The sequence below is a fragment of the Rhamphochromis longiceps genome, linkage group LG9, assembly GCF_057381845.1.
Source record: "Rhamphochromis longiceps isolate RC_006_pf linkage group LG9, R_longiceps_female_GT1.1, whole genome shotgun sequence".
In the NCBI taxonomy this organism is placed as follows: Eukaryota; Metazoa; Chordata; class Actinopteri; order Cichliformes; family Cichlidae; genus Rhamphochromis; species Rhamphochromis longiceps.
Genome location: NC_140565.1, coordinates 13,349,690 through 13,492,565, shown reverse-complemented (window position 1 = coordinate 13,492,565; position 142,876 = coordinate 13,349,690). Strand labels below are relative to the sequence as shown.

General features: G+C 39.6%; 8 protein-coding genes, 1 long non-coding RNA gene and 4 other non-coding genes across 15 annotated transcripts; 9 read left to right on the top strand and 4 right to left on the bottom strand.

Annotated features, from left to right (window-relative positions):
- The first annotated feature begins 54,023 nt into the window (after positions 1–54,023).
- Positions 54,024–78,565, top strand: LOC146661869 (uncharacterized). Its single transcript, XR_014913193.1, has 3 exons — positions 54,024–54,771; positions 59,428–59,498; positions 78,302–78,565. It is a non-coding gene; the product is annotated as an uncharacterized LOC146661869 (long non-coding RNA).
- Positions 78,566–86,452: 7,887 nt separating this feature from the next.
- On the top strand, positions 86,453–91,047 carry lg9h11orf65 (linkage group 9 C11orf65 homolog). Its single transcript, XM_085417869.1, has 9 exons — positions 86,453–86,457; positions 89,221–89,302; positions 89,397–89,489; positions 89,561–89,614; positions 89,729–89,938; positions 90,112–90,242; positions 90,464–90,634; positions 90,739–90,794; positions 90,965–91,047. Exons 1-9 carry the CDS (start codon positions 86,453–86,455, stop codon positions 91,045–91,047), a joined length of 885 nt encoding a protein of 294 aa, XP_085273995.1.
- Positions 91,048–91,740: 693 nt separating this feature from the next.
- On the bottom strand, positions 91,741–91,829 carry trnat-agu (transfer RNA threonine (anticodon AGU)). The gene is given in 2 exon segments: positions 91,741–91,776; positions 91,792–91,829. It is a non-coding gene; the product is annotated as a tRNA-Thr (tRNA).
- A 460-nt stretch (positions 91,830–92,289) lies between these two features.
- On the bottom strand, positions 92,290–92,361 carry trnac-gca (transfer RNA cysteine (anticodon GCA)). Its single transcript has one exon. It is a non-coding gene; the product is annotated as a tRNA-Cys (tRNA).
- Positions 92,362–92,543: 182 nt separating this feature from the next.
- On the top strand, positions 92,544–94,099 carry pomp (proteasome maturation protein). Its single transcript, XM_085417757.1, has 6 exons — positions 92,544–92,636; positions 92,956–93,053; positions 93,185–93,245; positions 93,437–93,538; positions 93,626–93,719; positions 93,815–94,099. The coding sequence occupies exons 1-6, from the start codon at positions 92,559–92,561 to the stop codon at positions 93,880–93,882; spliced, it is 501 nt and encodes a 166-aa protein (XP_085273883.1). The 5' UTR covers positions 92,544–92,558; the 3' UTR covers positions 93,883–94,099.
- Positions 94,100–95,056: 957 nt separating this feature from the next.
- Positions 95,057–95,128, top strand: trnap-agg (transfer RNA proline (anticodon AGG)). The gene has a single exon. It is a non-coding gene; the product is annotated as a tRNA-Pro (tRNA).
- An 876-nt stretch (positions 95,129–96,004) lies between these two features.
- Positions 96,005–96,094, bottom strand: trnat-agu (transfer RNA threonine (anticodon AGU)). Its single transcript is given in 2 exon segments — positions 96,005–96,040; positions 96,057–96,094. It is a non-coding gene; the product is annotated as a tRNA-Thr (tRNA).
- An 8,268-nt stretch (positions 96,095–104,362) lies between these two features.
- On the top strand, positions 104,363–111,246 carry LOC146661862 (kinesin-like protein KIF20A). The gene is made up of 18 exons (XM_085417756.1): positions 104,363–104,595; positions 104,754–104,849; positions 105,423–105,542; positions 105,627–105,765; positions 105,843–106,027; positions 106,131–106,218; positions 106,299–106,475; positions 106,565–106,676; positions 106,751–106,813; positions 107,914–108,060; positions 108,278–108,437; positions 108,510–108,689; positions 108,989–109,128; positions 109,243–109,408; positions 109,628–109,751; positions 110,393–110,463; positions 110,557–110,676; positions 110,879–111,246. The coding sequence occupies exons 1-18, from the start codon at positions 104,494–104,496 to the stop codon at positions 111,092–111,094; spliced, it is 2,406 nt and encodes an 801-aa protein (XP_085273882.1). The 5' UTR covers positions 104,363–104,493; the 3' UTR covers positions 111,095–111,246.
- A 691-nt stretch (positions 111,247–111,937) lies between these two features.
- On the top strand, positions 111,938–115,176 carry rgs9bp (regulator of G protein signaling 9 binding protein). Its single transcript, XM_085417755.1, has 3 exons — positions 111,938–112,355; positions 113,689–113,995; positions 114,731–115,176. The coding sequence occupies exons 1-3, from the start codon at positions 112,260–112,262 to the stop codon at positions 115,102–115,104; spliced, it is 777 nt and encodes a 258-aa protein (XP_085273881.1). The 5' UTR covers positions 111,938–112,259; the 3' UTR covers positions 115,105–115,176.
- Positions 115,177–116,170: 994 nt separating this feature from the next.
- On the top strand, positions 116,171–121,981 carry mcur1 (mitochondrial calcium uniporter regulator 1). Its single transcript, XM_085418360.1, has 9 exons — positions 116,171–116,562; positions 118,513–118,608; positions 118,712–118,815; positions 120,321–120,422; positions 120,624–120,665; positions 120,814–120,885; positions 121,116–121,169; positions 121,296–121,410; positions 121,519–121,981. Exons 1-9 carry the CDS (start codon positions 116,310–116,312, stop codon positions 121,572–121,574), a joined length of 894 nt encoding a protein of 297 aa, XP_085274486.1. The 5' UTR covers positions 116,171–116,309; the 3' UTR covers positions 121,575–121,981.
- A 280-nt stretch (positions 121,982–122,261) lies between these two features.
- Positions 122,262–125,344, top strand: dph2 (diphthamide biosynthesis 2). Of its 2 annotated transcripts, XM_085418359.1 has the most exons (7): positions 122,262–122,382; positions 122,643–122,799; positions 122,992–123,104; positions 123,439–123,659; positions 123,798–124,487; positions 124,779–124,961; positions 125,084–125,344. In XM_085418359.1, exons 2-7 carry the CDS (start codon positions 122,650–122,652, stop codon positions 125,209–125,211), a joined length of 1,485 nt encoding a protein of 494 aa, XP_085274485.1. In that variant the 5' UTR covers positions 122,262–122,382; positions 122,643–122,649; the 3' UTR covers positions 125,212–125,344. The 2 variants fall into 2 exon arrangements, with proteins under 2 accessions (XP_085274485.1, XP_085274484.1); XM_085418358.1 differs by having other exon boundaries at positions 122,277–122,799.
- A 409-nt stretch (positions 125,345–125,753) lies between these two features.
- On the bottom strand, positions 125,754–130,526 carry ncf2 (neutrophil cytosolic factor 2). The gene is made up of 15 exons (XM_085418357.1): positions 130,317–130,526; positions 130,031–130,113; positions 129,780–129,888; positions 129,506–129,640; positions 129,198–129,305; positions 128,889–128,948; positions 128,727–128,770; positions 127,863–128,004; positions 127,635–127,700; positions 127,426–127,480; positions 127,280–127,323; positions 127,042–127,190; positions 126,850–126,961; positions 126,586–126,682; positions 125,754–126,494 (listed from the first exon to the last, which is right to left on the bottom strand). Exons 1-15 carry the CDS (start codon positions 130,488–130,490, stop codon positions 126,403–126,405), a joined length of 1,470 nt encoding a protein of 489 aa, XP_085274483.1. The 5' UTR covers positions 130,491–130,526; the 3' UTR covers positions 125,754–126,402.
- Positions 130,527–131,269: 743 nt separating this feature from the next.
- On the top strand, positions 131,270–141,702 carry garem1 (GRB2 associated regulator of MAPK1 subtype 1). 2 transcript variants are annotated; one of them, XM_085418355.1, is made up of 6 exons: positions 131,270–131,642; positions 133,506–133,646; positions 134,908–135,038; positions 136,835–138,022; positions 138,304–138,458; positions 138,590–141,702. In XM_085418355.1, the coding sequence occupies exons 1-6, from the start codon at positions 131,522–131,524 to the stop codon at positions 139,446–139,448; spliced, it is 2,595 nt and encodes an 864-aa protein (XP_085274481.1). In that variant the 5' UTR covers positions 131,270–131,521; the 3' UTR covers positions 139,449–141,702. The 2 variants fall into 2 exon arrangements, with proteins under 2 accessions (XP_085274481.1, XP_085274480.1); XM_085418354.1 differs by having other exon boundaries at positions 138,587–141,702.
- The last annotated feature ends 1,174 nt before the right edge of the window (positions 141,703–142,876 follow it).

Here is a 142,876-nt window from a genome sequence, read left to right as displayed (position 1 = left end):
GCACAAAAAAACTGGGGCATCGATTCTTTAAGAATATGAGAAACATAAGACTGAACAAAAAGGGATACGGATCCAGGCTTATGCTGACTGCCTGCCAGTTTAGAGAAATCTTCTTGAGTTCTCCCCTGACAGATTTAAAAGCATCCATCTCCTTACTTCTTCACAGCAAACATTAAGCTGACACATATACATTTCCTGCTGGTGGAAGCTTTTATTCATGCTGCAGGGCAGTCCTTCAGTATCCTCTGAGTGCAAATATGCATGAGTGGCTCATCACATGACTCTGTATTTACATAGCAGGGGCACCAGCATGCATCATAACCAGTCACTATTGGATTTACTGGCAGACAAGCATCTTTGTGTCAAATCTTCGTGCAGGGATTCAGCCCACTGACATGTAAGAAACTCGTTTTAATACACTTTACTTCTCTGGTTCTGATTTATCAATTAACTGGTGAGAAAACTACACTAATGCAAATGTAAGGAATTGGATGCAAAGGTTGATCAGAACCTGCAGTATATCATGTCTGATGGGAAACAGATCTAATCTAAATTTAGGTTTTTAGCTAAACCCAAATTTAAGATAGCTCTTTATTGTCACCGTTATCAGAACAATGAAACACAGTTTGGTATCCCTCCATTGGCAGCTTGTAAGTTTTTACATTCACTTCATTTATACCATATACACCATACCGTACAGAAAACTGTGTTATGAACCCTCTCAAACTTTCTATACTTCTGAAGAAATCTAACCTGAAACATCGCCTGATTTTCACAAAAGTCCTATAAGAAAAAACATAAAATCAAAATGAAACAAATGAATCAACGATATAGAACCTGGCCACTTATTTAGAGTGTGAAATAACATCATTACATTGATTTCATTCATCACAATCTTCCACACAGTGCAAAAAAGCTTGTTTCTTAATTCTTTGATGGTATTTGTATGATTTTGTATTTTTTGGGTTCATGTTTGCTCATTACTGATCATCAGTCATACAGCACAGAATATCATAAATAATCCTCTAACTTGAAACTCAGTATGTCCAAGATTGACAAAACAGGCTTAAATTCTTATTTAAAGAGGAGATCTTGAACTTTGGAACCTAAGTAAATTTAAACTGGTCTGTATGGCTGTGGATTGGTGGAAAACAACCTAACCACCCTAAACAGCCTAACTTTTGACATTAGACTGAACGACAATAATATTTTTTATCCTTTAAGCTGGATTTTTAGACCAATGTTACAAAAAAATTACTTTGAAAGAGTGGGGAGTGCTTTTCTGGAGTGAAAAAGGAATAATGAGCCATGGGAGGAAAATGTACAACAGAAAGAAGAAGATACATATGGAATAAAAGGTCCAGTCTGCAGACCACTTGCCATGACCACAGTGGTAAAGATTGTGAGCAGGAGGACTTCAGAGAAATGCCACTTTAAGGGCTCAGACACAGATGACATAGAAATTCAATATGAATCACATAAAGTCCATTCATTAAGAGGAGCTTTTGCATTTTTGGCCATAGACACAACGCTGATATATGTTTAAATGAGCTGCTTGGCATACTCATTAAACCCGGAGAGATCTGCCTTAAGATGCATTCAATGCTTCTTAACAATCCATTTTAATTTGAAAGTCTCAGTTTGTGTGGTGGGTCATACTGGTAATTTGGACTTGAGAATGGTATCACTTTGCAGTTATCCTGCTGAACTATAGAAGAGGGTTGGGATGAGTTTAACATAAGCAGACTCATTCAGGTGCAAGTACAGCAGCTAAGCCCAGGGATCATTTAAATCTAGACACTGTATATAACACCTGTTGTCTTCAGCACTTGAGTGAAGATGTGGATTTCTGATCTACTTTGAAAGTCACTTAAGAGAAATTAGGATTATTAGCCACAACCTCTTAGTGCAGGCTACAGGAAGACTTTAAGATGAACACATTTCTGAAGGCTGAAGAAAAACTATATAGCTTACACGTATGATTGAAGTGTATTTATACAGTGAAAAAAGGGATGATGGAACATTTGCAGCTAATGATGTGGCATATCTGTTTGAATGCTGATGCAAATTGTAGCTCCAGCATCACGTATGTACAGTGGGTCATGATTACAACACAGCAGAGACTGCTGACGGACACTTGCATTAATGGTTACGTAGCAAAGATTGAATGTTAATCTTTGACGGCTAACCATCTTTTCTTAAAGTCTATTTTTGCAAAATGCTTCTAATATGAAAGTTGTGCTGACATAAGTTCACCATTGGCTGGATGTACTTCTTGAATATAATCATCAGGATGTCCTTGCTAGGCTTTTTACCAACTGACTACACACTATTTGCAACTGTTTGTATCACAGTAGTTGAAGCAGTCAAACAATAAATTAGTTTCCAAGTTGAATATTTTTACTTTTGAGCAACCATTTGGTTTGATTCAGCGAGCTTTATTCTCATCAGTTTTTTAATTTTGCTTTTCTTTTAAAAAAACTGATCAAAAACTGCATTCTCATGAACAGAATTAATCTATTAAAATACAAAAGAGGTGGATTCCAGTATGTGGAAGCCGCCATATTGATCATAGCCATTCAGCCTAATTGCATTTCATGTCTTCATGTCTGGCATTTTAATAAAATATCAAAGTCTTCCTCCTCACCTTAAGCCTCATCTCCTAAACTGAAGTCTTGGCTCTTTTACACAAACATGCATAAATGTGCTTTTTTATTTCCGATATTTTTGCAATTACTTATTTTCAGCAGATTAGACATAATGTTATATCAGGTAGTGAGAGTCTATGAAAATCACACTTTCTCTCTGATAAACATTTGATTACATTCTCACATTGTATGAGAGTCTATTCACTAAATGTCTGAGTCCAGCTATGTTTGATCCCTTTTTCACTAACGCAGGCTAACGGAGGCTAGCATTAAGAAAAAAGTTCAAGATATTGTCAACAACTCCCCTCTGCATTGTTGTCATCGGACAGAAGAGAACTTTCCTGACTCATCAACTCATATCGGACTCCTTTCACAAAGTTTCACAGACTCTTCCTGAATAAACTGACATGGACAACAGCCGAGGAAACAGCATATTAACAGCCACTCATGGCGGCCAGAGTTGTTTGTCATACATTGACTTTAAGAAAACAGAACTCAGCTAAATGAAATTTACTGACAACTAGTGGTGAGATTTCACATACTGTCATTTTAAAGCTGGAGGTCCCACTCAGTCAGCACCAGATATTTGTACGTGTTCCTGATTACTGCTCTTGTTTTTGTTACTCCCTTTCTTTTCTTTTTTGAAAATAATTTATCCTCCTCTCCTCTCTTGTAGACTGCTTACTGAAAATTTGGAATGACCCTCCTGCTCCACATCGTTCACCCGACTCTGAAAAATACCAAAGAAAATTCACTACACCTGAACTATTGACCATTATCTGCAAAATCCCCAATAAACCTATTAAACTTTCATCTTTGGTGTTCAGATCTGGTTTGAGACTTTACAGTCACCACATTTTAAACATGGCCTTTGTTTACATTTCACAATATTTCCTTTTGACCCCAGAATTATGATGTTGAATAATCTTCAAAAAGTCGTTTTTTATGTTTTAAGAAAGCATCATGATGTCACAGTGAATTTTTGTGTCTGTGTCAACATAACTCAGTTTTATCGTGTGTATCAGTTACTGAGTTATAGGCAGGAACAAGTTTAGTTTAATGTGACCTTTGACCACAAAAAAAAGAAAAAAAAATCAGTTCATCCTCCCTCCCTCATAGAAATACTGTCACATGTGCAGAGGCCTAGAAACTAAGAAACTAAGAGACCACTAAGAGAATTATGTATGACATGAAATTGGTTAGTAGGAAGTGTTTTATGTATTTATAGAGCGGTTTAAGTGCATCTCTGAGGTATTTGTAGCCTCAGAAGTGAGTTTCACTTTTCCGGTGACGCGTTTGTGCCTTGTTGTATTATGGGTGTTGCATCCTGCTGCTGTGAGTACAAAAGTGGATTCAAAGGAGCTTTTTTCTGAAAGCAGAGATCCCTCCAGTTTTGTCTTCCTGTTTACACCCATTCTCGCACTTACACACACGCACACACAGTTACTCATGTGAAGCAATACACACAGTCTCTCTATGACTGAAATACATATCACGCACTCACGCATGTATAACCCTCACATGCACACACAGCATTTTATTTTACAAGTATTTCATGTTTCATATTCATATCACAGCTTTTGTTGTCCTCCCATAGTGTGCCAGGCAACCTGCTGAACTGTCTCCCAGCAGGATTTCCTGTTACATCATCAGCTTATATATCTCCTGGAGTGTTTTTGTTTGTTCTTTTAACCACATATATGTTCAAATCTAAGCAAAGAATAATGGCAAGCTTACTGTGGTAGTACTATTAGCTTGTCACTAAGAAATTTGAATTACTTTTATCACGACATTGTGAAGACTGGACTAGAAGAAACTGTGACTGAAAAAAGTGTGGACAAAGATTGCGATGAGTCACGCTGAACCTAAGAAAATAATCCCATCACACCACATAAAGCTGTTGCCTCAAGCTGAAAGGAGTTGTTTTCGTGAGGAGAGAACTCAGCGCTATTGCCTTGGTCTTTGTTATGTAACATCTGAGCAGGTGGGATAAAAAGCAGAAAGAGCCAAAGGATGAAAAAACCCTGATGGATACTTTTAACAGCGTTCACTGGTGACTTTCTTTTTACCACATGAATGGTGTCTTGGTTTTTTTTATTGTATTGCCACAAGAGTACGCTCAAAGACACAGAGGTGTTGCGAGAGGTCTTATTTTATCTGATAACCAGTCTACATGATGTGAGATAATTACATGTGCTAGTGTAATTGTGACATGCAATGTTACTATCCTATAATAATTGAGCAGTTAGGGATATATGTGATATTAGGAACAACAAAAGCAGAAACAGATGACCCCAAGAATCAGGCTTAGCAGCACTCTCTAGTGCAAATGTATCACCTTTAAACTTTACTATGAAGGAAAAGACATCTCTAAGCAGAGACAATTACATCAGCAGCCTGCCACCAGAGGTACAGGGATGTACACTCATACTCATCATGACTCGATGAATCATGATCGAGTCATGACTCATCATTGTAAATACGCCTGACCATTTTATTACCAGCTATACCATCAAAAGGCAGAGGTGGGACCAAGTCATTGTTTTGCAAGTCTCAAGTCAAGTCTCAAGTAATGTCAGGCAAGTCAGAGTCGAGTCTCAAGTCATTGGTGTAAAAGTCCGAGTAAAGTCACAAGTCTGAAACTTTGAATTTCAAGTCCTTTCGAGTCTTTAAAAAAAACAAAAAAACGAAAAAAGCATGTTGCAGTTATGCTAAATGTAAATATTAGACCATGTAATTTTAAAATCTGTGTTTTTCTCAACACATGACAAAATAGTGAACTTAGAAAATATACACAAATTGTGAAATTGCACCTCTATAAAATGCAGCTCAATTAAACCTAGCTCCAAGGATAATTTTCACCGACAGTTCTGAGATAAGCTGCATGTTATTCTTGGATGTGCTTGTAGGACCGGCTTTAAAATCGCATGACAAAAATATCATACACATTAAAAAAAACGGTATCATCAACGTAGCCTGGACAACATTTGCTTGTTAGATGAAGTCATGATCTCATCGTAGCAAAAGAGAAGCACCACCTACCGTTCTTTATGCAACTTCAACTGTCGGAGAAAGTTGGAAGTTGTTCCATCTCTGTCTGTGATTCTCTTCTTGCATGTTTTGCATATTGCATTTCGGTTTTTTGTTGACTACTTCATAGTTTATGTACCTGAAAAAAATAACTCCTTGCAGCATTTTTGAGCATTTTTTTTTTTTTTTAAATCTGGTTAATTTGATTGGCTGTGCTACAGCTCACGCACACATACGTACGGAGTGTGGTTTGAATAAATGAATCAATGAATTGAATTAATGGTGCACACTTTCTATATAATATGTATGTTAAATTTTAGATTTGGGGTGAAATATCAAGTCTTTTCAAGTAAACCGGTTCAAGTCCAATTCAAGTCCCAGGTCATTGGTGTAAAAGTCCAAGTCAAGTCACAAGTCTTAGAAGATTTTTTCAAGTCAAGTCTAAAGTCATAAAATTAATGACTCAAGTCTGACTCGAGTCCAAGTCATGTGACTCGAGTCCACACCTCTGCAAAAAGGGACCAATAATCCATACGTGACCAGTCTCTATGTGGAGGGAGTGGAATACAGAGCACTGAGCTGTGGCAAGGAAATAACACCAAGCCAGTGGTTCAGATGTGTTAAGCAAATCAAAGTCCAAGAAATAGAGTTTAATGGAAAGCACAGTAAATACAAACCAGTTCATTCAGAATTTAATGAAGCTGTCTGGTGATTAAACTCAGATGACCCATCATAGCAGAATTGAATCGTGGGATGAACCAGTTGTGTCTACACATAATAGACAACTTGGCAAAGCATCAGGTTTTTGGGCACTTTCTTTCTTCACCCTGTAACAGAAACAAATAATTTGTTCCCATTTCTTTAGTTCAATCTATGAACAATATCAAAAATTAGACATTAGATAAAAAAAAGATCTTAATCTTAAGGTCGGGGAAACAGGGAGAAAAGGCAGAGGTTTGCCAGATTACACAAGAACTGGATTTATAATCCGTTTTCATGCTGTGATTAAACAAAATGAGATTTTTTTATTCCCATAAAGCTGACGTTCAAACTGTTTTTGCCTTCTGTTTCCATGTATTTTGCATGTTTTAATAAATTACAGCAACTCTTTCCCATTTTTCCAGGAAAACATAAAGAAATGAGGGAGTTTAATGCTGTTTTGACAAAATTCATTCATTATACTCAAGTTAACTAAAGTACCAGTCATAAAGTTTAAAGTCATCAAGAATGTGTTTAAAGACTAAAATACGTGCAGACTATTTAAGGATTTTCTAAAGGAGATATGGGTAATAAATGGGTTCACTGAATGTGTGTTTTTGCAATTAACGAAAGTGTACACGCTGCTTCAGTGATTCACATGTTTTTGTATTTTGGAATCAGGGTATATGTCCTCCCAGTTAAACACAGTTGAGAGTCTGGTTCCTGTTTCATGAACAGACTTCAGCTGCTTTGCATGAACCAAGTGGTCTTGCACAGAGTCAAAAACCTTGGACCGAGTTGTTGCTTCGGGCCACCCTCTGTATACGGTGGAGGAGAAAATACACACCAAACTGCTATTTCATGTGCTGCCTATTATCCACCAATAAAAGCCTAATAAAGACAGGTGTTACCAGGCAACCGAAGCTATTATAAAGTGAAACGGTCCTTTTATGATGCTTAATCCCTTTTTGAGTGCGTGAAAGTGCCCTAACAACGCTTCACTGAAACAGTGGGTGGGGTTGGAGAGCATTTGTGTAGTAGCCTGTTAGAAATAATGGCAAACCGAACGCAGCATCAGTTCATCTTTTACATTTTGCACATTTTACAGCATAAAGCAGTCTCAGCTGCAAAAGTAAAACCATCTCCCTGTACTGGAAAGCTTTTATCTCTCAGGTGCGTATAGAGTAAGAGCGCACCATGCTGTCTTCATCCATGGAAGTCAGGGATTAGGTCTGGATTCATAATAAAACAATGGGTATAAATACAAAAGGCTAATTTGTAGCAGTAGACAGTGGTGCTGGTTTTAAATAAAACAGCACATTGAGCCTTGCTGATTGATGTTGTAGGTTTGGCATTGCTTCTCAGAAATGCACCAGTGCTCACAGCCCTTTAAAATTCTTTGTGTGTGTGTATCGGTGTCACTGTCAGTTATTATCAACATGACAGCAGCAGCAGCTTCCTGTGAGTTTATCATTTAGTACCCTTATAAAGGTTGTAAGGGCTGCATGCCTTGACAGTCAGCTATGCATGCTATGTGTTAAACACACAAAACAGTTTGGGATGCTCACATTAGTACACACACACACACACACACACACACACACACACACACACACACACACACACAGGTGATGACAACAACAGGAGATCAGGTAGGCACGTTCAGCCTGTCGGGAATGAAAGAAAAGACCTTCAGGAATACTGACTGGCCATATGTCCCTCCTTCACCCATCAGGGAATCAGTCTGCATAGCTGCCAAGTCTCTGCCGTGTCTCCGCCATCAGCACCAGAAAGACGAAATACAATCGGGTGTCACGCAGGGCGAAGCAGTGGAAGGTGAATCTGTCCCTCCAAGCTATCTCAAATGAAACTGCAGCAAAGAAAATTCAGGGCATTTCTACAACTTTTGTGTACGTGTTGAAGTTCAATCAGTGTGACTGCACGTGGAGAGACACTGGGGCATTCATTAACCTGTCACTGATGATTTACAGTGCAAAGGAAGCTACAAAAGCTATGTGTCAGTTTCATATCTGGCATTGTTTATTAGGAACGGGATTTATTTGAATGTCTTTTGAACTAAAGAGAGGATGACAGGTTGCAGGATTAATAATTAAATGTTTTTAATATTTCACTAAAACGGGACCTTCAAAGAGGATTAGTCCCTGTGTGGGAAAAAAAAGTGTGGCAACGCACTATGTGCAGAAAAACACAACGGCCTTTTTCAAAATTAATGCTATCTGGATTTATTTATTTATTTAATAACAAATGAGTACATGCCTGTAATTGAAAATGAATCTATTACACTTCTATTACACTCATTTCCAACTGCATGATTTTATTGTGGACTGCATTGGCTCCTAAATTAAACAACTGTTTTGCCAGTCTGTCGCAGGCCAACACACAGGGACAGACAACCATTCACACTCACATTCACACCTAGTGGTAATTTGGATTATCCAATTAACCTATCCCCACAAGCTGCATGTCTTTGGACGGTGGGAGGAAGTGCCACCGTGCTGCCTTGTATGTGTGTATATGTTGTAGAAATAAATGAGCTCCGGCCTGAGCAAGATGCTAACTTCGGTTTCCTCTCTATTAATCCACAGTGTGTTCATACTTGGCTACGCAGTGCTCTCTAGCCTGTGAGCCGCTTTCTGCCGGTCCAGATTCGCTTAGGTCTGGTGCTGGTAACAAAGACACAGTAGTGACATGGACATTTCTTCTCAGCCACATCTGCAGCTGTCATTTTTATAAATATCGACTTATTATATATGTGCGTATGTGTGGGTGGATGGGTCTCTTCATAGCAATATGTGGACACCAACCAAAGTACTTCTATATAGATGGCGACCCTACGCCCTTTAGTGACCTGGAAGCAGCTGTTGTTCCTGGATGCCTGTGATAAAACATAAGCTCTCCCAGTGTGATGAGGGCACCTTCAATATGTGGTGATCCGCTCTCACAGTCTCTATCTTATTCAGCACAACTTTTTCATTTTTGTTTCTTTTTTAAATTATGAAACAACAGACACAGATGAGCATCTATCCATCCATCCAATTCAGGGCTGTGATAGGGTGAAAACAGATAAGAAATAACACTGAAGCAAAGATAAGACAAGACTTTTCCCATTTTTCCTCCTTTGTCAGAACTGTGTGAGTGTTTAGATGTGTAAGTATGTGAGGATTACGATGGTGGTGATTCAAGAGTCACATTTAATAAATAAAGAAAAAAATTCAAATTAAACAACAAATGTTTAATTTAGTCAATAATATCTTGGTCTGTTGGAGTACATAGAGCCTTTGTTCCAGATGGATCATTCTCTGGTCCACAGCAACACGAAGCACACGAATGTATCCTGATCTCCTCTGGTGGAAAAAAAAGTTTCCTCCACCATCGTTTGCAGCCTTCTTTTTGTTTTCTTTAGGAAAACTGAACCACGTAGTGTCAAAGGTTATCTGCTTGGACGCCATCCATGGATGTCCTTCATTATCGTCTTAACTCTTGTGCCGAGCTCCTGTCTGCCTGTTTTCACAGCTAGTTTGTGCACTGAAGGACAGACACTGCTACACCTGATTGTTGGCTCACTCTATACCTCCTATGTTCAGCCTATATTTAGATGGTCACCAGTGTTCCTGCATCCTTTTCCAGCTTTGTGAAGTCAGTTCCTCTTGCAGCTCTTTTTAACACAGAGACCTGATGCAGACTCAAAGGTTTCAAACTGAGAGAGTTCTGGTGTTACCAGCTCATCTTATCTTTTTTATTTTAAGCGGACAAAAAGTTGGTTTCAGTGAGAAAAAGTTGTCTAATGTTTCAGTGATAACACTTGTTTTCATTTTATCGGGGTGAGAGAACTTCCACATTGGGGCTTATATTTTCAGCTTTTGTTTTTCATGGCTCATAAACAGAAATGTTCTTTTAATCGACTTCGATCACAGGCATCAAAGTCAGGCTAAAGGAATCAAATCAGTTTATGCTGATTTTGAGTTACTTTTCTGTAAACAATGGGATAAGAAGTAAGTTTTATACATTATGGATTTCTGTATATTTCTGCTGGTAACAGTTTAGCAGTCTCAGCATCTGATGCATTTTTTGTGGCTGCGACAAATACAGATGTGTCACAAAAGCATATAACGCCATCCTCTTGTCTTATAATAAGGTAGATTTTTTCTGCAGCGTCGCTGTGATTTTGTTAGCGCATTTTTATGGTTTCATCATCCTGCTGCTTCTAAACAGCTGCGATTCTGACAGTCCTGGGATTTAGGAACTGCACGCTTTGGAGAATCCACTTTCCGATGCCAACTGAACGATTTATTAGGCCTTCAGAAGAGTCTGGTTTCCTGTTGTGCAGCAGTTTTTAGCTCTTCTCAAAGCTCTTCAGATTTTAATGTGAAGATAAACAATACACAGTGAAACACAGCCCGCGAGCCTTCACGAGACCACACACACTGAAACTTCAACATTTAGGTGAGTGCAAACCCGTCACCCAGCATGATCAAAAATGTGCTTTTACTAAGTCAGATTGGTTTATGTGAGCTAACAAAAGCAGCTGCACTATGCTAAAACGTTCATTTTAAAAAAGTCACCACAGTTTCAACTCACAGCTCTGACAAAGCATCATGAAAACAGATGAAGAGACATTTCTTGCCCTGGTGTTGCCTTCACATCATAAAAGATTTCAGTAGCTGCAGGCTGTTTTTGGACACGGTTCAGCCTTAAATCCCTTTTATCTAGTTGTTGGGAACAGGAAGCAGGAGTGGAAACATACAGCTGATGGCCAACAGTAAACGACAAGATAAACAAGTTTCTGTTTGTGAGGCTGAGTGTTGCTCTCCTGCCAAACGAGCGATGGTGTCTGGAGGCATGACGCAGATTCTCCAGTCTCAGGGTCGAATGTCGACGACCTCATGCTGGCGACACACGTGTTTATCTTTTATCTTCATTTTAATGTTCTTTTTAAATTTTAACGCTCAACAAGCTTGGACCGTCTTCTCACTCGTGCTGGCGCCATCTTTAAATGTCCTTTCCTCTGAGTTGAACCTGGAAATATTCTGGTTCATAAAATGCTTTACTTGAAACTTTGGCATTTGATGCAAAGCTGTCTTTTTCTGCTACCCAGCCTGTTGCTTTGTAAGTCATTTATCTAAAACAAATGTGTCTTCCTTTTCACTTTTAGAAGCTCTATTAGAGAGTAGCTATCCATGAAATTTCCCCTTGTGGGACTAATAAAGGTATCTTATCTTATCTCATCTTAACCAACAGGGTTGTTGATGAAATCCTAACTATAATTAACTTGTTGGAGAATAGTGCCTATCAGTTAAAATACCTCTCTATTTTTAACCTCTTCTGCTTATAACTGTCTACAGCAGCGGTCCCCAACCGTTTTAGCGCCACGGACTGGTTTATGTCCAACAAAATAAAACCAGCACCGGTAGCACCAAAAAGAAGTATTATTTATAACACATGGGAAAAGACCCAGGGAAACCGAGTTGATGATAAAAATGTTAAAAACATTTTTAAAACTGATAAAAACCATAAATTTCAGACTCGAGCCTCAACTCTCGTGGCCCGTTACCAAACGAATCATGGACCGGCACTGGTCTGTGGCCCGGGGATTGGGGACCGCTGGTCTACAGCATACATCATTTAAATCCATAAAAAGCTACTGTCAGTTGCTTAAATCTTGCTAACAGTGATGGTTTACCGTTGATGCTTTTCTCTGAGTCTCACAAACCACATTAAAAGTTTAAGAGAATATCGACTCTTAAATTCAAAAAGCCTGCAAGAGTGTTATGACTGCTTCATTACATTCGTGTGTGCGGAGAGATAAATGAAAGAGCTGCTGATGTCTTGGACGTCTGCTAAACCATGTAGCTGGATAAGTCACTTTTAGAAATGACATGGAGAGCATCTTTGAATGTGGTGTCTGGGTTATTTTGTTCTAAGGGAAACATGTTTGCTCTTTCACATAATGCGTGATTCTACTTAAAGATAAAGGCCTTAAACGCATCTTAAAGTAGCATGGTCAGTGTTGTACTCTTGGCCATTTTTTGTGCGTTTTTTGGAATGTGAATGTGCTTAACGTACAGATGAGCAGAACAGAAGAGATGCTTTTCTATTTCCACATGATTTTATGAATCAGCCTTTTTCAGCTTGTAGTCTTAACGCTCAATAAAATACAACACGATTGCCAGGAAGCGGTTGTCTGAGTAGTTGGAGTGCATACTGCTGGAGGAGCTTCAAAAACAAGACAGAAGCCAAGCCTATCATCTGTGTGGTGGTACAGTGGTCAGTTGGTCCCACTGTCGCCCCACAGAAGGTCCTGGGTTCAAACCCAGTGTGTGTGGTGTTTGCCTGTTCTCCTTGAGTCTCTCTGGGTGCTCTAGCTTCCTTTTACGGTCCGGAATAATGAAAATGGGGTTAGGTTAATTGGTGTTCTAAAATGCAAAAGTATGAATGTTTGCATAAGTGGTTGTGTGTCTCACACTTTGCTCTGCGATAGATTGGTGACTTGGCGCCCTTCGCCTTATGGGAGCTGGGATATGAGGAGGATAATGGATGAAAACTCATCTGTATACGTTCGAAAACACTGAGACCAATGAATATTACATATAACTGTATATTTCTGTAAAATATCTTCTGCTTGGATACTCATTCTCTGCTCCTGCAGACTGAAATGAAGGGTGCTTATAGGAGGCTAGGACATCTTGCCTTCTTTACTTCAGATGTGTGAAATCTCAAGTGACCTCACTGGTCTTTAATTTCCATCTTCTCCAAGTCCACCTCTTCAGTGCAATTGCACACCCTTACCTTATGCCTGTGATTAACTGCTGTGTGCACAGCCACATTTCAAATGTCCTGATAAAAAAATTAGTCTGCAGTAGCACTTACACTATACTCCCCTCCTCTCGCTCTTTCAACTGCATTGAAGTTCTTGGGAAGGATGTTTGGATTTATCTAGTGTTTGGGCTAAAGGTCCTGCACAGATTTGTTGTGTATACACACAGATAATGCTGTTTGGGTTGACCACTCGCCTGCATCCTGCCTGACGCTGACTGAAACAGAGGAAAACAATGCACTGCCATCGATCGTCCTCAGAGCTCCCAAATCATCTCCCCTCCCCCGTCATTCCCTGACCTTTAACTCTTTTAATGGGTTTATGCATGTGCATTTCATTGTTTTAGATTTTTTTGTAGTATTTTCATTTAAAAAATCCTTTTACAATCTTTAAGCCTTCAAATGTGCTAAAACTGTCATGGTACTGGGTCGTGTGACCCAGTATGTGGGTTTTTAATGGATCATTTTGTATTCATTGGTGCTCTAGTTTCAGTTTGGCTCATCTAGTTAATTTCCAGGTTGCTGTTTAGTCCTTTGTTTCTTAAATTCCTTTTGTCATCTCCCCCTGTACTCAGTCTCCCTGGTTCGTGTGCCTACCTGTCATGTGTCATGTCTGTGTGGCTCTTGTTGTCAAGTTCGTTTCATGTATATGTCTCTGTGTTTCCTGTTTTATTTTGAAAGAGTCTGGTGTTCTTTGTTCACTGCATTTAATAATAATAATGGATTGGATTTATATAGCGCTTTTCAAGGCACCCAAAGCGCTTTACAATACCACTATTCATTCACTCTCACATTCATACACTGGTGGAAGCAAGCTAACGTTTGTAGCCACAGCTGCCCTGGGGCAGACTGACAGAAGCGAGGCTGCCATATCGCACCATCGGCCCCTCTGGCCAACACCAGTAGGGTAAAGTGTCTTGTCCAAGGACACAACGACTAGGACAGAGAACCCAGGGATCGAACCGGCGACCTTCCGGTTACAGATGCAATTCCCAACCCCCTGAGCCACGGTCGCCCCAATTTAGTTTTACTCTCCCCTATGTTGTCATTATGTTTCTCCAAAGGTTGATTCTGTTCATCTGGACGAAGCATTTTGTGGGAGAAACGTTTCGTCACTCATCCGAGTGACTTCTTCAGTCTCAGCTGACTGCAGGTTTCCCAAATCTTATAAACAGTACATTTACAGAAACATTTCTCCCACAAAAAGCTACGTCCAGATGAACAGAATCAACTTTTGGAGATTTACTTTCCTGGATGATTGAGAATGCATCAAGACGTCATTATGTTTCATTCTAGTCAGCCGTGTCCTCATGTGTCTCCACTTTCCCTGATCACCTCATGTGTGTATTTAGTCCTCAGTCTTGCTGTGTTCAGTGTTGTGTTGTCTTTGTTATCTCCCCTACCCCTTGTCACGGTTTCCCAGTCAAGTCCTAATAAGTCATAGTTTTCCCTCAGTTACTTGTTTTTTTTCCGTGAGATTTCAGCCCTAAATACAGGCTCGCCTTTTGTTAGGTCCAGTTTTGTCTCCCTGCCTCTGTCTGCTCTTGGGTCCTCTCCTCACTACACATGGTCTGCCCCGGCAGTTCGTGACAGTAACTGTATATCCAAATTGCTCTTTTCTACTAAGGCATCTTTATTCTTTCAAAACATTTGAAGCAATGCCACTTCTCTGACTGTGATTTCTAATGAGTGTCACTTCTAAATGTGCTGCTGGCAGACTGATGAGGTGGCGTAGGAAGAGGACAAAGAAAAGGAAAATGAGTAGTTACTGAAATGACAGCAAGCGATCAGCGTGGACACACGTTAGCAGCAGACTTCCCTTGGCTTAATGCTCCGGCCCCTTGAGCCTTCACTTCATGTTGTTCACACAGAGATGGAAGCACAGAGTGCATGGAAATAACTAAACACGCAACATATTTTAGACCAGAGGAAGCCTCCAAAGGTCAATTCTTGGCACTCATTTTTCCAAAACGTCATGACTGAGCCGTCCATTGCACCCACCAGGCAACGTGGATTAATCCACAGTTTTAAATCATTTATCAGACGTAATATACATTGTGACTTGTAAGGCAATAAGCTTTTGGTTCAGCAAAGGCAACCTATGTTTCTGAAAGAATATCCTGAACACAGAAAATGTAAAAGCACTTATACAGTAATAAAAAAAGCGCCTCTCACACATGAAATCCTTTTGGTTAATGTGACGCGACCTGAGCACTGAATGAGTGTCGTACATCTGTTACAGTCACAACTATTTTCTTATAGAGACCTAGGAGCATATACACATGAGTTCATGGACTAATGCAGCGGTCCCCAACCCCCGGGCCTCGGACCGGTACCGGTCCGTGAGTTGTTTGGTACCGGGCCGCGAGAGTTGAGGCTCAGGTGTGAAATGTATAGTTTTCAGGGTTTTTATCGGTTTTCAACGTTATTTTATTATTATTTTTAGCGTTTACTCGGTTTTACTGGGTCTTTTCACGTGTGTTATGAATAAATTTTATTTTTTTCAGTACTAGTTTTATTTTGTTGTATTTATCCGCGACACCTTAAATGCCGGTCCATGAAAATATTGTCGGGCATAAACTGGTCCGTGGCGCAAAAAAGGTTGGGGACCACTGCACTAATGGACATAAAACATTACATAAGACCTGATCTGTATCGTCGTGAGTTGCTCAGCTCAGTAAAAGATTGTTTCTGAAAATGTCATGATGGAAAAAAGTGGCTTACTAACTCCACAGGCTTTTTGTGTGAGACACTTGCTTCAGTCTCTGTCACACCAAATAATATGAAGCCTTATTTTAAACTGACCTTTTCCTGCACACTAGACTGGACACCAGACTCTTGTATTTCAGCCCCAGCACTGGTCAATAAACACCAAAGAGCACAAAAGACACACACCTGTAGCTGAAGGAGGCACACAGCTTTCATGTATATTGAGTTGTACCTCGTTCACTTTGCTTTGCAGTTTTACTTTTGCTAAATGTTCCAGTGACGTCTTTAAAAACGAGTCAGTGACTGAACGAAGCCACGAGGAGCATCAATGGACCTTTAAATGAGGAAGAATCTTTTTGATTGATTCTCAGAGCAGAAAACACAATTATACATTTACTTCTATTAAAATAAAAACATAATACATAATTTGTATGTATGCTATCTTCTTCTCATCTATCTAAGGAAGTGAATTTTGTGGCTTGAGCGAGCTGAGCAGCTCTGGCTTTGCTACAGAATCTTGCAAACTTTTGTGAGTTTCACCATGTCTACTGCCTTCCTCCTCCAATATTTGGTTTCTTATTGCTGTGATTTTCAAATGCTTTGTCTTTACCCTTCATTATCCAGGTGGCAGTGATCTATGAAGCCTTTAATTCTGTTGGTCTGAATGAGAACTCAGGGGTGTGTTATGTGTGAGTAATGAGACCTGGGTGTGTGTGTGTGCAGGCGAGTGCTACCAGAGTGAAAACCTCAGAGGTGATTACCAGTTGGAAATTGGTTTTGTTCTCAATTGCTAATGGGAACTTCTCAAAGCAACAAGGTATACTCAAAGTCACTTCAAAGGGGAGCTCATACTGGGAAGCAGGGCCGAAAGATTATTTGGGAGTGTTTGGTTTAACGCTCTCCTTAGTCTGCACGGGGCATGTATTCTCCCCTGAATAGAAAAGTGGTGGAAGTTGTAGTTTTTCAAGCTAAAAGTTTCTCGGGCTCACTGAAAAGTTCTGCAGGCGATCTTTTATAATGTCTCCAGGATGAGAAATACTGACAGACGGAGAAAGAGCCTGAGAGCCTGAGAGATGTAGAGCATGCTATTTTCAAAGGTGCAGGTTAGTCTTCCTGTTGTATGGTGTGGCAATGCCCAGTCCGAACAATTTGGGTATCACTTGAGTTTAAAGTTCTTAGGCTTTTGGAAACAGTGATTTGGGTGAAGATTATTTATTTGTCAAATTATTTTTATCACAGAAACTACAAAACCATCTTATGATTGGCGATATTTCAGTAAAAAGCCAATGAGATATAAGGTCGTATTTAACTTGGAAAATACATTCTATGTGTAGCCTGGCTAAATTAACCAGCCCAGAACACAGATTATCTTTGGGGTTCTTTTAATCTGAATGATAAAGTAAGTGCTCAGAAGAAAATAACAAGGTTGTAAAAATAAAGAAATAAAATTGTTACAGACAGCTCCTATCCAGTAACAGCTTTGTGCTCTGGTAACCCACTGCTACTGCAGGTTATTTCCCCAACTTTATCAGCATCTGGAACTCAAGGACATCTAGCGTCATTTCGTGTCTGATATAAACCCAAACATAAATAAAACAAAACTTAGCAGTGCAAAAATAACTGTAGTGGCTTCTCCTGCATAGATACAGAGCCAAGATTAAACAGTTAACACGGTACATTTCCCTCTTACTGTCACGGCGGGGTGCGCCGGTGTGTTTTTGAAACAGGACCCAAAAGCAGATGTGGACGAGGTGTTGCAGGTTTAAACAGAAAGCGATCCTTTATTTGGATGATTGCAGGAGTAAACCAGGAAACCAAAGTAAACTGACAAGACACTAAGAAACAAAATACTAAACGGTACTGAGACCAAAACCTAAACTATAACTATGACTGAGGTGGAAATAAACAGGCTAAGACTATGACTAACGTGGAAATAACAGACGAAAACTAGACCTATGACTGAGGTGAGGTAAACAGACGAACCGACAATGGCATGCAGAAAACAAAGGGCTTAAATACATACAAGAGGTGATCAGGGGAAGTAGAGACACATGAGGGGAACAGCTGACTAACATAAACCTAATGACAGGACCAGGAGAGGAAAGCTAAATACAATAAACAAAGAACACATGACACTGTCAGAATAAAACAGGAAACACTAAAAGTAGACATGACAGCACAAACTAACAGACCTAATACATAATGAATAAATACAAGAACCTAAAACATAGAAAACCAGAGGAACAATAAACAAAAGCTGCCCAAACTAAAGACAGAGAGGAAATGACACAAAACTAATCACATAACAAAATGAGACAAATACAAACATGAACTCAGAGCGCTGGGTCAGAGACCCAGCCTGTGACACTTACCCACAGAGATAGTATAATACAAGTGTGAACTCAAATACATACAGTGCATTAATCCAGCAGAAAACGGAATATGGATCCCTCTGAGACGAACGGCGAAGTTGGTGGCAGCTACTCCTGGTGCCTTAACTGTTGCACACTTTGCGTTCAAAACAGATCACGCAGCGAAAAAAGGCATTGCACACCCACATAACACCAATGCAAGCTAGCACTCGTGCATGTCTCCGTAGATCCCCATGATCCCTTCCGCTCTCAGAGGTACCCCAAAAGAAAAACAGTGCCATCCAGTGGCATGTCCCATAATATCGAACTTCCACCCGGCTACATATGTCCAAGATAAAGATATCTCACTGCAATTGTGGAACAGGGGCTCAAAGAAGGGGAGTGAGTGGCCTCTTGGCCTCCTGCTTCCAGTGTCCTTTACTCAGTATTTCACAGCCTGTTCTCTTCCACGTCATCACGTAATCTGCTTTGCCACATGAACTCGGAGAAATGTCAGCTGAATTAAGTAGGGAGATTGTCAGAAGTTGCCCTTTCTCCAACGAGGTACACCACAGGTGACAGTCTGATTCAGATGCATTCTCACTTCAGGAGATGCATTTGATTTAAGTTCTGCTCGGGTAAAATCACATCACACAGATTTTTGTACAAGGAAACAGGTAGGTTAAAAACTGCCGGGTTGTATCTGCTCAGACTGTGTCCGACATTCGTGTTCTCGCATGCTGCAGTATGTTTGATGTTCGCTGTACTGATGTTTTGTCAGGCATCACACTATAACACACTGGGTAACCTGTTAGCACATTTTTATTGTCTAATGGAGTTCAACAGGAGTCTCTAAAGTTTTCAGAAAAGAAGGAATATGACCACAGCTAACTGTGGTAACCAAGGATACATAACCATGGTAACCAAGGCAATGTAAGAAAAGCTTTTGCAGAATTTGTCATGCTGGCAATAAAGTTTATAAGTTTGACAGGTTACTGCAAAAAACAAAAACAAAAACAAAAAAAACCCCAGAGAGAAATCCGGAGAAACCAACAAAGAAACAAAGAGTGAAAAAGAGCACATAAAAAACAAACCACAGAGTGGGATAATAACGTACAAGGCAACTCAGTCAAGACAACCATGAGGGCAGCAAGGGACATAAAACCACATGAGGATCTAATGTTCAACATAAAGCAGTCACCTGTGTGCAGAACAAGGATACAAAGGAAACACAGGAGGCACGGGATTATTATAAGAGCAAAACTACTATGGATTACAGCTGTGCTGCAAAACAATCACTTACTTTCTAATTAGAAATAAATCAGAATAATCCGAGTTCCAGTAGATTTTTATTTGTGTACAAACTGTGATCAGCTGCCCTTTGCTGCCACTGTGATATAGTGATGGGTCGTTCGCGAACGAAATGGCTCTTGGAGCCGGATCTTTGACGTGAACGACGCGAGCCGGCTCCTTATCGCGAGCCGTCACGTGGGTTTTTTTTTTTTTTTTTTTTCTCTCAGCCTCTCTCTCGCACTTTTTTTCCGCTTCACTCTGCACGCGAGCCTTGTGCTTTACGCTGGGCAGAGGGGGGAGGGGCGGTAGTTACACTCAGTAGCACAGGAACAGAGCCAGAGAGAGAGAAAGAGAGGCAGGGACAACAACATTAGAAAGGTATAGTAATCATCCACAACTATTTTCGGTTGCAGATGATAAAGGATTGAGAAAGTTTATTCATGCAGGTACATATGACAGAGAATGTGCATGTTCTTTTAGTTTTCATATTATAATTTATATTTAATTGTGTTGTGGTTTGCAGGTGTTCTTTTCACTTTAAATTTGTGAAAGGAAAAAGCTGAAAATTTAAATAGTTAAAACTTGAAATGTGAATAGTTGATTTTTGTATTATATGATTTATTTATTACATTTTATGTGGAGTGAATAAATAAAAGTATATTTACGGTGGCCCCTAGAGACAAAGCACATACAAACTTCAAATCACGTACGAACTCTGAAGCATGTACAAACTCCAAAACACGTAAAAACACGTACAAACTCCAAAACACGTAAAAACTCCAAAACACGTAAAAACACGTACAAACTCCGAAGCACGTAAAAACTCAGAAGCATATAAAAACTCAGAAGCACATAAAAACTCAAAACACGTACAAAAGACAACAGAAGTGCTCCAGGATGCTGGGCGCAGTGTTGAGCCTTTATCTTGTGGCTACACAAGCCAGCAAGTACCAACGACCGGATTTGGTGTGTGGTAATAACAGGTAAATGAACTTTTTTTAAAATTATTTGAATATATATATGAGTGCCTGTGTATAAATACACAAACAATACACACATGCTTTCAATTGTGTAATTTAAGTGATCTAGTAGCTCTGCTTTGGAAGTTCAGTTCATGCTAGAAATGTGTTTTGGAGTTTGTACGTGTTTTGTCTCTAGGGGCCACCGCATATATTTATATATAAACATATATAAATAAAACCACTTGTTTTTACGTTAGTAATTCCTTTTGTGCATAATTTTATATTATTGTTAATAATAAATTAATTAAAGCAACAAAACAACCTGAAGAGCCGGTTCGGAGCCGAAAGAGCCGGCTCTTTTTAGTGAGCCGAACCGAAAGAGCCGGATCTCTAAAAAGAGCCGGAAATCCCATCACTACTGTGATATTCACTGTGCTTTGCTTTAGCCAGCTGAATTAAACAAGATGTAAGAACATGCTTCACTCTATAATGTTCGTTCCATTTATGCTCACTTCTCTTCTGTAGGGCTCGCTACACACTGAGGATGGAGGCCACAACCTTTTTTGCATCTACAACATGAACCCATCACGGGGATAAGAAGAAAAAAGGCATGTACTGAAGGTGTAAACAGACCTGAGGATGTGAAATATCTCCATGTCAATACTGGCAGCAATGCCAGACAGCAGCACACAAAAAATGAACTCTGTCAACAGTAACATGCACTAACCAGCCAATCAGATTTAAGCACTTATTACATGAAGGTGCCAGAAACCTGTTACAAATCGTTCTGCCCCCTTTAACCCCTGCTTGTGTTTACTTTAGATTAAAGCATGCTAAACTTTATGGTGGATACACATAATAATGTAAGCACCACACAATTACAATATGCTGTGCAATGGCACTCATAGCATCTATTAAGAATAACCTCCATCTGGATACACAAGAAGGAACATATCAAGGGACTAGCTCTTCTTTTGTGGGTGAGAATTATTATTGAATCCCCTCAGCTTCCCACTGCGTTGAAATTCATAACATGGGAGGCCAAGTGCAAAAGGAAAATAAATGCATTCATTTCAGTGCACATATTTTTATATGTATATACTTCTTCAATCATTGCAGTTAATTATCTTTATTCTAAGCTTGCACAATTCCCAAAACATTTAAAAAAGCTTCCTTAGAAATGTTGGCACATATGAAGCACTTGTGTGGAGGAAGATAAAGAACTGAAGACACCCACAGGACATGAAATGTGCACAGAAAGGATCAAATGAATGCAGAAAGACTGTCATTTCAGCAGCTGGAGGAATAAATGTAAGACATTTGTGATTGTGCACTAAAACCGCACTGCGCTATGTCAGAGCAGGTGCTGTGTGTACATTCTCTTCATCTAAACTTACATTTTCTACATCTGCGTATCCTGCTCAGGGTCAGAGGAAGCTGGACACAATCCCAGCATGCAGTGGGTGAGAGGGATTGTGTGTGTTTGTGTTTGTGTTGTGCTATTTTCGAGCTGTCGCTGCCAACAGTCCTGGCACTAACGCGTGCTACAGTGAAGTGGTCTTATCAGTAATAGTAGGATGCCTCAGTGTAGCTACAAATGTACTGTAGAGATTTTTATGAGCTTATTAACTCTGTTAATAAGCACCATAATCACGTTAATGGGACACAGAGACTTGGGAGATACGGGACTAAAATTAGCCATAATCGGTGATGCATTTGATTGATCAAATCACTCTGCCAGCCATTGATTGTTGCAGGCGTGTGAACACAGCGAGTAGCAGGCCTATTAGAGCGATGCTGAATATACGAGAACAGAGGGTGATGGTTTAGTTGGCTTCCCAGCAGCAAGACACACCAAAAAAACAAGTGTTTTAAAAATAAGAGCAAGAAAAACAGCGCCACAAATTCAAGTCATTTTACTGAAACATCAACAACAGTGGTATTCAACTCATCACAATACCATAGCAGTATAATTATAATTTATACTGTATCATTTTTAATGTTACAGTGAAATCCCCCCACAGAGTTGAACCCTTTAACCCCTGTGTATCATATTTGACACATGCAGGTTTTTACGAGTTTTTATAAACTTCTACAATTTTTTTCTCCCTGCAAATAAATTGAACAATACATTTTTGGGCAGTTAAAAAAAGAGATGTAGCATATACGATACAAGTTAAAACTCATATATGTAAATTAAAATGAAACAATTTTTTTAAACACATTTGTCAGAAGGTTCAACAAACTTTCCATTAAAAATAAAAAATCATATTTCAGGCTTTAAGGGGTTAAGTCAATAGACTAAACACATTTTTTGCTGAAAATGTCTCGTGTTAAGGTTAAACAACAGACAAATGTGTAAGTTGAGGGTGTTTTTTAGCACCAATGTTTGTGGAAGATAGAACTATAGAGAGAGATGGAAGAGTTCACACGTACCTTTCAACAATAAAAAACAAGAGGGATAAAACAACAGGATTATTCAAAGGCAAAAACACAAACTTGAGCATTTTATAGGCCAGAACATTAGGCACAATGTGGAGGATGATCAGTCGTGCTCGGTCTTGGCACGAGGCGTTGTCTTTAGGTGCTTTGCTGCTCTATCAGAGTTTAAGCTGAAGTTTAATAGCTGCTCAGGTTCGGGAGCTTTATACACTAAACCCACTACATTTGTTGGCTATTCGAGATACTTAAAAAAATCGAACATTCTCAGAGCCTTTTCTCCTGGGACACTGTCTGAAAATCCTAACATAGCTCACGCTCCTTTAGCTTTAACACTGTAAAAGGCTGAACCATGAAATAAGTGCTGGAAAATTCACATTTTTTTGAAAGCGGACTTTAAAAACTAAGAAATTGAGTATAAATGTGCATATATAAGTTTTAATTTGCATCAATTTTTCCATGTCCAGCATTTTTGCGCAATTTATTGCTCACAGTAGCACTGCGTGTGCCTGACTGCATGCATCAGGTTTTTTGGAAATATTAAAATGACGCTGATGATGGAGAGGTCTCAAAAACTCCTGTATCAAATAAGGATTAATGCTTTAGTTTAAGGTCGTTTGTAACATGTAGCCATTTTAGCATTTGTTACTATCTGTACACATTAGGAGGTCGCAGACACTCATGAAGTTAATTTTACAAATGAGACATTTCGTCTGCCGTGGAGATGAAACATCTGCTGTTTCACAAATACTGGATTTAGATTCTGGTCAACACTCAGCAGGAACTCTAACCCCCGGTTCTCATGTAAGCTATCCGCTCAGCCTCTATCTGTGGTGAGCTTCACATATTTGGCAAAGAGAGCAGAGTCTCATTCGATAAGATAACTGTCAAGTGTTTTTGACATATCAAGTGAGCATTAGTGATGGGGACCACCAGATAACCCCAGAAACACACTCATGCTATCAGCTTGTGGAGGTTAGATTAGATGGCTGGAGAGCAGAGCAATCTGTCTGATGCTGCTTTGTGACAACAGAAGTCTGCCATCACCCTCAGCACAGTTTAGCATTTTGCTAACAGCACTGAGGTTCTGTGAGAACGCTACTGGAGATTTTACACACTGTCACTTTATAAAATGTCTGGGCCAGTTCAGCCAAACAGTTTTTATGCTAATGTGTCCCCATACTTCAAAAGATCTGCATTTATTTTGCTGTTTGTTCATTACAAAGATTCTCCATTAGTGATGTAGTTTTAGCATCAGTGGGCAAAATGTCCAAAATAATCTTTCAGCAAATTATTCTTACAGCAGTCTGAGAGGAAACCAGGCTTCCACACGTCTTCTTGGCTCTGTTTTCTGGCTTTAGAAAATGACAGGAAACTGCAGGTCTTTGCGGAGAGAAGGCATACCTACTGACTGCTCTATAAATGCAGATGAACATGCAGTCTGCATGTTGTTCCAGCACGAGCAGCAACAGCCAGCGATACAAAGCAATCAAAATGAATACGGCTCTTTGAAGGAGAGATTGAGCTGGTGTGATAATGAGACATGCGCCAATCTCAAAGCTCACAGAAACGCACTGATGTCCAGTATATTACATTCTGGTCATTCATGAGGAGATTGGCTCTTTATTTTCATTTAACTCTCTTTATCAAAATCAGTAGGCTGTGTAGACAGACACAGCTGTGCTCACGATTTTTATTTATTTATTTATTTTGGTTTTTTATTTTCTTTTTTAAAAAACAAAAAACAAAAACCCAGATTCCCTCAGTCTCATGGTTCTGGGTCGGTTTGACCCAGCATTTTAAGTTTATTATGTTTTGGGTTTATTTTTGCATTGTGGAGTGTTTTGGGGTTCTCTGGTGTTTTGATTATTTACGATAGATTATATTACTGTGGTTCTGGTTTAGGGTTTTGTTCACAGGGTTTGTGTTCTAATGTTTTGTGTGGGTTTAGTTCTGTGTCTGGTCTGCGTCTTTGTGTGGTGATGTCTTGTTCCTGTTTTATTGTGAAGGTCTGCGTCTCATGTGGGTGTGTTCACTTTACCTCCCTTGTCTCGTCTCGTTAATTACTCCCACCTGTGTGTAATCTCCCTGTGTTTCTCTGAGTGTATTTAAGTCGTGTCTTCTTCTGTAGTAGTCGCTGGTCTGTCTGCATATCTACCATGTGCCATTCGTGTGTTCTCTCTGCTGTCACCATCATATACCATCGTCTATCTTCCTTCATGTTCAGGTTCGTGTTCAGTAGTTCGTTGTTCCCAGTATATTTTAGTTCATTCTCCGTTTGCCGTTTGTCTATTTTTATTTTGTGTTCAATAAACCACCTTCACACCTTCACTACTGCCTGCAATTGGATCCTCCTTTATTATTTCCACACGGCTCATCTCACTCGCCGTGACATGCAGCCTATAAAGCATTTTATATAAGATTTTCCAAACAAATATTTGCATAACAGCTGTATGACAGGTGTCCAAGGGTGTCCAAGTGGATGCTGCCGGGCTTTAAATGCAAAATTCCAAAAGCTAAAACAGTGTACAGCGTAACAACAAGTTTATAGGACCACCAGTCACGAAAACGTCCAAATATTCCAGAAATCTGTCAAAAGCTTTTTTAAAGATAAACAAATTATACGTTTTTTTTTACTCAAATTTGGGACGGAGACTTCTCTGAGTGAGCAATTAACCCAGCATGACATTTAAACACTTCAACTAATTTATTCATTTCTTTTGGCTGATAAATGTAATTACATTCGGCTTCTTAATCCAAGAATAATTGTGTGTTTTATTGCATTTTATTCTTGTTTTTTTAAAACTGTAAATATGAAAATTAATGGATAACAACAACAATCATATTTCAGCATTGAAAATATAATTTCAATCAAAGAGCTCATGCATACTGGTATTAAACTGAGATGTTCAGCCCATGCTCACACGCACAGCTACTGGGAGCTGTGTGACAAATAATAATCATGTAGCACAGATTCCCACATGGCTGGTCAATATTAAACAGCCATATTCTGTTCCCTGTGTGTGTGTTTATTAACCTAGGTTGATTAAATTAGGACAGGCAGATGGAGGACCAATTATAGGAGACTTTGTTTAGCTTTCAGAAAGTTTTGTCCTGTTGCCACAAAAAGGAAAACCGAAAAGCAAACTGAGATGATTTAAAACGATGAGAAGCTCACTCAGTTTAGTTTATTGTACTTTGTTTATGCATACATTCAATCTGTCCCGCAGGCAGCATATTAGATCATGGATTCAAATCGCTTTTATCAGTGGAACGCGAGTGGAGCGCAGCTCGGATCTTCAAACTCTTGAGGCATTTCCCTCACATTATTTACAATATAATGGAGATTTTCTGGAGGTTTTGCACCTTCCAATATCAATAATGCATCATGTTTTCATTGTGATACAGTCAGTCGACATTGGGATATGAGCCAGATGTATTGTTGAAAGAACCCGGCGTCCCACTGGGTTTGATTCATGGTCAGGATTTTCCTCGCGCTCAGAAGGAAATAACTGGAAGAGACTGAGAGGGACTGAAAGCAGACGATAAGAAATTTCATACACCGCTCTGAATTAAGGAGAACAAAAGGAAAAAATGTTATCTTTTAACTGGAAAACAAAGCTTGCACAAATATTAAACTTTTTCTCCAGCTCCTTGTGCGCACAGAGACTGTAAGGACTGTGTGTCTGAATGAAGTATCTTCAGCAGTACAGTGTAGATTCAACTTAAAGGCTATATAGGGAGATCTTACCTTTTATAGAACAAACACTTTGAATACAAAAATGATCCAGAAGGACGAATGGACGGGAGACTTAGGGTACACATTTTTGGAAACGGAACAAAGATCACTGAAATTGTGATTACAGTCTCTAACCTTTGAGGTCAATGTAACAAGATGTGGAGAAATTTTATTCAATTCTTCACAGACGTTAAACTTTTCAGGGACATGTGGCAGCAATGGTGCCACTAACGTAGCTGCTTCCTCAGGCAGGATTTTCTACCCATGTCTAGATTCTGCATCACTGTAGATGTGATGTTTACTTTCCACAAGCAACTGAGGAAAGTAAGCAAAATTAAACTGTTCTCTCACTGTTTTTCACATCATGTTTGTTAGCCAGAGCCAAATTGGTCAGTAATTAGAAAGTTAGCTGGTGGTACAAACAGACGCTTCTCTGTTTCTGATCGGTTGCTAGTACAGGCTGAGCTCGAGTGCTTGGAATAAAATCTGTTTTTTGTTTTTGGCCAACTTTTGTTTCAGACTTATGTGGTAAATAAATGAAATGATGTGTTGGCAGTGACTGAAAACAAGCCATTAAATGCCCTGGGCATGGTTTGTTTGCTGTGGTTTCTGTGGTTAGCTGAGAGCACAACGTGCTGTTGATATGTCCTCAGCTTGGATCAGAGACTGAACTTGAAGAAAGAAACAGTATAAGCGCAACAATCATCCTCGCCCTGAAGTTAAGGGGGAGCAGATCCAGATTGTTTTGTGTCAGCAGTGTTTTGTCATTACCCGAAAACTTTCTGTATGACACTTTATTTCTTTTATTAAAGCTTTATGCATGACATCACTCATCTGCTCACTGAAGCAGCGCTTGTTACATCACTTTAGTGTTACTCATCAGCATGACCCGAGATACACTTTCACAGAATTACAGTTGACATTAAAAAAAGAACCTACATGGCCACAGACTGACACAAATCACAACAAAGAGGTAAGGCTTTTAGTTTTTCAGAGTAACAGCTTGTTGGTAAAATAGGAAAATGTTTCCACTGTAGAAATATGTATGAGTAGGAGTGAAGGACACAATGTTACAATGCTGCCAGCCAGACTCATCACTGCTTTTTCATCATGATGTGACAGACGGGCTGAGGACATAAGGCTTGAACATCATTCTGAGTCCAGGCCACTTTGCTGCCAGCTTTGTGTTAGCATGTTGTCTTTACAGATGTTTATGAACTGAAGTCAGCTGACTGTAGGGGAAGTGTGCAAACAACAGCAAAAGCATGTCATAGTATGCTGAATGCCCTCTGATAAATCTCTGTCTGTGTTTGTTTCTTCGGCCTTCCTCCTACATGATCAGGAGTTGAGCGACCAAACTTGGGACACAGATACATCTTAGGCCTGTCAAGCTTCATATTGATATAAACTGTCATCATGTTGCCTGCCACCACCTAGCAACAGACTAAATTGCAAAAGTGCAAACAACAGATTTACCCAGTTTTTACATTTATGCACCTGCAACACATTATAAAAGGATCTAATATTTCTTTCATAGCCAACAACACAAATAGGCCTAATAACATGGCAGCAAAGGTATTTACTATTGCAAATAACAAGAATGCAAATAGGAGCTAATGTAGCCTAAGTGACAAAATAATTGTTTGAATATTAACTGCTATATGAAACCTGATGAAAGCTTAACTGAAGGTGTTCGTGCTTTTTAGTTATTACGGTGATACTAACTACATACATTAGTGCTACTGTTACTGTGAAAGAGGCAACACTGATATTTTATTTTAAGCCAACATGAAAATAATCACGGGAAAGTGTTTAAACAGACATTATTAACACATTTACATATATATAAATACTAACCAGCTAGTTTAATCGTTTTCAGCAACCCTGGGATGTACTTCGCATGTTTTTTTGCTCACTACCGACTTTGTGGCTTCAAATATATTATCTCCCTGTGACAAGACGGCCTTTTGTGGTTGGATTTACAGAGACGATACAGATTGAGACAAAGTATGGTGAAAGCAAGAAGGGTTTATTTGCCCACATATATCTAACGCCACGACAATTAATGGGAGCACAAGCCTTCTGACAGCAACAGCAATCACTCTCTTGTCTAATGACAAATGGCAGCCTTAAATAGTCTCACCCATTATGGACTAAACCATTATTCACTCTCAGGTGAGTTTACAAAATTCTAACATTACCAATTCTATATACACAACTCCGAGATTGCTGGCAACTCCTGCATACGTGTCCAAAGAGACACGGTGGACCAGAACATCTATTTTATATACTGGGTTCCATAGAGGTTATTTGATTATTAATGAAATTTATCAGGCTTTATTCGGGAGTTTTCGGGATCTTAACAGGAGCTAAAGATACAGAAGAAATTCAAAAGTAAGAAAAGTTTGTTCTCATGAGTTATCTTGCAGTATGTTCATGTCATCCATCCTTCCTCTTGCAGGGGCCTTGGGACTATCTTACAATAACTAAAAATACTGGTGGTTCCGAGTGGTATGGTATCAGTTGGAAAATCCTAAGCCACCTCGTTCTCAAATAATTGCATTCACAAGATTTTCAGAAAACCCGACCTCAGACCATCTCCGGGTCACTGAGACCATCAGTTGTCAGAGTCATCCGAGATTATGCACCTGTGGCATTTGAAACTCCTACGTCACTTCGTTCTTGAGTTATCACATTCACAAACTTTAGTGTCCACAATAATACTCTATCAGCTGTAAGTAAAAAACAAAACAAACAAAAAAACACGCCGCTTTCCTTTGTTCAACCTTTTGTTCAAATTTGAGGACCCTTTCTTCACAAACTAGCACTTGTGTTGCTGCTCCAAAGAATACAGCGGACTCTGCAGCTTAAATGAAAAGAGAAAAAAATGCATCCCAGTGCATGCACTCGTGATCTCTGACCCAATAAATAGTTCTTTTAGTCCCTTCTTCAGCTGTTTATTCATTTATCACACACTAAACCCCATCAGATGCAAAACACTGCCCGCTATAGACATAAAGTGAATTTAAATGAAGTACTATTTGTAGATGGAGCTAGTATAATAAAGGTTTCATCTCACCTTTATGTTATGTCACCACTACAACCAGCAAAGCCAGAGATGTAAAAAAAATATGCACACATGTCAAGTAAAAAAATAACCATTTTCAACAGGAGGAAAAAAAGACCCATAATACAAAATTAATTATAAAAAGTGCAAACTTCTTTACAGCTCAGTCAAACATTAAAATAACACCAAAATATGCAACATATTTAGTCCATGTGCTCCAGTAAAACCAAGCTGACCCTATAGTTTCTCAAATTAGCTCACCAGAAACACAACTCCAATCGTACCCTGGGCAGCAGTGTGTCCGTATATACACTGAACAAAAATATAAACGCAACACTTTTGTTTTTGCTCCCATTCCCCATGGGATGGACGTAGAGACCTAAAATTCATTCCAGATACACAATATAACCATCCCTCCCAAACAGTGGTCACAAATCAGTCCAAATGTGTGGTAGTGGGCACGTCTGCTATATTGAGATAATCCATCCCACCTCACAGGTGTGCCACATCAGGATGCTGATCTGACATCATGAGTAGTGCACAGGTGTACCTCAGACTGCCCACAACAAAAGGCCACCCTGGAATGTGCAGTTTTTTGCGCTATTGGGGGTCTGGGGACCCAGAACTGGTCAGTATCTGGTGTGACCACCATTTGCCTCATGCAGTGCAACACATCGTCGCATGGAGTCTATCAGATTGTCAATTGTGGCCTGTGGAATGTTGGTCCACTCCACTTCAATGGCTGTGCGAGGTTGTTGGATATTCGTGGGAACTGGTACACGCTGTCGTATACGCCGGTCAAACACATCCCGAACATGCTCAGTGGGTGACATGTCCGGTGAGTATGCTGGCCATGCAAGAACTGGGACATTCTCAGCTGCCATCTGCCCTGAACAATGTGAACCATGATTCATCCGTGAAGCGCACACCTCTCCAACGTGCCAGACGCCATCGAATGTGAGCATTTGCCCACACAAGTCTGTTACGGCGACGAGCTGGAGTCAGGTCAAGACCCCGATGAGGACGACGGGCATGCAGTTGAGCGTCCCTGAGACGGTTTCTGACAGTTTGTGCAGAAATTGTTTGGTTGTGCAAACCAATTGTTCCAGCAGCTGTCTGGGTGGCTGGTCTCAGACGATCTTGGAGGTGAACCTGCTGGATGTGGAGGTCCTGGGCTGGTGTGGTTACACGAGGTCTGCGGTTGTGAGGCCGGTTGGATGTGCTGCCATATTCTCGGAAACGCCTGTGGAGACGGCTTATGGTTGAGAAATGAACATTCAATGCACGGGCGACAGATCTGGTTGACATTCCTGCTGTCAGCATGCCAATTGCACGCTCCCTCATTGCTTGTGGCATCTGTGGCATTTTGCTGTGAGACAAAACTGCACATTCCAGGGTGGCCTTTTGTTGTGGGCAGTCTGAGGTACACCTGTGCACTACTCATGATGTCAGATCAGCATCCTGATGTGGCACACCTGTGAGGTGGGATGGATTATTTCAATATAGCAGATGTGCCCACTACCACACATTTGGACTGATTTGTGACCACTGTTTGGGAGGGATGGTTATATTGTGTATCTGGAATGAATTTTAGGTCTCTACGTCCATCCCATGGGGAATGGGAGCAGTAACAAAGGTGTTGCGTTTATATTTTTGTTCAGTGCATGAACATACACAAATCATATCCAGCACAATATGAAGAAGTCACTGTTGGATACAGAATTTAATCTATAAATCTGCTCCTCATTGATCCCACCCTCTGCCAACAAACCTGTTAAGCAATGTTTTGAGGAAATCTCCACCATAGCAGCTTCTCACTTGAAGAGTGCTACCGCATTAAAGCCTCAAAGCTATTCAAACTGACCGCGGCGTAACCCCGGGAAGACAAAGGGAGCGAGGTTCTGCGCTCATGACCCATCATAGCAACATGCTTAATTAAAGCTTCACACACAAGAAACACCTTTGTTCCAGAGAGTGGGAGACTACTCAGAACTACTGAGAGAGATGAATGGGAAACATCAACATTTCAATTCTAATTCACTGTTGCGCACTTCATGTTGTGCCCATAACAAAAGCTGTTGACCCTTAGCTGCGGGCCATCAGTGAACTACTATCTACAAACATTTGCCAGCACTGTGGATGTAATTAACCAAACGATCAAATACTGTCCAAATACTAACATGATGCTAAATAATGTGTCACATACAGTAGCAGAGCTCGTTTATTATGCACTTTAAGTGTTTGTGTTCAGTGTTGTTGCCAGGGAATCTTTGATTACAAATACAGTAAATCTTTGTGGTAAATACCAGAGTGAAGGTGTGAAACAGGAAGCGGAGCCACACTAGCTGGGGCTTCGATGGAGCTTCGCTGGGGTTTCACTGGGTGCGTGGGAGGGACAAGTTGCTGAGTGAGATTCCAGAGATACGAGAACAGCAGGATGAGACAGAGGAAGGACTCAGCCTGAGGGGAGTCTGTGAGCAAAAGGAAATGGTGAGTAGTAACTAGGCAGTGAAGCAAAAAGGCTAAAAATACAAAATTAGCTGGGACCCAGTTGACTGCGAGATAGAGTCGAGGATGGGGCGAGGCGCCAGGGTTGGAACTGGGTATTTGTGGAAGAACAGATGAGATGATGAGCACCTGGTGGATGACCTCCCACACACCTGCCTCCGCTTCTGCAATCAAACTGATGCAAGATGGGAAGACAAAAGACAGGAGGAGGAAAAAGGAGAGAGAGCGGTGGCAGAAGTAGAAGCTCTGGGTGCTTTTCATTATGGAAATGCACTGGCATTTATGTAGCACTTTTCTAGGTCAGCTGATCACTCAAGCCACATTCAGGGATACAGTCACAGAGTGCTTAATTATATGCAGTTAAGCCACTTTACCTGTCTCACATCCACACCTCCGGCCAATTTCGAATCACCAATTAACTTACTGTGCATGTCTCTGGATGTGGAAGGAAGGAGATACCCAGACAGAAGCTACACAGGCATAGAGAGGTAAAGGTACAAAGAAAAATCACCAGGAAGAATTTTCAGATCCATGTTTGTTCGTGTTTTTCACGAGTTCTTATTTATTCACATGCATCAGTGCCGACACATTGCTGCGTCGGACATAAATGAGTTACAAGCTATGGCTTTGTGTAACACACAACACTCTGCTATTGTTGTATAATCATTTAATTTTTGATTTGTCATGCACAAGGTGTTGCGGCATTACAATGCATCCACTTAACCGTGTTATGTCCTCTCATTAACCAAATACACAGCAAAGTAAGCACTCTGACTATTAAGTGGCACATTTATAAATCAGACAGCTGTATACAAGGATGCATCTATGCCATTTAACTGAAACGTCATTCAAGATGGCGAGGCAGGAGCATTCGTTAGGTTTGTGACAAGGCCTTTCTGTCACTGATTCCCCGATGATGATGGGAACAATTGCACTGGAACATGTGTCCTTTTTTGTCCCACAACAGGAGAAATTAGAAACAAACATAAGAGCATTTCATTTACACATGCAACAAGGGGGTCAGGAATGTGTGGTAGCAAGCTTCTGATTGGCTGCCTCCTGTAGGGTGTCCTACTTGTATTCACATTCCCATTTTTCCAGTTTAGTGGGTCTGTTGAATTGGATGAGAGGACTGTGTAAACCGGTGCTTCTGTCAATACAAATACTATCTGAGCAAGGTGATAGACTGGAACTAATTAGGCAAACATGATCACGGCATCTCTGTTTACACTAAAGGTTTATGGGGTTCACCACATTAAACATAGGAGGTTGTGTATGTGATGGGGTTTTTATCGTTTCCGATAACTGATTAGTGACATTTGAATGTTCTAAAGTCTTCGCCCCCATGACCGGAAAAGGAGTCTGACCTGCAAAAAGGGGGCGCTCCTGTACTGGTTTTGATGTTACGGGAAAAGATATGAGATACTGGATTAATTCATTAGCCCAGTTCAGGACTGGATCCAAGAACGACGTCAATAACTCACCTTGGTAAAATGTGATTTAACAGGAGTAAGAGTTGAGTCTGAATGCAGAGACGGAAATTGTCCTCTCTCAGTTTGAGTCTTCTGCACTTCTCACCCTTTACTAAAATTCTCTTTCTGGTACGCAAATATTTGTTCAAGTTATCTGTTAATCACATGCAGTCCTGACAGGGAAGCTGATCTATGAGCAGCATTGGCTGTATTCATGATTCCCTACCATTAGCATGTGACATTTATCATCCATTTGTTGTCTGTGCTGCTCTGCTTGCTGACTTATGGCTCTTATAAAGAAGCAAAGATGCATAAAAGGTCAACAGTATGTTGTAAGTTTAAACCGTGAAAGATAAATGAGAACTGCCACTTGGAAGATTAAGGATTTGGGACTATATGGGAATGTGACAGAGACGATGGTTTATCCTAATAACTGAGGCTGGTATACACCCATAAAACTCTGTGTTGTTTAAGTTTAAGAAACACCATCAGCTCGGACAGGCAGCTTGGACACATCATTAGTGAAAAGTGAGAACGCAGGGTCATCGGGTGTTCTGGGTATTTGATTGTCAGACCCCTCACCTGGTTGACTCAGCCAGGGGTGATCAGACCCCAGCTTGTGACCAAGCACCATGCTACACCATGGTTCCCCTCTCTTGACCTGCAGCTGTCTCTCTGCAACCTCTGTGATGTTTTGATGGTTTTCCTTTTCTCTGGTGCCAAGAAGCCCATGTGTGTGGTGCACAGACTGCCCCACTGAGTCATCTGCAGTGCACCTGAATGTGTTGAATGCAGACCTCAACCAGCTCTTGATATTTTGCTGTCTTTCATTTGTGGGCTTCTTTAAACTTCCAGAGGAACAGTGAGTTCTAAGAGCAACACTTCGATTGATGAGATAGATGAACTTCTGGTCTGAGTGCTTCAGCACACTTGAAGTATAGCTGTTTGCACAGGAGAAAATGTATCATTAAACCTATTCAACTTAATCACCTCACCTTTCACTTTTCACTGCCCCTTTTAAGTGAAAGCCAGAGGTAAGAAATATATGTGAAACAAAATAAGCCTATAGGGGAAGACAGCAAACGGTGTACAGCCTAACATTTACCCATTTACACACCAGCTGAAATCATTAATATGTTACCAGGTTATCCTTTATTATGTCACTGATACCCCTTAAGTTTACATCCTTGTGGTTTAAGGAAATAAATACATTTTTTTCTGCCTTTCTGTAGAGAGATTAAAAAAACGCAGGATTGGTTACAAATGTAATAAAGCTACAAAGAAAAGGAGGAATAGGGATTCTAGATATTCATCATTATTACATTGCTTATAATTCTAGGTATACCCCATCCTGGGCCTGCAATGAGAAAGAATATGAAAGAAATTGGCCTGAGGAGAAAACTAAAGGAATATAATATAGACTTTCCTATATCAGTTTTAATGTGACCTTGTAATCTCCCAGCTCCCACCACATCCATCCATTCTTAGATTGCAGATCTAAGCAGAAGTGGTCTGCATCTATGGGTTAGTGTGGGAATGCAAATCTACTTGTAGACCGCTGTGTGAATAGAACAGAACAGTTCAACATCTGCATCACTGCAGATGTCACACCAATCCTATCTTCTCCCTTCTCCCCTTACTCATGAACGACACCCTGAGATACTTGAACTTGAAGTCATTCCCAGCTGGGCTGAGAACCATGGCCTCAGGCTCGGACATGTTCATTCTCATTCCAGCTGTTTCACATTTGGCTACAAACTGCCCTGTAGGTCATCGCTTGATGAGGCCAGCAGAATCAAATCATCTTGAAAAAGCAGGATGATATCCTTAGATCATTGATCCCTGTGGTCTTTGGCTACGCCCAGAAAATCTACCCATAAAAATGATGCACGGAGGCCCCAGGAAAGAAGAGTTTAGAAGATAAACTAAAAGGTTTCTGCAAGCATTAGATGCCTCAACAATACATAGATTGCTATATAATACTGATTTTCTAGTAATCTTTTTGGCACAATGATGTCTACAGTACAGTACACTGAGATTGGCTATTTAAAAATTGTCCAAAAATGTGTTTCATACAGAACACTGCACCAAAATGCCTCATATATCACACCCTGTACACACCAGGAACTGATCATAAATTATCAAAGCTTTCTGCCTGCATGGTTGTAGAGTGGAGGCCACATTAATATGGTACTGTCATCTAGATGGGCAGTTTATGGTGAACATTACCATAATCTGCACAGGTTTCCATCAGCTTGCAAATTATTTCAGTGTGGATAACTTGCATAAGGACTTTATGGACTTGTTATTAGCGGAGCAGGCTGCTGCTTCTTGGTAATGTTGGGTAAATTTGGTAGAAGTTGTGATTCATGCCCTTCACAAACACATCTTTACTTTTTACCTCAGAGCACAAAAGAGAGAGGGAGAGAAAGGTTTATCGCAAACTTTGTTTCATATGAACGTCACTTTGTGTGCCTTCTGTGTTGTGTCTAATGAGCTAACACAGATTAGCTGCCTTTGATGCTTCAAGCTGTAGTATATTAAAAGGGATCTTACATATACAGTTAGAGCTGCGCCCGATAAGACTGATGAGTCTAAAAGCTAAAAATCAGTGATCTCATCTTTTTTGTCTTTCTTTTCATTTTTAACCTGTATTTTATCTGTTTGTCTGACAAGGAGCACAGATTTTTAGAAAAGATGATGAAAGTACTGAAAGAGATGATGTTTCATTCAACAGACATGGACAAAAAGACAGGCTAACCTCATACGAGCTAGTTAGTACTTGTAAGTGGAAAAAATGAAAGATTAAAAAAAAGGTTTACCCTCTCAGAAAGTGGTTATGCATGCAGATGACAAACAGCAAAACCTTGCTTTAGTTGCTCATATCAATAACTAATCAATGATCTAATCAGTTCCAGCAGTGGTTGCAGATTCCAACTCTATGAAATATGAAATTTCTTTCATTTGGATTTTGATTTGGATCCAAAAGGTTATTAAAATTTGAGTTAATAAACCTACCGCTAACTTCAAGGTCGCTCTCATGGCTCATCACACTCCATCATCGAATTCCTCCAGATGCTGCTCTAGATGAACTGACCCCGGGTTGGGAGACGTCCTGGAAACAGGTGAGTGTCAAAAGTGTAAATTTAACAAATCTCCCACTTCAGGACTTCTTGCTTAACAAGAAACTATGTGTTGAAGAAAATCTGGAGACAGAGGAGTAGCACTGAATTAAAGAGTCTTAAGTAGTTAGTATGCAGCATCACCTGAAAACCCACCAAAAACACCTCACGGTGAGGAATTTAAAAACTGCATAAGTCCTGAAAACTGCAAGAGTTTAAATAGACTGTGTAATTGCAACAGTTACATTAATATTTCAGATCCAGTGTATCCAGCCAGAAAGATGTTGTTTTTCTTCGTACTTTTCTCTGTGCATCAAAGTAACAACTTGGTCCCCCTGTCTGACACATTATTATTTCTAAAAGATTTCTGATCAAACTGAAAATGATAAGTAGATTTAAAAGTTACCAGTTAACAGCGGGATTATATATAAGATATTAGTGTAAACAATATCAAAGGAGAGCAGATAGAGATTTCCCAAAATCAGTTAATCCGAGGTGTTTTTAAAGCTTTACAGTCAATCCAGTTACATGAGACATGAATGTAATTAGAAGCACTTCTTTGTATTTTATCCAACTTTATATTCCATTTTAAAGAGAGGTACATGCACACTTCTTCATGGTGGAGTTATTATTTTGACCTCTACTTCAGTACCTTTTATGCAGATCTGCTGTACATGAACTGATTCTCACTCTGACACGGTGGGGGTGGAGGCAAGTTTTATACACAGTAATAAGCTACAGAAGGTGAAATGGTGGTTAAATATCTTTGTACAGCCGGTACAGATGTAATTGTTCATTTGGATCCCTGATATTTGGCAAATACACAACCAGCTTTATCTTTTTTTTTTAGTTTTCTTTCTTCTTCTTCTTCTTCTTTTTTTTTTTTTACCTCTGTGTTTTGACTGTATGTCTTTCACTCCTGAACAAGGAGCACAGAGGTTTTTTTTTTGTTTTTTTTTTTTTAAATAATGGTGAACAAAAGGAGCAGCTAGTAAAATAAAAATGAAAAAGCTACGCTTCTAAATAGATGTACGCTATTGGTTTTTCCATATATATGGTAATTATGATATATCTATTATGGCATCTGTGTGTTCACGTTCACATTAATTTATTTACTGTCACTGACATTCTTGCTGTTAAAGAAATGTTTAGTGAGTTGCGCGTTTTCCTCCTAACTTTCAGTTCCTTTGTTCAAGTGTTTTGAAGCACTTTTCCTGCCAGCAGCAGCATTTCAATGAACAAACTGGGTGGATTTAAGTCCCATTAAGTGGGTATTGGATGCTCTTCTTTGTTCCAACTTCACTTCCTGATTTAGGATGATAACACATGTATTTATAAAAATGACTCCTCTAAATCACTGTCTTTTTGAGTAAACACAAAGAGCCAGTTCTTCTATTTAATTCATTCTGGTGTGAGCTTTATAAGGATCTTATGCTTAAGTCTTTGGGATGAATGATTATTCCACAAAGCCATTATAAGCTAAATTGTTTAGGCAGAAACTGACATTCTTCCAGGAGTTTGTCTAAACCTAATTTGTGCTTATTAACTTTCTTTTATTCTATAAAGTATCTCTCCCTTCACTGGCTGCGTACTTTAAACCTCTTCTGTTCTTTTCAGTTGAAGCTGTGACCTTAAAGAATTTCTTGCAAAAGCTTTTCATTGCATAAGCAGGTTAATCTACCCCTGACTTCACTTGTTCTCTTATAAAATAGCACAGCAAGGCAAGCCTCATAAAAGCTTGCACAGAAAAACAGGAACACAACTAAACATGCACATTTACAGAACATACGCTGTCTGGTAGAGTTACGGTTTGTTAGCTTGTTGGATCTCTTAGAAAACAGGAAGTTCGGTGGAAGGCACTGGCAGCGTGCAACACCCTTGACCTCTGGGTGACCACTTTTGATCACAAGGGGATTGCACAGGCCAACTGCTGGGAGGCAACCTGTATCCAAACAATCACAAACCAACTTGGACTCAATAACTCTCAGACAGATTTGTAAAGGCAACAATGCAGATCAGCAAATAATTGCTATTTAATTTATAAATGCAGATATATTTTCATTGCATCAAATCAGTGTGAACAACTGCAATAGTTTTCTTTGCAATGAAGGACTCAACTCAACTGGTTGCCAGCCTTTTGTATTCTGGGTGTAGGCATGTGTAAAAGCAAGGTTGCCAGGCACCTATGTCGTTTTGAAGTGAAATTGCTTTCCTGCAGCATCATTGGAATGGCTGGACTCTGAATGTAAGTTGGGTTCAAGGTTTTGGAGAATGCAGATGGCAACAGATTTGCAATTGTTTGCAGACTATCACAAACAGATTGCAGGTTATTCTCAACTTAACCTTGTTCAATAACAAACTGACAGCAGGGTCACTTGTTGTCTTGTTATTGCCGTCTTGTCACATCAGAGTCGCTTTGAAGTTGGCAAATGACTCCGAGTGGTGGCAGACCTGGTCTTAGTCTATGAAGCAGCCATTTCAAAAGCAACGAGATCACAAGGTCATTGCACACGATCATGATAATTCTGGTTCTGCCATGGTTTTCTCCATTCTGACTGTCGCATGATGGTTAAACGGGTCTCTAACTGGGGCAAAATGGTCTGTTTCTTAAATAGTGCTTTTCTACTTGAGCATTTAAAGTGCATGCCTCATTCAACTATTTTTATACAAGCACTTTTTTTTCTTTCTATTCAACATTCACACACATTGGTGAGGTACAGCCACCCCACTGATGGCTATTAAAATATTCATGTGTCTTATATTTAAAAAAGTCTGTTTTTTGTTTTTAAATCACTAAACGGCCGGGGCCCTTCTTACCTGCCTGAGCTCCTATTTATTTATGCTTCAGAAAGAACCACAAGGTCCATGTCAAAACTATCCTTAACTATTCCACGGACTAAACTTAAGACTCGTGGTGACAGAGCCTTCTCTGTGACAGGTCACCGACTCTGGAATAGTCTTAGATCTGCACAAACACTCAAACATTTGAAATCGTTACTAAAGACACATTTTTATGGTCTGACTTTTAACATGCATTTTACATTGTTAAGCACTTTGTGCAGCATGTACTGTTTGGAAATGGGCTACATAAATAAACTTGACCTTGGTGAAACACTGACTTTAAAGCAAAACTAAAAGTCAGGTCAGTAGAAGATACAGCGGGAGTAATAATTATTTGATCCCCTGATGAATGTGTAGGTTTGCTCACTTACAAAGAAGTGAACGGTCTCATTTTTATTGTGCACTTAAATTTTAATGGAGAGAGACAGAATATCAACCCAAAAATCCAGAAAAACCATATTGCATAGATATTATACATTGATTCCTGTCTTTGAGTGAAATAAGTGTTTGATCCTGTACAACCCAGGAAGAATTCTAGCTCCCAAAAATGAGTTATTGATTGACTTGAATAATGAATAAATGAATAAATCATTCAAAAACAGATACTCCAGACCGCATCTTGTCATGTGTATAAGGCATACCGCTCCACAGAATCTGTTTCTTCCATTACAATCTCTCCAGCACCATGGTTGACACCAAAAACTGATACCTTCCTTAAGGAAGCAAGCTTACATATTCAGCAGGTGATCCAATAATTATTTATCCCACTGTAAGTTATTAATAGCAGAAAAGGGAAAACATAGTAAAGGGTGGGAGTAATAATATTACATAAAGCAGGATAATTTAAAAACAAAATCCAAACAGCTGCATATTTCTTGGCTCTAATGTGAAAATGTGTTTTTGCTAATTTAATTTTCTCCCCATGGACAAGCTCACAGCTTGCAGCTTTTAACTCTCCGTGGGGGAAAAAAACAACAAAACAAAAGAGAGCAATTTACTGCTCGTAGCTTCTAGCTGACACAGAGCCAGCCATTGTGTCCGTGCTCGTGTCTATGCGCTTCAAAAAAGTTTTTCACGACAAGTGACTCGACGCTACGCTGTTCCCTGACAGAGTGAAATGTCCCCTGACTACTTCCACACACTGTAAGTGTAATAGAGGAAAATACAGAATACAAATGATCGTAATGATGTTTTTGTGGATGTACAGATTGTCGGCTCTCATATTTGTCATCATTGCATTGCCTTATGAAAGGCATAAATCTTGGCTGTGTAAATTACTAGTTTGTTTATTCCAAAAAGAATAATGGATACCCAGAGGAAACAACAAAAACCTTTGAGTCGTGGATGCAAATTCTCACATTTATGGAGGCACTTGTATTACTGTATTCCATCATAACGCAGTCGATGTGACGGGCCATCGTTCAGAATCTTTTAGATGTATGGTTGGATATCTTTGACACCGGGGCACCAAGAAAACACACACAAACAGAGGAAATCTTTAATTCAATTCAATTCAATTCAATTCTTTATTTATTTGTCACATGTAGTTATAACTAGTACAACACACAGTGAAATGTTTTTTCCGGCTAAAAAGTACTCCCCCCCCGACTGTGCATCTTACTAAACTTATAATAAAAAAATATCTATATAAAAGTATAAAAATGTATAATATCGTGCAAAATATTACGCTGTAATAGTTAAGAGCTATAGTGTACGTATTTACGTAAATACAGATGTAAATGATAAAATACAAATAAAAATAAGGATAAAACTCAAAAGAAAATTATATACTGTGTATGGAATTGTCCATCATGTTGTCCGATTTGTGTTTTGATTGAGGAGTCTCACTGTTTGTGGGTAAAAACTCCTCCTGAACCTTTCAGTTCTTGTTTTCAGGCTACAGAGGCGTTTCCCTGACCTCAGTGGCCTGAACAGTTTGTAAGCGGGATGGCTGGAGTCGTTAGTGATCCTGATGGCCCGGGATCTGCACCTTTCAGCGTAGATGTCCTGCAGTGTTGGTAAAGATGTTCCCATAGTGCGTTCAGCTGTGCGCACGACCCTCTGCAGGGCTTTCTGTTGCTGTACTGTGCAGTTCCCGTACCACACCGTGATGTTATTACACAGGATGCTCTCAATGACCCCGGTGTAGAATCTCCTCTGGATGTTCTTGGAGATCTTAAACCTCTTTAAACGCCTCAGATGATAGAGGCGCTGTCTGCCTTTGCTGATGAGGAAGTCCGTATGTGTGTTCCAATTAAGGTCCTCGTTGATATAAACACCGAGGTATTTAAAATTAGAGACTTTCTCCACAGGGTTTCCATTGATCTGAATTGGGGTGTGAGTTTTCTCGCCTCTCTGTCTCCTAAAATCAATCACCATCTCCTTTGTTTTGCTGATATTCATGGAGAGGTGGTTTGCCACACACCACTTTGCTAATCCGTCCACCTCGCTTCGGTAGGCCCTCTCGTCATTCCCGGAGATGAGTCCTACCACCACTGTGTCGTCAGCGAACTTCACAATGGAGTTAGTGGGGTATCTGGCCGTGCAGTCCGCGGTGTAGAGGGAATAAAGAAGAGGGCTAAGCACACATCCCTGGGGGGCCCCTATGTTCAGTGAAAGGGTATGAGAGTAGAGTTCAGATAGCAGAGGTGTTGTGCTGATAAACCCCCTGTGAATACAGACTCTGTGTCTGACTCATCGCCTTATCTCCACGGCTGCTCCGTCTCAACACCTCACATGGCAGCTACATCTGTGTGGGCCTCCATTTTTCATTATGCAATTATACATCCACCAACTCCCTGACATTAGACAGGTTGTGCTCTAAGAATTTATGAGCAGCTTGACATATGCGGCCTAAGCCTACACAGTGTGTTTGTTAGAGGAGGCGTAGTGGAAGGGGGGAGGGGACCAAATGCCATCAGAGCCCAGTGAGCAGGCCGCTGACAGTTTGTCAAATGGATTTTTCTTGTTCATATGGGAAGGAAATAACAGCACAAACATCAAAGTGTAGGAACTACTAACAAAGGCTATTTAACCATATAAACTCTGGCTGTGCACTTCCTGTTTAATTTAAAAAGATATTTTTTAAACATTTAATCAGTCCCCACATTTCCGTCTCAGCAAGTACAGGTCACTTATGGTCAGTAGACTGAAAGGTATTTTTAAAAATGTGTTTATAAAAACCACAGACGATGCTCGACTCCTCCTTGTCATCTGCTCAAGGTCAGGATTTTGAAAAAGGCTCAGCCACCCACTGCCCAAAGAAGAGTTTTTTTCCCTACCTGACTGCAAATGAAATCGGTTAATATGCAGGAGAGAAACAGACTTAATATCTGTTTGAGTTTTGTTTTCTATTGACAGCCTATTTATTTTTGTTTTCCGTCTAGCTGAACAACACGACAGGCCTAATCCATCTGTATTTCTGGCTGTTTTTTGCTTGTTTTTTGTTATAGTGTATGCTGATCTCCGACTCTGTCTGGCTCTGCTAAAACATCAATACCTTACCTTAAAGGAATCTGTCATTACTGAATGAGATGGATGAATATTTATTTGCAAAATAAAAAATTACCAAGAGAAATGTGGAGTACCAGCCTTCATTTTAAAAAAAATATTTTGCTTCCAAGGAGCCAGAAGAGGTTTTGAGCAACAGTTCTCCAGGCTTTCAACTATATTTTTCCTTTGGACACTGGCTGCTTTTTCTTTCTTTGACTGTGTGTGAAAATAGTCACATACACTCCCTGTATGTGACTATTTTCAGCCGAATGCTTTTTTTGGTGTTGTCATTGTTGTTTGCTAAACCACCTACCACTGATCTAAGTGTAGCAGCCTGTTGCAAAACACATCATTTGTTCCACTTTCTGTAGCTAAATCTATGAAAAGCGCCTGCGACAACAGTATAACAGACATAAACTAGTCTTTTTGTATCAACAAGCTGAATCCCAGTGTTAAAAGCTGAAAACGTGGTGCATCTTAGCAGAGTGTGCGCTGTGTCCTTAAAATTGGAGGAAAAGTGAAGGAGAAAAAAATGCCGCATGCCTAAAAAACTATCTACAGCAGACGAACAGTATCTGAAAGTCATGTCTTAAAGAAACAGGAGAACCCTGCTGACAATCTGAGTTCAGTCAATAGATGAACCTGATGAATACTGGATCTAGATGTTTCATAATGCCTCTGTAATCCTATAACACTAAACCTTTAAGCCTGATTTAAACAATAAACAGTCCAGAATTGTTACTGTTTTTTTCCCTGTTCATTGCTATATTTTTCTTCCCTTTCACACGTGTAGTTCATCACCACAGTGTCCATGGGCTGGCGGTATGGATGGATGGAAGAGGTCAAAATCCAGTCACCTGTGTTTAACTGTAAACAGTTTTCTCACAGCGGTCACTCTTCCGTCTTCATCAGAATAGTGTGTATGTGTGTGTGTGTGTGTGTGTGTGTTCAGTCACATAATGAATCAAACTTTACCCTTTCCCATGCACATGCTTGGTTCAGACGACCCTTCAGTGACTACACAAACTCACACATGTTATGAACTGATAGACTGTGATGAAAAGTAACCCATGAATTTATAAACATCAAGCATTATTTATTCGATTTTACAAGCCCCACTTTTCTCTTCTTACGCTTCAGCTGGTTTGACCCTAATGACTCGTGTTTTGCATTTTTCACTTGGAGCAGAAATCTAAACCAGCTTGATTACAGGAAACATGTATTTAGAGCTTAGTTCTCATCAAAGAACATTAACACTAAAGCATAGTCGCAAATTCCCATTTCTTTTACGAGTGTGTTTTGTAACAGACTTTAAACTGGATCTAGTCTATTAACTCAGTCGTAGTTTGCCTTTTATGTTGTGGGATGAAAAGTGGTAATGTGGGCATCTCTGTGCGAACATTATTACGAATAAGACAAAGCATTAGTGTGACTCTAAGGAGAAAAGAAATCAGATTTTCACTTCTAATCTTACGAAAAATAGGTCGATAAAAGGCATTTCATTATGAGACTAAAGTTATATTTCAGTGTTGTGCTGTGTAATACAGTAATCCTTCAAGTAAACGCCCTCTAGAATGACACGTACAAACATTAAAAAAAAGATATATTTACACTATTTGGCTTCAATAAGTCTAGCAAGCACAATCATCAGACAACATTATATTACTTTACTGTATTGGCGAACTGGCATGTTCACATGAAAGAGGCACTGTTGCTGCCAGATGACCATGTTATGTACAACCTGTCATGATTCTCAGGGACTCAAACACTGACATTTTATGAGACCACAGCAATCTCAGAGGTAATCACTGGGTGCACTTCGGAGTCATGGCAACCCTGCCAAGAGAGAACCGTCCATCTATTCTGTTAGGCTTCAGCCACACTGGGGAAAACAGTGGTTGTAGACTGCAGCATGACCAACATTAAAATGGCTGTGTACAATGAACTTGTATCCCTTGTATCTCCATCACTCGCAGCAAGTTGCCATCTTCAAAGTGACTTTGGTGCATCAAGATAGCAATAAAATGGTATTAAGACAAGTCTGCTATCAGTTTGCTATGAGTTTGTGATTGAATGAGGTCAAAATGGCAATTACAGTACATAAAATCTATTTTAAACAATATAGCAATTAGGTACGACAGATTGTCAAAAATTAAAAATCTTTTGCCATCTGTTGTAAATCTGTTGCCTCCTGCCGACAAAGAAATTGATATTCTTAAACTTACATTTCAGCCAGAACTTCATAAATTTGATGAGTGGGACTCATCTGCAAAATGTCTTACTGAGACTGAGTGCACTGCGTTGGCAATTTGTCTCTGGTTATAAATTATATGGCAATTATTTGCTTAGAATAAAGCCACTATTATCCACATTGAAAGGAGCCAGTTGAGGTGGTTTGGGCATGTGACTAAAATGCCCCCTAGGTGCTTCCCGAGTGAGGTGCTCCGGGCATGTACTACTGGGTGGAGATCCGGGAGTTGGAGAGCTGGAGAGATTACACTTCTCGACAGGCCTGGGAATGTTCCCCTTGGATTGGAGGAAGTAGCTGGGTAGAGAGGGGTCTGGGTTACTCTTCTCAGGCTTCTGTCCCTGTGGCTCGGCCTTGGATAAGCAGAAAATGAGGGATGGATGGATGGATATTTGCAGAGCTTTACAAATTTAAGCACCACTCTGAATTGGACTGCACTAGTTGATGTTTGCAGTCAACTGGTCATTCACTTCTTGCAATGAGTCAAAGCTGGGTAACCACTGATTTTTTCCCCAGTCACAAGGAGGTTGCCATCCAATTTTTTTCTCTACTGTGGCGGAGTCATGAAGCACTCATCTATTTCAGGATTGTTAGGGATGTGCAGCCTGGCTGACTGTGACTGAGAAATGGAGTACACCCCTGACAGGTCACCCGCTTATCACAGAGCTAAGGCAGACACAAAGGCCACCATTCACACCTTTAGACTCACCACTGTTCTGGCTGCGAGCCCTCCTGTATGAATTGGAGATTATGTATTTGAATTTCAGGAGCGGGACCACCCCTCCAAACACGCTCCTTCCGGTTGTCATCTATATAGGTTCCCACAGTTCTGCAAGCTGTTCATTCTCGTTTACGTGCCTCCCTCCCTTCTTGTTTTCAGTTCTTTAACTTCTTCATTTCTATTTAGTGCACGGGGATCCGCCAGGCCCAGGCGCCATCGCCAGTCCCCTTCGAGGCCTTCCCCAAACCGCAGCTCCATTCATGTCAAAGCATTCACTTTTACCTACTAAAACGCTGTCAAAGCTAAATGAGACCGTGGCCGCAGCTAGTGAATCCCCCTAAAATGCCAGGAGCTTCAATTGTGGTGTTAATCCCAGGACTGTCCCATAGACTTTTTTTCAGACTCTGTGTTCTGTTTTGGATTTTCCTCTTTGCTTTCACGCTGTTTAGTTTTGTATAGTTAGGTTTGGGCTGGAATACAGCAGCACCGCTTGCACACATAAAAATTACTCTGATGTAATACAACGCTGATGCAAGGGGTAATGACCTTGCCTCCATATGGCAGACCGGCTTCGGCATAGGCTCGTATTTTTTTTAATTATTTTTGTTTGTTTGTTTTGTTTTAAACTAAGTAATAAGATCTAGATCCAGTTTCTCAGACTGACTGTCTGGTCTGTACCTGCAGCACAAGTTTACTTTTACCTTTTTACTGAGCTGTGACAAACAGTTGTATCCTCATGCGAGTGATGGACTTCTGCTGCAAACATAACTTAATCTGCTAAAAGAAGACACTATAATAGCTATGATGCAATAAAACCTCTTCTATTCTATTTTTGGTTCTTCCAACATGAAAAAACTACAAAGATGGAAATAAGAATGCAGTTTGGATGGATAGCAGATAGAAAAAGAGGAGAAATATGAAACAAAGTTCCGAGTTCAGCAAATATTTTGAGTGGAAAAATGAGCGCTAGACAGAGCAAAAAAGACAAACAGTGTATGTGTGTGTGTGTATATATATGAAGCCCTCCATCCAGCTGGCTTTTCTCCCCCAGTTTTTCCAATAACCATTCATTCTCCCGCCACCTCTGAACATTTTTCTCTACACAGCTTGCATTATTCAGTCATTATCCCCCAGCAAAATATGACTTATGAACACCATTGTGACAAATGCTTCACAACACACCCAAAGGAGTTCAGCCAGATGGATGTGAACCCACAATGCATACAGTTTGGAGTGAAAAATGACACGACATTAAAGTGTCTCTCATTTCAGATTTAAAGATGGAGATATTTACATTCTGCTGGTGATGCTGCATCAACAATAAACTGCTTTTTAAATGATGCTGTTAAATTGATTGAACACGTTTTCCCACCTGTTTTTTTTTTTCTTTTTTAATCATTGTTCCTTCATTGTCTTAATTGGCTTCTGTCTTCAGCTTTTATCCTCTTTTTACAAGGTTTAAAAAACTATAATATAAATCTCTTTATTCAAGCACTGAGATGATGATGAATCCTGTCTCTTAACAAGGTTTCCTCTGTTATGTGCAGAGTAATGTGATGTGTGGAGGTATGACAAGCCTCTGCACATCAGGCTGTGCAGGGCCGCTCTGTCATCCTCGATTCCTCTTCCCTCTTCCTCCTGAACTCTTTGTCTTTCTCTTAACGTGTGCAAATCTTCTAATCCCTCTCTCTATCTGGAGCTGGATTTCCATGTGAGTGTGTCATGCAAATTATGATGAATGCAAACTGACAAACTGCAGGATTCTGGCGATGAGCTAAAAAAAAATCCTGCGTTTTTCTTTCATTTGTTTTTTTGCTTGTTATATATGTTAATATGGTAATATGTTATGCCCTGGTCACAACCCCTGAATGTCTCAAATTCTATTAACTTTATTGTATGAAGTTAATAAACTAGAGCTGATCTAGCTGTGTATATGTATGTAATGTAATGTAAAGCCAATGTGGCTGAAGCTCTGTGGCTAAGTTGGATAAGCAGTGTATACCACAGCAGCGTGTCATTTCAGTACGCTATTCCATCTAATGTAAGCCCTGATTATTTCATATTCATTAGTATGCATACTAACTTTTTAATGGTTAAAATGACTTAAAAAAAAAAACCCTAGCAAGCTTCTATGTGAATAAAATAAAGCTTATTTATATGCTTCATGTACAGTGCTCAGCATAAATGAGTACACTCCACTACATTTGTCAGAAAATCTTTAGTTTCCTTTCAGAATCAACATTTTCTATGAGATACTATAAAACACTCCCACAAATGTGGGCCATTGATTGCAAACAAGATTTGTTAATTTGCACACACAAAAAATGCTTTTCCTAACAAATTCATTCAAGCCCATGTCGCAAAAATGAGTACATCCCAAATATAGTCTTGGGAGAAAAGCCACACTTAAGACTACAAAATTCGAATTAACAGGCATTCAACCACAGGTGAGTCTAATGATTCATTTAAGAGGTGTCCAGCAGACAGGTGACTACAAAAGGGTACTTAACAATGAAAAGCCCTTTCCATTTCATGCTGTCAGCAATGGCTCCACATGGAAGAGAAATGTCACAAAATCTGAGAAAGGAAATCATTTCTTTCCGAAAAAAAAGGTGAGGGCTACAAGAAGATCAGCAAAGGTTTACATATCAGTCAAAATACTGTAGCAAAAGTGATCCAAAAATTTAAGAAAGATGGAAGTGCAACCATCTTACAGAGACATCCAGGCCGTCCACAGAAGTTAACCTCTTGACAGGAGCGTCTTCTGATGAGAAGGGTTGAAGAAAATCACCATGGAAGTTCACTGCAGTTAGCTAAAGCAGTAGAAAGCTAAACTGGAGAGTCCGTTTCCTGTGACACCATACAGCACACACTGCAGAGGAATGGCATGCATGGATATATTCCACAAAGGAAGCCTCTCCTAAAGCCCATGCACAAAAAAGCAATTTGCTAGGGCCCATGCTGAAAAAGATGAAGACTACTGGGACTCTATACTCTGGAGTGATGAGACGAAGATCACTGTTTTTAGAACTAAGGGTTTCAAAACTGTATGGCGTTGTAAATGTGAGGATTTTAAAGAGAAATGCATGGTGCCTACAGTGAAACATGGTGGTGGCAGTGTCCTTATGTGGGGCTGCATGAGTGCTGCTGGTGTTGGGGAGCTGCATTTCATTGATGGTGTCATGAACTCTACTGCTCTATGCTGCCATCACTCTGTGCACTTGGTCGTCGTGCACTTTTCCAACACGACAATGATCCAAAACACACATCTAAAGCTACTGTTGCATTTCTGAAGAAGAACAGGATGAAGGTGATTGAATGGCCAAGTGTGTCTCCTGATCTGAACCCAATCGAACACCTGTGGGAAATTCTGAAGTGACAAGTTGAGCATCACTCTCCATCCAGCATCCGGGCTCTAAAAAAGGTTATTCTTGAAGAACAGAAAAAGATAGATGTTGCAATATGTCACTAACTTGTTCATTCCATGCCTAGAAGACTTGGTGCTGTCCTTGAAAATCACAGTGGTCATACAAAATACTAGATGTAGTAGTTTTTGTTGCTTCAACCATTTTGAGTAAAACTTAAGATTTTGTGATGTAAGTTATATTATTAACCTTAATTTCATGTTATGGAGTTAAACAAGTGTTCAATAAAACTCAGCCTTGTGAAAATTTTGGAAATTGTTCTTTTGTTCATTGAGCTACTGATTAAATTAGTACTTTTTAAAGTGGGTGTACTCATTATGCTGAGCACTGTATAAAGAGGCAAGTACAGATGCTCCTGAAGGGCTGGAGCTGCTCCCTATAAGCACCTGAAAAAATACCAACTCAGCTCATTTAAAGACAACTGGTTTTCACCAAAGTGCTGTGCAAAAGATAAAACAGATTAAAAAAATATAAGGGAATAGATAAGGAATAAGTAAAAAAAAAAACATGTTAGAAGGTGGAAAAATTTATACAATTGTGGCTGAAAAAGGCACAAGAGACACAATAAGCTAATCAGACAGACTCAGATGGTCTCCCTGACTTCACATCTAGAGCAGGGGATGGTCAGAAGCATCTAATTATCTGACCTGGAAGGTAAGCAGGGATTTAAGAACCAACCTGAAATGATTATTTTAATTTACAGTGCATGCGGTGGTATCTGCCACTCAGACCAATTCATTAAAGCTATTAAAACAGGTTTGCAAATTTCAGCCTTTAATTTCAGACTAAAGGAGAGAGACAAAGGCAGCCTTTCATTTCTAAATTGTTAACATGAAATTCAGACCTATGAATCTTGAAAACTTATTTCATGAATTAGAAGAAAAGGCTTATAAGACAGAGTAATTGAGAAGGCTGTGAAAATAGCCACCCACTGTCTGGTTTTCTAAAGGAACAATAATGTGCCTCCTCTGTCTGTCTGAAAAAGGCAGTTAGTCACTGTTCTCTGCCTTATTACAGAACCGAGAAAAATACACCTCTAGTGGTTTCTACATCATATAACGTGAGCAGCATTTCCAGTCCTTGTTAAGATATTATAGTTTAACAAGGACCATTCTGTGTGGATATGGCACTAATCTAAAAATTAATCTCTGGCAGGTCATAAACATGAAATAGAAAGTTCACCCTCTTTCAATTTTAAGGTTTTATATCTCTGGACATAATAAATCTGGTCCTTAGTGGGTTTTGAAATAACGTAAGTACAACTTCAGATGAACAATCACATATTACATGTTAATAATTTAACAAAACTAAGCCAAAATGTGGAAGCAGTGTGTCGAATGCACACTGCTACACATTTCTTGCTGCTAAGTGCACCTTTACTGCTTGCACAAGAATTAAGAGGGTAAGTAGCAGCCAGGTGCTGCAGTCTGTAAAAGCAAAGTTTTGGCAGTTTGTTGATCTGGAGCATTCAGGTGTATTAATACAATGTCAAGAAGGAAAGACATCAGCAAAGATCACAGAGGAAAAAGTTGTTGCTGACCATCAGTCCGGAAAGGGTTATAAGGCCATTTCCAGGCAATCTGAAGTCCATCTTTCTACAGGGAGAGCAATTATTCACAAGTGGAAAACATTCGAGACAGCTGAGTCTTTCCAGAACTTGATATCCAAGCAAAGTGACCCCAAGGTAGGACCATGTAATGGCAAAAACAGAGGATCTGAGGCTCTATAGCCGTCAGTTAGCATGTTAAATGTTAACCTCTGGGTGGTCTTGGGTCGATTTGTGCCATTTTTCATTGTTCGTATACACGCCATTCGCACTGTGTTGAATGGAATATAGCGAAAGTCTGCAAAAAAAAGTTTGGTCACATTTACTATTAAAATTCCAGTATGACTTCCGGAAATTAGCTTCAGTGGCTAAGCTACAAACAAACTTACACTATTGGTCTTAGTGGTCGATTTGTGCCCCATTGAAACCCATTATAAACGCTATTTTTCACTGCAGATTAATTACGGTTAAAGGGATCGTGATCGTTCCACCTTCAGTCTTTGTGGGGAGCTTGCCAGCAGCTGGCCGCCTGGGGGGCTTTTTATGCTCCTGCGAAAAAAAAATAAAAGTGGATCGAAATACATGTTGGTGCTAACCCTAACCCTAACCCTTAAAACAACGAAACTATAATTAAAACTTTGTATGAATATTTCAGGGAGAAGTAGTTTTAACAGACTGGCTAATTTAAAGTGGAAAAAAATATTAATATATAATCTTTTTATAGCACTTTTTATGGCGTGGTTGATTTGTGGCTCTAAGACCAATAGTGTATGCATTTTTCTAGGACCCCCCAGAGGTTAAAGTTCATGGCAGCACAATTATAAAAAGACTGAAGAAGTATGGCTTGTTTGGAAGGGCTGCAATGAAACACGGCTTAGGTTTGCAAAGTTACATTGAAACAAACAAGAAGACTCCTGGAGCAAAGTGCAGATTTTTAGCAATCATACACATTGCCACAGTACGGTGGTGGAGGAGTGATGATTTGGGTTTGTTCTACCTGCACAGCACCTGGGAACCTTGCAGTCAGTGTATCCACCATGGACCTTTCTGTATACCAAATGTTTTCTAAAGTCAATTATGAGGCTGCCTGTTCAACTGCTAAAGCTTGGTAAAAACTTTTAGTTCTGCCTGCAAACCTCAATAAAGTAAAATAACGTAAAGATGTGTGGCCAGAATTTCTCTATAAAAATGTGAGACCCTGATAAAGTCATAGCCATAAGCTACAGAATGATGGCATGAAGTTAATTTTGGACACACTTTATCTGTGTTTTAGTTTAGTTTTTATTAAATAAGTAATGACATGATGTAATATGTATTGTGTTGTTGCTTAGTATATAGCCTGATTTGTAAAACCTTGAAAGATGGTATACCCTCGGTGTCCAGTTTTATTTGAAAGTAGTTTAGTTTAGTTTACGTTAGTTTAACTTTTTATTCATTTGTTTTATTCAGGTCATATTTAGTTCATTGTATTAACATAATAAAAACAGCAAACCCACCGAGATAAAGTTCAGCAAGCCTGACACACTCGCTTCAGGACACGGAGTATTTCTGAAGTCTGGCGTAGTGCTGACTCAAATGAGGCATATTTAACCGACTGTCTGAGGATTAAGAACTAGAAATTCATAATTCATTATTAGTGGGACAATCAAAGAAGATTTCAAACCTCCCACAGGGATTTGTTCCTGGTGTTTTAGAGGCTTTTCCACTTCACAATCCAACATCCAGCTATTAGAACAAACAGCAAGAGGAAATCTATTATTACAGCATGAAGATGGCAGGTTCAACTGAGAAACTGAATTATAGCATACTGACAATGAGTCATCCTCATTAGAGACCATTAAAATTTGGTTGGAGGCAGAAAATATTTAGCTCAGCATAATTAGTGGAATATCAAACACAGCCACATGCCCCAATAATCTTTTCAATTAACAGATTCAACGATTATTTTTATATTAATTTACAAATTTTTATTTTAAATAAATCTGTAATCAGTAAATGGTAAATGGATTGGTTCTCATATAACATTTTTCTAAAGTGCTTTATAAGCAGTTTGAGCTTGACCAAGGCAAACATATAGGATGTCGCCTCCAGGCCTATCTATTGTATACTTTGTCATGCAATAATACATCATTTTAAAAAAGTTGGCCTATTTATTGTTAAATATGAAACATAAACTCTAAATATTTGTGCACTGAGGAAATGGTTCAACAAGCAGTAGGAATTGAGCTCTAAAAATGTTTTTAATATAAAAGGCTCTATATAAAAGATGGACGTGGCCACTATGACATCACATTGGGCTCGTTTGAAGCTTCATACACTGGAAGACAAGAGTGGAGTGTTATCAGTTGCATACAGTATGTCCTAATTAACTGGTAAGTAACAGACTCAAAATAACATCATTCAGCCCAAATACAGCTAGAGCACACACTTATTTACCACACAGCAGGCCATGATCCTCTTATGATGGAGGAAGGTAGATAATTAGAACATGCCAGCTTCATAGCTTAAGTTGTGCAGTTTAATGGGAAATAGGGCTCCATGGTGTAGTGGTTTACACACTGAGCTGGAATCGAAGGAGATTTGAATCTATCTGGGGATCTGTCAGGATGGGTATCTGATTCTAAGTCAAAAGATGGTGAGCCAGGGGCGATTTTAGCCCACCCCCAAAAATGAATCAAAGCACCCCCAAAGTTTTCTTACTTTTTTTTTGACAATATTTGCTGTTGGTGTGACACACTACTAAAAATATAAAAAGCATACAGTACTGTACTTGTGTGAGACGTAACATTTTAACAACAAAGGTATAGATAACCCCCCTCCCAAAATGGTTTGTTCCAGCTCTCCCCTGCTCTGGCTCTAGCCAGAGCGATGGTGGCTGAGACGCAGCGGAGCGGAGGTGTAAGTGCCTGGCTTAAAACAGGACATATTAGCTGCATTTAACCTTCAGTTACTCTTTATATAGTTGCTAAGAGTCAGACCATGTTTCTTTTTAGCTGAAAAACATTACACCAGGTAACCTGCAGTGTTGAAAACGTGTTTACCGACTATGTTTGCTACCCTACAATCCGTCCTGCTCTGTAGTAAATTCAGCGACATTTGACCGTCCTGTTGCTAACATTGAAATGTATACAGCCTATTTAAAATCTAAAACTTTAAATTCTCCGTAGCCTGCTGTTGTTACCACTGTCCTGTTTGAAATGGATACTAACTAGCTAACTGACTGAATGCCCATTAGCCTTATAACTCCTGTTGTGTGTGTGTGCGTGCGTGCGTGCGTGCATACAGAGAGACAGCCAGGTTCATAATGGATATGAGGAAGTTTTTTCTAAAAAGCCACATTCAGGTGAAAGTGTAAAATCAAATGATCCGTCAATCAAGAATAATGTTGGATCAGTATTTCAATATTTATCTTTTATTAGATGTTCATGTGGTTTGGTTATTTGCCTTTTGGTTGAAAGTACACTGAGAGAGGACTTTTTTATTAGTGATCTTAATAGTATTTTTTCATATTAATTTAATTTATCATCTAATTGAATACAATCTATTTGTGCATGATTGTCAGTCCAAAGAGGGAGCGAGGAAAGAGGGGAATGTGAGGAGAAAGTACAAGGTCAGGAAGAACCAGGTAAGAAAACAGACAGGGAACAGTGACAGGCACAACACAAACTGTTAAACTGACAAAGAAAAAAACCCTGATTTTACTCAACACAATCTGGAAGTTGTGTCCTCCCTATATTAAAGCTGCTATACAAAATCTGTAAAACAAACTGGGTTGAAACATTTTTGAGCCTCTTTAACAACATTCCAACATCACGTTATAATTGATCGGGGAGATTAAAATTAATGATATATTTTTATGTGGTTCAGCCACAACTCTACTGAAACCTCAGCCAGTAATAGGTAGGCCAATTTTTGGACCCTCCAGTTGTCTGTATGACTGCCGCAGTACGTACATCACATTTGCACACTATCAGAAAGAGCCAAACAGCCCTGGTGGAGTGAGGAGCTGTAAAGAGAAGCAGATGCTCTGTTTATATTCTAAACATGTTTTAAGCTTGTTTCAAAGATTCTGTACTGCAGCTTTAAATGTTTTCCAAAAGCACACACACACTTAACTTATCAGTGTTTCTCACACTTTTTACAGTGTGTACCACCTGATAAAAATGTCAAGCTCTCCTAAGGACCACTATGAAAGCATGAAACTCATAAATCTTACAACACAAAATTAGTGTTATTAAATTAGTAAAATTAGCATCTGCAGTAAAGATTTTTTTCATACATTGTATACATTCTACCACAGGCAAAGTTGCCTCCATTTTTATAGTTTTTATTAATATTTTGTAATAATTTATTTGTAATAATTCTGTTTTGGGAGTGTTTTTTATGTATCTGTATTATATTATACAAACACATTAAAAGTGAATCTCTGTCCAAAAAATGCACTCAGTTTACTTCTTACTCACTATGAGCATCATTCATTATTCTCCCCCAGTAATTAAGGTTAGGATATGTATTTTTTTATTCCAATACATTCTTCTTTTGTAGCATTTAAAAAACCTTTATCAGATTTGATGGTTTTGTTACAGACTTTTCAAAAAAGTGTTTTGCTTTTCTTTCACAAATGTGGGGATTAAATTGTGTTAAAATGTACAAAACAGTGATGTCATGTTTTGTGACAAGGACCCAGGCACAGAGAGACTTGATGAATTTAAGAATCTTATGATTTAACAAGGAAATTTGCAGACTTGCACAGAGATGGTAAAATTATGATGACTGATAACGGAGACGAAGACAACAGACGATGAGGACAGAGAGGAACAGGGGTTTAAATGCACCAAAGTGACAGTCAGAGAGAACTCGGGACAACATTTAAGGATGCAGGGACTGACAGAGACAGGTTTATCTTGCCTGGCTGGGCAGCTCTCTGGGTGCTCAGCACCCACAAAGCTCTGATCCTAGAATCGCCCCTGTGGTGAGCCCTTGTTAATAAGGAGATAAAATCATTGGAGATTGATTGATTCTGGAGCCTCACATGGCTACTAGAGGAACTTCAGGCTTTTGTAATTTTGCATTGGCTTCATTTTTCAACAGACGTTGCCAACTGATTCATGACGTAGTACTTTTAGCTTCTTGGTGGTGCCAAACATGCAATCCTCACAATCCTCACACACAAAACTGTCCTCATCATAATCGTCTGCAGATTAAACCACACCAGTCCATGTCAGCACACTTTGCAGAATCAGGTTTTCTGACTATGTCCACATTCCCACAACTAGATACTAACTGGCCAAGTGCTACAGAGTTAAAAGTGTGATAACAACCGGTACTTCCTGTTATGGATAGCACCTATGTAGCTGCAGCCAAGATTGATGACCTGCTGATATTTTGCATAGAGAATATGTGTTGGCTATGTGATTAAAAAAAGACTTCACTACCAAGAAAATTCCCAAACTTCCCAGTAGCCACTCTATTCCTGTTTGTGATCAAGAATGTGGAGGAGAAGCTTCTATTGTTGTTAAGGTTGCAAAAACCCTTAAATCATGATCTTATCTGAAAGCCAATAAACAGCAGCTGAAAGCGAGAACGATAATAACAACAACATGTCAGCTATCTCACCTTCCCCTCACTTTCAACCAGTTGCGACAGATGGCTGTCCGTCCTTGAACCTGGTTGTGCTCATGCTAATGATAGCATTTTGCTAAGAGTCACATTTGTTAAGTTATACTTGAATTGCCTTTGTACATCTTACCTTATATCCTTTGCTTAATTTAAATTTTAAAGATTTAAATATCCCTTGGTGACTAATATAAACAACAGCTTTAGTAATCATGGATAAAATGGTGAATTACAGAAATGCGGCTAACAAGGTTATACTAATATCTTTAGTCCTATACAGGTGAGTTGTTATCCTGGCTCCAACTCTGCAGTGCACTAAAACTGCAACTCATACTGTGACACTGATAGTCGCCAAGGGGGGGCATGTGTCTCTATGAAAATATCACTGCAGAGAGAGACTGAAAACGAAATGTTAATGTGAAGCACACTCAGCTGGCCTTGGCTTTGCCTCCAGTTATTAAAGCATAAACAAAGTTTAATCTATAAACAAGAACAAAACAAATAAACAGCTGTCCTCAGCTCTCTGCTTTGTGAGCTTTGCATAGGATCATTCAGGACTCGTGGGCATTTTTAGGCTATTAAATTCCAGCTTGGGGTTTCAGAAAAAGCATGAAAGTCTGCTGGGACACTCACTACATGAGGAAAAATTTGAAGCTATGCTGCAGGAAGAAACAAGTTTAACAACTAATAACAACCTATGATTGAAAACAGAATGAACCTATGATCTGTGTGAGACCAGCTACAGCAAGTCAGCTGCTGTATAACAGGCCCCATTGATTACATGTGAGGCTGGTGAGAAAGCAAAGTTACAATTACAGTTGTGTGGCTGTGCAGTAAAACATTTCAATTGATCTGTCTGGACCTCAAACAATGATAAAAATGAAGAAAGAGTAAAGAGACGGTTGAACAGCCAGCAGTGACAGAAAGAAAAGATATCCCAGTGCAACACAATGCAGTCCATCCCAATTAAACTTGTTTATATAAATCTATGCTATGTAAATCTCTCTCTCTCTCTCGCTCTCTCTCGCCCTCTCTCTCTCTATATATATACATGTGTATGTGTGTGTGTATATATGTATATATACACACATATGGGTAATTATGGATTTCTTTCTTAAGACTGTGCAGGACAAAAAACCCTGGTAAATCAATGAATACTGGCCAAGTAACCCCATCCACCGTGGGAGGGTTTCAATCAGCAGTTTATAAAACCTCTGATGCCTCACTCTGCTTTAAAAGGCTGCTCACCCACTTTCATTAATTTCATTTCATTAGAGGGACAATCAAAGGAGATTTTAAACCTCCCAACGGGGACTTGCAAATTTTTTTCTTCCAACATTCGGGTTAGTGTTGTGAAGTGGAAAATTAACCAGAAAGTGCATTTCTTAGAAAAACACTTTCCAAGAAATAAAAGGTTATTTTGAGATTCTGTCCATTAATCCATAAAACATGGATGGAACATTGTTTAAATTACTGATAAGTTACAAAATGGAGTTCTCAGGTGGTAAACAGATTTGAATCCAAGCTGCACCATGATTTCCTAAAGGGTCTCATCTCATATCTGCACTTTTATCCAGTGGCTTTCATAAAAATAATAGAAAATTTCAGTCAGATTTTAACAATAGTAACCAAAAATGTTTTGTTATTTTAGTTCTGCTATTTAATAAACCAAGATATGGTATTTTGATGAAGGTCCAAAGTTAAGGTATTAGATAATCATAAACAGCTGAGTGCAGAGCAGTCCGGTGTGGTAAACATTCGATTATTTAAAACACTGTGTAAAAGTCTTGAGTCAACCATCATTTCTTTATGTTTTGCTGCAAAAATAGGAAATACTTTATTAGCTGCAATTTTCTGAAACATTCAAACATATGAAATACAGCATAAATAAAAATACAGCATTCTGTTCCGTTTTGTGTTTTTCCTGTCCAAGTATGCTGTTACTGCACTAGCTGTGTGTTGGGAATCACTGAAATGCTGGAACCTGAATCTGTTGCCAATCGGATGCTACACACCAACATAGAATCGGAGCGTATAAGACAAAAGAGAGTTTGGATATTCTAACAACCTTGGTATGTCCAACTTTGTTCTTCAACACAGCATGAACTCTTTAAGCAAGCTCTCTTATAAATTCTTTAAGTAGTCTTCAAAGTAGCTCTCCAGGCTTTTCAACAGCCACTCAAAGACCTGCTTTGGGCGTTGGCTGCCTTTTGTGGAATAATAGTGTTGCGGTCCGGGCTCGGTGGAGGCCTATCCATGACTGAAAGTATTCCATTGTGTGTTCTTCTATTCAGGGATGCGTCTACTGCATTGACAGTGTGTTCGGGATCATTATCGTGCTGAAAAAAAGCCACTGGCTGTCAGACATATTTCCAGATGGTATTGCATGTTAAATCAAAATCTGATGACACTGTGTTCAAATTTTCATCAGTTTTGATAAAATCCCCACCAGCAGTGACTGAAATGCTGCCCAAAACATGACAGAACATCCACCTTGTTTTATTGATGGTTGTAAACACTCACTGTTCCACCTCTCTCCTGGTCTCCTCAATACATAATAATGATAATTTGAATTAAAAAAAATTACTAAGAACAATGATTTTCAGCCCTTTTCTTCTGTAATTTGGTGTAGCTCAGTCTTTTCTCCTTGTTTCCCTTCTTTAAGAACGGCTTCCTGCAGCCACCCTTCTGCTGAGACAACTTCTGACAAGACTTCAGCGATGGATCAAGTGAAGGGTGAGAAACATCCCTCGGGTCCTCTGTCAGATTTTCTTCCATTGCTTGAGGATATTACTTTCAGATTCTGATCTTCATCTGTAGAAAAATGAATATTCAGAGTTTTAATTCTAATAAAAAGGTAAAACTGTCAAAAATCTAGTTTACTTGATGGGAGTCACAATTTAATCTTAATCATGGCACAATCAATACTACAAAACAAAAAGAGATAAAAAAAAATCATTTTGGTTTGCTCATGGCTGTGATAGAAGAGAATGGATGGATGGGTTTGCTCCTGTTAGATTAAGAGATAGTTAAACCACTCAAAAGGTAGTAACAAACCTTAAACTAATTCAAAATTTTGACTCAAACAAAAGTTGGACAAAATGATCTGACAGTCTAACTAAATACTGAATTACGGTGTCGATCTACAAATGTTAATATCTTTATGTGAATGACTTTTCAGTTGATTATTTCTGGCATAAATGGGCTTCCATACATATCTCAGGCCAAATCCTAAAAGACTGCCAACTCTTCATTTTTATTTCCATTCTCAATGCTCCATCTCTTACTCCATCCAGTAACACACACAGCAGCGTCATTATTCAGAATTTTGCTAGCCACAGCTGCAAACTGGGCTCAGGAGTGATTGTGGGAGGTCAAATGAAGATGCATGCACCACATTTCCTCATTTACAGCTGAGGGTACATTCATGTCATTAAGCTCAGCTGAACATGCTAACAAGTGAGTTATCTGTGAGCTTCGACGATGGTCACATGAGGTCTGACACATATCAGACCTCATGTGACGCTGTCAAGTTCCTGCCTACATGTCTCGCTGTCAAGTTCCTGCCTACACAGTGACTGAGACTCCAGCAGCTCTATTAGGATATTAATCAGATCATATAATAAACACAGGAGCAAACACTGCTCTGCATGCCTGAGTATGAAGCTGCATGGTGTTTAAAATTTAAAGGAATCTGGAAGATAAACACTACTATCCCATGAATGCTAACCCATCTGGTACAGTCTTATGAGCTACTTCCATTCTGTTTGTGCTGTAAAACCACAGCTCTCTGCTTGTGCTTACGCAGTTATATGACTCAACAGGAATTCATAAATACAAGGATACGTCCTCAAAAACACGCTTAAACATCTGAGAAAGATTTTCATTGCTTTTATTTGAGCGGGTCTAAAAACAAATGAGTGAAAACAAATGTCTCGAAACTGATGAATTATAGAAAGAGACGTTCTTTATTTTGCTGTGATATTTATAGGGCTGCCTTAGAGCGAGTGAAACACATCACACATTTCAGCCCCGAGAGAGCGCTCACCTGTGGGAGTGTTAAACCCACTGAAGCCTGACATAATTATGACAGATGCTTTGCAGTCTAAACTTGGATGAAATTATTCTGCACCCTTTGAAATTATTCAGCAGCTAACCTCACACTGACTGCTCTCAGGAACAATAAGCGAAGGTTGCGTGATTAATGTGCAGGAGCTGCCCAGAGGCATCACCGTGGCGCCGCGCCGCGATGAGAGCTGTTTCAATTCAGCCTCCTGTACTTCGTGTAGATACAGCACCCTTTGTTTTCAGATGAACTGCAGTATACATACTATCCTCTCTTCCACACAAGCGATCAGTGTAACAGTTCATTTCAGGTTATCTCTATTGGCTTTCACTGCTGCCCAACTTCATTTAGGTTATTTTCTACTAATAGATCTTAGTGTTGGCCTCAGACGACACAAGCATTATGGAGAGAAGTAATTGGATTAAAGGGACCAATTCAGACAAACAAGACGCATCAGGGGAGAGGATTAGGAGAGATGATGTTGGGAAGGAGCAGACAGAAGAAAACAGAGAAGAAGTGACGTGGAAGTGCAAGAGAGAATGAGCGGTAGAGGTGGAGGGGGCAGCGTGAAAGACTGTCACAAAAAGGAATGATGGAGAGAGGAAAAGAAGAAGAGTGGGTGGATAATTATACGAATAAAGGTGGGAGAGAGATGCGCAGACATTCGGTGGGTGGAGGAAGATGCATGTAAGACGCTGTTCTTACTGCAAAGAGGCATGTAGAGATTAGTTTGTCATCCAACTGTGAAATTACAGCACTGTGTATGTTTTTATTATCTTGTTTTGGTACGATAACACAAAAGTAAGTTTCAAAGGTTTAATTAGAAAGGCTGTTTTTATTTCCTAGGTTAAAAATGAATGTGATAAGAAAGCTGGTGTACAGTAATGATGAAACAAGACTCGACTTTTGGTTTTGCATTACAAGAAAGAGTTTAGATAGTCTGTGGCATTTACTTCCCTTGCAGCCAAGGGGTTCCTGCAGTGCTCGACATTGAACAGGTCTGTTGTGATTCAGACAGGGTGTGAACATGAAGCTGTCACACTTAGATCTAAACCATGACCAGAAGTGAAAGAATGTGATTGTAGTGTATCTGGGTCCTTCATTAGAAATAAAGTAAATAGCTCAGTTTTCAGAGTTGATCAGACTAAAGCTGCTACTCTCGCACATTGAAAGTAGCCAGCTGATGTGGCTATTATTCCTCCTGGACACCTGCTAGGTAAGGTGTTTCTGACGTGTCCACCTGGGAAGCGGCCCTTTGGGGCACACCCAGGAATCTTTGGAGAGATTACGTCTCTTGCTTGGTTTGAACTGAACTGAAGGCCTGGGCTTCTCTACTTAGACTGCTGCCACAGTGACCCAGACAGAACATGGATGTAAGGATGGCCATTCTATAGACACACTACCAACACTACTTGGCAATGGAATTTCAATTATTCAAAGAGGCGAGTGAGACTGAGAAGATTGTGTTGCAGTTAAAGGTAATACATGCTGAGCAACATTTACTTTGACTGAAATTACTGCGACGCAAAAAAGGAAAAGTATGTTGGAATCGACTGAACCTAGACACAGATGGCAGAGCTGTCATAACAACAAAATGGCAAATGGTGACAGGGCTGCAAATTATTTGCATTATAAGGACGCAAGACACAATTACAGCTTATTGGATTCTGTAAAATAGTGACAAAACAAGGCTAAGAAAGTTCAGTTTGACTGAACTACCAATTAAATACCTTTAAGTGGGTGCCCGGGGCAATTTTATATTCCACTTACGTAACTGCTAGACGTACTCTGACATTTAACCCTCTGATGCATAGTGGTCACTGGAGTGGACAGCTACTAAAACGTACATATCTCTTTAATGCATTGGTTTCTATGGTGGAACTGCATATTAGCCTCTAGAGTGCTCTCTGCTGCCATGCTCCATTGAGGTCAATTCAGTGTTCAGTTAGTGCAACTGCAAGTAAATTTCCTCTGAATCAAAGATGGCAGGCAAACTGTCACCCCTGCCGACCACTGCTGGCATATCCTGTCAATCCTTCTATGCTAAAAGAGCCCAACAGGTAAAAAAAATATGATGATATGCAGTAACATCTAGGGAAGGATATTATCTGTTTGGAATAAGAAATTGTTATGTCTAATATGTAGAAAACTACGATTAACCATGTGTCCACTGTAGTGGACATCATGCATTACCCACTATATTTTTTTAACATAAGTCATAAATTGTCTCACTGTTTTTTGGGACTGTTTTGGTTATAAGTAAGCATATAATTGTTACATTTATAAGCTACTCATTTAAAATGTATATTTCTGTGCAGATCAGCTGTAGTTTGAGTTACTATAATAATTATTTTATCATATTTTGTAGACTTCAAATGCAGCAAAGAATAAGGCAGCGTACAGAATAGTCCAGGAAATTCCATCCAGCTCCAGTGATGATGATTTCATTGATGAGTGCAGTGATGAGGAGTTCAGTGATAAGTCCAGTGATGATGAGAGTGGCTGCCAGAGCAGAACAGAGACATAGGAACTACGGACAGCCTAGGTGTGATGAACACAGAAGTGTTTGGAGATGCAGAGACTAAGATGTCAGTTTGTGTTTTCTTCCAGCATGCTACTAAGGGCTTGGTAATACTGTCCTGCATCGTTATAGAACTGTGTAGACTCAAAAATGTTTCTCTTGTTGGAGATAGTTTGCCATATTCAGGTGTAGGATTCACAGCTAGGACTGTTGATTGGTTTTGTTATTTACGTCTAAACATTGGGGCCTTATGAGTTGAAAGTTCCAAAAAAATTGCTGAGATGTTTTTCAAAGGATACAAGCAAACAAGTGTTTGTATATTTACAATAGAACACAAGGTAATTAATTTTTATAGTAAATTCACAGTATTTCATGCTAAGTGCTCAGGCGCATGTAGTCCACTGGAGTGGACAAGTTTATAACTTTATAAAAAAACATATTTTTGGGGAAAAAAGAGTTGAACATTTTTTTTCATGTCCTGAGAAGAATAAAAGCACTTAAGAAAAAAATCTTGACCAAGGCTTTCATAATTCATGCATCAGAGGGTTAAAATAAATGCTCCTTTAAAAACTGCTAGAGACAGGCACATTATCATAATTTTTAGACCATAATACCTCATTAAAAGTCTCTCTGTGTTTTGCCTGTTAAATCTAATGCCTAACATTAACATTAAATCCAGCACAGTGTTAGCTCAGGCTGGCCATGCTGGAAACTTAGCCAGCAGTCCCAGTAGATCAGCTGGTAATAGCCCATGATTCATCTGATATGCTTTCAAATTTGGACAAAATTTGATATTAGGGGTGTGCTATTTAAGATAAAGATTAAGATCCTTCCTGATGTGCAGTGCAGTGCATGCCACTTTACAACCCGCCTCAACCACAGACCCTTCTTTCTTTCTGTCGCACCTAATCTTCTTTTAACTGAAGTATTTGTTGTTAACATTATCTTGAGTTTAACTGAGGGCATTATTGTTCCCACAGCATGCCTCCAAACAGCAGAGCTCTGTTCCCTATCAAAGTAGAATCAGCAGTTTTCTTTTGTAACAAAATGTATATACATTTAAATTGTTATCCTCCCAAAGCCAAACTTCAAATACCTGAATGTCAATGCTGACTTGTAATTGCGCAAAAATATGGATGGATAAAATTATATTATATTACTGTCCAACAACATCCATGCATTATTAATGCAACTTCTGCATCAGCAATCAAATCCATTTTTATAGCAGCAGCAAATACAAATGCACTAAACTAAACAGAATGAAGATATCATGATGCTTTTTTATTACACAGTGGGGGCTGCATGTTGACTACATCAGCAGTTTGTATACATGCATGTGTTGTGCAGCTTGCACATGTTGTAGTCTGAATATTATAAGAATAACAATTTTAACATTCTTATAGATACACTCTAGAATTCAAGGAGCCACAGGTCTTGAGTTCAGTGGCAGAATGGCATGTAACTTCATTTTTCTATGATTAAAAGTATATTTTTAATGATTACCTGAAAAGTTGTCGTAAAGAAAGAGGTAACGTTTGATTTAGGTTAGTGCTACAATATCTTTACACTGATTTATCATAGCTTGTACTCATATTACACATCTCTTTATACAGTTGTTTTATGGAAATTTGTGATACGTTTTATGGAAAGCACAGATCCTCAAAGCATTAAATAAAATGTATTAATAAAACATGAATTACAGTGAAGGTTAGTTTAGGTTTAATTACGTTTAGGGTAAGCAAATCATATATATAGTCATGAAGTAAGTGTGTCTCGAGCAGGGAAGCCCTGTCAGTATTTGATTTTTATCAAATCTTTCCAGCTCCAGTTGTTTACCATTGACTCAGCAAGTCAATAGCTTCCTCTTCTATTGTCTGTGAGTGATGACAGTTTTCCCGCGGTCTGGACTGCAGTCACACAATAGGGCTTACTTGTCATTTCCAATTTTCAAGATTGTGATTTTAAGAAGAAAAGAAAAATCTATTGAGTGGTTTCAAACCCAGTGTCTCAGCTCAGAACAAAGTGTCAAATAGAAACAATAAAACTATCCTTATAACCAGCTCTATTTCCTGAATGAACTTCTGTGTGCTTTGAACTTAGATTTTTATAACAAACTTCCACTGTTCACCATGTTTCCCTGTTATTTTTCAGGTGCCTTTGGATTTAATTGCAGCCGGGATCATTGATTAGCTTCCTGGGAAAAGTCGATTTCTTCGTCCACCGTGACAAATAATCAGTAATTTAAGTGTTTTCAGAGCTGACACATACAGAGTTTGGGGCAAAGACAGTCCAATAACATAGCGATCGATACTGATCCATTATCCTTCCCCTGTTTCTTGACAGTTTGAGTGGATTGGGTGATGCAACCACATCACCTTGAAATTCCTTGTACATTTAAGGCATCTCCAGTCAATTAATTTAAAGCTAAATGTATTTTCAAGAGATTAAAGTAGCATTATTCATATTTTAGCCTGTGTAAAAATGATAAAGTGTTGATCCATATGTGTACACAGTAATCAAATATTGCTTACTCATATTCTGTGGTTCCTTTTCAATTCATAAGTACAGAAAAACTCTTAATATTTTATTTTCCAAAAGTTTTACAGTGAATTAAAAAACCTTCTATATTTCATGACAACAAAGGGCAGGTGTGAAGTGGCTTAGGTCTCACTTGCAAGAGAGCTTCCAGGTTATGCAAGATCTCTGATAATCTTGTGTCTGGCATTTCTCAGCAATGGGCCGAAGAAGACATGTAGAAGAAGACACGAAGTGTGTGTGTGTGTATATATATATATATATATATACAGTACTGTGAAGAAGCCTTTAGTACCCCCTCCCCCAATAATTTTTAAATAGGTTGCTTCACAGAGCCAGTTTTTGAAAATGCCAAAAATAACACAGATTGATGGGCATATAATAGTATTTTTATACCAACAAGGTGATTCCAGAAGAGCTAGTTGAAAACCAGCCATATTGTTGCATGATGTGCGCATTGTGCCCTTAAAATTTTTGAGGTAAATGGGACAAGAGGAGGACAGAAGAAGTGGCAGATCTAAAAAAAAACAAAACAAACAAACAAAAAAACCTCACAGCAAATGATCAGTGTCTGAAAGTCAAAGAGAGACACACAATGGAATCAGTCATGGATTGGTCTCCCCAGAGCTCGGACTGCGACATTATTGACATAGTGTGGGATCATCTCAGGAGAAAACATAACAAAAGAGCCAAAGTCCAAGGGAGAGGCCTGGAGAACTATTCCTCAAGACGACTTAAACAAGAAAGCTTGCCTAAGAGAGTTCAGGATGTGTTGAAAAATAAAGGTGGTCAGACCAAATATTGACTTTCAATAAATTGCTAAACCTATCTTACATTTTACTAGCAAAATATAAAGAAATAAAGAGTGATTTAATACTTGCAAAGTTCTGCACTGAGATATACTGACGTATATGGAATAGTTGGTTCACAGTGAGGAACATTGTTGTTGTTAAAAATGCGATGACATGATTACAACAGGTCTCCATGGAAGCAGTGTAGATAATTTGACCAAGCATCTTTGGTGAAGCAGTTTATTCCCCCAGGTTAAAGGTCACAACTGTCATGATTGTTTGCTGTTGTCAGAGTTGACCTCTGCACAAAATATCTCCTGGGTTGTACCTTTGAATTTGTAAGAAAATTCACGTACTGTTGCAAACTGAGTCAAAAAGTTACAACTGCATTGGTTTAACTGTTATTGTTATAGTGTAGCATCAGTATGTGTTCATCCCCAGCTTATAGAAATCCATCCTCAGCACTGCGTACATATAAACTACTGTTATTGCCCACAGAGATTATGACCCTGACAATGATGCATAAAGCAAACTCATCTTCCTCCTCTGTTCTCTTCAGCTTCTGATCGCTGCCATCTATTCACAGTTGCTCAGCACTCATATAATCCAATCAGAAATCTGTCAGCACATTTGCTAAAAATTGCAGAACGCAGCACATCATTTCCACATCTCTGGCACACTCTCCAATTTCCTTCATATTCCACTGATCTGTCTAGAAAAGCTTCACTTCAGTCATAGAAAATGTTGAGTATCATGCAGACAGCAGATTCAGCGAAAGTCAAAATCATTTTTTCTTTTGATTTCCAATCAAAGTCTGTGGGAAAATGTAGGGATTTGACGAGGTTGTATAGTTTTTCTACATGTCAGCTGTGGTCAGGACCCTAGGTCAGAGTTCAGTTGCCAAAAGCATATACGCTTGCTGCCTACCTGCTGATGTAGAAGGTTTAAAACCTGTAGCATATTCTCTGTTTTTTATATTTATATTTTTACTTTGGAAAGAACCTCATAAAGAATTCAGAAAGCAGCTAGTGAAGAGGCTGGTGGGCTCACTGGAACAGCAGCTCCTAACTCTGTACATCAGCGCTGCAAACACCATCAAAGCAGCAGACAATGTACCTTTGTGGTCTACACAAAGAGGGAAGACAGACAGACTGTGTTTGAGCTCAGGGAAGACAGTAAAAGCTATTAGAAATGTCAGGCTTGAAATGTAATACTGATCCTTTCATCAGACTCAGACAAAAAGAAAATGCATTTCCCCAAATATATGAAAATACATCAACAGTAATCTGGTGAGAATTTGTAAGATTGCCTGTACGATATCCCCACATACCCTTCTTCCTGTTAAAACAACATCCTACATTACTGTGCATTGATCAGCAGCCATGCAATTAAATTAGTAATATATTAGAGAGTTGGTTTAGCCACAACAGGAACTAAATGCTATGTACTTAATGTGTAATGCATGATAATGCATGGATTAATTCAGAAATTTGTGAAACATTTTTGCCCATTTCAGGAATATTTGGTTGCTTGCTTGCTTTTGACTTGGCAGAGAGAGATTTGAACCTTTCTCCCTGGATCTTATAAAGCTATTCTTTGCCTTGGTTGTGTCGTTCCTATTACAAATTGTTCATCATCCATCACTTCTTGCAGAATAAAGGCTGGGTAACTCCCGCTGCCACAGTTGCTGTCAGGTTTATTTAAACTGCTATGAAAAGGCAGAGACAGCTGACCTTTCCCCATGCTGAGGAATGTCTTGTGTGTTTTCACACTGTAGAAAACCGTTGTTTATAATTGGCTGAGATCCTGAATTTCTTAGATATGTAGCTACACATCAAGTGTTTTTTGTTCTAAAAAGATATACTTGTACTCTACCCTCCACATTTACCACATGAGGAAAGTTTCGTCCTTGAATCAGAAATCTATCTTCAGTCGACTTGCCTCCACCTCTGTCTTCAACCCGTTCTCACTCCCAAAGCGTAACATTTTACGCTAGGTGACAAATCGTCACCATATTACGTTTTCGGCTACCCACCACGTTCCTAAATGACGACCTCGGAAAAAGAGGAAATATGAGAACCGTCTGGACTGAACCTACACATGTTCGCTCTTATTCTTCAAATCGCTTAGAAACACGCTATTTAACATCATTAAAGTCCTGGTTAAGGTCAGGAATAAGGTTATGGTCAGGGCTAGGGATAAGGTTAGGTTTAGGGCTGGAATACAGGGCTGGAACGTCTACTCCCGCGGGAGCGTCATTGCACTGGATTCCAGCCATAACCCGCCGCGTACCATAAGAACGCCGAAGGTCTCCTTTCGCGTTCCTCAGGAACGCCGCGGGACGTGACAAAACGTCGACATGTTACGCCTCGGGAGTGAGAACGCTCTGCTGTCTTCAAATCTATCTGCAGCTTGCACTTTTAAGCTGAGGTCTGCAGGGGCCACTTTAGATTTTCAGAGGGACACACATATATATTTATTTGTCACTGCTCTACTATGATTTATCTGCAAAAGCTTTTCAAGGTTAGCAGAAAAGATAAATTAACCACTGACCAAGTCCAAGGAGCACATCTTTTTCCAAGGCAGCAGGCAGAGAAAGAGTTTGGTGAGAAAAGTTCAGAAGCAGTAGCAACACACTGACTTTCAACCACTTTCACAGATATGGAATAAAACAAGTCAAAGACTAACAGAAGAATTGGCTCAAGAGTTTCAGAGACAGAAGACTGGGCCTGATGAAGATTCAACACTAACTTAAAGATTTAGCTGTGATTAAATATAATTATCATCACACAAAGGACTTGATATACTTATATCTATATAATAATTAATCGTTTTGTCACAACAGATACAGACAAAAAACGACCTCAGTTCATCCAAAAAGACTCATCAAAAAGCCTAATAAGGAGGGACTTTCTAAAGTTATCCATTATTGCGGGGGCAGAGGGTCAGAGCCTTTATGAGAGCTTCAGACAAGGTTATAATTATTCTGACATGTTGATTGGCAGCACCACCTCCATCCGTTTCCTGCACTTCTGCCACCTCACTCAGAAGAAGGGTTTGAAGCATGTGGAGTGCTGATGTATGTGCTGTAAGAGCACTTTCTTCAGTATTGCCTCTTAAATTTTTAATCGAAATGGACATATTCAAATATGCCTTTAAAGACCAAGTCCTCGCCTGTCTTTGCCGATTCACCCTGTCTTGTGAGGGCAGAGCTATTAGTTTTCTAATCACATGGCAGACACACACAGACACACACAAAGGGTGGGAGGTATTATCCAACATTGTCTTTATCTTGGACAACATCCACCTCTCAGACACCACCTTAAGGGAGTCCAGCTCCATCCCCACAACATTACTGGCCTCACGGATCAGTTTATTGAGTCTGTCGGCATCTGCGACCCTCAGCCTGCTCCCCCAGCATGCAACGGCATAGAGGATTGCACTGGCCACAACAGACTCGTAGAAAATCCTGAGCATTTGTGTGTTTGTGTGTGTTTTTAGTCCAGTTTATTGTCAATGTATACTCCGAGGTATTTATAGTACATAGAAGTACATATAGAAGTGCATGTTTTACAAGAATGGATTAGATCAACATCAGCGATTCACTTTTCAGCTAGTCCAATCATCAGTTCCAAATTAGTCAAATGCAGTTAACAGAATATTATTCAGTCATCAAACTACATTGTTAAATGAAATCAACACTTCAGGGTCTCTAATTGTGTAGATAAGCTTTTTAAGGTGAGCTTGAATAGAAAGAATGTATGAAGAAATAATTATTTGACTTTTGCCGTCTGTGAGCAAGATTAGAAAAAGTTAGATTAATGGAAACTTGATCGGAGTCTCTGGAGCTCTAAGTGCAGCGAGTACTAATTTCACTGCTGTGAGTTTCTTTGGTTTAATGAGGTCGCTCAGTCATTAAATGGAGATTGAATATCATTTAGGTTGCTGTGGATTCATTTTTAGAGCAGTAAGATCATCATCATCATCTGGAGTACCAACATGGAAAAAAAACAGTGAATAATATGAATATGAGGCACTTAACTCAGGGGTTCCCTCAGGATTACACGTATTATTTGGTGCTTCAAAAGCTTTAAAACTCTCTACGGTTACATTTTTCGGTATTTATTTATTTTTATATCTCCAGAAGCAACTTTTCACACTTGCAGGAGGAAACCGAAACATAAGATGCAGGAAAGCAGAATAAAGTCTCAAACACAAAGCTGTAAGAAAAGGCCGAGGTCATGCACGGGTCGGCAGGCTGGCAACGTGGCAGACAAACAAGTGAGGGCCAGGCAAAAGTCAAAGTCCATGAAAGTGCGAGAAAGCCATGCATGAAGAGAACACTTGGAAACATGTGTATATAAAAAATAGAAAACTGGAAAATACAAGGATCATGAAAATGTGATGGAAAGCTGCAGCACTTTCTGTAGTCCAAACAAGAGAGGGTGGGGAAAAGGCTGGAAGTGACGTGACAGAAACACTGATTTCAAAATGAAACAGGAAGCAATAAAACAAAGATGTAAACCATGGGCAGTTGTTGCTGATCACAGATGTTTTAAACACAAAGCACATAAAATTGTCAACAAGCCCTCACTTACTCACTGCTGACACAGCAGAACAGAAGGTAGCCAGTGACAAAAATATTGTCATAATCTCCTCTGTAGGTCTGGAAGATTTATTTGTACACTTTTACTTCACCAAAAATGTAAAACTAACTATCTAATTTTTTTTAATTTCCTTCGATTAGGAGATTCCTGGTTCTCTTAATTCCTCCTTGTCCTATAGAGGTCATAAATTATTTGCTACCACTTAAAAGTTTCCTCTTCCTTCATATAGAGGATAGGTGTCAGTCTGTGAACTTTGTTAGCAGTAGAGTTTATCATTCTCCAGATTGTAAACTCATTAACATGCCAGCACCACCTGGAGTCTTACAAAGATGTGTTCCTGTTTCCTTTAATATTAGACTCCTGCAACTCAGACTTGTCTTCCTGTCTTCGTCTATAAAGAGAGCAAACATCTCTGTGTTGGCTGAAGGAGCTTTTTGGGAAGTTCTGGACTGACTGCAAAGTTATTAACAGGCTTCCCAAATAGGGCTGTGCTGCACGTGCCAGCACCGAGACACCCATCCTGTGGAAACTCCTGCTGACTGTGTCAAGAGTGATGCCTGAGAAATCTGCGTCTGTAGTCTCCGTAGAGTCTGTAGCTTTTTCCACTAAACTTGAACTCGTTAATTTCAGTCTGCAGATTGAGTTGGCATATTAAAAATCTGTTTACAGTCTTTTCAGAGGGCTGCTTGGGGCATTCACATCATTTATGCAAAGCCTGATCTCACAATCAGCATTTACTCAAAACCTTTACCTGAGGTATGTCAGAGTTTCTAAAGTGTTTTCTTCTGATTGCACTTTAAAAGAAATCATTCCTGCTTGTCCTGAACACCCTGAGACGCCAGCCATTGTCCCCAATTGCACTGATTCTTCAATTAGCACAGCGGGAAAACACAACACAATCAGTATCTCTATTCAGACTTTTGCATTGGTCACAGGAGGGGAACACGACATTGTTTATTGTTGTTAAAATAGCATGTGACCCAGGGATAGGGAACGTCGACTGCGATCATTTCAGCTTTTTTTTAGGCTTTTTCGAAGCCTTTAAAAAGAGTTTGAATAAGTGAGATAATACTAAACAATGGAGGGAGCCAGGAGCCAAGCAGCTAAAAATAAAGGGGAAAAGAATCTGGACATAGGGTGTGTGTGTGTGTGTGTGTGTGTGTGTGTGTGTGTGTGTGTGTGTGTGTGTGTGTGTGTGTGTGTGTGTGTGTGTGTGTGTCAGAGAGTCAGTTTCTTAAGGTCAGTGGAGAATTACTGCAAAAAGAGGAAGCACCTGTTCTTTTTCATAACACACATTTGCACTGCTATCTGTGTGAGGACTGGCAGTGACATTATGCATTAACTAGCCCTGAAACTTTATTACAGTTGAATGTCTAAACTCACCCTTATGTGAACCTGATTCCAGCCTTAAACTTAAAACCAAGTCTAAGCCCTTCAAACAGCCTTTGGTTGTTATAAAAGAGCAAAATGTGCCCAGTCACAGTGCCTCATATTCAGAGTGGTTCCCACAAAGATACATATACAAGCACACACAGTTTACAGTCTTGTTTACATGGACGTGGCCCAGGGCAGGCCTCCATGGGGGGCACACGAGTGAAATGAGCATGCAGAGGTTTAGCGCTTTATCTGTTTTGTATTCTCCAGTTTGCTGGAGGATATGCAAAAAAATAAATACATTTCTATAAAAACACTTGTAGTATAAGATCACAAAAGCCTGCAAAGCAACTGTTTACACAAAGTAAAGGGCTGTATTCTGTTAGCTATATTTATGATCATTATTTGTCCATGGTGGTAATGGCTCCACGGTGTGCTGGTTAACACACTCACCTACAAACCAGATCTCTGGTTTGAGTGTTGCAGGGCTTATAAACCCACCCTCTAGGGGTGCACAAGCGAGTATACTGCCAGTTCCAAGTGTGGATTAATAGAAGAGCGGTATTAGTAAAATCAGCAACTGATCAAACGTGCAGATGCATCTGCTGTGGCGACCCCTCAGGGAAATAAAGGAGCAAAAGTTCTTTATAGTTTTGTTTTTCCATGAGTCTTATAAATGGACACACACATATAATGAATAGAATAGAATAATCCTTTAATTCTCCCACAAGGGGAAATTTGGTTGTAACAGTAGCAAAGAAAAAAGCACATATACAAACAGAACAGGACACAGAACAGAAACAGACACAATCTTTACAGAAAAAATATTTACATAGTTACAAAAACAGAGTACTGTACAGTTTTTATTAATTAAAGTACAAATAAAAATGGCAAACCCAGGTTGTAATGTGCAGACAGAGCAGGGTACTGGAAGATGTTTAAATAATTAAGAATATTTAGAAATAGTACAGATTGTGCATCGTACCTGTGCATTAAAAAGTAAACTTGTAACTTCCAATAAGTTAGTATATATAAATTAAGAAAGATAATGCTATAAAAATGGAAATAGGGGCAGAGATTTATTAATATTTCTACAAACATACATGAAAATGGAGTATGTAAGTATAATATACATTGCACATTCTGAGGAGCTTGAAGGTCAATATTAGGTATGACCACCTTTATTCTTCATTACAGCCTCAAGTGTTTAAGGCAACCTCTCTTATAAATTCTTTAGATAGACTTCAAAATAACTCTCCAGGCTTTATGAAGGACCTTCAAAGCTCTTCTTCAGATGTTGACTACCTTTTGTTCTGTTCTCTATCGACAGAGAGGACAGAAAATGGAATAACAGTGTTGAGAGCCGGGCTCTGGGGAGACCAATCCCTGCCTGATACACTTCTTTTGTGTGCTTTTCTATGCAACAGTGTCATGCAAAAAAATGTAGTTGTTATCAATCAGAAACTTTCCAGAAGGTGCTGCATCATAGATCAAATCTGATAGTACTTCCTGTTTTCATAATCCCATCAATTTTCTTAAGATCAACACCACTGGCTGAAACAGCACCAAACCGTGACAGAGCCAGATAGCTGCCCCTGCTCCCTGTTGTACCTCTCTTCTTACCTCCTACATACAAACTGATGATGGCTTTCAGGTCCTGCAATGGGTTTTTGCTGATTTCGTTTTCCGGCTTCTTAAGGACATGACACTCAATTGCTGATTTTTGCCCGATAGTTCTTCTTTTGTCCTCCACTTGTCCAGTTAATGTTATGTGTTTTTGTGAAGTTGCTGCAAAACGTTGTCTGTTATCTGTATACAAAAAAATGGGTTTATCCCTGGAGTTGAATGCCATTTTTATGCTTGAATGATTCATAAGTCAATGTTAAAAGCTTAACGAACAAAAGCAGTCCTCTGAAAATGGCCAGGTACAAGGACTGGACTGGATTAGTGAAAAAAGCAGCCAAAGAAATGTCCAAAGAAAAACTTTGAAAAGCCTCCTGAAAACCTGGAGAAGTATTGCATGAGGCTACTTTTAAAATGCTCCATGAACCTTTTAACTATCAATTATTAAGTAAAATGGATGTGTGGCTACCAAGTTCTTTAAAAAAAATCAGAGAGGTGCACAAGCTTTAGCATCACAGCTATGCAGTGTGGCAGAGATTCAAAGTTTGATGTGCTGGATGGCTGGAGGCCGATATATGAGTTTTTCCCAGGCGTTATGGCTGTTACAGGCCAAAGATGTGTGTTACAAATTGGCTGCACAGTAGGTGTTAATGTGAGAGCAGTTAGATTCCCAACAACATGGCAGGGGCAGACTCAAAACCATATTTAGAAAAGAAGGCAGACTTGGAGTCGTCACTACGACTCGGGCTTAATGTTAACTTTGGATGCTAATTTTAGACTTCATAAACCTGGCCTTGTAAATGTATGTACCGGAGACAGTGGACAGTGAGCTCCCTGCAGTGTCTTTCAGTACAATGGAGAGTTTAACAAGACAAAACAGCATGCAACATTGCTTCAAAACAGCCACTAATAATGCATAACTCTAAGCCTTCATCAAATTCAAATGCGAAGCATTGTGCCCAGCTTAGGAGGTAAGTAAGTGAAACATAGGACTTAAGAGAGTGTTCCCGCCACGGTCCTGAGAACAGGAAGTCCAGCTGTAATTCACAATTGAAGATGTGTTTTTTTTTTATATTATTTGTCAGAAGAACTATCCCAAAAAGCTGAAGTTATATAAAAAACAAAAAAAAACACACATAAAACTAGCAAATGTTTGGAAGCCGAGGACGGGACGTGTCAGTTTCTGCCAGGGAGCAACTTCTGGAGCCAGGGTTTTTGAAACGACTCGATGACAATAAAGACAAACATAAAAATGTTGTAAAGTTGTTTCAAAGGAAGGAAAAACTAAAGAGACCAAAGCCATTTTTGGTACCAGGCTATAAACATTAAATATAAAGTCGGGCATTTCCAACATGGAGCCTTAAGAAATGAAATTTCTTCCAAGGTTTTTCTTGGGGTTTTACTATTGCGTTTAATTTGCCTCGTCATAGTTTCATGTCAACACCTCTATTTGTAGCCAACACCTGATGCACAGATATACCCAACCTCTTTGACAAAACTGTGTCTGAGGCACAGCTACAAATGCATCATCTTCTTAAAATGAGAGAAAACACACTAAGAAAAAAAGTTCAAAATTCTGTCTTTTCTGTAAGTTTTTCAGTATTATTATTTTAAATTGGAGTTTAATTTACCTGTGTTTGCAAAGATGCTGGTGTTTATTGTGTGTTTGTGTGTGTGTACGGAGAGACAGGTGGAATAATTTGCACATGTAACAAGGATTAAATAGTTTAGTAGAATAACAGGCCTAAAGAAAAAAGCTAAAAAAGAAAAGTACAAAGTGCTCTACAAAGCACAGAATCCTTGTATCATCCATCGCTGCACGGGCTTTTCTTAATTAATGATATTTTTTGCCTTCTGCTGACTCAGGAAAGTCAGGTCTTTGATTCACATGTTCCAAATTTTGGTCAAATATTTGCAAAGCTAAAGCGTAATCTCAAGTGAATACCTAAACTACTTCTTTCTTTGAATTTTTTTGTTTCATACCTGTTGTTGCTGTGATCTCCCATTTGGGAGATGAAAAGTTCACACTGTTCACGCGGTCCCGGTCCTAAAGGAAACAATTTCCAGTCATCTTAAAAATTAGAACAACTTTTCCTCCAGGTAAACGAGACACCCCTGTGATCATGCACATTGCACATGCTGCATGAAACAGTTTACCTCATATTATCTAAGTATTAATCTCTGTTGAGCTAATATTTGTCATCAACATGCATTATAATGCAAGTCTTACAAAACTGTTCTGCTCTAAATGAAAGCCATTTTACACAGTATAGAAAATGTATTTGCTTCAATATGTCTCCAATGTTTGGTTAAATCTATACAATTCATAATGTCACACCTCACTGCTCACATTTATTTAATTGCCGCGCGGAAAATATTCCAACGAGCCATTCGTCAAATAATGAATTGTCAGATTTTATTAAAGGAAGTGGTAACGGAGACCCTCAGAGGTTATGTTACAGGCGGATATCTGTGTACATTCAATTACATTCTGATGGAAAACAGGAAGGCTTTGCCTAATGAAGCCTCGAATCTTGTCGGGTTCCCGCTTAAATGAATTATAATAACAAGACAAAAAAAAGGCAGCAATCAAAGATGGGCTTCTTGTGGATTGTAATGCTGCACACGTGTGTGTGTGTATGTCTGTGCAGTCTTGTCAGTATTTAAGTGTAATTCAGAACAATCTTTTCCTGATTGCACACACCTGATATGAATGCAGAAACAGACACAATGGGACTTTTTTGAAACCACTTTGCAATTGATGATTAGATCTACATGCAAACTGGATGTTCAAAGAAAATATTTTTCTGTTTGCTTCACACTTTGGGCCTTATAGCGTACTTGTCTGTCCATCTGAGCGTCTTGTACTGCACAGTGACATTTCATATCTTTAGCTTTTTGTCATTTACAGCCCTCAATCATGTTGAAAACACATATTGTTGGAGACCACGCTTATTGATGGTACAGATTACTAGGTCACTATACACAAACACTCTTAACTCGTCACTAATGCAAAAAGCATAGAAAAACAAAATATGTAAACAGGATCAGCTCAAACTGGATTCAGAAACCAGAGTGTCGACTGTTTACTGAGAGCAGGAATGAAATAAAGGAGAGCAGATAAGCAGCTAGAGAAGATAACCTTTCAAATATAACCAGGAGCGCTGCCAGAGAGGCCAAGGTGAGTTCAATAGGATCTTGCAGTATTTGTTTGTTTCTTGAGCAGATGCTCTGGAGGGTAAATGGCTGTCAAGTAGAAGTCCAAGATGAATGGGTGAGCAGCAGTGAGAAGTGAACAGGCAGGTGGAGAAGGGGAAGTCCTTTCCTTTGCAGGTCCCGAGAGCAACTGACCGGTTCAGGCAACAGTGACTGGTGGTGATAGCAAAACTCCTCATAAAAGCAGGAATCCAGGAAAACAGGTTTACACAATGATCAACTACAAAGGAGACTGAACAAAGACTACAAGAACCGTCACAAAGAAGCCCTAATCACACTATATAGGCATTAACCATCTGGTAAATGGCAGTAGCACCATCCAGTCTTTAACCCTCTCGAGGCAGGCGTTGCCGATTTGCAACAGTTAAAAACTAACAACCTGATTACCCCACATACATATTTTATGAGTTTTGTTTTACTCAGAAGTACCACTGCAGGACTTGGTTGTGCATTAGCAACAAAAAGTTTAATTTGAGAGGGTTAAAGCTTCTCTGTCTCATGGCTCTGGTTCTCCTGGATTCTCCTTGTTTCTCTCTTTCTCTCTCTCTCTCCCTTTGTTTTTGTGTGTATGTGCAGTGTTGATCGTGGGCTGGACTCTTCTTGAGTCTCTGCCCTACTCGGCTGTGATTGTTCCTCCACCTGCAGTGGAGGAACAATCACAGCCGTTCTAAGGCACAGAGAGACAGCTGTTCATGGCTGGAACATTAACCTACGCCGTTAGCGAGACCCCGGCTCAATCTCTGGTTGACTTGTCGTGTGTTTCCTCGTGGCTTCCCTCGGTGATTGTTTGCCTTCCTTCTGTTCAGGTTGTTGTCCCCTTCGTTGTGTCCCTGGAGTGAGGTGAGCTAGAGAGTTTCCCCTCAAACCGTGAGAGTGTGCGTGGGTCGTGAGGATTGGATGTTTGGACTGCCCTCTGACCTCTGGATCTCCCCCACATTAACCCTCTTCTGTGTGGCCTGTGATTTTCTCTTCTCTGTAAATAAACAGAAAGGACAGATTCTAAAAGTCTACAGTGAGCTATGTAGCTAAGCCTGGTATAGCTAGCAAACATCTATACACGGGCTGTTTGTTGTGAAGATATGCATAAGGGGGAAAATAGTTTGTTACATGTGTTACTGAAAATAAACATTTAACAATAGTAAAACTGTACCGTCGTGCAGGACGTAAACTGTGAAGTAAAAGGTGAATCTTTTTATAACGAATCAATAAAAAGCCAGTTTAAGGTAATATAATAAACCTAATGAATGAATTAAAATGTGTTGTATTTTGACTCAGGGGGGCCACAGGATGACCACCACCGCTCTCAATCATTTTTTCTTTTTATAGAACAGCAATTTCTCCCTTGCAGCAATCGGAAACGCAGCTGGCATGAAACCCAGAATGACAGGGTCAGCAGGTGGTTCAGGGAGAGACACAGAGGGGAAACAGGCAACCAGAAGGCAAGCTTGATAACAAGCAGAATGGACAGATAACAGCTGGGCAGAGAGCAAGCAGACGGACAGAGGAAGTGTAGGTAAAGAGTGCAGGATCTTTGAGATGAAAACCAGAGGGAAGGTATTCAGTTAAGTAACGACAAAAAGGCAAATGAGTTTTCAGCTCTCTGGTCTTTTCTAATGTGAGATGATGTGATACGCTGCAACAAAGACAGAGGAGAGAGAGGAAAGCAGCAGTGCCATTAATGGAGGCCCTCCATCAGGATGAAAGAGAGCTGCAGTTGCCTCAAACCGTGGACGCCCACACAGCACCACAACTTCCCGGTGACAAGAAACTTAGGACACACAAAGAGATGGGGGGGGGGGTGACTGTGCTGTAGAGTCCTATATATCAGAGGGCCAGCAGACAGAAGAAGATAATGAGAAAACAAAATAAAGTTAAAAAAAAAAAAGAGTGGGTAGAGAAAGAAGAAAATGAAAGGACGAACTGACGGTGCTTACAGACCTCACTGTACAGTATGTTTTCTGTCTCCACCCCCCGAGTCCATTATTTATTTTATTGGAAGAAGGCATTTCTATTGTCCCACAAGTGGTCTGATAAAGTACATTCTGTGTATCTATGACATTTTAGAGGTCAGCGCAGCACCGTCTCATCTATTTCTTGTCAGTTCGATTTACAGTGCATCACTGGAGGAGTTCCCATCAAACCCAGACCTTGTTTATATTAATTTCATGACAATAATAAATGAAAACGGGGAGTGTTTTCATTTTGAAACATGAAAAAACTGCTATGCGTTCATTTAAAGACCAAAACAAATGTCTTACAGTGTGCGATGTTAGCTGGGCTGGTGTGAGATGTTGAAGCACAGTACAAAATCTATTTTCTTCCACTCATAACATCTGATAGAGCCATGAGGGTCACTGAATCACTAAAAATCAATCTCCTCCTGCAATCAAGTCCTTCTGCCTTTGTGAGCATTATACTTCATATGCAGCGTGGTCTGAATACAATGAATAAATGTTTATGAATCGTCCCATGACTCGCAGAAAGACAAAGAATATTGACCTTGGGAAAAAAAAAATCTCCAGCTTATGCATATCAGTTATTTGAAGTTTTTGGGGAAACTAGTTTCGTGAGATCTGTGACACAGATAGTTCAAAGCATTTTTTAAAGACTTTATTATCAATTGTCTTAGCAAGTGAGGTTCTTTCTAGAGATGTCCCAACTAAACATCATCATCCTCCTGCAGCTCTTATATAAGCAGTTGCACTGCATCTTTTAGCTCATTCTTTGGGTTTTATTGCTCCCTGTTGTGTTTTAGTTCCCTCTAATCAGACAAGTGAAGTAAACATCCTTTTTTTCCCCTTCCCATTAGCTGGTTTGACAAAACCACATACTACAAACCACATCGGGCTGTGTGCCCTATGCTCACTCACACAAAGGGTTGGAAGGAAGGACTGGTTGACTCTTCCACACAAAACTGACCAAGTGCCTCCCCATGAGCTTTATTCAGACAATATCAGAGAGTGGATGATAAAGACATATAAAGGATATTAAAAGTTGGCAGTTGTATTGTGTTGACGAGGACACAACCTCAGGACACAAAGACAGGTGATGTAAAACAAAAGGTGAGCTGTTCAATTTCAAAAAACAAGCAAGAAATCTATGAGAATTACTAAGAAAATATCATCATCACAACAGAGTGTATTAACACACAGTCTGGCAAGAGCCAAAAGATAAAGACAAGACTATTTATACACGCTGCACTGATCAGGGAATGAGACACAGGAATGAGACACAGGTGGAAGCAGTTGCGCACAGGCATGGGAGGGGATGAACGGGAAGCCATGTGACACATTACATCAAAGAAAACAAGCCTTCATAGTAAAACAGGAAATAACCAAATGATGCACACATGAAGACAGAAATTCCCAAACTCAATCCAACAAGTAATCAAACACACTCCTTAGAGCACTAACGTGGCAGTAAACGCAACCAGAAAGCACATAACACAAATGCAAAGAGCTACAAAGCAGCTCAAAATCCAGGGACTAAAGTACATTAGAAAAGGCGGTAAAGGGGAGTATGTTTGTTTGACCACTCAGAGCAGTGGTGCATTTTGATTACAATGTAGCAGCTGCACATTGAGCTCTGAAATTTACTTGTTGACATTTTTAAACATTAAGATCTACTCAGTGGTATCAGATCAGCTAATTAGGTATGCACAGTATGAACTGAGTCTGTCAGGTGGAAATGCAACATACACAGCACAGCTTCATTTGATGCCATTAACAATACATGACTTCACAAGTTACCTTTACATACATATAAATCTATCTATCTATCTATCTATCTATCTATCTATCTATCTATCTATCTATCGATCGAGAGAGAGAGAGAGAGAGAGAGAGAGAGAGAGAGAGAGACTGAATATAGCTTAATACAGATCAGCATTAGTTACCATGGTGATCGAGCCAGGTAAGAAGAGAGCCACCTTCGTGACACTGAAAACCCAACATACCTCAATAAGCCATTAATCTCCCTTTGTAGTACACTCCTCTGGTTGTCTTCAGCTCCAGCGGGCAACTGCCCAGCATCAAATGGCTGCATAATGGGATATTTAGCAGAGGAAGACAGAAATAAATAGAGGATGAATGCTGGACACAAACCTGCAGTAGAGCATAAGGTCGTACTGCATAGTCTAGGCAACTATTTGTTAGCCAAGTGAATCAGGTAATAGTGAACGGTCAGTGTGCTAGTTCATTCAAAGTTCAGCAAATTGGGTGCTTGCACAGACAGATGCAGTCCTTCAGGCTATCCAAGTGTTCCAATACATTTGTATACACAGTAGGGCTGTGTGTGTGTGTGTGTGTGTGTGTGTGTGTGTGTGTGTGTGTGTGTGTGTGTGTGTGTGTGTGTGTGTGTGTGTGTGTGTGTGTGTGTGTGTGAGATTAACTAACTAACTAACAACAGTAAAAGGTCATTTTAGCCTAACCCTACTATTTTTTGTGTGTGTGATGGTGAGAACATTTACTGAGTGATGAAGTAAAAGTTGTCCTCGTGACACTGGCTGTGATCCATAATTACAGTCTGGAGTGGGGACAGCTTAATTGTCACGTACAAACACGACAGAACAGCTAACCAGTTAGCTGCGTCATGCACATGTGCAGCATGAACATACAGTGTGTATACAACTGTAAACAGAGACACAGAGAAGTATGCAAACCCTTGTGTATGTTTACAGATGCATCATCCAAACATACCCACACACATAATTAGTCCCACAGTGTTTTCTCTCTCTGTATTATTCATGCAAACTTTCTACATTAATTATTAACTGTAAACCAAGTATTGTTCTTCATATCTGGAATGTTTTCCACCAAGCTTTAGCCATAGTTATAGTTGTTATATGGCACATACCAGTCTTCGTTATCTTTTTTAAGGACATTTTTAATTTCAGCTGTTGTTCTGTATCTGATATTGTTTAGTGATTCAGATTTTCTTTTTTGTGCATTGTAAAAAGTCTTTACTGATCGAACAGAATTGGTACAAACAATCTGCACTACAGATTGCCATCATGCCAACTCATTGTCCTCTATTGTATTTTACAAAGAGCTCTAATGAGATACAATAAGGGCTCACTGGTTTGCTCTTGACTGAATCCAACTGACTGCTTTTTCTAACCACCTTAGACAAAGCAGCCTATCTGACACTCACTGGTTTCTTCTGTGCAATAATGACAGTAATGTTTCTTTCTTGCCACATCAAAGTAATACTTTTGTGTTTGTCGTGCCTGAAAAGGTGTGTCGGACTTAAAACAAATAATACAGCTTTCACAGCACATCACTAATTTGAAAATGTATTCCAATATAACAATATCAAACACAGAAACTGAAAAACAAAAAACGAATTTATATTAACTGATTTTGAAAAACATCTCTGATAATACATGTTATCTATCAAATGTGTGCTCTTGGACTATAACACATTATTCAAATATATATATTCCTGTGGCTTGTATTGTTACTACATTATTGTGTATTTTTACCCCTATTGGAATTTGTCTTATACTGCCCCCTACTGTTTGAGGTATTAACTATTCCCCTGTTCTTGTGAGTGGAACAATTTTCCCTGTCACAGAACACAAAAATGCACTTATCAAATTTGTGGGACTTTAACAGTAAGGTTGTGACATAAATGGTGTAATATCGATTTAAAATGTAATCAAACACTGGAGTTCCCCTCCAGTGTTTGATGGTGGAGTTGAAATGTTCCCATTTTGATGAGGGTCTGAAACGAAGAAAGCATTTCCTCAATTGACTGTCATCTCTCTGGGGCCCTGGCACTGAAATACTGATAACATCTGGAGCCAGGAAAGAAAAAATATTGAAAGCTGTGGGAGAGAGAAATATGAAAAGCTGAGATTGGCACACCTAGTTAAAATGCAGGAGGTTAAAAATGAGAACATGAACAAGAAATCTGTCCACATGTCTGTCCACACAGAAGAACAAAGACCTCTGTCTTTTGTTTAAGTTGGGGTCAGCAGCATGATTGTGACGATAAATTTGCACTTTTTAAAACAGAATAAGAAAAGAACTTTCAGGTGAAAGTTGTTTTTAACAAGAGCTTTGCTACAGGGTGTTTGAGTGTCTTGGATCCTTAGACTGTGAGCTCCACAAGTGAGCAGTGCAAACAACAAAAGGCCTGACCACCTTTAATTTAGCCAAGATTTCAGAACTGTTAGCAGGGCTCTGCCAGAAAATCTCAAGCAGCAGTTGGACTCATTAGCAGAACCCACACATAAAAGCAGGAGCTTGATCGTTCAAGTCAGTAAAAACAAGCTGTGAAAGGCATTAGATAACACTGAAGGGCAACAAGGATTAGTGCAATGTGGCTAGTCCCCTTCAAACGTGTTACAAGGCTGGTAGAAGCCTTTCAAGTTAAGTTATAGTATTATGATGTTTCACCTTCTGATGCTTGAATAACAAGCGCTGCAATAATGCAGCATAGAGGAGATAAAAGGATGTATGATTGTTTCTAGATTAAAGGTTAAAAGAACTGGTCTAGTACTGGTTAAATATTTCAAGAGATGAAAAGAGAATGGTAATGCTGCGAATGCTGGGCCACTTGGCGTAATACTAATTAATTCTGATTTGGAGTCATTCAGCTGCAGGAAACTATTGGACATGCACTACTGAATTTCATCAACACAGAACATAATAGATGACACGCTGGTGGTATCAGGACATGAAGCTCTTTTTCATCCTCTTAGTAGCAGAACTCTATTATATGTTTAAGTCTGATTTGACCTAGTGGTTAAATTTATATAGGAAACGTAAAGGGAAGATAAAAAATAGACCCCTGTGGCCAAGTATATGTAGAGATACAAATCAAAAATCAAATCAAATCATTTTTATTGTCACATCACATGTGCAGGTACATTGGTACAGCACATGTGAGTGAAATTCTTGTGTGCGAGCTTCACAAGCAACAGAGTTGTGCAAAATACAATAATGTAAACAAGCAAAATACAAGAATGGCTACATCTGAAACTAATAAATATATGTACAATATATAATAGTATATGCATTCCTGGCCTGATGGAAGAAGCTGTCTCTCAGTCTGCTGGTACGGGACCGGATGCTGCAGAACCTCCTTCCTGATGGAAGCAGTCTGAACAGTTTATGGCTGGGGTGACTGGAGTCCTTGATGATCCTCCCCGCTTTCCTCAGGCAGCGCTTCCTGTAGATGTCTTGGAGGGAGGGAAGCTCACCTCCAATTATCCGTTCAGAGCACCGCACTACTCGCTGGAGAGCTTTGCAGTTGTAGGCGGTGCTGTTGCCATACCAGGTGGTGATGCATCCAGTGAGGATGCTCTATATGGCACAGTGATAGAAGGTCCTGAGGATGCGGGGGCTCATGCCGAATCTTTTCAGTCTCCTGAGAAAGAAGAGGCGCTGCTGCGCCTTCTTCACTGTTTTGTTTGTGTGTACTGACCACGTAAGATCCTCAGCCAGATGTACTCCAAGGAACCGGAAGCTGCTCACTCTCTCCACAGCAGCGCCGTTGATGGTGATGGGGGTGTGTACTTCTCTGCACCTCCGGAAGTCCACTATCAACTCCTTTGTCTTTGCGACGTTGAGGGTGAGATGGTTGTCTTGACACCAGTGGGTCAGGGCGCTGACCTCCTCCCTGTAAGCCGTCTCATCACCGTTGGTGATAAGACCCACCACTGTAGTGTCGTCCGCAAACTTCACAATGATGTTGGAGTTGTTAGTGGCTGTGCAGTCGTAGGTGTAGAGTGAGTACAGGAGAGGGCTCAGTACACACCCCTGTGGAGCACCAGTGTTCAGTGTGATGGGGGATGAGGTGATGCTGCCCAGTCTGACCACTTGGCATCTGTCAAACAGGAAGCTAAGGATCCAGCTGCAGAGGGAGCTGCTCAGTCCTAGATCCTGCAGTTTCCTGTCCAGCTTCGAGGGAACGATGGTATTGAATGCTGAGCTGTAATCTACAAACAGCATTCTCACATACGCGTCTCTCTTCTCCAGGTGTGACAGGGCAGTGTGTAGTGTCAGGGCTATGGCACCATCAGTGGACCTGTTGTGGCGGTATGCGAACTGTAGAGGGTCCAGTGAGTCGGGTAGTGCAGAGCAGATGAAGTCCCTGACCAGCTTCTCGAAGCATTTGCTTACGATGGGGGTCAGGGCTACAGGTCGCCAGTCGTTCAATGAGGAGATGGTGGAGGATTTGGGTACAGGGACGATGGTGGCCATTTTGAAGCAGGCTGGGACTACAGACAGATACAAATATATATGTCAAATATATACATACATACACTCCCAGTAATACTTATTTTGGTTTCCATTAAGAAGTTGCAAGTCAGTGTGATTCTGGCAGGATAATTGACCGCTCTTGGCAAAATTAGTAGAGTTCCCAGCTTTTAAGCCCAGTCCACAAATTTTCAGTACAGTCGAGGTCGAGTTTTGGTGAGGCCATTCAAGAAGCTTAAAGTTAGCCTTCTTTATCCATTCCAAGACCAGTTTTGATGTGTGTTTGGGTTCATTGTCCTGTTGGAGCACTCAGTTCTGCCCTAGTTTCAACCCTTTTGCTGCTGATATGACTTGTTGAAGTTGATAGAATAATAAAAACGTCCTCCTTCTTCTTTGTTATATTACTTTTTTGCACTATACCAGTACCACTGGCAAACAAAACGCCAGCTCCAGTGCATGATGCTACCACCACAATGCTTTACAGTTAACTTTACAGATTGCAGTGAACAGTAACACTGGTGTTCCAGCAGTTCATGACAGGTTTTCAAAATAAAATCATAGATAAAAATGTTAGCTGAATGGTATGTTTAAAATTACAAGAGAAAGCTTCTTTGAAATAACATAATTATTAGAAGTTTGTAAATTAAGAGTGGAAATGCTCCTAGTCAAAGAGCAGACTAGAAAGAGCTTCTTATTTAGTATTCCGACATAGCAAAAATAGGTTTTTGTGCTTTTTCAAAGTCATTAACCATGAGGTACTGGGGTGAATTAAGGAGCACTTTAGATTCAGTTTGTAGAAATAACAAAATTCTTATCACCTAAGCCTGTTGACATATACTCTTGCATCAAGATACAGATATTTTTTTCTTCATTTTGACAAACTTCTTGTCAATGCTTCAGTTAGCAGCTATGAAGCACAAAGGTGTCAACAAAGCAGAATGGAGGAGAGTTGTATCATCAGAAAGGCAAACTTCAGATTTAACAGTCAAGTACTTTTTTTACATGCTATTATAATGTAGTGTGACTTATGCCTTTGCAACACAAATTTCAGTCAAATCACAGGGTTAGGCCAAATATCAACAATTCCAATACATACTCAGGAATCCAAACTGTGTTGAAACTATCTCCAATTCCAATTTCCCACTCGTGGGACTAATAATAAAGGCATCTTAATATATCTTGAGTATTCACCCTAAACACCAGCCTAGCTAATATAAAAATATCTGTCCTTGTTAGGAATCATAGTGACAGCACATCCCCCACAGAGAGAAAAGAAATAGACTCCTGCTTTGAATACATGTGAAATGAGTTTTGCTACATGCCCACAGGCTTTGGTTGGGAAATGCATTCTGTGCCTATTTGCATAAAGGACATCTGTCTAGTTAGCAATTCATATCTACAAATGTTCTCGTCCACAGCTATGCGGACAGTTTATCTGGAAAGCAAACAGGACTGGAGTCTGGGTGATATATAGACCACAAATGCATGTTTGAATATTCAGCAGCTAATAAATATAGAAAGAGTGCTGAGAAATTCTGCCCGCCTGCAGGCAATTCACTTCTTATTTAAATGTTTAGTATGAAACTGAAGGAGCAGAAAGTGAAATATAAATGTCTCATCTTTATGTGTGAATGTGATTGATTCGTTTGGGTTTGGTGGAGTTGGTTTGATAGTGTCGAGACAGTGACTCATGAAAGCACCTGTCTTTGCACCGTCAAGATAAAACAAGGCAATTCTGCAATTTTTTGGCTTTTGGGTTCCTAAATTTCTTTCAGTATGCTGTATTTGAAATAAAATCTCATGCGCAGGCTCTGGGCTCTGGTAGACTTTTAGTGCTAATGCATGAAGTCACCTCAACATTAAGAGCTCTGATTTGCTGCAGTTTCTTATTACCATGGAGAAATCCCACACAGCTGGGTGATGAATCTGTGCCTCGCTATCTGACAAACTAATTGAGTGGGTGGACTAAGAAACACAGGGTCTTGCTGCCTGGCCTGGCTGTTCAAGTCAAGAGGCTGAGAGAAAAGAACATTACTCATTAGAGATTTGAAAAGTTCCTTTCTGATTCAGTATGTGTATGTGAGTGCTGGTACTGGTATTGCTCATTTTGTGGGTACAAGTCTGTTCAAACATTCATATTTAATGGACGTGTCCACCTTTTGTGACAAAAATAAACAAATCCCAACTAATGGAAAGTTGTGAAATTGTATTAAGGATTTGGCATATAGTTAGAGTCTAAAGTTTCAGAAAATATATGCATACTAAAGATTAATGTCAACCATAAGAGTGGTGGAAAAACCAGAGAAGCCGGGGTTACTTGTAAAAGAGCTCCATCTAATGGTCAGTGATATTAAAACTACACTCATCTGCCACTATATTAGGTATGCCTGTTCAATAAGTCGTTAATGCAGATATCTAATCACCTAATCATGGCAGCAACTCAGTGCTTTAGGCTTGTAGACATGGTCTATTGAAGGTCAAACTGAGCATCTGAATGGGGAAGAAAGGTGGTTTAAATGGCTCTAAACGTGACGTGGTTTTCAGTCTTGGTCTTGACTTATAGTGAACGTCTATGTCCAGCCGTTAAGTAATACAACTGAGCAAAAGAACATTTTATTTTGAAAGTATTTCCCGGAAGACTAATTAATGTCAGGTTACGTTGCCAAGTAACCTACTGAGATATTTTCAAAACATCTGCTGCCATCAGCTGATATGTTTAGAGAGTAATTGGCAGCAGTCATGAGGTGATGTATATTTTACATCACAATGACGTTTGCATGTGATAAGAAGTCACGTGTGTATCACACAATGTAAATACTGTATATTTTATTTCCCTGGCTTAAGTTAGCTAACGTTAGCTGTTTGATGCCTTTGTTCCCAGATAAATTGCAAACTTTAAATCAAGTTGTTTTTGTATTGTATATAATGGGACAACATTTTTTATGACTTTTCCATTATGCAGAAGTTTTTATGCCGTTTTATTGATACATACACACACACAGAAAACCCAATTTGTATTTTATCACAGTAATATGCTATGTCAGAAATTTCTTGAGTGAGTTATTATTAGACTTTATGTTGGACCTATACCACAAGCTATCTGCATAGTATTACTAAGGCTATTTAATAGGCAACAAATGTGCTGCTGTGTATGATATTTTAGAAAATGGCTGCACATTTTTATATGTAAAGTCCTAATCTATAAAATAACATTTAACCTTAACAGTTTGTTAAAAGTAATGGAAAACATACATTAAAAAAACCCAACTTAATTCCTCCTAAAGAAAAAAGTGTGGTGAATTAGCAATATGAAGTCAATTAAAATGACTATAATTTGAATGAAATAAAAGTGCATACCACCAGATTATATGAAAAATAAGTATCTAAATCAGAGTAAATATTCCCACTGTTGGTTCTCTCATCAGTAGAACTCATCATAAGACACATTATGCAATATATTGTAATGTAAAAAGTAATCGGTCTCTTTGTCCTTCCTTCTCATGTTTCCTCTTCTGTAGCTTGCAGGAGGACGAGCCCCAACAAGGGACACTGCAGGAGGTGGCAGCCAGAATAATTCAGAAGACTTGGAGAGGATATATGGTAGGAACATCTACTACTACTGCTATGGGAACACAGACTCACATATGTGCACAATTGTAGTAACAGCTTTTTTTTAAATCTACCCAAATTGCAGGCCAGTGAAGTCTTCAGGTATTTCAAAGAGTTGATTTTCTACTGCAAACAGCAGGATCCAAAGACCATCCTCAAAACTGTCAATCCTCGAGAGGTAATGGAAATTGCAACCCCTATGAAATAAAACCAAATCAAACAAAATGGAATGTGATTTTGTTGTGGCAGGCCGAACGGCTGGATGCTGCAGCTGGAGTGTTTATCAGATTTCGACTTGGAGGGGTAAGAACTCAGAGAGGAAATAGTTTAGGTCAGGAATAGATCACTCAGGAGCTATATGAATATAATATTAGAGACATGCCTTCCTCTCTAAGGCTAACCTCTCTGCCATTTTAGATCAACTTTCCTCCTGATATTTATTACAAGATCTTCACCCATCGGCCAATTACAGATGTGTGTGCAGGCAGCCCAAAAGACTACACCAAGCAAAGTCGTAGGAAGCTTGTGGCCCAGAAGACCAACAAAGGCCCAGCTGTCGCAAAGGATGACCGATCAGGTTGGTACAAGCGCATGGAGAACAATAGTTGGAGGCTGTTCTGTAACAAGGTGAGGAACAAAAATGATTTTCTGTTCTGCTTTAGTCAAGTTCTGCCATTTGTTTAGAAACAGGGAGCCAAAGAGCTACAGCAAGTTTACAAATGCTGTTTAACAGGAAGCCTCTAAAAGCCGAAGTTCTGCAAGTCTGTTTTGGGTTTTTTTTGCTTCGTCTTCTCTCTTAGGTGGTTTTGGCACGTGAGCCTGCAGAGATCGGTGCTGACAAAAAAATGGACTTTCATTACTCCAAGTTGCAGCGGAAGCAAGATTTAGAGAGTTGGAGGAAAAGAAAGAAAATTGAATGGCTGAAGCAGATGTAAGTGCTTTATGTTTTTGTGAAATGAAACAGTTGGTGAGCAAACCACTGTAGCATCAGTGATCACAATAATGCACATGCAATCTGAAGTTTGTGTCTGTTACTTATTAATAGTGATAGAAACCTCCCCCTTATAGAATCACATCTTTGCTAACAAACACATAATGATGTGTTGTTTTAATTGTGTTAAATGAGCTGTCACTCCTGTTCCTTACATACAGGTATAAAGAGGGTCATCTGCAGGATCATGCAGAGCACAGACACATGGCGGCCCTGGTGGAGAGTTCCGCCCAGGAATTGATGGAGACAGTTGAAAAGAAAGGAGATGATGAAATACTGGAATGGGAGCTGGATGAGCTGCTGGCCTGGACCAACACTCTAAACTTCGAGGAGTAAGGCACTCTGATTAGAATATTTGTGGCATTTGTAATCTTTCTCATAATTTCCTGCATCATGGGATGCCCCCCATATGAATTTTCCTCTCTTGCCTGTGCAGGTATATGGAGGAATGGAGACATTTGGCCTGCAGTTACTCCTCTGAGCTGAGCAAAGGTAAAAATATTCCCTAAATACTGTATTCTGTGCTGCCATCTAATTTTTTCTAAATTGACAGCTAACATGGCAACATCATGTATGTTGCTTTGGAAGTCTTTGCATTATCCTGATAATCCAGTCTCATGCTATTCTGTCTTCCTTTTTTCTTCATCACCTTTTCCTCATAGTATCTCCTACAGATGGCCCTTCTCACCCACCCAGGTTAGATCCACACGAGCTCGCTGATGAAAACGCAGCAGAACAAACATGATTTATGTTAAAACTGTGCAGTCTCGAAGTGGAGTGTGCCACACTGTTATTGTCGCAGTATTCACTTTAATAAAGTCTGAAACTTGCAGTTGTTTACAGTCTTTGTTAGTCTGTCATATAAGTAGACATCACTGTGTGACATTTTTTGTTAGTTTTAAATAGTTTTTAAAAAACTATAAACATGTGATGAGCGTCTTTTGAAGTGGATTTTAATATTGCGCTGCAGCCGAGAGAGCACTCTGGTCAAACGTCAAAATGGTCTCTAAGTTTACACGTTAGTTTTGACTGCTAATGAAAATAGTTTTCTTTACAAATAACTCTCGCACTGAACTAACAGCCAATCCCTCAACAAGTTTGTGCTCTCTGCTCATATTGCCTTCATATTAAATCATTTTGTGCTTTTTAAAGAACTTATTTTAACATTGCACTCAACAACAAACAAATCCTCCCTTACAACAAAAGTAACTTCAATGGCCAAACTGCATTATATTTCTTCAGGTCAATATACGGGCCCCAAGTAGGAGGGAGGTAAGCCGTGAGTTTGAGACCCTTGCTAAAATGAAACGGTGGAGAGTCCCAGGTATTTATACACCAGAGGGATGTGTCCCTTAAAGGAATCCGGACACTCATCTTTCAAAGCTCCTTAGACTAACAGGCCCTGGATGACTGAAAACAGACAAAACTACTATGTTTTAGGCACTGCTGGGAGTTGAACCCAGGATCTCCTGTTTTCTAGTTTAATACTTACTAGACAGGCACTTTAACCAACTAAGCCACAGTGCCACATAGACACAGATGAGTGACTTGTTAGTGTGTAGCCTATAGTTTGTTACAGTAACGTGTTAAACCACATTCCGAATTCCAGACAGTCAGACTGCCAAAAATTGCTGCTGATGATGAACATCTGCAAATCAACATACAGCTGATATCCTGTGTGTTTGTATCTTGACTGTTCAATTTCAAATATATGCTGGTGGTATATGAAGGCAAAATGACAATCCCAACTGGTCCTAACTGTATTTATGCCTTTTGTGTTTCTTAACTTGATATCTGAGGGTGTTCAGCTCATTGTGATAACACACTGTAGCACTGTAGAGAGAAGTGCATTTTAAAGGTCAGCCTTACTTGTATTCTGGCTGTTATTATTATTATTATTATTATTATCATTAAATTCCAAAAGCTTTACTTGTCATTAAGGTGACAAATTAAAGTTTTGCAAATGACTAACGCAAAACTGAAAAACAGGGGGCACCCGGATTTGAACCGGGGACCTCTTGATCTGCAGTCAAATGCTCTACCACTGAGCTATACCCCCTCACAATAAGCATAGAGGACGCATACGTATTTATCATCATGATCATAATCATTCCCCCATACGAAGTTGGCATAGAGTTCATGTTTATATCTTCAATTAAGTGATAACGAATTGATTTCGTATACTTTACATATTGTACAGCACACCATTGTCTGTTTAACTGGAAAGACGTGATCCTGTACATAAGCTATCAGCGGATGTGTCGTCATCAAAACGAGACGTTACCGGATACAGCAGTGTATCGAAAGGAAAGGGGAACAAACGAAGTGACAATGGTATGATAGCGTTTTTAATCCCTATACCATATTTTTAAATATCTTAAACCTTGTTGTTGCGTACTCTCTCTGCTTTATAATCTGTGTGATCATTTGAGGTCTCGGTGGTGAAGTTGTTTGTCTTTAACCGTGCCCAAACTGAGTAGCTGTGAATTTGATTAGTCACTCGAGCTAATGCCAGCTAGCGCTTAGGTTAGCCACAAGGTCCCTTAGATAAATACAACTTCCAGTATTTGTTGCTATTGGCTACATTAGATAGCCATTAGCTAAGTGTTATCAAATGTAAATGGTTTATGTATGTCTTTGATGTGGACTACAGAATTCCAGAGGACTTCGCTCTCAGCTTAAGGACAGTGTACCTGTGGCTGGGTTCTCTCCACAGGGAGCTTACGGAGTGCAGGACTCCCTCCGTAGTGGGTGAGAAACTGTTAAAAATAAAACTCTGTTGCATGGTAATCTCCAAAAACACATTTTTGTATTAGCCCCCAAATAAAGAACAATGTGCTTTTCGTAATACTGTTTTTTTCTCTTCTACTTTTATTAAACAGATTTACCAGTGTTAAGAATGAACTGCTTCCAAGCCACCCGCTGGAGCTGTCAGAAAAAAATGTGAGTCATTAAACCAATTAATGCGGTTTTCATGAAAGGCTTAAATGGTATTTGTGTTCTGTGCTTGGTTTTACTATAAAAATTACTGTTTTGTCAAATGCAGCTCAGTTTAATCACAATAGACACAAAGTGCAAGTAGTAAAAATACGTTTCTGTGGGTATCTCACTGTTTTCTGTTTCTCCATGAGCAGTTCCAATTGAACCAGGATAAGATGAATTTCTCAACACTCAGAAACATCCAGGGTCTTCACGCTCCTCTAAAACTGCAAATGGAGTACAGGGCGGCCCGACAGGTAGCTGCAGTCCTTTTTCAGGTGTTCTCGTGTTTTGTTTTGTTTTTCTCCTTCTCAGTCCTGACACCAACTGTTTCTTCCCTCCAGATCCAGCGTCTCCCATTCCTACAGAGCTCAAATTTGGCTCTCGATACGCTGCGAAACAGCGATGAGTCCATTGGATTTGAAGACGTCCTCAACGGTGGGAACCTTGTCCTTCCCTTTTACACCTTCAGTGATATGTGTGACGACGTGAAACCATGGCTTATACTGTGCTTTTGTCTTTTTCCTTTGTAGATCCAGCCCACAGTGAAGTGATGGGTGAGCCACACATGATGGTGGAGTACAAATTGGGATTGTTGTGAACAGAGTTGTGCACACAGATCCATATTATTATTATGTATGAATACATTTGTTTATCAACTCCATAACCAAAGTTAGTAGTTGGTGGAGAGTTTTAGTTGTGGAGTACTTTTGAGCAGGAAATGGGTGTGCGTGTGTAGTGATCTTGAAAAAAGTCACTCACACAGGCTGCTTTTGTATGATTTCATTTGGTTATTTCTAATAAACTTCATGACTCTCCTCATTGTCCTGGTTCATTTGATCAGTTATTGACATTTTTAGATGAGCTTGCGCTGATAAAATTACCTGGTGATGTGTTCAGAGAGAAGGTGTAACAAAGCCTCACTCTACCCACTCTGAGTTTGTTCACCTGTATAGCTAACATTGATTCGCCAATGCAACAGGTTAATAAAGAGCAACACTTGTATTTTAATCCATGTTATTCTTCACTTCACTCATTTTTCATTTGCCTAACTTGAAGTATCCTTAAAAACTCATTGATATCTAAATCGTTTTTTTTTTTTTCATCCCACAATTAAATTCTTCAGATATGTTATTTAAGTCTAATTGCATGTTTATACAACTGTACTCTCCAATTAGAGCTTAAGGAGCTGTTGGCAAGGCTCTCCGCTCTCTTTTAAAATTTGCACTGTGAAGCCCGAGCTTGTTAATATTAATAGCAGGGTGGAAATCACTGAGGTTGAATTTATAATGGCTGATGCTTGGTGGCATGGGCCGGTCAAACATCTGCAGCGAGCTGAAAAAACGCAGAGTATAGGTTTGTGATTGATGCTTTTCTGGGTGATGTATGACGTTCATGTGAAAATGTGCTAAAGATAAATCCTACAAATGAACCCTAAAAAGGCACATCTGTGAAGTGAAAACCATTTCATATATCATGATGCTCATTGAGAGAAGGCTGAGGGTTTGTGGCACTGTAAAATAAGCAAAGCGTGGCTACTTCCAGGAATCTAAAATTTAAAACATATTTAGTTATTTATCATTCTTTTTGATGGTACATGATTCCATATTTCTTGCTTCATTTATTTGACGTCTTCAGTTTTGGACACACATTGTCAGGGTTTTTCTATATTGTAGATAAAACTTTTGACTGGTAGCTTTCAAGACAATCTTTCATACATGCCGCTTTATTTGCTCTGATATGTGACTTTTGGAAAAGACTGCATATTTTCATGTGGCTCGTTGGTCTAGGGGTATGATTCTCGCTTAGGGTGCGAGAGGTCCCGGGTTCAAATCCCGGACGAGCCCATATGTTGTCTACATGACCAAAATGTTGTTTAGCCTCTATTTAATCCAGCAATCAGTGAGATGTTCTCTACAGCTGCAAATCACACATGTTCCCATAGTAACTGATTTAGGGGCCGCTAAGAGATCTGATATGAATGACCTCATTGGCCTTGGCCAAGTAGAAAACATCCACAAATATTTCCAAAAATCTAGTGTTGTGTTGGTTTTTTATTTTCAAATATTGAATAACAAGACAAAACTGCAAAGCTGAATTAATTATTTTCACACTCTTAATTAACTGAAGCCTTTCACTGAACTACCAAACAAACAACTTGGTACTCTCTTTCTGGCCAGTGTCATTGAAGTTTTTAAAAAACTATAAACATGTGATGAGCGTCTTTTGAAGTGGATTTTAATATTACGCTGCAGCCGAGAGAGCACTCTGGTCAAACGTCAAAATGGTCTCTAAGTTTACACGTTAGTTTTGACTGCTAATGAAAATAGTTTTCTTTACAAATAACTCTCGCACTGAACTAACAGCCAATCCCTCAACAAGTTTGTGCTCTCTGCTCATATTGCCTTCATATTAAATCATTTTGTGCTTTTTAAAGAACTTATTTTAACATTGCACTCAACAACAAACAAATCCTCCATAACAACAAAAGTAACTTCAATGGCCAAACTGCATTATATTTCTTCAGGTCAATATACGGGCCCCAAGTAGGAGGGAGGTAAGCCGTGAGTTTGAGACCCTTGCTAAAATGAAACGGTGGAGAGTCCCAGGTATTTATACACCAGTGGGATGTGTCCCTTAAAGGAATCCGGACACTCATCTTTCAAAGCTCCTTAGACTAACAGGCCCTGGATGACTGAGAACAGACAAAACTACTATGTTTTAGGCACTGCTGGGAGTTGAACCCAGGATCTCCTGTTTTCTAGTGTTAATACTTACTAGACAGGCACTTTAACCAACTAAGCCACAGTGCCACATACACACAGATGAGTGACTGATGAACACCGAGAAAATCTCCAACCGTTAAATAGATTTGAGCCTAAACAGAAACACATGAAAGGCAGTCTTGTTTCTTATATTACTCACCAGAGGTTGTCGCATAAAAAGAGACGACGTGTTTAAAACTCAGGGGTTAAAAGTGGGACGGTGTTTTCGTTTTTGCTAGCTAAAGGTTCAGCTGCTGTTTTTCACAGGGAGAGAGAAGAAAGGGAGCTAACATCACATGGAAATGGAGAAAGATAAGAAAGACAGGACAGGAGAGGTGAAAGTGGTTCACAATAGTATCACACAGATGTACATAAAACATACATCATCATCATACAGCACAAATCCATTTAGAAGCTAGTCTAAATAAATGAGTCTTTAGCTGCTTTTTAAAAAACCTAAAGGTGGAGTCAAAGCATTCCACAACCTGGGGGCCACCGCTCTAAAAGATATGACTCCTTTGATCCTAAAACGTGCTTGTGGGACCACCAACAGCCTTTGATTAGATGATCCCAGGCTGTGAGAGGGAGGGTGGGGTTCTAACAGATCAGAGATGTAGGCAGGAGCGTCACGACTCAGAGCTTTAATAGTCAGCACTAAAAGTGAATTCTATAATGTACTGGAAGCCAGTGTAATGAGAAGAAAACCTATGTAATGTGCTCTCTTTTTCATGCCTTTGTTAAGAGCCTTGCAGCAGGACTGACTGGAGATAGTTACGATTCTTTTGGCTCAAACAAAGAAAACAGCTGTTACAATAATCTAAGCAAGCCGAAATAAAAGCTTGAATAATTATTTCCAATTCAGATTTAGACAACAACAGTCTGGTGAGGGGTAGTTTGGGAGACTGTGGGTGTTCATAAAGTACCTCCTATTCCTAGACTTTTTCTTTGATGTTGATGAGAAAAGGTCATTGATAAATCGATAAACGCCTGTGAAAAATATCATTACAAAGGTTGGCATATGAAAGAAAGAACCTCTAGGGTCAGATCTACTCGTGTCTGCAGCAGCTAAAAGCCTTCTCTTGACATTAAAAAGCTGTTGGGTTTACTAAAGAGGCTCAGTGTCAGCTTGTGACTGAAAGTTGTGAACAGGAGTATTTTTGCAGCTGGCCTTTGATTCAAAATCTTAAACACTAAATGGGATTTGAGGCTAAGAAACTCAAACTGAGGATCATCCACAAAGACCAACAAGTCAAAGAAAACAGGCACGTTCTCATTTTTACAATCTCACATGTCAGTGCAACAGGGACTAATATCAGGTTTAAATGTCAACATAGTATACTCAGCCTAATCTGTCTCTCAGCCCAGGAAGTCTGAACAGCCCCTGCTATGTAGTTACCAGCACAACAACCTGGATGTGATCCTGATCCCAAAGCTCTACTAAGGGAATAGTTTAAGCTTTTAGCCAATTCATTTCTGTGTTCGGGATTCCCAAAGTAATTCAGAGGGATCAAGGCTCTAATTTTACTTCTAGATTATTTGCACAGGCTCTCCAACAACTTCATTTTAAACATAAATCATTGGTGTGTCATCGTCAAAGTAAGGATTCATTAGAACGCTGCCATCAGCATTTAAATCATTGCTACATGCTTGTTGCACCAAACTGAAGGCTGATGGAGATGAAAGTTTGCCTTGGTGCTTACTGGCAGCCAGAGTAAGTAAGTTAATCCATTTTTTTTATATAGCGCTTTTTAAGACATGAAGCTATTAAAAAGTGCTTCTCAAGGGAATATAAAAGCGTATCAAACAAAACAACATATTACACACGAACGTTACCCAAATGTCTGTCTAAACAGATGTGCTTCAAGCTGTTTTTTAAATGAAGCCACAGAGTCGATGGTGTGTAGTGGGGGAGGTAAACTGTTCCACAGTGTTGGAGCTAGGGTTTGAAAAGCGAGATCCCCCTTCGTTTTCAAACGGGTCCGTGGAATAGTCAGAAGACCACTATCACTGGCTCTGAGGATCCTGTTTAGAGTTTGAAGGTTGAAAAAGCTCCGTGATATAGGTGGTGGCCTCACCTTGTAAAAATATGAACTTAAAAGTGAGGATTTTAAACTGATATCTGTACACAACCAGACGCCAGTGTAAGGATTTTAACATGGGAGTGATATGGGACCTAATTGCAAGCGACAACGTAATTCAAACAGAATTCAAACAGTTTAACAGAAACACATGAAAGGTAATCTTGGTTTTTATATTAATCACCAGAGGTTGTCGCATAAAAAGAGACGACGTGTGTCAAAGTCAGGGGTTAAAAGTGGGACAGTGTTTTTGTTTTGCTAACTCTCCACGACACTAAACTTCAGGCTGCTCACCTACAGTCAGCCTCCTCCATTGCCTCTTGATGCCCACTCACACTAGTCAGCTTCTACGACAGTGGGTGGGGTAACTGCAGAGTTACTGTAGTTTTGCTTTTTCATTTTTTCATTTGTTTTTAATTTTGTCTAGTTTCACTTACTTTCTGTTGTCAGTTTATGTATTTTAGTTTAGTTTTTATTGTTTGAAATTGTTTTGCTTTTCATTACAATTTTCAGTTCAATTCTATTTTATTTACATAAATAAAATTACAAATCACAGCAACAGTTGCCTAGGGGTGCTTTAGACTGTAAGATCAGACCCTACAATAACACATACCCCACAGCAGCCATGAAGAACTCCCTTTTAAAAAGAAGAAACCTCCAGCAGAACCAGGCTCAGGTAAGGGGCTGCTGTGCCAGAGAGCAAGAGAATAATAATAACTAATAATAAGATGCAGAGTGGCGTATAAACACATAGTCAGAAAAGTGACATGAGAAGAATCTTATTGCAGCATAACTAAGGGAGGATTCAGGGTCCCCTGGTCCAGTTCTAACTTTATGCCTTATTCAAAATGAAAGTGTATGTTAAAGGAATTCCCTGACTTGCACGGTCTTTGTGTCTTTGTTTAGAAGCAGAACGACATAGATGGATCCACTTCTCAACCCTGTCATCGCTGTGGTGGTGGGAAAGATATTTCTGTTCTAAAACCTTTGTGCATACAAAATAATACGACAGGACTTGAAGGAAAGTAACACATTTACTCTCATTTGGGGCGACTGAGGATGGATCAGATGAGTTTCACACCTACCTTGTGTCCTCATACCTGGTGGTAATGGACAGCATGTTGCCTTATCAGCACTGGGGTCTTTTGTTTGATGGTTCCACAGTGCCTCCTTCTGGCCGTGAAGAAGCACCACACCTCTCTGCTCTTTCCATTACAGGGAATGTGTAGAAAGCACAAACCTTTAATAATCACAGCTGAGATCATAAAGTGTAGTTATCCTTCCTTCCTTTCCTTCTTCCTTCCTCTTAAGCACTTAAGGGTTGCTGGAGAGGGGGTTGAAGAGTATCCCAGCTGTCACGAGGTAAAACTCAGGGTACACGCTTGACAGTTCACCACTCATGATCACATTCCCAATAGATTATTGTAGTTCCCAAGAGAATCAACAATTAACCTAAAAAAGCAAGTTGTTGGACAGTGAGAGGGAGCCGGAGCATCCTCAGAGAACCCAACATGCAAACAGCAGATTCACATGCACGACCTTCTTGCTGTGAGGCAACAGAACTAACCACTGCATCGCCATGCTGACCTTAGAGTGCAGTCCTGTGGTGGAAAATGTTACTGTGGGTGCTTTAGATTAAATTACATACAAAAAAAGTACTGGTTTATTATATCAGTGGGTAAAAGAGTCAAGATTGGATCTAAAGGATGTAAATGGACACGCACAGTGCATTTCTGCTCAGTCTGAACACTCAACGCAGCCTCATTCGCCCAACTGAAACTCAGCGTTCAGTATCTCCTTTTTTTCACCAAAAGACTTTCTCTGTATCTCTGCTGTTTGTTTTTGACTTGAAACACTAAATAAATGTTTTACTACACATCTGTCTCGATTGTTTAATCAGCTGCTGTAAACTGTCCAAATTTAAAATGCTACATTTAGTAGATTTAGAGATATTAATTTCACTATTTTTAGGTAATGATACTTTATAAACCTATTCTGCTGTTTAACAAAGACAGTATCATCATGTTTAAAGCACTTTTAAATCTGACAGCAGCACTCAGTTCTCCTGCACATGTGTGATCTTGGAGTGAACTGAAGGTTCAGATGCATCTCTCAGGACCTGTGTGGGGACTTTGCTGGACTTTTGTCTGTTTCTTAAAGATGTGACTTTCAGATGCTATTCAGCTGGTGTGGATGGTGTGGATGGTGTGTGTGTGTGTGTGTGTGTGTGTGTGTGTGTGTGTGTGTGTGTGTGTGTGTGTGTGTGTGTGTGTGTGTGGAGGGGGGGGGGGGGTAGGTCTGAAACATCTTCCAGTTTCATGCTTGTTTAATCAAGTGTAATAATACTCATCGATTAAATGTCCCAAAGTTAAGAAATCTCTCTGTGAACCTTTAGTTTGCTGCCATCTTGTGGCATGTGGAATGCTCCAGACAAGCAAACTTGCTCACGGTCAGTTAATCAAGTGCATAGAGCCCTGTGATGAATTTTCACATTTACTCCGTGAATCTTCATTCTTCTAGCTAGTCTTTACTCTTCTAGAAGCTTTCTTTGCTCGGATTTCTGCAGCATTGAATCTATGTCTTCTCCACTGCTATTCCAAACATGGTGCTGATGCAGGGGTCATTAGCACAGTAAGATTTAAGTGCACAAAATGTTCACATCATAACTGCATCCATTTTGACAACATTTCTAACACCACTGGCTGAAAGGCAGCCCCAAACCATGACGGAGCATCCACCGTGTTTTAAAGATGGCTGAAGACATTCACTGCTGTAGCGCTCTCCTGACCTCCTCCGTATATGATGATGATTTAGACTAAATTTGGAGTCATCACTCCATCAAACCTTTTGCCCCTGATTTTCACTTGGTGTTCAGGAGCCAGACTGCTTTGGGGGAAAATGCTATTGCACAATCTTTCCGACCTGTTCCTGATGACGCAGAGTCGTCTTTTGGATGGAACGGTGGTAAACAGTTGGTGGGAAGGGTGATGCGGGTCAGCCATGATGTTAGTGGCTTTCCCAGTGAGGTGTAAATAACCTGTAGACTGGGTAGAGAGCTGCCAATAACACGCTCAGCGGTCCACACTATCCTCTGGAGGGCTCTGCGGTTGGATGCGTGGCAGTTTTCATACCAGACTGTGATGCAGCGGGTTAGGATGCTCTGCATGGTACCTCTGTAGAAAGTATTAAAGATGGGTTTGGGGATGTGCACCTTCTTCAGTCGTCTCTTGAAATGCAGTCGCTGCTGAGCTCTTTTTGTCACTGATTTGGTGTTGCTGGTCCAGGACAGGTCCAGGGGCGGATCTAGAGAAATGTTCCTAGGGTGGCATGGAAATCAAATGGGGTGGCAAAATCAAAGCCTTGTTTTAAACATATATGCAGGTGTTACATATGGTTAATGCATAAGTATATGTTTCATATAAATATGGTCTATAACGTAATTATTTTCTATAGCCCACATAATTAAACATTTCTGTTACATAAAATGTGTGAATTTGTATTTTATGTGCTATATAGCCTTTATAAGAAATAAATATGTAACCAATGAGTATAAAATCCAGAAAGCTACACAAGTCTAACTTAAGCTTCACACTGTTTTTTGTTAGAAAAACAATCAAATTGTTACTGACTACTACTACTGTCAGAAATATGTACTGTCACAAACAATAATTTAAACCTAATTTTTCATGATTTGTTGGGTTAATATTTTGAGGTCCAAAATATAATTGGCCATTTTTGTCACGGTTCTGGGTCAGTTTTGATTGTTAGTTTATTTTTGAATGACTGTTGTGGTTTTGGGTGCTATGAGTATTATTATTATTATTATTATTATTATTAGAGTTCCATGTTTCTGTTTATTTGTGTTTAAGATTTGTGTTCTCATGTTTTGTGTGGGTTTTAGTTCCATGTGTCATTTTCTGTCTGTCTCTCAGTGTCGAGTCTGCGTCTTTGTGTAGTGTTCTTGTTTCCTGTTTTATTGTGAAGGTCTGCGTCTCATGTGAGTGTGTTCAGTTTTACCTCTGTCTCCTCGTGTTGATTACTCCCAGCTGTGTTCCCCACCTGTGTTTCTCTGTGGCTGGCTGTGTCCCAATTCAGAGTCTGCAGGCTTGACGTAGGCATTTTAAGTGCGGTTACGTCACCGCCACGCGTAGACGGCTGTCCCAATTTGAAGTGTACTTCAAATGCATACTCCTATAACAAAGTATTACATACATAAATGCCGATATGCTAAATCCCCCCCTTCATGGCCTGCTCTTAAAAACGAACTCTCCCTGTTCCGTAAATCTCTTAAGCTAATAAATAAGCCCCAAGCAATCAAATTGCATAGATTTTTAGAAGAGTTTGATTTTTCTTAGCCCCTTATTTAAGTTATGTGTCTTGTTTATGGAACCTCACTTTCAGAGATTTTATGATCCCCCTTGTCTCGTTTATTTCTGTTCCTTGTTTTTCTTTTTTTTCTCATTCTTTTTTTATTGTTATTTATTTTTGTATTGGTTATTCATCTTTTATATTATTATTATGTAGATGTGTGTATATAAATGTGTACGTATGCATGTGTATATGCATATATATATATATATATATATGTGTGTGTATGTATGTATGTTTACTTTCAGTTATTGTCGATTTCATTGTGGTGTACAGGAGGTGTGATTCTGTTCTGATTGATTCAATATGTGGCTTGTCTCTTTGAGATTGTCATTATTATTGTTCTAAATAAAGTTCATTTAAAAAAAAATGCATACTCCAAATGCGCCATCGATTTCCCCAAATATCAAGCGTGGTCCGGTGCACGCTTCGTGGTCCCATATATTCCACAATTCATAGCGCCTCAGATACTCAACTAATCAAAGTGATGTCATGACAAAAATGAATTTTTCTCCTTCATTTCTGTCAAACAATGCTGTATGTAACGTGTCTCGCGTTAGTATCATGGTTGCTAGGCAACCTGAACAGCGCGACAAAGCGTATACCGTCCCATTTCACAAGCCTCTCACTTCCGCACTTCTCGTACTTATAGTACGCATCGTACGTAGTACGCGTAGTGCGCGTACTTCAAGCATGCGGTCTCTTAATTGGGACACAGCCCTTGAAGTTCTCCAGAGACCTGGTAATGAACTAATCATTTGATTCAGGTGTGTTGACCCAGGGTGAGGTCTAAAACCTCCAGGACACCGGCTCTCAAGGCCTGGAGTTCCCTACCTCTGCATTAGGGCCTATATATAGGCAGTGCAAAATTTTGTACTGGGTTTCTCCCTGGCGGTTGCAAGTGAAAGTAAACCTAACTATGCTAATAGTTCCTTTCGATTCCTCCTCAGTATATTGATTATTAAGATCTGCCTCCCATTTTTCAATAGCACTCAATGTACTGCTACTGTGAGCATAGAGTGATGAATAAAAAGCAGAAGTAAAATGAGTTCTGTATGTTTCCTTCATAAGAAATGTCTCCAGGTCATCATATATAGCTGTTTCTAAAAATTGTGACAACACAGTTATGAACCTGGAGAAAGCTAAAAAAAAAAATGTTCTGAAGAAAAATTTAAATGTGACTTCAATTGTTGAAAGTTCACCAATGTGATGTTTTGATCAAGGTCGCTGATCATTTGTAACCTGTTGTTACGCCACATATCAAACAGACTGCAGTTTCTCAATAAAGGGGTTAAAAATAATGTGCTGTCTTCTCTATCCAACCTCTTACGTATCTCCCACCAAACCCTAATTATGTTACAGTATTTGGGTTATTCTTAATCTCTGTTTGTAATTTCGTTTTGTCCCAGACAACTAAACTCCAAAGTGAAGGTGGCTTAATTTTTAAGTTTATTTTGCGTAAACCTGAGCAAAAATAAGATTGGTTTAATCCTACAGACTGCGCTTGTGAAACCGGCTGCAGATCTAAACCACAGTGAACACTGGTGGGTTAGACTGCGCTCTCCAACATCATAATCAAATCAAACCAATAAGGAAATCTATGTTTGGAAGAATCCTCAAAGACTAAAACGGTTCTATTTTGTCTTACTTGCTTGTTTGCTTGCTTGTTAACTTTTTCAATATGTCACCTTTTTGTACAGTGACACATTCATCAAATGAGAATCTGACACACAGGGCACTCCAAGCTGGTTGGACATATTGATGACTTGCTTGAACTCACATCTGCTTCCAATTAGCAGTGATTAGAAGCTTTCCCTTGATTCTCAGTGGAGGAAAAACCAGCAGGTCTACTGGCTCTTGTTAAGTTATTTCAAACCTACAGTAGTCAGTGACTGTTAAATCAGCTTTAGTGCTGATATCTTACACTCAATCTCATGTATGAATTTAACAAATAACTATTACTTCTTTTTGTAGTTGTTGTTTGAGCTAATTTACTTGAAGATGAGTAAAGTTAGTGAAATGATTCAGGAAAACAGTGTTTGTATGCAGTCTGTTGACATGGACTTGACTTGTCTTCCTCCCGGCAACACGTCCCTGCAACAGGTAATGTTTATTTGTGTTTGTTTGTGTTTTTAATGCATAACCATTACTGCCAAGTCTTCGCTTATTTGGGGTGTCTGTCCCAGTAACTGAATGGAGGGACTGGAAGAAACGGTTTAAACTCAGCTCCTCTGCTTTGATTTGTCTTTTTCTGTTGTTAGACTGATGCACCCAGTGCAGCTGAACAGCAGACAATGAGCGTTTATCTCAGAGTGAGGCCTTTCTCTAAAGAGGAGCTCTCTAACAATGAGGATCAGGTACACTCGAACATACTGGGATGACCAATAAGGAAAAAACAGTGTGTATCGTCTCTGCTTTCTTCTGCAAGTGTTGTAGCTCATCTGCACATTTCCATGAATATAAAGGACTGGAACATTTTGTATTAAAACACAAGAGGTCCCCCCCCCCCCTCCCCTTAAATGTAAATGTAAATGGCCTGTATTTATATAGCGCTTTACTAGTCCCTAAGGACCCCAAAGCGCTTTACATATCCAGTCATCCACCCATTCACACACACACACATTCACACACTGGTGATGGCAAGCTACATTGTAGCCACAGCCACCCTGGGGCGCACTGACAAAGGCGAGGCTGCCGGACACTGGCGCCACCGGGCCCTCTGACCACCACCACTCCCCTTGGATTAGATGATCTTGTAGCCTAATACTATTTAAGAGCAGTTGTCTTGCATTCAAAATAAAACTAATGGAAAGAGCACCTGATTTAAGACAGTTGCCACTTTTGCGCCAACATAGTGCCCATGCCAGTTCTGACTCTGAGATAGTTGGATTTACAAAGACTGTTAAACACTTTGTTTTCCCATCTCTCAGGCTTGTGTTGTGATTGAAAACAGCCAGACGGTGACACTGAATGCACCAAAAGGTTCTGCCACCATCAAGAGCCGTGAGAAAGGAATTGGCATGTCACTCCACAAATTTTATTTTTCACAGGTCAGTAACATTTGAAATGACCCATTTTCTCCCCCCCTTTCTATGTCAGTAATTGTCGACTTTTTATCTTCTGTTGCCTTTTAGATTTTTGGGCCTGACACAACACAGGCTGAGCTGTTTGAGAACACAGTCAAAAGCCAAATGAGTGATTTCTTGGATGGGAAGAACGCACTGATATTCAGCTATGGTGTAACCAATGCTGGGAAAACCTTCACAATCCAAGGTACGGACAGAAGCACAATATCCTTGTGAAGTTCAAGTCGTGCAAAGTTCTTCTGGTAATGTTTTGAAGTCCTGCAGGATCTCCAAAAGAGCCAGGGATACTGCCTCGAGTGCTGGAAAGCACTTTTCAGTACATTGGAGAACATCAGTATCCGGGAATGGACCTGAAGCCCTACCTCAGGAATGGTGTGCAGTCTCTGGATTTTCACCAAGTAAAGCAGGAAAGAATCACTAAAGCTGCCATTTTTGCTTCATTTAAAGAAGTAAGGACTCAGTTCTGTCAAATGTATTCCAGAAAAGAGAAGATGGTAATAAAGCACTTGAGTGTAGTGCTGTTTACACTCGTACGTCTCTCCTCTGGTCTAGGAGTGTGATTCTCTCAGAGGCAGTGGTTGTCTACAGTCTTGTTCGCCCAGCCATCTTTCATCCTCTTCTGCATTTTCAACTCAAACGGGTACTACTCATTAGAATAGTGATTATTGTTGTGGATTCTTATTATTTCTATATTTACGGTCTTCTGTGCTCCTACTTTAGTGCTGACCAGCAACCAGGCAGAAGCAAATGACAGCCAGTTTGCCTTATGGGTGGCTTTCTTTGAAATCTACAATGAGTATGTGTACGATCTTCTCCAGCCATCTTTGTGCTCCAAATCCAAGAAACGTGCCTGTCTCCGTGTATGCGATGATGGTGCTGGAAATGCTTATGTTAAAGGTGTGGAAATGACCTTGGCTTATGTTCTTAAATTATCAGGTGAATGTTAGCATTAATGATTAAAGGAAAAACATTTGTTTTGATTTCAGACCTCATTTGGATCAACATTCATAACCTGGGTGAAGCCTCCAAGCTGCTACACTTTGGGAATAAAAACAGAAGTGCTGCAGCCACAAAGATGAACCACTCATCTAGCCGAAGGTAAAACCAGTTAAGTTTATCATGGATGTGGTGTTAAACAACCTGTTCAAAACTCACACAGGCTTTCCTTACAGCCACAGCATATTTACAATGAAGTTACTGAGGATCAATGGAGGGACAGCTGAAAGGGTCTCTGAGTAAGTATATGAAAGTAGAAGTTAACTTTAACCTGCTCAGAAAACTTGTGTATTGTAAAAGGATTTTGTAACATTGCAAAAGTCCGTCCGTCCGTGACTGAGATAAAAGATGGGGGGGGGGGGGGATTAAAAAGACAAGCAATTTAATATAAAGATGAAAAATAATTGACTCAAAATTAAACAAATGTGTAATGCTAAATAAGAATGTGATTTTTTTTTTTTTTTTTTTTTTTTTTTTGCAAATGCAAATAAAGCATACTAACAATCTAAAATGGCAATCAATAAATGTAAAGTGTACTTAATAATATTTTTTTGCAACTAATTTCTCAAGTTGAAAATCATGCTAAAAATCCCTACTAACAATCATGGTTCCATCTCAGTTCATCAATATTTAAAACGGTGGTTGTCCTCCTAAAAGTACTAAAATGCATTATTGCTGCAGTAAAGCTAATGAAGATCATATTTAAATCAAAAATGTAATCTAGTACAGTGAAAAACAAAAGTTTTGCACTTGGACAGAGTGTCTGATATCTTGATACATGCTCAATCATCCAGGTAAGTAAATCCCAAAGAGTTGACTTTAAACAATAACTGAACCTAGCCAAATTAGTGGGCTAGGCCGCTTCAGCTATTGTGCAAATGTATTGTTTATAAGATTGCAGTCAGCTGAGACTGAAGAAGTCACTTGGATCAGTGACTCCCACTGAAAACGCTACGTCCAGATGAACAGAATGAACTCTTTGGGAATGGTATCCAATACTTATAGTATCGAAAATAATAGTGCAGTAAAAAATGGAATATTGTGTCAACGTGATATTTATCTTGCATCTTTGCTATAGAAGTGCTTCTCATAGTGGTTTTTGGGATCATGTTTTAAATGTTAAAATAAACTAAAATGGTTCTTCAAGTACAGGAAAATAAAATGGATCACATGAAATGAGTTTCCCTAAGGGAATGTTTTGGGGCCTTCAGCGGGAGTTATTAGGTGAGAACTCTGATTCATTGCTGGGACTGAGGCACTAACATGTCCACCCTTTTTTTTTTTTGTAAACATAAATTGTGAAACTATGATTCTTCTGTTTGTGTTTTTTCTCTCGCAGGTTCTCTCTCTGTGATCTGGCCGGCTCAGAAAGATGCAACAAAACAAAGACTTTTGGAGAGAGGCTTAAGGAGGCGGGTAACATTAATAATTCCCTGCTTATTTTGGGGAAGTGTATCACTGCGCTCCGCAACAGTGGGCCTGACAGGTACAGTGAGACTATCACCACCAGAGCAAACATGAGTGTTGACACAAAATGCTAAAGCTTTTGTTTGTTTTTAAGTAATGTAACTTTTGTCACATCTTGTCCTCGTTAGCGTTATTGTATGTTGGTTATGGTGTTGGCGAAGGAATAAATGAACCTTCATGTCGGATGGTTATGTGTTTTTAAACCTTTTGCATGCTTTTATGTTGTCATCCATCAGAACGAGAAGCATCCCCTTCCGAGAAAGCAAGCTCACCAAGCTGTTCCAGGCTTTCTTCTGCGGGAAGGGAAGACCCTCCATGATTGTCAACATTAACCAGTGTGCTTCCACCTATGACGAGACTCTCCATGTCATGAAGTTCTCAGCTGTTGCCAAACAGGTTAGCCCGAGTTCAAAATGCAGAAAAGGCCTTGGTGACGTGAAGCACTGATCTCAGCTCTGATTTGTGTAGGTGGTGCAGGTGATCCCAGATAAGGCTCTAGAATCTCTGGCTCCTCGTCTCGTAGGTCATGATGGCAAGCCCCTGCTGAGCAACGGGGTGTTTGACAGCAACGTCCTGGAGAGTTACCTGTCTGAAGATGAGCTGCTTGATGAAGAAGAGGAGGCTGACATGTCTTTGTTGCCACAGAGTGTAAAAAAAAAAAAAGTCTTCCATTAAACACTGATTTAGCTGAAAGCATGCCCTATGCCCAACTGTAGCTTGAAAGTAGCAGCAGCATGCCTGTACTCACGTTCTTGAAAGATAATGGCTAAGATAATAGAAATTGTTTCGGGGTTTTGTTTTGTTTTTTGTCTCATTTCTAATATTAACGTTCATTTGTTTCAACTTATTATTATTATTATATATATATATATATATATATATATATATATATATATATATATATATATATATATATATATATATATAAATTATTTTTTTTTATATAGGAACTTTTGAATGTGGTTGAGAACTTAAGAACAAAGCTACTGGCTGAGCGAAGAAAAAACCTGCTGCAAGAAATCGAAATTCGCAAAGAAATGGGAGACGCCATGTTGCAGCAGCTGATGGAAAGTGAAGAACTCCGCAAGTATGTGCAGTTTTGCAAAAGCGGGCCAGCGATCTTCCATAAATGTGTATGCTGTTGGTAGTGATTTCAGGTGAAGTTGATTATTTTCCAATATTATCTTCTGCAACTGTGAAGTCGTCAGATCGAAGAGCTGAAGGAGAGCTACCGGGATAAACTGGAAAACACATTTGAGATGTACAAGGATGCTATTAAAGAACATGCTTATCACAGCGCTATGACCAATCTGGAGGATAACTATGTACCGCTCGATGAGTTCACTGCAGAACAGGAGAAAGTGGAGGTATGTTTCAGTTGGCTGTTGAAATATCCCGTCTAAACTTTTTCCCAGGGTCTTGCTAAATTCACTTGTGTACTGATGTAAGGGAATCTTGAATAAAAGATTTGTCAAACAATGGATCAATCGGTAAACTGCACATTAGCTATGCTGACAATTTAAGTAGCCAACACCCTGAGATACTGATGATGAACACAACAGCTTTGACTCTTCTTGACTGTGTAGGCCCTCAGGCGTAAAGTGTCAGAGTTGGAGGCCTTGACTTCGAGGACCGGTGTAGTTCCTGCTGCTCCAACCGTGGATCAATCGAGCCAGACTGAACCACTGAGTATATGGGCAGGAGAAGCAGGTTGGTCCAGTTAATGGGTTTTTTGTCTTGTTTCATAGATGTGAATTTTCCTTTGGATGGTGGCACACATTTCTCAGCGTTGCTCTACTTTGTACACCATCACAGGACATGTAAAACAATCAAGACTTGAGTAGAGTTTTACTTTTAGACTTTTTACTTTTTTTAAACTTCCTTGAAATAACAATAGGAACTTAGAAAGTTGACAAATGCAATGATTTTTGAGAAATGTAGTGCCTCAAGGTTTTAGAGACTGATGAAATTATTTAGTAGTTTTAAGTATATTTATGAATAAGGACTATTTTTAAATTTTCGAAAGGATTAAAAAAAGAACCCCTTCCAAAATACAAAAAACTTGAATCCGTTCAGTTTTCTTTTTATAGCGCAAAATCTCAACAGTTGCGGTTTATATTGAAAGGTTGAGACCCCACAAGAATGCAGAGAAAACTTAGATGACCCTCTGAGCAAGCACTTGGGAACAGTGGGAAGAAAAACTTCCGTTTAATGGGAAAGTGGTTTCCTTGATTTTAAATTTTAAGTTTCCTGCTCTTCATTTGTTGTAATTTTCATTTGCAATTAAGTTTTAGCTTTTTTATCATGAGGCCAGCATTTATTAAAACAGCAGCAAATTCAACCCTACACAGGAGATGATCGATACAGGTGCCTACACAGAGAGAAATGTGCCATAGAGCGGATGTGTGAGGATAAACAACAGGTAACAAGGACACAACTTTCCAGTTAAACACTGGCTCTGATTGGCTATGTAATTATGTGTGTGTGTGTGTGTGTGTTGATGTTTGCTCGTCAGCTAATTTTGTCGCTGGAGAAAAGGCTGATGGAGCTTAATGAAACGCTACAGAAGGTCAGAGATGGTTTTATGGAGAAATCAGCTGATCTTGAGGCTCTGCAGAGGACTGCTGATGATCAGGTGAGATGATGCACAGCAGGAGTACACAACATGTTCTTGCTACCAAGGGTGGCACAACCAGATATTAGATTGATGGAGCAATTACTTTCTTACACATGACCAGAAAAATTAAAAAAGGAGAAATCAAGAAGCAGCAAATACTTTTCTCACAGCACAAATAATGCCTGTCTATATCATATGAAATTATTATTTATTTTTAAAGAAAAAATCCATGGAAGAGATCCTACAGCAAAATGTGGAAAAAGACAAGGAGATTGTCTCGCTGAAGGCAGAAGTTGCCAAGCTCTCCCAGAAGTCCCCTGTGCAAGCAAAGACTAAGCGAGGCCTTCTCGCCAACATCAGGGAGGCTGTCACATCACCACGGAAGGGAACGTCTGCCCGAACACTGAGGAAAACGGGCAAGACTGTACACCATTGAAAGCCCAGTTGTTGTACAACAACTGCACTCACCCGGTTAGTGCATGAAAATGTCCTCCTTTCAACTGAGGAAAATTGCATTTTGTTTTTAAGAACTTCCTTCGGATTTGAAGAAAATCCCCTTTAACTGAGAATGAAATGTGTATTTTTGTGTGCGTGTCTTGTGCTATAGTTTTTGTTTTTTTTTTAAATAAAATAAAATTGTACACTTAATGCTTTACATATGAAGATGCACAGAAAATCTAAGCAATCTCCTTCTGTTTTTAGAAGGCTTCGTTTCAAAGCTCCATTGGTGTAATGTGAGTTCATGCTCACCGTATATGTGCTGTCTTTTTATTTGGTCTATAGACTTTTTCCACATGAAAAAGCTCCTTCTGCATCCACTGCTATAGAAATATAACCTGCTTCTTCTAAGCATGCATTCAGTACATGGAGCTGTTCAAAATAAGGCCATCCATTTTCCAGAGCCTTCAGGGGAAAGTAAACCACAAAGAACCTTGATAGGACAAAGCAATCTACAACTTTCAATACTCTTAAGTGCATCAGTGTGCTTTCTAATCTGCTTATTAGTTTATCTTTACACACAGTCAATTCAAATCTTTAATTCTCACCTAGTGCAATGTACAACAAATTTCCAACATGCTAATAAAATATTTATGGAGTATATTGACCTTTACAGCTGAGTGAAGGAGGTGTAGCCACTGTGGTGTGCTTGAAGTAACAGAGCACAGCGTCCTCAGTTAGTGAAGGGGCCATTGTGGTAGGCAGCCAGCTGCTCTCCTCTCTGGTATCGTTGATGGTTAATAAGATTAGCTGCCTGTCTTAGCCTGCGTCAGTGCAAAGGGGTCAATCACAGGATTAGCACCTTGCTTAACAGTTACATCATTTTATTATCATTTTTTTTCATTTTTCTTCATTACTTTGACTTTTCCCCACTCCAGCATCCATAGCATGTTTAGGACCTGTAATTGCAATATAGTTGCTGCAGGGGGATATTGTTGTGCATCATGCTGCCTTGGGACTGAGTTTGTCTCGACCCTCAGCCACTGAATGAAGAATCTTCCAGGGGAAGAAGAGGAGCAGTGGCAGCCAGGGAAGTAAAAGGTAGCCGGGCCAAACTCTTGTCTGCTGTGGCAGAGTCCTAGACTCTGGACAAGTCATCCCTCATGCCACTTGTAAATAACAAAGTGGGCAATGACTGCACAGTTGGCACAGACAAGACTTTGGCTGATGGGAAGGATCTGGTGGAATCTGTGATAAAGGTAAGTTGCTCCAAGTCTTCTCCTCTGGTCATAAAGAAAGCTCTGACCTCACTCTAGTCTCCTTTACATTTGTCTACTACGTTGTATTTGCATGTTTATGTACCAGTCTAATAGATTTGTGGACATGAATATGAAAAAATGGCTGGGAAGTTGATTTGTACACGGCAGTAATTTCCAGAATTTCATGTGAATACTTGGTATGTAAAGAGTTCAGTATTGCATGAGAATATAAAACGTATGGGGGGAAAAAAAATTAACTCCATTTGGTTTCAGTTCTATAGCCGTCGCCACGTAAACATTTTACACGCAGAGCATGCACAAAGGGGGGAAAGTAACATCCTTTATTCCCGACCCCTGTGGCTAAAAGTGCACTCTCACTGAAAAGAATTTCTTGGTCCACTGAGTCTGTGCGACTCTCCTGCGTTAGATAATGCCGTGGACATGTTCGACATTTTCTCCCCATTAAAATCAACTGTTTAATTTTAAAGTTATTTTTGTCAGTATGATAAAGGATGTTTGCACAATGGCAGTTTGCATCTTATTTTCCTTGTACCTAGAGGTCGATGGTAGTATTTCTACTCATTAATTGGTGTAAGCAGCCACAAATGAAGCGCAGAAAATGACAAGATGGTGTTAATATTTAATATAACCGATTTTCAAAGGAAACGTTACAATTTAAGAATGGTATAGCGCATCTGTGGTTTTACCGTCACCAGTGCATGCTAGGAAAATGGGCCACTCAGAGTACACGAGGTTGCTTTGGCTTATCTAGAAATAGATCAATGTTAATGAGATTATTTCTAATATTTTTAATGAATGAAACCACCTGCTAATCTCTCTCTCTCTCTCTCCCCCCAAGGTTAAATGTATCAGCTGAAAGTAAATAATTCTTGCAGTATGATTTAGATCAGAAAACAAAACGTGTACGTTTTTCTGCACTTCAGTTGCTGTTTCAAGCAGGTTAAGATGACTAATGTTCAGCTCGATCAGCTTTTTTCCCCAAACAGTTTTCTTTCAGTTTCGGTACTCTGATTTTTTTTGTGTGTGTGTGTGTGTGTGTGTGTGTGTGTGCGCGCGGGTTGGTGAAGTGTTTAGCAGAGAATAGCTGCTCAGAAGGTTAATGATGTGCAATACCTAATTAAGATTAGTGGTCTAAATACAGCAGGTGATATGGACAGCAAGGGCATGTCCCTACTATGAAAAACAAAAAGCCCATTCCTCTTGCAAACTTGGAGTTTAGCCACCTTGGAAGGGAATTATCTGGAATACTTTTGTTTAACTAGGAGTTCCTGAGCTCTGCATATTACCGAGCACTGTCAAATCTTTGTTACAGGTGGTAGCATGTTACCGGCATTTGGCTGCATGTGTTGGTGGCTGCACAGACAGTTTGCAGCTGCGGGATGAGCTAAGACAAATGCGAGAAAAGGCCCTGAATTTGGCCGAGGCCATCCGTCTGCATCTGACCTCACATCTGCGGGACAAGAGCCTGCCCGAGGACCAGCGCAAGGAGATGGAGCTCCTCTGGGTGGCCTTCTCCTCCAGTCTAGAACTGCTCCATGTTGACATGTGCAAGGTTTTCAGCATGGGTGACAACTTCTCCCTAGCCAACACTGCTTCCTTGGTGCAGACTGGCCTACAAGGTAAATGCAAGCCTTTCACATACTGCTGCTACTAGATGCAAGCAGTGTTGTCAACTGAAATCGAACTTTAAGCAAAACTAAGAAAACCGCAAAATAACTGCACTACTTTAGTCTTCAGAGGTTGTTTTAGAGTGAATGCAGAGGAAACTCTATTATTGTATCTTGTAAGACTCAATGACTACACATGGAGGGGAAAGCTTTTTGGATTGTTATGTAAAGTATTTAGCTGTTTTTCATACTCTGCAGATAATATTTTATCAGAATTAATATGCTCAAATCTGCCAGTGTGCTAACATTTTAGAGTATCTCGTGTGAATGTCCTGTGGCATCAGTAAAGGTGAAATATTTGGACTCTAGCCCTGCATTTATTCAGTTTACTATTATTTTTTTCTGTTATCATTGATGGATAGAAGTAAAGTGTGTGGAGCTGTGCTTGAGTTGGTCCATCACACTGATACACAATGTTTTCCCAACTTTTAAATGGACTGGTTCAGGTTTTAATGGCCCCCAGATGTTGGATGCTGCTGATTTATTTATTCCTCTGTAGTGCCACTGTGACAATATTACATTAGAATTTTTAAGCAATGAGGATTGCCATGAGATTTTGTTCAAATATTCACATTTCGTTTCCCCACATGATGAAGTGGAAAGCTTCTGCCACATTTTACAAATCCACTATTGAGTTGTAAAAGCCAAAAGAAAATGGAAAGCTAAAATTTGTTTCTGGTAATGCAGGAGGAGGCAGTGAGGTAGCAGCTCGAGCACTCAGTTTGGCAGACTTGAACCAGGAGCCTCCAACCCTTCCTGCTGGTCTTGAGAGCCAGGAACGGAGCACCATGGAGCAGGAAATCAGCCAAATCGACCACATGATTGATGACATGGAGAAAAAAGTAAATGTGTTGCGCTGGATGGTGGAGCCCCGGGGGCCACAATACGCAGACCCGCTCAGCAGCACCGAGAGCGCCTCCCTGGCTCTGCTCAGCATTGACGAGGAGCAGCCTGGACACAAGCCTCTATGCCAGCGCAGTTTGATCTTTGTGCTCTTATTGCTGTTTGCAGTTGTTTTGGTGGCAGCCACGTTATCTGTCTGTCTTGTCCTTTTCTCATGAACAAAACCTTAATTTTTATTTTTTATTTTTTTTGGTGCAACCTCAAATGCTCTCTAATACTGTAACACTGGCAAGCTTTGCAGGTACAGTAGTGTTCTTTTAACTATATTCTTTGCAATGATGAAAAGGTGACTTTTATTGTAAACCTTTATTAGTGCGTTCTACAAATACTGAAATTAATCTGGATGCGAACTTGTTTGCCATGTCTTGCAGTGAATCCAAGGCTGCCATATGCATTAAACAAAGTACATGACTGCCTGTTATACAATAAAATTATGTTTTATTTCACTAACAACGGTTTGAAAAGAAAATGGAGCCAACATTGTATTTTTTTTTCCTGACTAGCTTTTGATGCACAAAAGGAGCAATTCTACTTTTTTTTTTCTTTTTTTCTAAGCAGCCAGAAAGGCACTTCCTATTCCTTATTGCAACTGAGAAGACATAGGTGCAAATGCTTCTTAATATAGGTGATCATGTATTTTCTATATAAAGTGCTGTAGAGAACTGATGATGTTTAGCACAGTTGCACAATATAAAAGTATCAACTTTGATATGAAACTGTCTTCTTGGGGTTTTGTTGTGTTTTTGTTCTGTAAATTATTACCTCAAAGCACAACTTTGGATCCAAAATCCTCTCAAGTCTTGCATAAGTTACTGCAGGCTGACAAGTCCCTAAAAGATGGCTGCAATACCATCTCACTCCTCTTAGGTTGGTTCAAAGCTATGACAAAACCGCTCAGCCACTGGAAATTATTTTCATATTCATGAAAGAAAAGTGTATAGACTACAGTATAGATAGCAGCAGATTCTCAGTCCAGTAAATCAAATCTGAAAGGTTGAAATATGAATCATCAAATATACAAACAAAAAATAGTACAATAGGAGCTTTATATTCATTCTGATGTATTAGTACTTATTAATTTATATTTTTCGGGTACTATACTGGTACTAATTGTACATAAAATACCCATTATGACTTAGCACCTAATCAATTATGACAAAAGAGGTGTTTTATTTTGAAAGGCGTGACCGGTAGTTTGACGATTCTTTGTCAGTTTCAATTGTAGTCCGGAGAACAGTAGGTGAAAGGGTCGATGCAGGCGTGACTGTGAAAATTTATCATCTGAGGCGCTTCACAGACGGAAGTACAGCCTTGGTAAAGAAAAAACAAAACTCGCTGTTAGTGGGACACACTCTCCTTGACGATGGTGCTTAAACAGTGCCAGTCTCGACTTAAACTTTTTAACTTTAACCACCCAGAAAAGTGGTATGATCCTCAAGACAGAGCTAGCATTTTTGTGCCTGCAGCGACATCGATTTTCGTCAGAGCCTCAGCGTGTTCTCAGTGTAACCTCACTCCGTCATTTAGCAAGTTTGAGAAGACACCGCTGAGATGGAGACGAGCTCCTGGAGTGAACATTACGCATTTGTCTGCTGCGACATGGATTTCCGTGAGAGGTAACAAACAGCGCTTACGCTTACAGTATCAAACAGTCTTTAACTGCATGTCTGCCACTTCAAACGTCGCCACGACCCATAAAAATGGCAGTTTTTAGCTGTGATGACCTAGTTTACATAAAGTGCACAAGTGAACTGGAGCTTCGTTTCTTCCAAAGACCGCAATCATACGTCCTTCAAAACTAGTGATGCGCGAATCATGAACGAATCGTTCAATACTCGAGAATCACTTTACTGACTCATGAATCATGATTCACAAGCCCAACTGACTCACTGACTCATCCCTGTTGCTGTTAGCAGCAATGTATCTAGCTCATAATTAAAATTGTGGAGAAAAAAACAACATCCAGTATCGTAACAAAAAAATTTCTGCTCTGAACTGGAAGAAAAAACCCTGAGTAGAAGCTCACATCAAGAAAATAGCTCCTCGGTTCACAGTAGCATCGCTCTGCTAACATGCTAACAGCACATTTGAGCTACTCACCCCCTCCCTCCTGTGCTGAATCATAGAGCAAACGAATAACTCAGGACTTGCTCCCTCCCTCCCTCCTGTGCTGAATCGTAAGCGAATCACTCAGGACTCGCTCCCCCCCTCCCCCCTGTGCTGAATCATAGAGCGAACGAATCACTCACTCACTAACCCCCTCCCTCCTGTGCTGAATCGTAAGCGAATCACTCAGGACTCGCTCACCCCCTCCCTCCTGGCTCACAGCTTCTTCTTCTTGGTTGGCAACCAATGTTAAGGCGCATTACCGCCCCCTGGCTCACAGCTCAGTTGACATTTAGATGAGAAAATATATATTTAACACATTTAAGGAAAATACTAATAAAATAAATGTTTATTAAGCAATTTTGATAGGAAATTGCTTAATTTTAGAAATGTTTTTGCTCTTTTTTGCTCTATAAAATAGTTGTTTTCTTTTAGAATCATTCATCTTAGCAGTAGGATTTACATGAAAAGAGAAACAAATTAAGTTTGAGTGAAAATGTACATTTTTTGCACTCTGGTCAACTGACAGTGAATCAAATGACTCAAAACCGATTCACTTTGGTGAGTGACTCATTAAAACTTGATTCAGTAAAAAGAATCGAATTTACCATCACTATTCAAAACCCTCTCACGCGAGACTTTAAATGACTACAGGTACTGTGATTTTGTCATGGTAACTGAGTTACTGTAGCCCATGTGCATGTCAAAATAAAAGTCAACTTGTGGACTGTGATGGTGCTAAACTTTGGCTACCTCCATAATAATTAATTAGTTCGCAGGTGTCTGCAAATCGCATACATCTATATTTTATTCACAGAAAACACTGAAAACATATCAGATGTTTAAACCGAGATGTTTCAATATTTAATGGAAAATATTAGCTCATTTTATGGCAGCAACACATCTAAAAAAAACATGGGATAGTTCCCTGTTCCCTGTGGGACTTGATGATGGAGGGTGAGTAATCCCCCCTCCCTGTCACTCCTTTCTGGACGCTGCTGTCTGTCCCTTGGATGTGGGTGCTTGATGATTTTGCTCCATGTGGCCACTGTGGTCACTGACCTGCTGCCTTGGGGGTGGTAGACAAGGGTGGCTTGGACATCTTCTGCATCTGGGGCTCTGCCAGGTGCTGGGTGGTTCTTGGGCACCATCATTATCAAGTACATTTACATAAGACACATATAATCACTTGCATTCTGTTTTTATTTACATTTTACACAGCATCCTAATTTTTTTGGAAATTGGTTTTGTGTGTGTGTGTGTGTGTGTGTGTGTGTGTGTGTGTGTGTGTGTGTGTGTGTGTGTGTGTGATTCCAAATGGAACGGTTCATTTCAGATAATAAATAGACTAAAAAAATCAAAAGCTACATACAGCAACCTAAACAAGATGTTAATATTTATGTGTATTCCAGTGTTGAGGTCATTCTAAAATGCTGTGTTTCTTAAAACCTCTGTCAAAGCTTTCCAGTATGATCTAAAACCAGACGTACCAAAGGCTGAAGGCCAGAAGCTGTTCTTTGATACGCATGCAGTGGTGCGACTCCTTGAGGAAAATGGTTAGTTGTTCGATTAAAAAAGCTACAGCATTATATTTCTTTTAAAATAGTAGGTTGCATTGATTTCATTTATAAGAACATATTTTTTTTCTCTTATGAACAGGTTTCACTACATCTCAGTCTGAAGGCATGGTCAGCGTACTGGTGAAGATGACAAACTCTAACATGGATGTCATTTACAGTGACATGATAACCAAAGTGCAGCAGGTGAGACAGCAGTACAATAATGTGCACTGTGTGCAGGCGTTGGTTGTGTTTCCTCTGTGTGTTCACTCACAAGCCTTTTTCTCTGGTCCCGTAAAGGTCAGTGAACCAGGATCGCTGGGTTGGTCATTGTACTATGAAAACACTGACCTGTGTAGTTAAATACAAACAGTGCTTGTGTTCCTAGAAACCTTTGATGTTGGTGTCCGTGATGAGTTACTTTTGAAAATTCATGGCACTGGAATGTCTGATGAGAATAAGGCCGATCTGTGATACAGCTCTCCGTGATCACTCTTACTGGCTCTTTTAACAATGTTAAGACTGATAGTGATATGGGAATATCTTTTTTTTTCTTAATGTTAAAATTTACATCTTATTATAAAATATTGCTCAAAACCCCCCTTTTCTAGCTATAATATAATATAATATTCCACTTCTTATTAAGTCGGTATTAATGTTAAAAAAATTCCATAATCCATATATCGCTGGGATTTCCAAGTGGCAGCCACCATGACATCGCTTGTACATGATTAATAGTTCTTCCTGGACTTCATATCTAAAGGCCTTAGAGTGAGTTGACTGTGAGGCTGGACACTGAGGTAAGAGAAAAGGACTGGTATCATTTGGCTAAGCAGGGAGGTTAAGCTGGAAAGGATGTGCAGCAGGATGGAAGATGGAAGGAGTACTTTGAGAGCTGATGGAAGAAGGAAATGAAAGAGAGGGGAGGATGGATCAGGAAGTGGAGAAGGTTTAGTATGGTGGGTGTAGTTATGAAGATAATGAAGATTGGAGAAGTGGTAGGTCCAGATGACAAACCTGTGGAAATATGGAAATGTCTAGTAACAGATGGCAGTGGACTTTATATCAAGGTTGTTTCACAATTTTGGAGAATGAAAGGGTCACGTGTTGAGCTCTACTAACTACAGAAGGATAGAGTTATTGATCCATACCATGAAGATATGGGAACGAGTTGTTGTAGTTATGTTAGGAAGAATAATAATTTGTTTGTGTTTTCCACTTGCACTGCAGTACTGCTTCATGCTGAGAAAGAGCACTACAGGTGTGATGTTTGCTTTGTTTTGATGGAGAAGTATAGAGGAGGAGGAGTTGCTGCACTTTTTTTGTGGATCTAGAGAAAGCATATGAGGACAAAAATAAGAGCTAAGTCTTGTTATAATTTAATATTTTACATCTTCTGGTATCCACCCATTTATCTTCACTAATTAAGGATTTCTATAGGTTAAACCACTCTTTGCTGTATGTGAATGCTTTGCTCTCCCAGAGCCTTGGTAAAGGCTATAAAGTGAAAGATCAAGGCTATCATATACTTCACATTACCATCTATGGTTTGATATCGGTGTGTTAATTAAATCCCCACCACATGCTGTGCCTGTCAAAGCCACAGCGGCAATAACTTTTCTAAAAGCTCTGAATTTAGTGTGTTCCACTCGCACTACAGTACTTTATTTTTATCGTGAACCCTCTAACGTTTTGTGCGATCTTGGCAGGAGATCATGTTGCAGCGTGTGATGTCTCAAATAGCCGCTGTAAAGAAGGACATGGTGATCCTTGAGAAGAGCGAGTTCTCTGCTCTGCTGGCAGAAAATGAGGTAAATGTTTTTTTCGGAGTTGTTTTAAGAAGAAAAATTATTTGTTCGATAAAGATCACTTACTGCAGTGACAGTGTATCACGTTTGACTTGATCGTTTCGTCTGTCAGTAGTAGAAACAGGGATGACTGCACAGTGTGTTTGTGCCAACGATTTCCTTCCACTTAATCTGACTGTGTCAGTGTTTTGCCCTTTCTCCCAGAAACTCAAGGTCCAGTTGCTCCAGCTCAAGGTCCAACTAGCTGTAAGTGATTACTGTGAATGTATTAACCTTCATGAATAGCATTTTCCCATTCCTTGATCGTATTTGATTTATCTTAACTTGGTTGAAATCTCCATTTAGAAAAATGTTTTGACTTTCTTTTGTGTGTCTCTTTTTTACAACGTTGCAGGATGAAATGAAAAAAGTGCAGTCAGACAATATGTTGGATATGAATTTGGAGAAAAGCCAAGTGAAAGAATTGGTACGTGTTTGAGGAGATCAGTTCAATTATTGTTTGGAAAAAAATGACTGAATTTAAAACTACACGACTTTATTGTTCCCACATGAAGTTCTGCCTATAATTATGTTTGCATTTTATGCCATGGTGTCACAGTTACACAAACATTGCCTGCATTTATTTTTACATGTGCAAAGGAGCGTTTACCAATGTCGTATCACAAAAGGTGTCATGAAATCACATTTTATTTTCAGAGAGCAGAGCATGAGAAGAAACTTCTAGAAACACGAACTGAGATTATGGAAATGGTTTGTATACATGCATTTGGGTTTATAGCACACTGCATTCAGTCATTTATTTCTATTCTCCATTAAAGGTTTTTAATGCTTGCTTTTAATTTATCATGGGTCTTTATCGCCTTGCCTTTTTTACAGACTGCAGAACAGGAGCGCTATTTGACTCAGACAAACATGAAAATAGACACAGAAGTGGCTGGATTGAAAACCATGTTGGAGTCTCATAAACTGGATACTATAAAATACCTTGCAGGTACACATGCATGTTAAATATGGGTTGTAGTTACACTTTCTATCTTTTATTTTCTTACAGATACAGCTGGTACAAATAATTGCATGTGATATTTTTTTTCTCTTGCAGGTTCAGTGTTTACGTGCCTCACTGTGGTCTTGGGTTTTTATCGTGTTTGGATGTAATCAGGACTTTGATCATTGACTTTGATAATACTTGAATTGTTACTGCATCCTCTGAATGTGCTATGATTTGTTATTTCCCGGGCAGTGGTGATCTTTTTTACAAGTAGAACTTATGGAAGGACCAGCTCCTTCACCGATCACTCGTGGAAGTTATTTGATAAATACATTCATTCATCAAAAATTTCTACCGCACCACCCAGACAGTTTTTTAATTAAATTTTTATTGTCTTGTTTTATGGCTTCTGGAACCAAGTTGACAATTCACTTAGTAATTTTAAATACTGGAGAGAACATAATATTAATACTGAGGCACAAAGATTTTTGTACTTTTTTTTTTTTTGTCGTTTTCAGAAATATGTGAAAGATTCTGGGACAAATATTACGTGTTATTTAAATAAAATGTATTATCAATAAATGTAAGATTGATCTAGCTGTTGTCTGTGAGGTTTGTGCTTTTAGTACAGGTGGGCAGTGAAGTGAAGGAAGCTTGAGCTGCTTTCCTTTCCATTTTCAAAATCTATCAGTACTCCTTGAGCATTACAATAATGGGAAACCTATATGTCTGCAACTCAGTCATCTAGAATTGAGAGTTGTAGGAGTGATAGCAGAGAGATTTTTGATGAGGTTGTGAATACCGGACGAGCGAAACAAAAAGTATTTTCTTAATCGTGCCAGGCGAAGTTTATTTTGAAAAACATTTGACCCGGAAGTCATTCCCTCAGCAGAAAGGATGGAGTATCATATTGACACGTGTGTAGCTGTAAAGTGAACATTTATAAGTCCACAAGTAACTCCATGACTCTGAGTTGTGAGTATACGTTGTGTAGCCCTACAAATACACAACCTGACAGATTAGAAATAGCACTTAGTTTGTTTAGAGGCTCCGCGGACACCTATAGGGAATCTAGCGCCAGCTAAGCTAGCAGACAGCTAAACTACATTTTCCGCACTATGTGCTGTTTTTCAGTGTTATGACTTTCGTTAACGTCTGTCAGATTTTCATTTAAAATATCTGGGTTGCTGAATCCAGTTTACTGTGTTTCTACACGCATTTCTACGGGTTCACAGCACAGACATGGCTGGTGCGTTTAGCAGCAGCTCGGAAACTGTAATTCAGCGTGTGGTGGGAGTTGCAGTGAAGACGAGCACACCTGCGGATGACCTGGAAAAGTTTTATCAGATTAAAAAAACCTGCGACTTCATCAGTGAGCATCAGTTTGAAAAGGTAAGGAGGAGCAACATTTTACTTTCTTAGATGTCACTCACCTTTGTTTACAAAAGCATTTATGGCCTAGTAGCCAAATATTCTTAATATGTCTTGTTTTAATTAAAAGCAACTGCAGTTTAAAAATATAAAACAGTGCCTAATTTATACTTTATTTATTAATTATTATTACATTGGTTGCCGTGTGTGCAGGTAGCTCTGCAGTTTCCCGATGAGCTGTTGGTGGATTCAGTTGCAGTGGCAGAAGAGATCGAGAGAAACACTAATGCCAAGTCATACATTTTGGGTGATACATCCTATGGAAGGTAACACAGTAGATTTAAGAAATCATTGCTTTAATGCACTCATGCAACACTGTTTTTTTAATGGTTTTGAGTCATCAAGTAAAGTTGGGTTTTAAAATTGGTGGCAGGTTGCATTCACTGATATTTTTGACAAAAACTTGTCAACATCTCCAGACCTGTCAGACTTTGGATTCAAAATCTCAGCTCTGTTTTTCAGTACATGAGAATATTTACTGGGAGTTTTATTTTGATATAAAAGAAGCATTCGGTGTTATATAAAACAGTGTGCAAGGAAATTCCTCATCTAGTAAGGGTGTTAACTTATTTAACACTTTTGTTGAACTCTCATGTGCAGTTGCTGTGTGGATGAGGTCGCTGCAGAACACGTTGGCGCTGACTGCATTGTGCACTATGGCAGTGCTTGCCTTAGCCCATCCAGAAGGCTGCCCTTGTTATACATCTTTGAGCAAAGAGCAGTAGATGTGGAGAAGTGTGCCTCCTCCTTCAGAGAACTCTACCCTGACAGACACAGTCACATAATCATCCTCTATGATGTCAACTATGCTCATGCCATTAGTAAGTTTGCAGTCACCTTGAAAAGTTTGTGTGATCCTTCGAATTACTATGTCTCAACACAGATTTTTGTGTTTCGATCAGTCCCATCTGTCCACAGATATTTACCAGTATACATTTTTATTTTTTTTCCTCCCTCAGATGGTCTTTTGGCTCTACTGTCACCAGAGTATCCAAACCTTGTTGCATCTGAAATTGTTGTTGAAGGGGAGCAGTGTTACAGTCATGGGCAGATTAAAAGACAAGATGATGACGCCCGTCTCTCTGACCAAGACGATGGCCAGGTCATCTATCAGTTTGGACGTCAGTTCACCTTGAAAAGCAGTTTAAGCGTCACGGACTGCAGTATGTTTTATGTGGGCCAGGAGGGAGCGACCCTGCGAAACTTCATGATGACTTGGAATCGGTGCTCGTTTTGCTCTTTTGACCCTGTGACAGCGAAGGGGCAGGTCGAGTCTATAAGCATCAGCCGCGCTCTGATGAAGAGATACTATGCTATAGAAAGGGCCAAGGATGCCAATGTGGTCGGCATCCTGGTTGGGACTCTGGGGGTTGCCGATTACCTCTCTATCATTGAGCAGCTGAAAGAGACCATCAAGAGAGCTGGCAAGAAGAGCTACATGTTTGCCATGGGGAAGCTGAACGTACCCAAACTGGCAAACTTTCTTGAAATTGACATCTTTGTTTTAATTGCATGTCCAGAGAGCTCACTTTTGGACTCAAGGGGGTTTTTAAAACCTGTAGTGACGCCGTTTGAGATGGAGGTGGCCTGCAACAGGAAGAGGGAATGGTCAGAGGAATATGTCACAGACTTCCGACATCTCCTGCCAGGTGCGATTGGGAGTTTTTCACATCAGCTTTTCTTAAATGAACTCTCTTAAAGTTCTGTATTAATGTTAAGGATGTTAATGGTGTTGTCTATATGGCTTCGTAGTGTAGTGGTTTACGTGTTCTCCAAACAAGCAAAAGAGCCCAGGTTTAATCTAGAGAGTAGACGCAAATCTGCAAAATCAAACATGCGGCCATTACCCTTCAGGAAATGTTTCTATATGTCTGTTATCAGTTGTGTAATGTAGTTTCATTTTGCCACGTCTAACCTTTTTCTTCCCAAACTTGCTGTAGGTGGACAGAGTCACGTACCTTTGGCTGATCAGCAGGACGAGGAGGATGAAAGTGACGTTTCATTAATCACTGGTGCTCTGCGAAGCCACAATCTCCTGAGCAGTGAGCCTACAGAGCCGGCCTATGGGTCCTCTGTGGTCTTGAGGAACCAGACGCTGACCGTAGCAAACACAAACTCAGCTGGTATGACAGTGTGCTCCACCTAATCAACATGCGTGAATTCCTATACAAAAGTAGACGCTTATGAATATCTTGTATTACACTACAAGTGTTTATTTATTCATTTTATTATTATTTTTTTCCAGCATCTTTTCTTGCAGGTCGAAGCTGGATCGGTTTAGAGCAGAAGCTGGGAGAGACACCTGTGGTGAAAGCAGTAGAGGGCAGGAGAGGCATAGCTATAGCCTACGAGGAGGAAGGAATATCGTCGTGATCATTTTTACCAATAATCCACAATGTCTTTGGTAAATTAATAAATAACCTATCAATGTACCAAATGTATAGCATATAAGCTGTATTTACTGGAAGAAGAAAGTGATTATTAAATGTTTTTTTTATTAACATCAGTACCAGGCGGTGGTAGTTTTAATACTGCATTACTTAAATTATAGGAATATGTGATTCAGTGATTACAGTATTATGACATCATAACCAGACCGAAGGTTGTTACTCTGAACCAGGAAATGACTGAAATGTATTTTGATCTCTGAGTGTTAGAAAAAAATAGCCCAAGTGTCAGATGACCACTCATCTTAAATTATTCACGCAACTTGGAGGAAATTGGCCTTGTATGAAGTGGAAATGTATTAAGTATAAAAATGCACTTTTCAAATCTTATGACCTCTACGCTGACCCTGGGTTTGAGCTTTATAGCAGAAGGAAATTGTAACACTGCAAAGAAAAGAAAACAATTTGCTGAACGTATTAAAATATCCCACAGTTCATATTTTTCATTTTCTTTAGCAAAATAAGTAAAATGCATATAACCTTTGCATTTCATGTGTTTATTTGCTTTACATTGTTAAATAAGAGTGTTGTGCAAAAGTGTGGAGCCGCCCCTCATTTCTGTATTTTACTAGGAAAATGAAGAATTATTGCTTAAGACCCCTTTAAGAAATTACAAGAAAGTCTGGCTCCATAGAAAAAATAAGGGGTGTCTTAAGACTTTTGCACAACATTGTACACATAATGTTCTGGAGAATTAATGAAACTGACTCCATGCTGCAACATCCTACATACCTGTGATATCTGGACCAGGCCTGTCAGGATGACCTCAAAATAAATGCAGTCCTGTTTTTTTATGTTTTTTCTAATATAAAGTTTGATAGTAAGTCTTTATATAGTGCTCTTTTTAAATTGTTACATAATGAAGAAAGGTGAAATTCATATGAAGCCACATAAATGCAAAGATACAGACTTAAAATTTTTGACTAAAAGTCATTTAAATAATGTACATAAGTGGAAATTGTAACATTTTAAGCATTTATAATCAGCTATTGTAATCATATTTGGACTTGGTATATCAAAAGAAGTGGCACATTTTATCATCAAAGCAAACAACTTTTGAAAAGTTGTTAATCAGTGTTTTCAGCTTTTATAACAGATTAGCAAACCTGGCCATAAATCACTGGCCATTCGCAGGAACTTCTTCCACAAAGGATGCAGGGAATATCCCAGTATTCCCGTTACACTGCCCTTCCAACCAGTCTTGGTTAACTGAAGATGAACAAATTGTGAATTAGAATCATATATTCCATCAAATTGTAGAGTTTCTGTATGTTTGACGTATAAAAGAATGAAGCTTCACTTTTAGAGAGCAGTTTGATTTTATCCCCTTGCTGAAAATTCAGATCCTCGGGATTTGATGACTCGTAGGAGTGAAGTGCCACCAGGTGAATCTCCTCCTGAAATCCCCAAAGATCCACAATGGTTATCAGTGTAGACGGAAATTATAACAGGAGTGCAAAAACAAAAAGATACTAAAACTACGTCAGTATCGCTAATACTGGGAATATTGCTGTTGTTACTATAACAACAGCAATAACATGGCAATAGATGGTTGCTCTCTTACCTCCTTGGTGTTACACCACAAAGTGACACGCCCACCGCTGGCACGGCTCCACAGCTCCTCCATTTCTGTGTTGGCACTGATTACACTTTGTTCACTTGCCTCAGAGGTTAAACTAAACCCAGTAAAGGTATTCAGTTGTAAGTACAAACAATGCATACCAAACATTCTTGTTTTCTTAATTATGCACTCTACCTCAAGGTGATTGCAGAAGAAGGAAGATTCAGTTTCCTGCTGATTTTCTCAATCAGCATCGTGTAGGGTGACCCACACGGGACTGAGACGACAAAGTTGAAATTGAAATGCACTTTGACGATACATGAATTGTCTGTGGACTGTTTTTCCTGGAAATGATGAGAGGAAATAAAAGAACTTAAAATAACAGCCAGAATTAAACATCTCAGTACTTCTCATTTTCTTTGCGTTGGCATACCTGTCGCTGACGATTTCCACTAGTGACTTCACTTGGAGTAAGACCTTACATAAAGAAAATATGGAAAATTAGATTTTTCACATAAGGCTCAGATATCATTCGAAAATCCTCATTTAATTTTTGTATCCTGTACCAGAAAAGCCAACCTTGTATCCTTTCAGGTCTGGTGGGTGGCTGTCGGCTTGGAGGCGGAGTTATTCCCTGTTTATAGTTGTTCCCATTCAAAATAAAGAAAAGTAAAGACTGTGTTATTTTAAAAGCTTGGAAAGGAAACTACAATGTTTTAAGCGCTGACATTACCAGAGTCATTGATTATGACACCAACAATTGAGAATAATGACAAATAAATGCTTACCTTGTTTTTGTTAGAAGCTAAGGAGATTTCCAAACGTTCCAGATAGTTGTAAGGAACAAGCCCCCTCTGTGAAAGACATCACAGCCATGTTTACTCTCAGCAGACACCAGCAATGCATTAATTGTGTGATAAAAGTACATGATATGAATGCTGGCTTTAGTGCATAAAAACAACACAGTGTACTGGTGTTAAAATTTGTACAATAAGTGGCAGATGTGGAGATCTTACTCTTTCATTGAAGACCACATTTGCCCAGTTGTCAGCACCCTTCTGCAACACAAACACAATATTGCCCGGCACTACAGCCAGCTCATCACTGGTCTCAGGAATAAACTCAAAGAGCACAGTGTGCGGTTCTCCTTCCAACACCCTGTAAACACAAGAAATGTCCACATAGCATCAAGAGTGAATCCTCCCTTAGTTTTGCTGCAATAGGTGTAGGCTGCTGGGGGATTCCCATGATGCATTGAGTATTTCTTCTTCTCACTAACTATGTGTTAATGCACCTCTCTGCACTGAATCATACTTGTTATGAATCTCTGGCTCTCTTCCACAGCACGTCTTTTATCCTGTCTTCCTTCTCTCACCCCGCCCCTCCCTGAGCCTGGTTCTGCCGGAGGTTTCTTCCAGTTAAAAGGGAGTTTTTCCTTCCCACTGTCGCCAGAGTGCTTGTTCATAGGGGGTCATATGATTGGTGGGTTTTTCTCTGTATGTATTGTTGTAGGGTCTACCTTACAATATAAAACACATTGAGGCGACTGTTGTTGTGTAAACCTGAATGGAATTGAAGTGAAATTGAAGAGACATAAGACACAAAGGTTAAAGTTGCCACTATTCTGTGTAACGGTACATGTCTATTTTCAGGTTTTAATTATTAAACCTACACTCTGAGTCCCATTTTTCTCTTTGTGGAAAGCACAGTTTCATAGATATGTCTCATGCTTTCCCACATTTTGTATTTGTACGTTGTAAACATGTATAGTGGCGAATCCACATATCACAAAAACTTGCCACCTACAACATCATTAAATACTAAAATCATTTCTGTTTAAAGAGTTTCAAATCGGCATGGATCCAAAGTGACTATCATACCTCAGAACCTCAGGCTCTTTTGGACGAGTTGGACCATCTTGCACCTATCAAATAAAAAAAAAACACAGTCCATCACAGACATGGCAACACACAGGGGTATGTAAAGGTTCAGTCTATCATCAAACTGTAAAGTTTTATAGCCAATAAAAGCCAGCGTGTCACCTGAGGCTGCAATGGGGCAAATCCAGAGAACTCATCTTGAGGAACAACAGAGGCAACGACCTGATGATAACGGGGGGAAAGTGGCTTATAGATATCACTCAACAATAATTTCTCCTCTATATATTTATATATATATATATGCGTGTGTGTGTGTGTGTGTGTGTGTGTGTGTGTGTGTGTGTGTGTGTGTGTGTGTGTGTGTGTGTGTGTGTGTGTGTGTGTGTGTGTGTGTGTGTGTGTAGAGATGCTGACTTTTGATAACTTTATAATCACACTAGATTAGATAAAACAGGCTGGGTAATGAGTCACCTTTGCTTTGCCCAGGTAGTCTTTCTTCTCCAGCTCTGCAACATAGTGCTTATTTGGTTTAAACATCTCTTTTGATTGGAACTCGACCAGTTTGAAAAGTTTCTGCTTCTGTTGGTGAAATTTCAGTGTGAGTGACACTTAAAGTCATGTGCATATCATTATCCTGTCACCTGATTTAAAGCAAAATTAGAATAAACCATATCAACTTACCAAATATAGGTTAATGGAATGAAGAAACTACTACATTTGATATCATAAATATAATCACATTTAAATGGGTTGACAAAAGTGATTGTATCACAACTCACTAGGATTGATTGCAGAGCTTTGTCGATGATATTAAACCTGGCCTCTGTCTTGTAGTTAAGAGCCTTCGTGAGGTGTTCCTGGGCCTTTTCCCAGTTACCCAGCTCAGCTTCAACCAGGGCCATATTGTGGAGAACCTGTGGAGACATTGTTAAGCTTGTGTCCTTGGCCAGGAAAAAAGAATGCTAAGTTGTATTATGAATGAACAGCTCATAACATCAAATGAATTATTTAGGTGTAATGTTCAGGATTAATAATAGAATCAAGAATACTCACATCACAAGCATATAGTATGTATCTGAGACCAAGCGCTTTGTAATCTATCAGCTGGTTGCCCCTGAGTGTTTTAAAGGTTTTCTGGAAGTCCGCTAAACTCTCCTCATACCTTTATGTAGAGACAATAAAGTTAAAACATTTGCATATGATATACTATTAAGCATTTTTAAATCACAACATTAAACATAAAAAAAAATATGGTCCTTTTTTTAAAAAAAAAGAAAGAAAGAAAAAAGACAGGTGTGTCTTGCCTCTTCTTTTTGTAAAAAGTGATTCCTCTTTGAAAGAAGGCAATGGCCAAATGTTCATCCTTGCGTATGCTGCAATCAAACGCCTGAGAAACAAAGAAACTGTCACTTCCTCTAGAAAACATGGTAAGGTCTACTTCTCCTTTCTCAGTGACTTGCGCTTTCAGGCAGCATATCGGAGAATTGTATTTCAGCAACTATCAAAAGAGTTTCTTGTTTGGACTAATTTGCTGATACGACAGCTGTTAATATTTGTGTGTTTATGCTTCAGCCTGCAGATCAGACATACCTTTTCAGCAGCATCAAAGTCTTGGTCAAGAAGATGGAGACAGCCAATGTCAAAATAAATTTTGGAGTTTGGTTCCTGAATACCCAAGAAAATCTCAAGTGCTTTGGAGAAATCTTGTCTGTTGACGCAAGTTACCGCCTCATCCCACTGGCGCAGAGTGTCCACAAAAGACATGTTGGCAGGTTTGGAGTATACTGAGCTATAGACCACAGTAAGGAAGTTCCTCTGATTTGTACCATTAAGAAGAGGAAGTGTGATGAAAGTCATTGTTGGTGTATATAAATAACACATTACCACCAGGTCTTAAAGCTAAAGGGTTGTCCCCTTTTTCCCAATGTGATGTTACATGACAATTCATTATTTGTGTTTGGTGTTTAAATAAAGCTAATCTGATTTTGTTATACTTTCCCATCACCAGATATGTCATACGTGTGATGTTTAGCCATAGATTTCCTCTACCAGGAATGTTGACAGACAGGGTGTAGGGAATGTGATTGCACAAGAACAACTTAATGATGTGTCATTAAACAAGGATAAGATAAGAAGAAAGACTGAAAGTAATAGGGTTATATATTTATTTGTTTATTTATTTATTGAATCACGATTTGCAGCACCAGGTAAAAACACTTTGAAACAGGCAGTTGGTATTCTTTTTGTTGTCTTTTAGTTATCAGAAACAACTACAACTTCCGGCTTAATGTTTTTAAAAACGATAGTGACCTACTAGTACAAGCTTTGCACTCTAGCACAGCTTTATTAATTCACTTGTATTGTAAATGAAATCAGTTGTATTGATGGGTTTTCTTCTGTTGTTTACCAAAGTATGTATTCTTTACCTTCAGAAGAAAACTATTCCAGCTTCCTTGCTTTGTGGTTGGTTCTCTACCGCCTAAGCCCACCTACGCTGGCTCTCTCCACCAATCACAGCAGAGCGACTTGCGCGCTGCCTCCCTCCGGCTGATCCAAACTAGCGCCCCATCGGTAGTTAAACAAACATGGCTCTGCTACATTATCAGACAACGACTCTTTATGATACGTAGGCAAATTTAAAGGAAAAAATGCGAAGATTATTAAGAAACACGCCATGCGTGATGTGACACCGCGGACGGAGAGTCGCTACATTATTTAGTGCTTTAGCTTAGTGTAGCCTTTTGTGACCGTGTTTACACGTAGCTAGCTCTTGTTGGCTAATGTAATCTAGCAAAATGGACCTTGGATCAATGTTGTACAACAATTTAAAAGAAGTTACATGGAGTACTACGTCCTTACCATTAGATCAACTCGTCAGTAATTATAAGTTGCCTCAAATTGTCAAGCTGGATAACGGCAAGTAACTTTACCTTTTCATGCCATCAGCGCAGCGCTTGTTAGCTGCTAGCTAGCAGCAAAGGCAAACTTAAGCTGTAACAAATCTTTGCGATTGAGTTAAGCAGTGTGACTTACCGTTTCTCAACAGCGTGATCTAGTTTACATTACAAAATAAGCGTTTTTTTATTCTCTCTTTTCTTTTGGTTTATTTTTGGTAATACCTTTGCATCCGTTGTGCACATCTCACCTTTTTTGGTATTAAACGTGTAAACCCTATAGTCATCATTATAATGAAGTTATTTCAGGTTTAGTAAAAACTGTATTGCAACGACTGATGAGTTGTACCACATACTGTCTAGCTCCACCATTGGAAAGCCATTTTTCTTAATATATAGATGTATTGTTGCAGGCTGAGTCACAATGCCAATCTTATAACTAAATCGTAACCTAGTTGCTCTGTTTAAGCTGAGAAGCATCATTGTCTTCATTTTGGTTACAAAAAGACAAGTATTTGTTTATTTGTTTTTAAGAATTAAGACATGATAATGTTATGGTGCTGTGCAAAAGTATTTAGCCACCACTAATTTCTTCATAATTTGCTTAGAAGTTGCCAGATTTGCATTTTCTGAAGTGGTCGTGAGCAATAGTTCTCCAGGTTTTCTGAAGGTTTTTCAAGGTTTTTCTAGGTCTTGTATCTGACCATTTTCTTCAAGGACAAAAAAGTACCTAATTTAAAGGGATCGTTTAAAGGGACCAGCCAGTGTTGTGTATACACTCCGATTCCCATTTATTTTGTTGAGTCCACAAAAAATACCAAATTAACCAAGAACCTGACTGAAAATCAGTAGCATCAGGTCTGATGGAGCAGTGAATGCAATTTAGAAATGTTTGGTTCAGAGCATTGTGAGTATGTACAGAGAAAGTCAGGAGTGACTACAGCCACCTGTTAAAGAGGGTGGAGGCTGAACTGCAGCAACTGGTGTAAAGAAATTACAAGAAGGCTGCCTTAGAGTTTAGGCCGTGTTAAAGAACAAAGGTGGTCAAATAAAATATTGACTTTCAATTTTGTTAGAGTTGTACAAACTCTGCACTTGCCTTATAGCCTGTATTTCCATGTATGTTTGCACATATTGCAGCCATTTCCCATTTTCCTACTAAAATAAAGAAATGAGTGGGGGCTCAAGACTTTTGCACAGTACTGTTACTATCCCTCTAACTAAACTATATGTTAATGCAATCCTGGGTCTGAACGTGTATCTTTATCAGAATCAGAATACTTAAATAATACTGATTCTGATACAGTCCTGGGTCTGAAAGTGCATCTTTAAAACTATGTTACCCTCAGTATGCCTGAAAATAAACATGCTGACTGTGCCCTGCACTTTGCTATTATGTATCATTAATAATTTGAATAATTTTCTCCATCTCCCTGACACATGCCTGGCCTTTTCTGGAGAACTAAAGTGGTGTATTGTACTTTGAATGATAGAGCATGCTTTTTAGAGAGGTATGGATTAGGCCATTAGTCATTGACTAATGGCCTAATCCATAGTGACTTTAAATGTGCTTGGTAATCCAATGCCTCAGTTTGAATGGAGCAGACTGTATGGCTAAAGAGTGGTATGAAAGCAGTGGTGTTTCTCAAAGTGATATTTAATAGAATGGCCTGTTCTCTGAGTTATTAAGGTTCAATAGTTCTCTCATGACCCACATCCAAGACACCACCTGGTAAAAACATATATAAACATTTTTTGTTTTAGATGTTTTGTTGCTGGATGGTTCAGTGCTTACTTTGCGGTTAATTTAAAGTTGTAATTATGCAAATTATGCTGTTTTCTGCTCTGTAAATAGTGTGGTTTTTTTTTTTTTTACTTTCTGTAGGTCAGCTGGTTGAAGGGCTCAGAGACAATGACTACCTCTTGATTCATTCCTGTCGTCAGTGGACGACTATTACTGCTCACAGTCTGGAGGAGGGACATTATGTCATTGGGCCCAAAATAGAGATCCCAGTTCACTATGAAGGTGAGATGCAGCCACAGTCTATGCTTATTTAGTTTGTCTTGTAAATGGTAAATGGACTACCGTATTTCCCGGACTACAAAGCGCACCTGAATATTAGCCGCACAAGCTAAAATCAGGGGAAAATCCTGTTTTGTACATACATTAGCCGCACCTGACCAAAAGCCGCAGGTGTTTCAATGTTGACTTATCATATGTAAGAGAATATGCACAAAGGGAATTGTCAGGAAAGAGATGGCTGTTTGGAGACATCACTTTTATTAATATTTTGAAAAACAAGTTATGGGTACATATTTGCACATGTAGTACATAACAATAACCTACAGCACACCAGAACAATAGATTCGGCCTACCTTTTAGGCTCAGGTGCAGTGACACGGCTTTAACAAGAAGAAAAGTCAGTCATTCACCACCATCTTTCTCTTCTTCCTACGCACTAAAACCACCAAAGTCCTCTTCTCCAGTGTCGGATACAAACAGGCTCATGATGGCTTCGTCATCCACTCTTCTTCTCTCCTTCGTTGTCACTTTCAAAACCAAAGAAATCCTCATTGTCAGTGTCAGAGTCGAACACCCTCAGAAGGGCCGTGGCGGTGTCCTCCTCTTCATCATGCAGCAGTCCAGCCCTTCAAAATCCGTTGGTGATCGTGGATGTTTTCACACTTTTCCACGCTGTCAGAATCCACCGGTGGAGTTGGGCATAACTTGCTTTTTGGGCATAACTTGCAAGTTTATCGCCGCTCATCATCCACGACTCCCGCTGAACGCGTAGCGCTACTTTGAAGTTTGTTTTTCGCGCTACTTCGTACGGCACTACGTTGCCTGGCGGACGGACATGTGACTAACATACCACTCTTGAACCCCGATCCTTCCGCCAGGCAACGTAGTGCCGTACAACAGCGGAACACACAAAACAAGTCGTCTTACGATATGACAAAAATCATGGACAATCCATAGAAAAGCCGCACCTGACTAAAAGCCGCAGGGTTCAAAGCTTGTGCAAAAAGTAGCGGCTTATAGCCCGACAATTACGGTAGTTCTTATAAAGCGCATTTCTACTCTATCCGAGCATTGAAAGTACTTTACAGTATTTATATGTTGCGCATTGTCAGATATCAAATATGATATTTGATGATGCATCTTTGCCTAAACTGAAGAATTATTCACTAAAATATATAAGGCAAAAATAAATTATGTGATTTTATAGTTGTAAGTCTGTGTTGATGCAAAACACCATTGACGTGTCTTTTCCATCTTTTCGTAGGTCAGTTCAAGCTGCTTGAGCAGGACAGAGATGTCAAAGAGCCTGTGCAGTACTACAACAGCGTGGAGGAAGTGGCCAAAGCTTTCCCTGAAAGGGTATATGTTATGGAGGAAATCATTTTCAATGTTAAGGTACATTTAATCCATCTATTTTTATGTGACATTTATGAATATAATATAATAATATATACAGTGGGGCAAAAAAGTATTTAGTCAGCCACCGATTGTGCAAGTCCCCCCACCTAAAATGATGACAGAGGTCAGTAATTTGCACCAGAGGTACACTTCAACTGTGAGAGACAGAATGTGAAAAAAAAATCCATGAATCCACATGGTAGGATTTGTAAAGAATTTATTCGTAAATCAGGGTGGAAAATAAGTATTTGGTCAATAACAAAAATACAACTCAATACTTTGTAACATAACCTTTGTTGGCAATAACAGAGGTCAAACGTTTACTATAGGTCTTTACCAGGTTTGCACACACAGTAGCTGGTATTTTGGCCCATTCCTCCATGCAGATCTTCTCGAGAGCAGTGATGTTTTGGGGCTGTCGCCGGACTTTCAACTCCCGCCACAGATTTTCTATGGGGTTGAGGTCTGGAGACTGGCTAGGCCACTCCAGGACTTTCAAATGCTTCTTACGGAGCCACTCCTTTGTTGCCCGGGCGGTGTGTTTTGGATCATTGTCATGTTGGAAGACCCAGCCTCATTTCATCTTCAAAGTTCTCACTGATGGAAGGAGGTTTTGGCTCAAAATCTCACGATACATGGCCCCATTCATTCTGTCCTTAACACGGATCAGTCGTCCTGTCCCCTTGGCAGAAAAACAGCCCCATAGCATGATGTTTCCACCCCCATGCTTCACAGTAGGTATGGTGTTCTTGGGATGCAACTCAGTATTCTTCTTCCTCCAAACACGACGAGTTGAGTTTATACCAAAAAGTTCTACTTTGGTTTCATCTGACCACATGACATTCTCCCAATCCTCTGCTGTATCATCCATGTGCTCTCTGGCAAACTTCAGACGAGCCTGGACATGCACTGGCTTCAGCAGCGGAACACGTCTGGCACTGCGGGATTTGATTCCCTGCCGTTGTAGTGTGTTACTGATGGTGACCTTTGTTACTTTGGTCCCAGCTCTCTGCAGGTCATTCACCAGGTCCCCCCGTGTGGTTCTGGGATCTTTGCTCACCGTTCTCATGATCATTTTGACCCCACGGGATGAGATCTTGCGTGGAGCCCCAGATCGTGGGAGATTATCAGTGGTCTTGTATGTCTTCCATTTTCTGATGATTGCTCCCACAGTTGATTTTTTCACACCAAGCTGCTTGCCTATTGTAGATTCACTCTTCCCAGTCTGGTGCAGGTCTACAATACTTTTCCTGGTGTCCTTCGAAAGCTCTTTGGTCTTGGCCATGGCGGAGTTTGGAGTCTGACTGTTTGAGGCTGTGGACAGGTGTCTTTTATACAGATGATGAGTTCAAACAGGTGCCATTCATACAGGTAACGAGTGGGGGACAGAAAAGCTTCTTACAGAAGACGTTACAGGTCTGTGAGAGCCAGAGATTTTCCTTGTTTGAGATGACCAAATACTTATTTTCCACCCTGATTTACGAATAAATTCTTTACAAATCCTACCATGTGGATTCATGGATTTTTTTTCACATTCTGTCTCTCACAGTTGAAGTGTACCTCTGGTGCAAATTACTGACCTCTGTCATCATTTTAAGTGGGGGAACTTGCACAATCGGTGGCTGACTAAATACTTTTTTGCCCCACTGTAGCTATAATTCTAAACGCTTCCACCAAGAGTATTTCATAACTGTAGATTTCCAGTTAAAGTTTAAAATTTTCCAAGTTAAGGTTGGTAAAATAGATTCATTTCATTGCGTATATCGAAATTCATGTATGTAATGTTTTCATAGATGGCTTCAGGGGAATGCAATGAAGACACAGAGGTTTACAACATAACACTAAACACTGGTGATGAACTGACGTTAATGGGCCAAGCTGAGATCCTTTATGCCAAAAGCTTCAAAGAAAAATCAAGATTCAACACCATTTTTAAGAAGATTGGAAAGCTGAACTCCATCAGTAAGATCGGTCGAGGCAAGATGCCTTGCTTGATTTGCATGAACCATCGCACCAATGAGAGCATCAGCCTGCCGTTCCAGTGCAAAGGCAGGTTCAGTACCTGCAGTCCACTTGAGCTTCAGATGCAAGACGGGGAGCACAACATCAGGAACATCGTGGAGAAAACCCGTCTCCCGGTCAATGTGACAGTACCCAGCACCCCACCCCGCAACCAGTATGACCTCCACCTCATTAGGGAGGGTCATCGGTACAAATTGGTCAACATTCAGACGAAAACAGTGGTTGTGTGCTGCATTCTGCGAAGCAATAAAATTATCCCTATCCATTTTCCGTTTCATATAGCCATGCCACAATTTATTGTTCCAGAAGAATTGCTGCAAGGAGAGTTGTGGTTAGATACTATGGTGCATCGCTGGTTTGCGTTCTGCCAGGAGCAGTTTGATATCGATGACTATTCTCGTGCTGTCCGGGACGTACGAACAGACTGGAATGAAGATGGCAAAAGCCCCAAAAAAAGCAGTGGCAATGGTAGTTGTAGCAGTGGAGGAAGCGGGAGTTCAAGCGGCTGTCCCAATCATATGCAAATTCCCAGCTCTTTGACTTACGCCCGAGATGAACTCACCCAGTCCTTCCACCGACTGTCTGTGTGTGTGTATGGCAGCAACCTGCACGGTAACAGTGAGGTCAACTTGCAGGGTTGTATGCCATGCGGAGATTGGGCTCTTATGCCTTCTGATAGTCATCCTTCAGAAGAGAATGAACACTTTTTCCCAGAGCTGTTGGACTGCACAAACCCACAACCAACCCTCAACAAGCTGGATGTTCCCTATGAGGAGCTGTGGTTGGATCACTTGAGAAGTCAGATTCCAAAACCCTCTCAAAGCGAAGGAATCAGAGGCCTCAACAGTGACTGTGCCACAACAGCTGCACTGACAAACCCAGTCACTTGTCCTCTGGGAGCCATAACCAGCTCTGATGTGCCTCTTGCTCCTCCACCAGTCCCACCAAAGTCTGAAGCTGTGAGTATAATCTATTGTACTTTAGAGTTTTCGGTCTTAGGATTGGAGTGTTAGTTGATTTGATGGCGTCCGTGCTCACAACAAATGTATTTTAATACTACAGCAAAAGCCAGCATGAGTAGCTACTATGCAGTAAATTAATAAATAAAACTACTTGAAAACAACAAGTTTGATTGGCTGTTGCAGATAAAAAGCTGAACCTGAGGGTTCTTTGAAGAATGACTGTAATGTAAGAACATAAGCTTTAGTTACTGTTTCAACACAAACTCTTTTCATCCTAGGTGAAGGAAGAATGTCGTCTTTTGAATGCACCACCAATCCCACCACGAGGCCTGAAACAGATACCATCAGTGCCTGTCCTTTTGAAGCCACGGCAGCAAGAAACTCGGTCTCCAAGTCCAACCCTCTCCTATTATTCTTCTGGTCTCCACAACATGTAAGAATTTAAATTTTCACCCACATTCTCAAAACAAATGCTGTAAGATATCAAGTTTTGTACCTTTCTATGTTTACATGTATGAGGCTATTCTTATGCTATAAATTAATCTACTATTTTTCCATTAGCAGTGGAACATGTGAGCAAGAAGGAACTGACCCACAAGAGCAAAGCCATGTGTGCTACCCTTGCAGCTGGGCTAATTCCATCAGCACTGAACCGAAGGCTGTTTCGCCATGTAGTAGCTCACCGTTAGATGGAGTTTTATCGCGGTTGTCTTGGCCAAATCATTTCAGTGGAGGGGATTCGCATTGCATGGACGAGTTTCTGCCTACAACCTGTCGAAGTTACTACAGCTACCCCAGAAAGAGAACCCCAAGCACTCCAAAAACCTGTACAACCAGCCTTGTTGACTTTGATGGCCGAGAGTATGCACACCGCAGTAAGGACTTTAACTTGCCGAAAGCATCTCTGAGTCCTTTCTGCAACAAATCTTCAAGCTGCAATTCAGAAATGTACAGTGACAAGCTCATAGATGCATCTAACACTAAGCAGAGCCTCTCCTGCCCGATCTTGCCACCAAGAACACCAAAATCAAATGCCATAAAGAAGTGCACAGATGTGCTGTCAGAGTCAGTCTGTGACAGTAAGCCGGAAACTTTATATTCCTCACTTGCTCAACATGAGCAGGGAACAAAAGAGATACACTCCATCTCTAACACTCCAACTGTTAACTGTCCATCCTTGTCTCACACTACACAGTGGCAGCCACCATCGAGCTTGGCTGGCCTTTCAATTGAAGAGGTCTCCAAATGTCTGAAATTTATCGGCCTGCCAGATGACATTGTTTCTCTTTTCGTGTCTGAAAAAATTGATGGGAATCTACTCCTGCAGCTCACCGAGGAGATTTTGTCTGAGGACTTCAAGCTAAGCAAACTGCAGGTGAAGAAACTCATGCAGTTCATAAATGGGTGGAGACCCAAGATATAACAGTATGTAACTTAAAAACTCCTGTAAAGCTGAGAACATCATGCCTTCAGTATGTATGCTATGCACATCAAGCCACAAAGAGTTTCTTTTTGTATAGTATGAACTTATTTCTTGTTACTACATGGTGGGGAAGACAAGTGGGTAATGCCCACTTAAAGTCTATGACTCCTATTTGCTAACTGAATGGAATCATTTGGCACTTTCACAAAGACATTTACATGTCAACTGCTTACTTTTACGCCCACGACCTATTCGTGTCATTACACAGATACTAATTTAAGCCAGGGAATTGAAAGAAATCCACATAATCGTTTTAATGTGAGAGCTATATGAAGACAATATTGTCTTTTGTAAAAGGAGAGTGTCACAGAATTTTGCTGCGAATAGCTAAATGTTTAAAAGAGCACGGACTAGAAAATATTTGAAATATATATATAGTAGAGCCAACTGCCAATAATTACAGAAAACCCAGTTTGGTATCAGGTGACAGGAGATAGTTAACTTTGGAAAATTAATTACTGCATGACAGGGTTCTGTTTTCCCTCAGAATTTGCATCCCCTTAATATAACTGTGCTAATAACAGTTAGCTACGCTAAGTCATTATCTGCAGTAGGGTTTAAAGGTGACACTTCCTATGCAAGAGCTCTTTTTTGTGTGTGCCTGAAGTTAAACACTGCTTATTGTAACCTAAAATGTCTCAGCTAAATGTCACTTTGGGTTATTTAAGCCTGAAAAGAAATTGGTTACATCTAACCAAATTCTGTCCTTTCTTTTAAACTCACATGGAGATAACCAAAAGCGCCAACAGATCTTGGCGTCCAATATAAATGAAAAATTAAATGCATCATGCACTTTGGTAGATTTCAGATTAAATATAGCAGTTGAGGTCATTAAATATAATTGATGAGATTGTTTATGTAGAGAATGAATGCACTACATTTTTTTAATTGCAAGGGTACTCATTTGTTTCCACTGTATGTATTGGTAAGTGTTACCTACAATACTTGCGAGACAGAAGTAATAGTTTTTTGCGCCTTAACCCAGAGACCTTAAACCATTTGATATTTTGACGTAACATTTTCTTTTTGTCAGAGAGTATACACTAACAACTGGAGTTTCTCCAGACCACGGAAGCATGTAGGCTAAACTTGAAAATGATAAACTACAATGAAATATTTGTTTGTATTGGTAACTTTTTTAAAAAATACCCTTGATTCAGAATTGAGTTATTTATGCAGTAATTTAACATGATGCAAAATATGCAGGAGAGTTATTGTCAGACCATTCTTATGGCTGACACATGAAGGTGCCTCAGCAGTCACAGCTTTTGTACAACTCGGGTCTGGTCTGTTGGCCAATAGCTGTTGTTTTGTTTCCCCCCCACCCAACAGTTTTTTTTTTCTCTTTTTTACAGTGGGGTGTTACATATTTTACTTGATATTTTTTTTTATTTTGTATGTAGGTGCAAATTAAATATAAATTTTTTTTATTGAAATGATTACTAATGTTGAGATTATTTTTTATTGAGAAAAAGCTTATGTTCAAATTTCTGTTTTTTTTTTTTTTTAATTCTGTAAAATGTGGGTTCTACTCGGGTTTCTAACTTCATGCAGTAAAATAACACTCGGTCACGGGGGGAAAATACCTACGAATCTCTTTCGCACTCCATGGACACTGACCAAAAGATAATGTTAATAAGCTGTATTTCCTTTTAAGTTAGTGTCAGTATCGCTGTTTTTATGGAGAATGATTTCTGTCCCTGGAAACTTATTACATAGCATAATGTCTTATGCAATAGCCATGGCACTCCAAAGTGACCACGGAAAGGAAATGCAAAGCAGTGGAGTATTATAGGGTATTATTAAGCGTATTGAAAATGCCACAGTGTTCATTTATAAAAAATGCATGCCAAAGAAATAATTCAAAAACCATTAGCCAATTTAAATTGAAGAATTCTGCAATTATTCAATGAACTGTGAAAACACTCCAACATCTAGCCGTGTCCGACTAATCCAACGTTGTGAAGCACTCGGAACCAAAGCTCATTCTGCGTTGGTAACACACTCAGCTCTGGATCACTGCCTACATGAACTGTTGCAATTTTTTGTACAAAAAGAAGGTAAATAACTGTGACACTGGGTTTGACATCATTACTTACAAGTTGAGTTCTGAACATTTGTTTTTCATTTTAACTCTTGTTTTCCCTGTTTCCCCTTTTGCATTGTATCATCTATTAAACATGGATTAACTGGTGCTCGTGTTTTTCTTCTTGGTCAAGTAACAGTAGTAGGCTTCATAGTAGTAACGAGCATGACCATTTTACTACTGATCACAAAGTTTGAGCGATTAACGCAATCTATATGATATACAGCAAGAGCTTTATGTGTAAGTCAGTCTTCATTCATTGATAATTCACAAAATAATTATTTTAAGGCGTGCCTGCCTGTCCAGGGAAATACGTGTCTATGCTGTGACATGGAGAAACATGAGTTTCATCAATTCCCCAGAATATTGTGACATATGGTGGTTTCACCACTTGGCTCCATGTCTATGTTAAAGTTGCAAAGTCAGAGCAGAGGCTAAAAGGACAGGGAGACATTCGAGGATTTAAAATTTGAATTTCATACTTCATAAAATTACAGCTTGTTCCAGTTCAATTCATCAACAGTTTAGAAGAGTAGCCATCTGAAATTTACCACCTTGGGTCATTTTCCCCCAAAATTCACGTCAGAATTCATTTTAGTCGTCTCTGGATTCAGTGAATAACTTCCAGTTAGAAAACTCACCTGGTTTATTTATTTCTAACATTATTTTGCTCTTTTCCAGTGCGACTGATGATTTGTTCAGCTGATAGACAATTATTTATAATTTGGGTCATTTCTCAGGCAAAATTTGAGATGACTAAAGAATTAATAGAGACAATAAGTAACTGATTAACTGGTTATTTTTAGTAATCGATATTGAGTGTATGTTATCTGCATCTTTTATAGAATAGCAAATTGAATACAGGCGCATGTCAAATGCTGCAAAAAGGAAGTGAGACAGCAAATTGCATCAGGTGTTCAGCACCTTTATCAACAGTTTGCTGTTTCGTTACTTCTGCTGTCTTGCACTTTCCGGTTGTACATTAAGCAGGCTGACATGCCGCAGATCAAAGGTTTCGTAAGTTCTGCTTTTTATCAACATGTGATTTAGGTTTACATATTCTAAACCACATACTTTTAAAGCTTTGATTAAATTTGAATGTCTTTAAGTAAGTGTGATTTATTGAAAATACTTTGCACAAGCCTTATCCATATAAACGATTTCAATAGAGGTTATGAAAGAGCAGACATGCCTGTTTTCTTCAGTTGCTGGTGCACTGTGCAGCATCCGGTTTTTAAAATAAGTGTACATAAATGCAGATTTTAAAGGTTTTGCCTATTTT

Bases quoted from the DNA above. Each gene is read 5' to 3' on its own strand.
- garem1 (XM_085418354.1), top strand. From the start codon at position 131,522: ATGGACCTTGGATCAATGTTGTACAACAATTTAAAAGAAGTTACATGG. The intron at 133,647-134,907 runs GTGAGATGCAGC...ATCTTTTCGTAG, and splicing joins GATCCCAGTTCACTATGAAG to GTCAGTTCAAGCTGCTTGAG. The intron at 138,023-138,303 runs GTGAGTATAATC...TTTTCATCCTAG, and splicing joins TCCCACCAAAGTCTGAAGCT to GTGAAGGAAGAATGTCGTCT.
- ncf2 (XM_085418357.1), bottom strand. From the start codon at position 130,490: ATGTCTTTTGTGGACACTCTGCGCCAGTGGGATGAGGCGGTAACTTGC. The intron at 130,114-130,316 runs GTATGTCTGATC...TTTGTTTCTCAG, and splicing joins ACTTTGATGCTGCTGAAAAG to GCGTTTGATTGCAGCATACG. The intron at 127,481-127,634 runs GTAAGCATTTAT...AACTATAAACAG, and splicing joins TAGCTTCTAACAAAAACAAG to GGAATAACTCCGCCTCCAAG.
- pomp (XM_085417757.1), top strand. From the start codon at position 92,559: ATGTGTCGTCATCAAAACGAGACGTTACCGGATACAGCAGTGTATCGA. The intron at 93,246-93,436 runs GTGAGTCATTAA...CTCCATGAGCAG, and splicing joins TGGAGCTGTCAGAAAAAAAT to TTCCAATTGAACCAGGATAA. The intron at 93,720-93,814 runs GTGGGAACCTTG...TTTCCTTTGTAG, and splicing joins ATTTGAAGACGTCCTCAACG to ATCCAGCCCACAGTGAAGTG.
- LOC146661862 (XM_085417756.1), top strand. From the start codon at position 104,494: ATGAGTAAAGTTAGTGAAATGATTCAGGAAAACAGTGTTTGTATGCAG. The intron at 104,596-104,753 runs GTAATGTTTATT...TTCTGTTGTTAG, and splicing joins GCAACACGTCCCTGCAACAG to ACTGATGCACCCAGTGCAGC. The intron at 106,028-106,130 runs GTAAGGACTCAG...CCTCTGGTCTAG, and splicing joins TTTTTGCTTCATTTAAAGAA to GAGTGTGATTCTCTCAGAGG.
- rgs9bp (XM_085417755.1), top strand. From the start codon at position 112,260: ATGCCACTTGTAAATAACAAAGTGGGCAATGACTGCACAGTTGGCACA. The intron at 112,356-113,688 runs GTAAGTTGCTCC...TCTTTGTTACAG, and splicing joins TGGTGGAATCTGTGATAAAG to GTGGTAGCATGTTACCGGCA. The intron at 113,996-114,730 runs GTAAATGCAAGC...CTGGTAATGCAG, and splicing joins GGTGCAGACTGGCCTACAAG to GAGGAGGCAGTGAGGTAGCA.
- lg9h11orf65 (XM_085417869.1), top strand. The intron at 89,303-89,396 runs GTAGGAACATCT...CCCAAATTGCAG, and splicing joins AGACTTGGAGAGGATATATG to GCCAGTGAAGTCTTCAGGTA. The intron at 89,939-90,111 runs GTGAGGAACAAA...CTTCTCTCTTAG, and splicing joins GGAGGCTGTTCTGTAACAAG to GTGGTTTTGGCACGTGAGCC.
- mcur1 (XM_085418360.1), top strand. From the start codon at position 116,310: ATGGTGCTTAAACAGTGCCAGTCTCGACTTAAACTTTTTAACTTTAAC. The intron at 120,666-120,813 runs GTAAGTGATTAC...ACAACGTTGCAG, and splicing joins AGCTCAAGGTCCAACTAGCT to GATGAAATGAAAAAAGTGCA. The intron at 120,886-121,115 runs GTACGTGTTTGA...TTTTATTTTCAG, and splicing joins AAAGCCAAGTGAAAGAATTG to AGAGCAGAGCATGAGAAGAA.
- dph2 (XM_085418359.1), top strand. From the start codon at position 122,650: ATGGCTGGTGCGTTTAGCAGCAGCTCGGAAACTGTAATTCAGCGTGTG. The intron at 123,660-123,797 runs GTAAGTTTGCAG...TTCCTCCCTCAG, and splicing joins CAACTATGCTCATGCCATTA to ATGGTCTTTTGGCTCTACTG. The intron at 124,488-124,778 runs GTGCGATTGGGA...AACTTGCTGTAG, and splicing joins CTTCCGACATCTCCTGCCAG to GTGGACAGAGTCACGTACCT.